Source organism: Pristiophorus japonicus, chromosome 3 (genome assembly GCF_044704955.1).
Source record: "Pristiophorus japonicus isolate sPriJap1 chromosome 3, sPriJap1.hap1, whole genome shotgun sequence".
Classification (NCBI taxonomy): domain Eukaryota; kingdom Metazoa; phylum Chordata; class Chondrichthyes; family Pristiophoridae; genus Pristiophorus; species Pristiophorus japonicus.
Genome location: NC_091979.1, coordinates 121,061,169 through 121,205,347, shown reverse-complemented (window position 1 = coordinate 121,205,347; position 144,179 = coordinate 121,061,169). Strand labels below are relative to the sequence as shown.

The 144,179-nt window shown below is 44.7% G+C and overlaps 1 protein-coding gene, 1 long non-coding RNA gene and 1 other non-coding gene across 4 annotated transcripts in view; all 3 read left to right on the top strand.

Annotated features, from left to right (window-relative positions):
- The window catches only part of LOC139258454 (uncharacterized), a 102,169-nt gene extending 100,192 nt beyond the window's left edge, over nucleotides 1-1,977 (top strand). The window contains exon 3 of the long non-coding RNA XR_011592377.1: nucleotides 1,144-1,977. This is a non-coding gene — a long non-coding RNA (uncharacterized lncRNA). The remainder of the gene's footprint in view (nucleotides 1-1,143) is intronic.
- A 61,468-nt stretch (nucleotides 1,978-63,445) lies between these two features.
- On the top strand, nucleotides 63,446-63,517 carry trnaa-cgc (transfer RNA alanine (anticodon CGC)). Its single transcript has one exon. It is a non-coding gene; the product is annotated as a tRNA-Ala (tRNA).
- A 12,606-nt stretch (nucleotides 63,518-76,123) lies between these two features.
- Nucleotides 76,124-124,248, top strand: LOC139259867 (nuclear factor erythroid 2-related factor 2-like). Of its 2 annotated transcripts, none has more exons than XM_070875765.1 (5): nucleotides 76,124-76,251; nucleotides 118,367-118,636; nucleotides 118,859-118,945; nucleotides 119,443-119,625; nucleotides 122,598-124,247. In XM_070875765.1, exons 1-5 carry the CDS (start codon nucleotides 76,210-76,212, stop codon nucleotides 123,852-123,854), a joined length of 1,839 nt encoding a protein of 612 aa, XP_070731866.1. In that variant the 5' UTR covers nucleotides 76,124-76,209; the 3' UTR covers nucleotides 123,855-124,247. The 2 variants fall into 2 exon arrangements, with proteins under 2 accessions (XP_070731866.1, XP_070731867.1); XM_070875766.1 differs by lacking the exon at nucleotides 76,124-76,251 and adding an exon at nucleotides 116,961-117,008 and having other exon boundaries at nucleotides 122,598-124,248.
- The last annotated feature ends 19,931 nt before the right edge of the window (nucleotides 124,249-144,179 follow it).

Sequence of the window (144,179 nt, the reverse complement as noted above, 5' to 3'; positions counted from 1 at the left end):
ATTAGTGATGAGGGCTCAGCTGTGCATGCGCATATAACCTCGTTACTAATATGTCCTTACTATACAGTATAAATGCACACAAGGCCCATACTTGAGAAAAGATCACTCTGTGACCAGTTACCTTTATTACCAAGACCTCAAGAGGCAGACGGTGGGTGGAGCTTCCCCTTTTATACTGGGAAGTCCAGGTTAGGAGTGTCTCCCACAAGTTCGCCCCCTGTGGTCAGTGTTCTCAAGGTATACAACTTAGGTCAGCTTATACATGGGTTACAATGACAGTTGAATACATGACAGTTACTCACTTGCACCTACTAGTAGTAGAGTGGTCTAATTTAGAGAGAGAGAAGCAACATTATTATCAGACATCCATCTTACAAAGCTGGCATGAGTGAAAGAAAAGCTGCCAAGAAGTCGAATGCAGGGAGGCCCTGAGCTCCCTGGTTTACTGAGGATGAGCTGAGGCACTTGTCTCAGAAGTTAAGCGGCGTTATAAAGACCTCATCCGTGATGGTCGTGGCAAGCCTGCACCACCCGAATATAGATACATTTGGCGGAGATTGGTGAGGCCGCGTCCTTAGTGGGCAACACTCTGCGGTATGGAGACCAGTGCAGGAAAAGATGGAATGATGTGGTTGCGTCAGCAAAAGTAAATAAACATCTTATTGATGCACTGCCGTACTACTCAAAAAGGTTCTGTGGCCGTTGTGTCTGAGTGTGTGTGTGTGTTGCATGTGCAAATGGGGTAAAGGCTACAACTTTAATTTCTGCAAAAGAAAAGAACAGCCAACGCATCAAAGCAGAGTGGCACGGGAGGGAGCCCACCAGATGTCATCGAGGTGACTCCCATAGAACAGCGTGCATTGGCAGAGGTGGGTATCCATCCCCGTCCCACCACACATGGTGGTGCTGATCCCGTGCTAGAGGATGGTAAGTTTAAACTACTCACTGGTCTGTGTGACGCTCATGTCATGGAAAGTCATGTAATGTGATGTCAAATGCTTTTTAATGCACGGGTCTTTTGGCCATTCATGGTGTGGTGATGGTAGTCCTTGAAATAAGAATGTGAAATGTGACGGTTTTCATGTCAGCTTGACCAATCCCACCCCCCCAGCTAAACACTTAAATGTTGTCCTGTACTTGCAGATGATCAATCGGACACCACCGACCTATGCACCCCATCTACCTCTGGCACACAAAGGCAGTGTCTAACACCAACACCTTCCACCTCGGCGTCGCCAGGAACCCAACACACCAGCTCCTTCCCCCCCACCCCCCACCCCCCAAAATCCCCCATATCCACCACATCCACCTCCGCCACCCAGAGGGATGAAGACCAGGAGGAAGAGAAGGGAGAAGGCCCAGTGTTTGTCCCATTTGAGGTTGAGGAGGTGGAAGAGGAGGACTGCAGCCTCCTGACGTGTGCCACCTGTGCGGCCAACATCAGTTTCTGGGTCCGACTTTTTGGGTTTCGAATCGGATGAAGCGGGATCAAGTGTAGGGAGGCGCAGAAGCCATCCTAGTAAAACCACCAAGCCGCCTCTACCCAGGATGATGCATCAAGCAGATGATGATGCAGGATGGCTGGCAGCAATACAGGAAATTAAGCAGCTGTCCAGGACGAGCGTCGACCTAGGGGCGTGATCTGCTGCAGGCTATGGCTAGGATGGCTGCCAGCATCGCCATCTTTGCAGAGCAGCATACTGTCAGTGCGGTGGAGCAAAACACCGACTCTGTAGAAGCCATGCGTCAGTCGATGTTTTCGGGCCATGTCATGGAACCCCCTCCCAATGCCATACCAGTGATGCCGACACACCCCAAGGTGCCGGAGATGCCAACCGCTTCCATCTCATCTCCTACATTCTCTCCACGACGAACACATCAGCAGCACTCCAGCTGCCCTCCTGCACAACGTCATAGAGCAGAGGCGGTGAGGGGCAGGGGTGCGGGTCGCTGTGGTGATGGCGGAGCCATGAAGGGGACAATGGGCCTCACATCGAGGGGTGGGGGGGAAGAGAGGTGGTGATAGAGGGTTGGGTGTTGGTGCTGGTGATGTTATTACATTTTGTTCATGTTGTTGGTCTTGTTTCACATGGCTCCTTTTGATTGTCACTTTAATGGTTTTTAAAATAATGTAAAAAATTTGGCTTTCATGTGTTTGCATGTTCTGTTACTTTCGAATGCTGAACAAATCAACACATTTTTTACCAACTCTTGTTCAGTGTTTCACTTTTAGATGTTCTGGGGTATATGCTGAGAAACAAACAAATATCCATCAAGTGTACTTGTCTCTGAGCAATATCTGGCCGGGCACTTATGCTACTCTATAATGGGTCCTGACATCAGGCAATTTATCAATGACAAATAAGGGTCACTCATGCAGGAAGGCTCCCATTGAATCACAAATAGTTGCAGAACTTGGAGGGCAGACATTAAGGCTGGCATTTGAGCTCTCATTCTCGTAGGTGCAACACCCCTGACATGACATGTTGTTCTGTCACATCGCAGTCCATTATAGATAGTTTCCCATCTTCTGTACTTGAGCTCATGTTGTTCTCAGGATCACATCCTGCCACCTAAGAGAACCTCACAGGATTTAATTGTTGCATATTTTTTTATATTACCTCATACCATCTGTACACTCACATTGTCTCACTAACTCTGTTCTGTGTGCAATAGTTTCAAAACCATTATGGCACATCTCCATGGTGACTTTAGTGCCTGTTGCACCTCATTTCCGCTTCCTATCCCACACCTGCCCTTCAACGGAGCACTTTTCATTTCCATGTGTAAAGTCTCTCTGAGCAGTGTCATTTCCATGTGTGAACTCATTCTGAAATACTGGTCCAGCATATGTATGTGAGCCGGGATGTGCAGCAATGGACCACACTGCGTGATTGTCCCTCCTGCCCGATTTACAGCCAGCTCAGACCACCTTTTCCCCAGCGGTCATTCTGGTGAGTGGGAGCAGGATCTTAAAGGACCATAGCCACCAAAATTGCGATTTTTGAGACTCCGGCATGGGCGGGCAGTAGGAAGTTATGCCGGCGGTACCTCCCCGATTAAATTCCCACCAGGTGGGACCTGGGCAGCACATCGGTGGATCTCGGCGGTAGTGGGCGGTACATTGACCATGGTCGGAGCCAAAGTGTTCAAAGGATTGGGAGAGACAGAGAGCACAAAAATAAGAAATAGTAAGGTGGGGTCAGACTAAGAGAGAACACAGGATGGTCTAAGATAGATTTACAGTGCATGTGTGTGAATGCACAAAGCATAATAAACAAAGCTGCAGGCACAAATAGCCACAAGGGAATATGATATTATGGCATTAACTGAGACCTGGCTCAAAAAAGGGCAGGATTGGGTATTACATATTCCTGGTTATAACATGTTCAGGAAAGATAGGGAAGGAAGGTGGTGTGGCAGTATTGGTGAAGGAGAATGTTACAGTGCTGGAGAAGGAGGATGTCCTGGAGGGGTCAAGGACAGAATCTATATGGCTAGAGTTAAGAAATAATAGAGTGCCATTACATTACTAGGTGTATTCTATAGACCACCAAATAGTGGGAAAGATATGGAGGAGCAAATTTGCAGATAAATTACAGAGAGGTGCAAGAACTATAGAGCAGTAATAATGGGGGAGTTCAACTATCCGAATATAGACTAGGATTGTAATAGTGTAAAGGGCAGAGAAGGTGAAGAATTTTTGAAGTGTGTTCAGGAGAACTTTCTTAGAATCATAGAATCATAAAAAAATTACGACATGGAAGGAGGCCATTCGGCCCAAGCACCTTAATCTTGATGTACCGGTTTGTACCTTAATGTACCTTAATCTTAATGTACATTCTTGATCAGTATGTTTCTGGCCCGATGAGGGAGGAAGCATTGTTGGATCTGGCTCTGGGGAATGAGGTAGGTCAAGTGGAGCAAGTGTCAGTAGGTGAACATTTAGGTAACAGTGATCATAGTATCATAAGGTTTAGATTAGCTATGGGAAAGGACAGGGAGCAATCTAGAGTAAAAATGTTTAACTAGGGGAAGGCCAATTTCAGTTGGATGAGAACGGATCTGGCCCGGATAAACTGGAATCAAAGATTGGTGGGCAAAACTGTAATGGAACAATGAGCTGCCTTTAAAGAGGAAATAGTTCGAGTACAGTCGAGGTAAATTCCCACGAGGGGAAAAATAGGGAAACTACAGTCAGAGCTCCCTGGATAGAGAATATGATGAAGCAGAAAAAGAGTGCATATGACAGATGTCAGATTGCAAATACATCTGAGAATCAGGCTATATGTAGAAAGGTCAGAGGTGAAGTGAAAAAGAAAATAAGAGTGGCAAAGAGAAGTATGAGAATAGAATGGCATCCAACATAAAAGGTAAATCAAATGTATTCTATAGGCATATAAATAGTAAAAGGATAGTAAGAGAAAGGGTGGGGACAATTAGGGACCAAAAAGGAGAGCTATGTATAAAGGCAGAGGGTATGGCTGAGGTACTCAATGAGTACTTTGTATCTGTCTTCACTAAGGAAGAGGATGCTGCCATAGACATAGTGATGGAGGAGATAGTGAAGACACGTCATAGGATAAAAATTGATAAATTAGAGGTATTAGAACGTCTTGCTGTAATTAAAGTAGATAAATCACCAGGAGCGGATGAAATGCATCCTAGGATGCTGAGGGAATTGAGGGCAGAAATCGTGGAGATACTGGTCATAAAATTCCCATCCTCCATCAGTATGGGAGTGGTGTCAGAGGATTGGAGAATTGCAAATGTTGTACCATTGTTAAAAAAGGGTGTAAAGATAAACCCAGTAACTACAGGCCAGTCAATTTAACCTCGGTAATGGGGAAGCTTTTAGAAACAGTAATCAAGGACAAAATTCACAGTCACTTGGATAGATGTGAATTAATTAAGGAAAGCCAACGTGGAATTGTTAAATGCAAATCGTGTTTAACAACTTGATCGAGTTTTTTGATGCGATAACAGAGAGGGTTGATGTCGGTAATGTGATTGACGTAGTGTACATGGATTTCCAAAAGGCGTTTGACGAAGTGCCACATAATAGGCTTGCCAGCAAAATTGAAGCCCATGGAATAAAAGGGAAAGTGGCAAACTGGATACGAAATTAGTTAAGTAACAGGAAACAGAGAGTAGTGGTGAATGATTCTTTTTCGGCCTGGAGGAAGGTACACAGTGGTGTTCCCCAGGGGTCGGTACGAGGACCACTGCTTTTCTTGATATATATTAATGACTTGGACATGGGTGAACAGGGCACAATTTCAAAATTTGCAGATGACACAAAACTTGGAAGTATAGTGAACAGGGAGGAGGAGAGTGATAGACTTAAGGAAGATGGTGAAATGGGTAAACACGTGGCAGATGAAGTTAAATGCAGAAAAGTGGGAAGTGATGCATTTTGGTAGAAAGACTGAGAGGACATATAAACTAAATGGTACAATCCTAAAGGGGGTGCAAGAACAGAGAGACCTGGAGGTATGTGTGAATAAATCTTAAATCATTGAAGATGGCAGGGCAGGTTGAGAAAGCAGTCAAAAAGGATTTACGGGATACTGGGCTTCATAAATAGAGATATGGGGCTAGATTTTACACTTTTGTGCTTACCGCCCCAAAATGAGCATTATTTCCATTGTGGGCGGTAAAAAGGGGTTTTCAGATCGCCGGCTTCTCGCCCATTCTCAAAGCACCTAGTCTCCATTTTTGAAAATGGCCGTTACCGCGAGCGATATGAAATGGGCGGTAGTGTCAAATTTTTGTTGACTTTCTGCCGTAAAGTGTCGCCGTCCTTAGCAACGGCATGGCAACGCTTGATTCCCATGATTCAGGAGGTCAAGGGTCAACATGACATGTGCAGAAGACGAGACAGAGAGAGAGGGAGCAGAGGGACTGAAAGCTTGTGTGGCTGTGGTGTGTGTTTGTTTGGCTGTTGTGGGAGGCATGAGGGAGATTCACCAGCAGCAAAAAGCAAACTAAGCACCGAGTTTTTGTCCAACAAATAAGATATAACATGGAAGGGATGGTGGAGGCCCTGGAGCTGGTAGCCAGGAACACTGGTGGCAGAGGGCTCCCAGTGGTCCCGGAGCACGGCACTGCACCCCGACTGCCGGGGATCGGCGGCAGTCGGGAGCAGCGGCCGGAGGTGGAGCGAGCAATGGCCTATAAAGGCCCAGTGGGAGTCCGGAGATCGGCGGCAGTCGGGAGCAGCGGCCGGAGGTGGAGCGAGCAGTGGCCTATAAAGGCCCAACGGGAGTCCGGGAATCGGCGTTAGTTGGGAGCAGAGGCCGGAGGTGGAGCGAGCAGCTAGCTGCAGCTGCAGCAGGGTCAGAAGTAAGAAAGTAGTAAAAAGTAATCGAAATGTGATGTCACAGCCAAGAGGGTAAGAGATTGGCTGGTTGAGTGGTGAGTAGTTTGCTTTTTATTTATCTTTCTTCTTGTTCTTAGCAGTAAGAAACCCTGTCATTGTTGCTAAATTAAGTAATCTAAGGGTTAAGTCATGGCAGGAGAGCCCAGACCCATGTCATGCTCCTCCTGTGCTATGTGGGAAGTCAGGGACGCTTCCAGTGTCCCTGACGACTACATGTGCATGAAGTGTATCCAGCTGCAGCTCCTGACAGACCGCATTGTGGCACTGGAGCTGCGCATGGATTCACTCTGGAGCATCCGCAATGCTGAGGATGTTGTGACTAGCACGTTTAGTGAGTGGGTCACACCGCAGGTAAAGGTTACACAGGCAGAGAGGGAATGGGTGACCATCAGGAAGAGCAGTGGAAGGAAGGTAGTGCAGGGGTCCCCTGCGTGCATCTCCCTCCAAAACAGATACACCACCTTGGGTATTGTTGGGGTAGATGACTCATCAGGGCAAGGCAGCAGCAGCCAAGTCCATGGCATCAGGGGTGGCTCTGCTGCACAGGAGGGCAGGAAAAAGAGCGGGAGAGCTCTAGTGATAGGGGATTCTATTGTAAGGGGAATAGATAGGCGTTTCTGCGGCTGCAAATGAGACTCCAGGATGGTATGTTGCCTCCCTGGTGCAAGGGTCAAGGATGTCTCGGAGCGGCTGCAGCACATTCTGGAGAGGGAGGGTGAACAGCCAGCTGTCGTGCTACATGTAGGTTCCAACGATATAGGTAAAAAACAGGATGAGGTCCTACAAGCTGAGTTTAAGGAGCTAGGAGTTAAATTAAAAAGTTGGACCTCAAAGGTAATAATCTCAGGATTGCTACCAGTGCCACTTGCTAGTCAGAGTAGGAATGGCAGGATAGCTCAGATGAATACGTGGCTTGAGGAGTGGTGCAGGAGGGAGGGATTTAAATTCCTGGGACATTGGAACTGGTTCTGGGGGAGGTGGGACCAGTACAAACCAGATGGTCTGCACCTGGGCAGGACCGGAACCAATGTCCTAAGGGGAATGTTTGCTAGTGCTGTTGGGGAGGGGTTGAACTAATATGGCAGGAGGATGGGGAAAGTAAAATGGGGACAGAAGCAAAAGATAGAAAGAAAAGCAAAAATTGGAGGGCAGAGAAACCCAAGGCAAAAATCAAAAAGGGCTACATTACAGCAAAATTCTAAAGGGAAAAAGTATGTTAAAAAGACAAGCCTGAAGAACATAAGAACATAAGAATTAGGAACAGGAGTAGGCCATCTAGCCCCTCGAGCCTGCTCCACCATTCAACAAGATCATGGCTGATCTGGCCGTGAACTCAGCTCCAATTACCTGCCCGCTCCCCGTAACCCTTAATTCCCTTATTGGTTAAAAATCGATCTATCTGTGATTTGAATACATTCAATGAGCTAGCCTCAACTGCTTCCTTGGGCAGAGAATTCCACAGATTCACAACCCTCTGGGAGAAGAAATTCCATCTCAACTCGGTTTTAAATTGGCTCCCCTGTATTTTGAGGCTGTGCCCCCTAGTTCTAGTCTCCCCGACCAGTGGAAACAACCTCTCTGCCTCTATCTTGTCTATCCCTTTCATTATTTAAAATGTTTCTATAAGATCACCCCTCATCCTTCTGAACTCCAACGAGTAAAGACCCAGTCTACTCAATCTATCATCATAAGGTAACCCCCTCATCTCCGGAATCGGCCTAGTGAATCGTCTCTGTACCCCCTCCAAAGCTAGTATATCCTTCCTTAAGTAAGGTGACCAAAACTGCACGCAGTACTCCAGGTGTGGCCTCACCAATACCCTATACAGTTGCAGCAGGACCTCCCTGCTTTTGTACTCCATCCCTCTCGCAATGAAGGCCAACATTCCATTCGCCTTCCTGATTACCTGCTGCACCTGCAAACTTACTTTTTGGGATTCATGCACAAGGACCCCCAGGTCCCTCTGCACCGCAGCATGTTGTAATTTCTCCCCATTCAAATAATATTCTCTTTTACTGTTTTTTTTTCCAAGGTGGATGACCTCACACTTTCCGACATTGTATTCCATCTGCCAAATCTTAGCGCATTCGCTTAACCTATCTAAATCTCTTTGCAGCCTCTCTGTGTCCTCTACACAACCCGCTTTCCCACTAATCTTTGTGTCATCTGCAAATTTTGTTACACTACACACTGTCCCCTCTTCCAGGTCATCTATGTATATTGTAAACAGTTGTGGTCCCAGCACCGATCCCTGTGGCACACCACTAACCACCGATTTCCAACCCGAAAAGGACCCATTTATCCCGACTCTCTGCTTTCTGTTAGCCAGCCAATTCTCTATCCATGCTAATACATTTCCTCTGACTCCGCGTACTTTTATCTTCTGCAGTAACCTTTTGTGTGGCACCTTATCGAATGCCTTTTGGAAATCTAAATACACCACATCCATTGGTACACCTCTATCCACCATGCTCGTTGTATCCTCAAAGAATTCCAGTAAATTAGTTAAACATGATTTCCCCTTCATGAATCCATGTTGCGTCTGCTTGATTGCACTATTCCTATCTAGATGTCCCGCTATTTCTTCCTTAATGATAGCTTCAAGCATTTTCCCCACTACAGATTTTAAACTAACTGGCCTATAGTTACCTGCCTTTTGTCTGCCCCCTTTTTTAAACAGAGGCATTACATTAGCTGCTTTCCAATCTGCTGGTACCCCCCCCCCCCCCCCAGAGTCCAGAGAATTTTGGTAGATTATAACGAATGCATCTGCTATAACTTCCACCATCTCTTTTAATACCCTGGGATGCATTTCATCAGGACCAGGGGACTTGTCTACCTTGAGTCCCATTAGCCTGTCCAGCACTACCACCCTAGTGATAGTGATTGTCTCAAGGTCCTCCCTTCCCACATTCCTGTGACCAGCAATTTTTGGCATGGTTTTTGTGTCTTCCACTGTGAAGACCGAAGTAAAATAATTGTTTAAGGTCTCAGCCATTTCCACATTTCCCATTATTAAATCCCCCTTCTCATCTTCTAAGGGACCAACATTTACTTTAGTCACTCTTTTCCATTTTATATATCTGTAAAAGCTTTTACTATCTGTTTTTATGTTTTGTGCAAGTTTACTTTCATAATCTATCTTTCCTTTCTTTATTGCTTTCTTAGTCATTCTTTGCTGTCGTTTAAAATTTTCCCAATCTTCTAGTTTGCCACTAACCTTGGCGACCTTATATGCATTGGTTTTTAATTTGATATTCTCCTTTATTTCCTTGGTTAACCACGGCTGGTTATCCCTTCTCTTACCGCCCTTCTTTTTCACTGGAATATATTTTTGTTGAGCACTATGAAAGAGCTCCTTAAAAGTCCTCCACTGTTCCTCAATTGTGCCACCGTTTAGTCTGTGTTTCCAGTCTACTTTAGCCAACTCTGCCCTCATCTCACTGTAGTCCCCTTTGTTTAAGTATAGTACGCTCGTTTGAGACACTACTTCCTCACCCTCAATCTGTATTACAAATTCAACCATACTGTGATCACTCATTCGAGAGGATCTTTTACGAGGAGATCGTTTATTATTCCTGTCTCATTACACAGGACCAGATCTAAGATCGCTTGCTCCCTTGTAGGTTCTATAACATATTGTTCCAAGAAACAATCCCGTATGCATTCTATGAATTCCTCCTCCTACCCCGTGCGATTTGATTTGACCAATCGATATGTAGGTTAAAATACCCCATGATTACTGCCGTTCCTTTTTCACATGCCTCCATTATTCCCTTGATTATTGCCCGCCCCACCGTGAAGTTATTATTTGGAGGCCTATAAACTACGTCCACCAGTGAATTTTTCCACTTACTATCTCTAATCTCCACCCACAATGATTCAACATTTTGTTCATTAGAGCCAATATCGTCTCTTGCAACTGCCCTGATATCTTCCTTTATTAACAGAGCTACCCCACCTCCTTTCCCTTCTTGTCTATCTTTCCGAATTGTCAGATACCCCTGTATGTTTAATTCCCAGTCTTGGCATCCCTGCAACCACGTTTCTGTAATGGCCACCAAATCATACCCATTTGTAATGATTTGTGCCGTCAACTCATTTACTTTATTTCGAATGCTGCGTGCGTTTAGGTCGAGTTTTTTAATACTAGTTTTTAAACCATGATTTTTAGTTTTGACCCCTCCTGCAGCTCCTTTATATTCATACATATTGTCCCTTCCTATCACCTTGTGGTTTACACTTACCCCAGTGCTACTCTGCTCTGTTGCCTTCTGCCTTTTGCATTCTTTCTTGGGATCTTGTTCATCTGAGCTCTCACCCATTCTAACTAGCTCTGAGCCCTCTCCTGTGTTCCGAATACTCCTTGCATTGAGGCACCGAGCTTTCATGCTTGCCTTTTTATTACACTTTGACCCTTTAGAATTTTGCTGGTCAGTGGCCCTTTTTGTTTTTTGCCTTGGGTTTCTCTGCCCTCCACTTTTACTCATCTCTTTTCTGTCTTTTGCTTTTGTCTCCATTTGTTTCCCTCTGTCTCCCTGCATTGGTTCCCATCCCCCTGCCATATTAGTTTAACTCCTTCCCAACAGCACTAGCAAACAGTCCTCCCTAGGACATTGATTCCAGTCCTTCCTAGGTCCTGCAGACCGTCCGGTTTGTACTGATCCCACCTCCCCCAGAACCGGTTCCAATGCCCCAGGAATTTGAATCCGTCCCTGCTGCACCGCTGATCAAGCCACGTATTCATCTGAGCTATCCTGCGATTGCTACTCTGACTAGCACGTGGCAATGGTAGCAATCCCGAGATTACTACTTTTGAGGTCCTACATTTTAATTTAGCTCGTCGCTCCTTAAATTCGTCTCGTTGGACCTCATCCCTTTTTTTACCTATATCATTGGTACCAATGTGCACCACGACAACTGGCTGTTCACCCTCCCTTTTCAGAATGTCAGAGGCTCTGTGCCTCAATGCAAGGAGTATTTGTAATAAGATGGAGGAATTAACTGCGCAGGCAGCTATTCATGAATATGATATAATTGGGATTACGGAGAAATGGCTCCAGTGTGACCAAGGCTGGGAACTCAACATCCAGGGGTATTCAACATTCAGGAAGGATAGACAGAAAGGAAAAGGAGGTTGGGTAGCGTTGCTGGTTAAAGAGGAAATTAATGCAATAGTAAGAAAGGACATTAGCTTGGATGAAGTGGAATCTGTATGGGTAAAGCTGCGGGATACCAAAGGGCAGAAAACGCTAGTGGGAGTTGTGTACAGACCACCAAACAGTAGTAGTGACATTGGGGACAGCATCAAACAAGAAATTAGGGATGCATGCAATAAAGGTACAGCAGTTATCATGGGCGACTTTAACCTACATATAGATTGGGCTAACCAAACTGGTTGCAATACGGTAGTGGAGGATTTCCTGGAGTGTATTAGGGATGGTTTTCTACACCAATATGTCGAGGAACCAACTAGAGGGCTGGCCATCCTAGACTGGGTGATGTGTAATGAGAAAGGACTAATTTGCAATCTTGTTGTGCGAGGCCCCTTGGGGAAGAGTGACCATAATATAGTAGAATTCTTTATTAAAATGGAGAGTGACATAGTTAATTCAGAGACTAGGGTCCTGAACTTAAGAAAAGGTAACTTCGATGGTATGAGATGTGAATTGGCTAGAATAGGCTGGCGAATGATACTTAAAGGGTTGACAGTGGATAGGTAATGGCAAACATTTAAAGATCACATAGATGAACTTGAACAATTGTACATCCCTGTCTGGAGTAAAAATAAAACGGGGAAGGTGGCTCAACAGTGGCTAACAAGGGAAATTAAGGATCGTGTTAAATCCAAGGAAGAGGCATATAAATTGGCCAGAAAAAACAGAAAACCTGAGGACTGGGAGAAATTTAGAATTCAGCAGAGGAGGACAAAGGGTTCAACTAGGAGGGAGAAAATAAAGTCTAACAGGAAGCTTGCTGGGAACATAAAAACTGACTGCAAAAGCTTCGATAGATATGTGAAGAGAAAAAGATTAGTGAAGACAATCATAGGTCCCTTGCAGTCAGAATCAGGTGAATTTCTAATGGGGAACAAAGAAATAGCAGACCAATTGAACAAATACTTTGGTTCTGTCTTCACGAAGGAAGACACATATAACCTTCCGGAAATACTAGGGGAGCGAGAGTCTAGCGACGAGGAGGAACTGAAGGAAATCCTTATTAATCAGGTAATTGTGTTAGGGAAATTGATGGCGTTGAAGACCGATAAATCCCCAAGGCCTGATAGTCTGCATCCCAGAGTACTTAAGGAAGTGGCCCTAGAAATATTGGATGCATTGGTGATCATTTTCTAACAGTCTATCAACTCTGGATTAGTTCCTTTGGACTGGAGAGTAGCTAATGTAACCCCACTTTTTTAAAAAGGAGGGAGAGAGAAAGCGGGTAATTATAGACCGGTTAGCCTGACATCAGTAGTGGGGAAAATGTTGGAATCAATTATGAAAGATGAAATAGCAGCGCATTTGGAAAGCAGTGACAGGATCGGTCCAAGTCAGCATGGATTTATGAAACATAGAAAAATAGAAAATAGGTGCAGGAGTACGCCATTCGGCCCTTCAAGCCTGCACCACCATTCAATAAGATCATGGCTGATCATTCCTTCAGAACCCCTTTCCTGCTTTCTCTCCATACCCCTTGATCCCTTTAGTCGTAAGGGCCATATTTAACTCCCTCTTGAATATATCCAATGAACTGGCATAAACAACTCTCTACGGCAGGGAATTCCACAGGTCAACAACTCTCTGAGTGAAGAAGTTTCTCCTCATCTCAGTACTAAATGGCCTACCCCTTATCCTAAGACTATGTCCCCTGGTTCTGGACTTCCCCAACATCGAGAACATTTTTCCCGCATCTAACCTGTCCAGTCCCGTCAGTATCTTATATGTTTCTATGAGATCCCCTCTCATCCTTCTAAACTCCCGTGTATAAAGGCCCAATTGATCCAGTCTCTCCTCATATGTCAGTCCCACCATCCCGGGAATCAGTCTGGTGAACCTTCGCTGCACTCCCTCAATAGCAAGAACGTCCTTCCTCAGATTAGGAGACCAAAACTGAACACAATATTCCAGATGAGGCCTCACTAAGCCCCTGTACAATTGCAGTAAGACCTCCCTGCTCCTATATTCAAATCCCATAGCTATGAAGGCCAACATATCATTTGCCTTCTTTACCGCCTGTTGTACCTGCGTGCCCACTTTCAGTGACTGATGAACTATGACACCAAGGTCTCGTTGCACCTCCCCTTTTTCTAGTCTGACGCCTTTCAGATAATAGTCTGTCTTCGTGTTTTTGCCCCCAAAATAGATAACCTCACATTTATCCACATTATATTGCATCTGCCATGTATTTGCCCACTCACCTAATCTGTCCAAGTCACCCTACAGCCTCTTAGCATCCTCCTCACAGCTTACACCACCACCCAGTTTAGTGTCATCTGCAAACTTGGAGATATTACACTCTATTCCTTCATCCAAATCGTTAATGTATATTGTAAAGAGCTGAGGTCCCAGCACTGAGTCCTGCGGCACCCCACTAGTAACTGCCTGCCATTCTGAAAAGGACCCGTTTATCCCTACTCTCTGCTTCCTGTCTGCCAAGCAGTTCTCTATCCATGTCAGTACATTACCCCCAATACCATGCGCTTTGATTTTGTACACCAATCTCTTGTGCGGGACCTTGTCAAAAGCCTTTGGAAAGTCCAAATACACCACATCCACTGGATCTCCCTTGTCCACTTTACTAGTTACATCCTCAAAAAATTCCATAAATCCATGCTGACTTTGTCCGATCCTGCCACTGCTTTCCAAATGGGCTGCTATTTCATCCTTACTGATTGATTCCAACATTTTCCCCACTACTGATGTCAGGCTAACCGGTCTATAATTACCAGCTTTCTCTCTCCCTCCTTTTTTAAAAAGTGGCGTTACATTAGCTACCCTCCAGTCTATAGGAACTGATCCAGAGTCGATAGATTGTTGGAAAATGATCACCAATGCATCCACTATTTCTAGGGCCACTTCCTAAAGTACTCTGGGATGCAGACTATCAGGACCCGGGGATTTATCGGCCTTTAATCCCATCAATTTCCCAAACACAATTTCCCGCCTAACAAGGATATCTTTCAGTTCCTCATTCTCACTAGACCCACTTTCCCCGAGTACATTCGGAAAGTTATTTGTATCTTCCTTTGTGAAGACACAACCGAAGTATTGGTTCAATTGGTCTGCCATTTCTTTGTTCCCCATTATAAATTCACCTGAATCCGACTGCAAGGGACCTACGTTTGTCTTTTCCAATCTTTTTCTCTTCACATATTTATAGAAGTTTTTGCAATTAGTTTTCATATTTCCTGCAAGCTTCCTCTCGTACTCTATTTTCCCCTTCTTAATTAAATCCTTAGTCCTCCTCTGTTGAATTCTAAATTCCTCCCAATCCTCAGGTTTGTTGCTTTTTCTCGTCAATTTATATGCCTCTTCCTTGGTTTTAACACTATGTTAGCCATGGTTGAGCCACCTTCCCAGTTTTATTTTTACTCCAGACAGGGATGTACAATTGCTGAAGTTCATCCATGTGATCTTTAAATGTTTGCCATTGCTTATCCACCATCAACCCTTTAATTATCTTCTGCCAGTCTATTCTAGCCAATGCACACCTCATACCATCGAAGTTACCTTTCCTTAAGTTCAGGACCCTAGTTTCCAAATTAACTTTGTCACTCTCCATCTTAATAAGGAATTCTACCATATTATGGTCACTTTTCCCCAAAGGGCCTCACACAACAAGATTGCTAATTAATCCCTTCTCATTACACATCACCAGTCTAGGATGGCCAGCTCCCCGGTTGGCTCCTCGACATATTGATCTAGAAAACCATCCCTAATACAATCCAGGAAATCCTCCTCCACCGCATTGCTACCAGTTAGGTTAGCCCAATCTATATGTAGATTAAAGTCGCCCATGATTACTGCTGTACCTTTATTGCACACATCCTTTATTTCTTGTTTGAAAGCGAAATCATGCTTGACAAATCTTCTACAATTTTTTGAGGATGTAACTAATCGAGTGGACAAGGGAGAACCAGTGGATGTGGTGTATTTGGACTTTGAAAAGGCTTTTGACAAGGTCCCACATAAGAAATTAGTGTGCAAAATTAAAGCATATGCTATTGGGGGTAATTTATTGACGTGGATAGAGCACTGGTTGGCAGACAGGAAGCAGAGAGTAGGGATAAGATTAGGAAAAGTGGAGGTGCAATGAGACCTGGGTGTCATGATACTTTAGTCATTGAAAGTTGGCATGCAGGTACAGCAGGCGGTGAAGAAGGCAAATGGCATGTTGGCCTTTATAGCTAGGGGATTTGAGTATAGGAGCAGGTAGGTCTTACTGCAGTTGTACAGGGCTTGGTGAGACCTCACGTGGAATATTGTGTTCAGTTTTGGTCTCCTAGTCTGAGGAAGGACATTCTTGTTATTGAGGGAGTGCAGCGAAGGTTCACCAAACTGATTCCCGGGATGGCGGGACTGACATATGAGGAGGGACTGGATCGACTGGGCCTGTATTCACTGGAGTTTAGAAGAATGAGAGGGGATCTCATAGTAACATGTAAAATTCTGACGGCACTGGACAGGTTAGATGCAGGAAGAATGTTCCCGATGTTCGGGAAGTCCAGAACCAGGATTCACAGTCTAAAGATAAGGGGTAAGCCATTTAGGACCAAGATGAGGAGAAACTTCTTCACTCAGCGAGTTGTTAACCTGTGGAATTCTCTACCGCAGAGAGTTGTTCATGCCAGTTCGTTAGATATATTCAAGAGGGAGTTAGATATGGTCCTGATGGCTAAAGGGATCAAGGGGTATGGAGAGAAAGCAGGAAAGGGGTACTGAGGTGAATGATCAGCCATGATCTTATTGAATGGTGGTGCAGGCTCGAAGGGCCGAATAGTCTACGCCTGCACCTATTTTCTATATTCTATGTCTCTATGTGCCGCACCTTCATTGCCAACCACACATGAGAGCCAGCAGCAAATTCTTGCTTCTGGCTCGGAGCACATTCCTTCCTCGGGACCATCCTCTCCCGTATCTGTCCAAGCAGCAGTTCAGCCATCATTTCCCCCCCCCCCACCGCCGCCCCACCGCCAATGAAGCATCGCCTGAAGAGCTCCTCAGCCAGGCGGCTTGGAGTCAGGAGGGGAAGGGGTAGGGCTTGAGGTGGGGAGGAAATGCTGGGGGGGGTGGGGGTTGAAGGGTTGGTTTTTACAGAATTACTGATCATTTCAGACAAGTGTTCGGTTTAAATTTTCTTTACTTAACAAAACCTTGTTGCGCATTGGCACAGACAGCTGCATGCTGGTGATTCCTTTACATCAAAGGGTATAATGACATTTAACCGCAATCAACTTAAACTTCAACTGTCACCAAAGTGATGCCCACCATTGTTGCATCACCTGCACACCCAGCAATATGTCAGCCTTGTAATAACACCAACGTTCTTTCAGGCAAAGCGATCATTGATGAGCTCCTGACGTAAGACTCTTGCAGCTATCATGCCACCACGGGCCCTTTCATGCAGTCTACAGGGGGGCATGGCATGGCTTTAGTTTCAGCCTAATTGTCTGGGCTGATGTCAGCATCCGCCTCCTCATCCTCCTCTTCGTCTCTCTGGTGAGGTGGACCGTCAGACTCATCATTCTTGTCCCCTCCTGATAGCCAAGTTGTGCAGCATGGAGCACACCACCATGAATTGAGCTAGGTGGTATTTGAGCTCGCCTCCTGGGTGGTCCAGGCATCTAAAGCGCTGCTTTAGCACTCCAATGGTTTTCTCCATGATATTGCAAGTTGCTCTGTGGCTCTTGTTGTATTGCCTCTCGGCTTCAGTGTGGGTGTCACGCAGGGGGGTCATCAGCCAGGTGGCGAGGCCATATCCTTTGTCACCAAGCATCCAGCATTGACCTTGTGGCTGATTGTTAAACAAGTCAAATACAGTGCTCTCACGCAGGATGTGAGCATCATGGCTGCTGCCTGGAAATTGAGCATTCACTGCCAGTATAATTTGCTGGTGGTTGACAACAGTTAGACATTCAGGTAGTGGAATCCCTTGCAGTTTCTGAAAACCTCAGCATGCTGAAAAAGTGCCCGCATCGCGATGTGCGTACAGTCTATTGCTCCCTGCACCTTGGGGAAGTTTGCAATTCTGGAGAAACCTACAGCCCTCTCACTCTGTGCCTCCCTCATTATAGGGAAGCTGATCAAGTCCCTCCTGCATGCGTACAGGGTTTCAGTGAACTGTCTAATGCAGCAATGTGTGGCATGCTGAGAAAGTCCGCAAATGTTGCCAGCTGTGGCCTGAAGAGAACCCGAGGCATAGAACGACAGTGCTGCGGTGATTTTGACCTTGACAGACAGTGCAGTACTGATGGTGCTGGCAGCTGCAGATCTCCCCTTATCAGCTGGCATACCTCAGTGATAACCTCTTTGTGGAAGCGCAGTCTCTGAAGGCAGGTGGTGTTAGGGAAAGAATGCTTCTCCCTGTACTTGCAGGGGGTGTAACATCTGGTCCTCCTCATCAGTCTGGCATGTCTTACATTGGACACATAATGCTGTGGAACATACCTTTGGTGATCTCGAGTCTGCTGCATGTAATTGGTCACCAAGAGAGGGTGAGAAAGGACAGGCCCCATTGCAGTAGCTCTCTGTTTTCCACCGATTGGTCACAAACAATAAATGTGCCGATGAAGACACCTATTCATTTCCAATCGGTCACAGTATGGTCAAGATGTTTGTAGAGATGTTCATATCAACTCCAATGACCTCCAGAGTACATCCGAACTCCCCCAAAGTTGAAGCACAGCAGCCTTTTAAAGGATGTGACATGTGATGTAGAACATGGCATCCATAACGCTGTGATTAGTTCCGGTTAGTGTGATGTCTTAATGCTTGGGGGCGTTGCAGTCGGAGGTCATCGGGCTGTACGCTTGTGGCATGTGTGCTTGGTCACCTGTACATAAGCTGGGTGTCTTTGTCACGCAGGCACTCTCAGGCTGGAATGAAGATGGATCAGGTTGCACCTGAGTGAGTTTACAGTAACCAGACTCTTGAGTCGTTACAATTGGCGATGAGGTAATTTAAGAACTTTCGCATGCACAGTGGACACGGTTGGAATCCTCGTGTGATTCGTGGAGGGCAAGGATTGGGCAGATTTTTTTGACCACCTGGATCAGTATTTTGTGGCCAACGGCACGGAGGTAGAGGCCTACGCAATTAAGTGCAGGGCAGTTCTCCTCACCGTTTGTGGCCCGAAAATTTACGTCCTGATGAAGAAACTTCTCTCGCCTGTACATCCGACGGAAAAAGGATACGAGCAATTGTGTACGTTGGTGGGTAACCATCTGAAGCCACAAGAGGGGATCGTCATACCGTTTCTACATGCATGTTCATGCTGAGGAATTTGTCGCCGACCTGCAACGTCTTGCTGAGCCGTGTAAGCTCGGAAACATGCTGGAAGACATACTGCATGATGTTTTCGTGATAGGCATCAGCCATGATGCGATCCTCAGGAAGCTGTTAGCTGCAGAGACGCTGGATTTGAAAAAGGCCATCGCGACTTCCCAGGCATGCATGACGACGGATGCTAATTTGAGGCAGATATCATCGACGAGTCGGAGTTCCATGGCAAGTACTGTAAACAAGATGGCATCGTTTTCGGGCAGAACTGCTTGCGCGAAACCTGCCGCTGCTCAGAGCCCGCTAACTGGTTCGAGCCAAATTTCACCCTGTTGGCGTTGTGGGGGCAATCTTCGGCCTCATCAGTGTCGGTTTAGACAATACTCATGCAATGGATGTTCGAAAGTGGGGCACCTTCACAGGATGTGTCCACAACAGAGCAAGCGTGCTGTGGCTCACCATGTGGTTGATGAGAACCAGTTCAGTGATGGCCCAGATACGCAACCCGAGGAGGAAGTGAATGGACTATATTCGTTCCTGAACAAGAGCCAGATGATAGTCGTTAATGTGAAGCTGAATGGCGTGCCTGTATTAATAGAGATGGACACGGGTGGGAGCCAGTCGATAATGAGCCAAAGGACATTCGACAAGCTGTGGGATACTAAGACTGCGAAACCGAAGCTGAGTCCAGTCAATGCCAAGTTGCGTACTTATACTGAGGAACTCATACCGGTGCTCAGCAATGCAGCAATCGAGGTGCCACATGATGGTGTGGTTCAAGAGCTACCATTATGGATCATCCCAGGTAATGGTCCAATACTGTTCGGCAGGAATTGGCTCGAGAAAATCAAGCTGAATTGTAATGATGGCAAGATGGTGTCCTCGGTAGATGATATTTCATGTACTCAAGTATTGAAAAGGTTTCCTTCTTTGTTTGAACCAGGCTTTGGTAATTTTATGGGAGCCAAGGTGCAGATTCACCTGGACGCCAATGCAAGGCCTGTCTATCACAAAGCTCGGTCTGTTCCGTACTTGATGAGGGAGAAGGTTGAAATTGGGCTTCACAGACTGCAGCGTGAAGGAATCATATCACCGGTCAAGTTTAACGAGTGGGCGAGTCCCATTGTTCCTGTGTTGAAGAATGATGGCACTGTCAGGATTTGTGCAGAATACAAGGTTACGATTAACCGATTTTCGAAGCAGGATCAGTATCCGTTACCGAGGGCTGATGACCTGTTCGCCATACTAGCTGGTGGAAAGTCGTTCACGAAACTGGATCTGACGTCAGCTTATATGACCCACGAGCTTGTCGACACTTCAAAGAAACTCACCTGCATCAACATCCATAAAGGACTGTTCGTCTACAACAGGTGTCCTTTTGGGATTCGTTCGGCTGCAGCCATATTTCAGAGGAATATGGAAAGTTTACTGAAGTCCATTCCGAGAACTGTTGTGTTTCAAGATGACATTCTGGTCACAGGTCGCGACACTGCTGAACATCTGAACAATCTTGAAGAAGTCCTACAGCGTCTGGACAAAGTGGGACTCAGGCTGAAATGCTCGAAGTGTGTATTCATGGCACCTGAAGTCGAATTCCTCAGGAGGAAGATTGCTGCTGATGGCATCAGGCCCACTGATTCGAGGCCATCAAAAATGCACCCAGGTCTCAGAATGTGATGGAGCTGCGTTCGTTCCTTGGGCTACTAAACTACTTTGGTAATTTCTTACCCAGATTGAGCACTTGACTAGAGCCATTGCATGTGTTACTAAGAAAAGGCGACAACTGGGTCTGGGGTGCGTCTCAAGATAGAGCTTTTGAGAAAGCCAAGAATCTGCTATGTTCAAACAAGTTGCTTGTTCATTATGATCTGTGTAAGCACCTTGTATTGGCCTGTGATGCTTCATCATATGGGGTTGGCTGTGTACTCCAACAAGCAAATGAATCGGGCAAGCTGCAACCTGTTGCGTATGCTTCGAGAAATCTGTCGAGACCGCAAAGAAGTTACAGTATGGTAGAGAAAGAAGCTTTGGCCTGTGTGTATGGGGTAAAAAAAATGTACCAGTACCTGTTTGGTCCTTGGTTTGAACTAGAAACGGATCACAAGCCACTCATTTCATTGTTTGCGGAAAACAAAGGTATTACTACCAATGCATCATCCCGCATTCAAAGGTGGGCGTTGACATTGTCTGCCTATGCTTACGTAATCCATCAGAGATCTGATACTGAGAATTGTGCTGATGCACTGAGTCGTCTGCCCTTACCCACAACTGAGATGGAGATGCCTCAACCTGCAGATCTACTGTTAGTAATGGATGATTTTGAGAATAAAGGAATCCCTGTCACAGCGCAACAAGTTACATAGAAACATAGAAACATAGAAAATATGTGCAGGAGTAGGCCACTCGGCCCTTCGAGCCTGCATCACCATCCAACAAGATCATGGCTGATCATTCCCTCAGTACCTCTTTCCTGCTTTCTCTCCATACCCCTTGATCCCTTTAGCCATAAGGGCCATATCTAACTCCCTTTTGAATATATCCAATGAACTGGCATCAACAACTCTCTGTGGCAGGGAATTCCACAGGTTAACAACTCTCTGAGTGAAGACGTTTCTCCTCATCTCAGTCCTAAATGGCCTACCCCTTATCCTAAGACTGTGTCCCCTGGTTCTGGACTTCCCCAACATCAGGAACATTCTTCCCGCATCTAACCTATTCAGTCCCGTCAGAATCTTATATGTTTCAATGAGATCCCCTCTCATCCTTCTAAACTCCAATGTATAAGGCTGAGTTGATGCAGTCGCTCCTTATATGTCAGTCCAGCCATTCCTGGAATCAGTCTGGTGAACCTTCGCTGCACTCCCTCAATAGCAAGTACGTCCTTCCTCAGATTAGGACACCAAAACTGAACACAATATTCCAGGTGAGGTCTCACCAATGCCCTGTACAACTGCAGTAAGACCTCCCTACTCCTATACTCAAATCCCCTAGCTATGAAGGCCAACATACCATTTGCCTTCTTCGCCGCCTGCTGTACTTGCATGCCAACTTTCAATGACTGATGAACCATGACACCCAGGTCTCGTTGCACCTCCCCTTTTCCAAATCTGCCGCCATTCAGATATTATTCTGCTTTAATGTTTTTTCCCCCAATGTGGATAACCTCACATTTATCCACATTATACTGCATCTGCCATGCATTTGCCCACTCACCTAACCTGTCCAAATCACCTTGCAGCCTCTTAGCGTCCTCCTCACAGTTCACATCGCCACCCAGTTTAGTGTCATCTGCAAACTTGGAGATATTACACTCTATTCCTTCATCTAAATCATTAATGTATATTATAAAGAGCTGGGTCTCAGCACTGAGCCCTGTGGCACCCCACTAGTCACTGCCTGCCATTCTGTAAAGGATCCGTATATCCTGACTCTCTGTTTCCTGTCTGCCAACTAGTTCTCTATCCATGTCAGTACATTACCTCCAATACCATGTGCTTTTATTTTGCACACCAATCTCGTGTGGGACCTTGTCAAAAGCCTTTTGAAAGTCCAAATACACCACATCCACTGGTTCTCCCTTGTCCACTCTGCTAGTTACATCCTCAGAAAATTCCAGAAGATTCGTCATGCATGATTTCCCTTTCATAAATCCATGTTAACTTGGACCGATCCTGTCACTGCTTTCCAAATGCGTTATTTTTCATTCTTAATGATTGATTCCAACATTTTCCCCACTACTGATGTCAGGCTAACTGGTCTATAATTACCCGTTTTCTCTCTCCCTCCTTTTTTAAAAAGTGGTGTTACATTAGCTACTCTCCAGCCCATAGGAACTGATCCAGAGTTGATAGACTGTTGGAAAATGATCACCAATGGATCCACTATTTCTAGAGCCACTTCCTTAAGTATTCTGGGATGCAGACTATCAGGTCCTGGGGATTTATCAGCCTTCAATCCCATCAATTTGCCGAACACAATTTCCTGCCTAATAAGGATATCCTTCCGTTCCTCCTTCTCAATAGACCCTCTAACCCTTAGTACATCCAGAAGGTTATTTGTGTCTTCCTTCGTGAATACTGAACCAAAGTATTTGTTCAATTGGTCTGCCATTTCTTTGTTTCCCATTATAAATTCACCTGAATCCGACTGCAAGGAACTTACGTTTGTCTTCATGAATCTTTTTCTCTTCACATATCTATAAAAGCTTTTGCAGTCAGTTTTTATGTTCCCGGCAAGCTTCCTCTCGTACTCTATTTTCCCCCTCTTAATTAAACCCTTAGTCCTCCTCTGCTGAATTCTAAATTTCTTCCAGTCCTCAGGTTTGCTGCTTTCTCTGGCCAATTTATATGCCTCTTCCTTGAATTTAACACTATCCTTAATTTCCCTTGTTAGCCACGGTTGAGCCACCTTCCCCGTTTTACTTTTACTCCAGACAGGGATGTACATTTGTTGCAGTTCATCCATGTGATCCTCAAATGTTTGCCATTGCCTATCCACCGTCAACCATTTAAGTATCATTTGCCAGTCTATTCTAGCCAATTCACGCCTCATACCACCGAAGTTACCTTTCTTTAAGTTCAGGACCCTAGTTTCTGAATTAACTGTGTCACTCTCCATCTTAATGAAGAATTCTACCATACTTTGGTCACTCTTCCGCAAGGGGCCTCGCACAACAAGATTGCTAATTAGTCCCTTCTCATTACACATCACCCAGTCTAGGATGGCCAGCTCTCTAGTTGGCTCCTCAACATATTGGTGTAGCAAACCATCCCTAATACACTCCAGGAAATCCTCCTCCACCGCATTGCTACCAGTGTGGTTAGTCCAGTCAATATGTAGATTAAAGTCGCCCATGATAACTGCTATACCTTTACTGCACACATCCCTTATTTCTTCTTTGATGCTGTCCCCAACCTCACTACTACCATTTGGTGGTCTGTACACAACTCCCACTAGTGTTTTCTGCCCTTTGGTATTCCCACCCATACCGATTCCACATCATCCAAGCTAATGTCCCTCCTTACTATTGCATTCATTTCCTCTTTAACCAGTAACGCCACACCGCCTCCTTTTCCTTTGTCTATCCTTCCTAAATGTTGAATACCCTTGGATGTTGAGTTCCCAGCATTGGTCACCCTGGAGCCATGTCTTCATGATGCCAATTGCATCATTTGCGCAGTTAATTCGTCCACCTTATTCTGAATACTCCTCACATTGAGGCACCGAGCCTTCAGGCTTGTCTTTTCAACACACTTTGCCCCTTTAGAATTTTGTTGTAATGTGGCCCTTTTTGTTTTTTGTCTTGGGTTTCTTTGGCCTCCACTTTTACTTTTCTCCTTTCTATCTTTTGTTTCTGCCTCCATTTTATTTCCCTCCGTCTCCCTGCATAGGTTCCCATCCCCCTGCCATATTAGTTTAGCTCCTCTTCAACAGCACTAGCAAACACTCCCTCTAGGACATTGGTTGCGGTCCTGCCCAGTTGCAGACTATCCGGTTTGTACTGGTCCCACCTCCCCCAGAACCGGTTGCAATGTCCCAGGAATTTGAATCCCTCCCTTCTGCACCACTCCTCAAGCCACGTATTCTTCTGAGCTATCCTGCGATTCCTACTCTGACTAGCACGTGGCACTGGTAGCAATCCTGAGATTACTACTTTTGAGGTCCTACTTTTTAATTTAGCTCCTAGCTCCCTAAATTCGTCTCGTAGGACTTCATCCTGTTTTTTACCTATATCGTTGGTACCTGTATGCACGACAGCAACTGGCTGTTCACCCTCCCTTTTCAGAATGTCCTGCACCCAGTTAGGATCTGGACCAGCCTTGACCCTATTTTATTGGTTGTGATATGATGTGTACTCTGTGGTGATTGGTCTGCCATACCTATGGAGATGCGTGAGCAGAGCAAACCTTACAACTGTCGCAAGAATGAGCTGTCCATTCAGTCAGACTGTTTACTGTGTGGTAATCATGTAATCATGCCTAGGAAAGGTGGAGAAAAATTTGTACATGAACTTCATAGCACTCATCCTGGTATTGTCATGATGAAGTCCATTGCTAGGTCTCATGTATGCTGGCCTGGAATTGACTCTGATCTGGAATCATGCGTGAATCAGTGCAATGCTTGCATGCAGCTAAGTTAAGTACCAGCGAAATCTCCGCTGAGTCTTTGGTCATTGACATCCAAACCATGGTCTAGGATCCACATTGATTTTGCGGGCCCGTACCGAGGAAAGATGTTTTTTGTCGTAGCAGATACATATTCTAGAATTTTTTGAGGATGTAACTAGTAGAGTGGATGAGGGAGAACCAGTGGATGTGGTATATTTGGACTTTCAAAAGACTTTTGACAAGGTCCCACACAAGAGATTGGTGTGCAAAATTAAAGCACATAGTATTGGGGGTAATGTATTGACGTGGATAGAGAATTGGTTGGCAGACAGGAAGCAGAGAGTCGGGATAAATGGGTCCTTTTCAAAATGGCAGGCAATGATTAGTGGGGTGCTGCAGGGACCCCAGCTATTTACAATATACATCAATGATTTAGATGAAGGAATTGAGTGTAATATCTCCAAGTTTGCAGATGACACTAAGCTGGGTGGCGGTGTGAGCTGCGAGGAGGATGCTAAGCGGCTGCAGGGTGACTTGGACAGGTTAGGTGAGTTGGCAAATGCATGGCAGATGCAGTATAATGTGGATAAATGTGAGGTTATCCACTTTGGGGGAAAAAACACAAAGGCAGAATATTATCTGAATGACGGCAGATTAGGAAAAGGGGTGGTGCAACAAGAGTCATGGTACATCAGTCATTGAAAGTTGGCATGCAGGTACAGCAGGCGGTGAAGAAGGCAAATGGCATGTTGGCCTTCATAGTTAGGGGATTTAAGTATAGGCGCAGGAAGGTCTTACTGCAGTTGTATAGAGCCTTGGTGCGGCCTCACCTGGAATACTGTGTTCAGTTTTGGTGTCCTAATCTGAGGAAGGACATTCTTGCTATTGAGGGATTGCAGCGAAGGTTCACCAGACTGATTCCTGGGATGGCAGGACTGACATATGAGGAGCAACTGGATCAACTGGGACTGTATTCACTGGAGTTTAGAAGGATGAGAGTGGATCTCATAGAAACATATAAAATTCTGATGGGACTGGACAGATTAGATGCAGGAAGAATGTTCCTGATGTTGGAGAAGTCCAGAACCAGGGGTCACAGTCCAAGAATAAGGGGTTCAACATTTAGGACCGAGATGAGGAGAAACTTCTTCACTCAGGGAGTTGTTAACCTGTGGAATTCTCTATCGCAGAGAGCTGTTGATGCCAGTTCGTTGGATATATTCAAGAGGGAGTTAGGTATGGCCCTTATGGCTAAAAGGATCAAGGGGTATGGAGAGAAAGCAGTAAAGGGGTACTGAGGTGAATGTTCGGCCATGATCTTATTGAATGGCGGTGCAGGCTCAAAGGGCCGAATCGCCTACTCCTGCACCTATTTTCTATGTTTCTATATTTCTATTCTAAGTAGATAGAGTGTGTTATTATGTCATCCAGCATGTCTACAGCTACCATTGAAAGCCTTCGTATCATGTTTGCTGCTCATGGTTTGCCTGACATTGTTGTGAGTGACAACGGATCTTGCTTCACAAGTCTTGAGTTCCACGAGTTCATGAAACTCAATGGCATCAGACATGTGAGATCAGCTCCATTCAAGGCTGCTTCTAATGGTCAAGCAGAGCATGGCGTTCGCACCATCAAGCAAAGTATGAAACATGTAACTCAGGGCTCACGGCAGAGACGGTTGTCATGTATATTTCTGTTACAGGTCAAGATCTCATACACTTACTGGGGTTCCTCCTGCTGAACTACTGATGAAGAGATATCTCAAGACCAGGCTTTCTCTTGTTCATCCTGATTTGAATTATCATGTTGAAAAGAGACGTCAAAGTCAGCAATAGTATCATGATCGTGTTGCCGTGTCACGTGACATCTCGGTCAACGATCCGGTTTATGTACTGAACTATGGTCAAGGTCCAAAGTGGATCGCTGGCACTGTTACAGCCAAGGAGAATAACAGAGTGTTTATTGTCATGCTGAAGAATGACAAACATGCAGAAAACACATTGACCAGGTTAAACTGCGGCACATGGATGAACTGGAACCGAGTGAGGAAGATACAGTCAGTGACCAACCAACTATTGTTCACTCATCAGAGGACTCTGCTGACATTACTGACTCTGAACCTTCAGTCTCTGATGTTGTCATGACCACTCTCATCAGATCGGCTACTCAGCCCTCAGTCTCAAAGGACTCAGAACACTCGCACAGAGCTAAAGTTGAACTGAGACGATCAACTCGTGAGAGGAAAGCCCCAGACTGTCTTAATTTGTAAAAAGACTGTTGTTAAGACTTTAAAAAGGGGATGTTGTTATGTGTTAATGCTTGGGGGTCACCAAACACCAGAGGGCGCCGCGGTCGGAGGTCATCGGGCTGTACGCATGTGGAATGTGTGCTTGGTCACCTGTATATAAGCTGGGTGTTTTTGTCGCGCAGGCACTCTCGGGCTGGAATAAAGATGGATCAGGTTGCACCTGAGTGAGCTTACAGTAACCAGATTCTTGATCATTACAGTTAGTTCCACTTTTTCTGGACGGTTTGTTGGGCGAGCGATATTGTGGGCGATATGTGTGCGAGGTCGTGAAAGTGATGGTGGGCGATCTCATGGCTGCTAGTTTCGGTCAATATGCTCTTTACGACAAAAAATGCGAGCGGGCGGTATTATTGAATCTTGCCGTTAAATCAGTGCTGGCCGATATTATGGTCCATCCTGATGATTCCGCCCAAAAAAAGTATCGGGCGGTATTATTTTTTCCCCGGTGTTAAGCACATGGGGAAAGTAACGCTCGCCAATAATTTTCCAAGAAATGCCTGTCAGTTTCTATTTTGTGGCTAAATGGGCGATATCTGGGCATTATACGTCATTTCAGCAGTAAAATGGGCATGAAGTGGGCATTAAACATGCAAAAAATGTGGAGGTTCTAGCCCATAGAGTATAACAATGTGGAAATTATGATGAACCTTTATAAAACACTGATTCAGCCCCAACTGGAGTATTGTGTCCAATTCTGGACACTGCAGTGTAGGAAGGATGTGAAGGCCTTAAGATGCAGAAAAGATTTACGAAACTGATTCCAGGAATGATAGTCTGGAGAAGCTGGGGTTGTTCTCCTTGGAGCCGATAGGATTGACAGGAGATTTGAAAGAGGTGTACAAAATCATGAGGGATGTGGACAGGGTAGATAGAGAAAAACTGTTCCTTTGGGCAGAAGGGTCGAGAACCAGAGGACACTGTTGCCTGGCAAAAGAACCAAAGGTGACGTAAGAAAAATCTCCCTTATGCAGCGAGTGGGTAAGATCTGGAATGCGCTGCCGGAAAGGGTGGTGGCGGCAGATTCAATGTTATCTTTCAAAAGGGAGTTGGATAAGTATAGATTGGTAAGATAGATTATGAAAGCAAACTAGCATGAAATATAAAAACAGATATTAAGAGTTTCTTCAGGTACATAAAAAGGAAAAGAGTGGCTAAAGTAAATGTTGATCCCTTAGAGGATGAGACTGGGGAATTAATAATGGGGAACAGGGAAATGGCAGAGACTTTGAACAAATATTTTGTTTCGGTCTTCGCGGTAGAAGACACTAAAAACATCCCAATGGTAGATCATCAAGCGGCTATAGAGAGGGAGGAATCACTATCACTAAAGAAGCAGTACTCGGTAAAATAATGTGACTAAAGGCAGACAAGTCCCCTGAACCTGATGGCTTGCATCCTGGGCTCTTAAACGAAGTGGCCGTAGAGATAGTGGATGCATTGGTTATAATCTACCAAAATTCTCTGGATTCTGGGGAGGTCCCAGTGGATTGGAAAACCGCAAATGTAACATCCCTATTTTAAAAAGCTGGCAGAGAGAGAAAGTTAGCCTAACATCTGTCGTAGGAAAAATGCTGGAATCCATTATTAAGGAAGCAGTAGCAGGACATTGGGAAAAGCATGATTCAATCAAGCAGAGTCAACAAAGTTTTATGAAAGGGAAATCACGTTTGATAAATTTGGTGGAGTTCATTGAGGATGTAACGAGCAGGGTGGATAAGGGGGAACCAGTGGATGTGGTGTATTTGGATTTCCAGAAGGCATTCAAAAAGGTGCCACATAAAAGGTTACTGCACAAGATAAAAATTCACGGGATTGGGGGTAATCTATTAGCGTGGATAGAGGGTGGCTCACAAACAGAAAACAGAGTGTCGGGATAGATGGGTCATTTTCCAGTTGGCAAAGAGTAACTAGTGGGTGCAGCAGGGATCGGTGCTGGGGCCTCAACTATTTACTGTTATGTATAGAGAAAGAGTCAGACTGAACACTGAGCTCAAAGTAAAGTGTGACCGTAGTCTTTTATTGCAGGTCTCCAGAGTGCCTCTCCAACCTGTGAGGCCTCCTTAAATACCTGTGCTCCCAAGGGATTATGGGATCCCTTGGGACTCCAAGGGATGAGCTCTCTGGTGGCTGTACAGAGTAAATACAAGTTTACATATATAACACTATCCCCCCCCCCCCCCAAAGTCAATAGTGTAACTATTTACAGTGTGAGTCGATCTGGGGCCCTTCTTGCCCTGGTTGATCGTCTCGGTGTGAAAGCTGGTATTGTTGAATCATTTGTTGGGCCATTGCTGGGCTGCTGTGCAGCTGGCCTTGCTGGGCTGCCTGGTGTGTTGGGTCCTGCTGGGCTGCTGTGAATGATGGGTTCTGCTTCATGGTCAACCGTGGTGCCGTTTGCCACTGGTGTGTATGTTGGGGGATCAAAAAAGATAGGGTCCAAGTGGGTTGCTCAGGATAGTCCGTGAATCTGAGTTTGATTTGGTACCAAGTGTTTCCGGTGAATGAGTCCATTTGAAAGTTTGACCCAAAACACCCTGCTCTGCTCTTTGGCCACGACAGTGCCGGAAAGCCACTTGGGACCTTGTCCATAATTCAATACAATTTTGGATCATTGATTTCAATCTCGTGTGATACAGTTGCGCTATCATGGTATGTACTTTGTTGAAGCCGCCTGTTCTTGTAGATCAGGGTGAACTAACGAGAGCCTTGTCTTAAGTGCTCTTTTCATGAGCAGTTCAGCAGGTGGGATCCCAGTGAGTGAGTAGGGTCTCGTGCGGTAGCTAAGCAGGACTCGGTATAGGCGAGTCTGCAGCGAGCCTTCAGTTACCCTTTTAAAGCCTTGCTTGATGGTTTGCATTACTCTCTCTGCCTGACCATTGGACGCTGGTTTAAACGGGGCAAATGTGACATGTTTTATCCCGATACAGGTCATGAATCCTTTGAACTCAGCACTGGTAAACCATGGCCCGTTGTCGCTCACCAGGACATCTGGTAGGCCGTGTATAGCAAACATGGCCCACAGGCTTTCAGTAGTGGCAGCGGATGTGCTAGCCGACATTATCTCACATTCAATCCACTTGGAGTACGCATCTACAACCACAAGGAACATTTTACCCAAGAACAGGCCTGCATAATCGACGTGTACCCTGGACCATGGTTTGGAGGGCCAAGACCATAAACTTAACGGTGCCTCCCTGGGTAAATTGCTTAACTGCGAGCAAGTATTACATCTGTGAATGCAGGACTCTAAGTCCGCATCGATACCAGGCCACCACACGTGGGATCTATCGCTTTCATCATTACGATGCCTGGGTGGGTACTGTGGAGGTCATTGATGAAGGTGTCTCTGCCCTTCTTAGGAACCACTACACGATTCCCCCAGAAGGCAGTCTGTCTGTATAGACATTTCACCTTTGTGCCGCTGGAACGGCTTTATCTCTTCCTGCATTTCCACTGGGACACTGGACCAGCTCCCGTGAAGCACACAGCTTTTGACAAGGGATAATAAGGGGTCCTGGCTTGTCCAGGTTTTGATCTGCCAGGCAGTGACGGGTGATTGCTCACTCTCAAATGCTTCCATAAACATGGCTAAATCTGCAGGCTGTGCAATTTCCACCCCCGTGGTGTGCAAAGGCAGTCTACTGAGAGCATCAGCGCAGTTTTCTGTACCTGGCCTGTGGTGGATGGCGTAATTGTATGCGGACAACGTGAGCGCCCATCTCTGGATGCGGGCTGATGCGTTGGTATTTATCCCTTGGCTCTCTGAAAACAGGGATATAAGTGGCTTATGGTCAGTTTCCAATTCGAATTTTAGTCCAAACAGGGATTGATGCATTTTCTTTACCCCATAGACACACGCTAACGCTTCTTTCTCAATCATGCTGTAGGCTCTCTCAGCTTTAGACAGACTCCTGGATGCATAAGCAACCAGTTGCAGTTTCCAGAAATCATTAGCTTGTTGCAATACACACCCGACGCCATATGACGATGCATCACATGCTCGTACCAAACGCTTACCTGGATCATAAAACACAAGCAATTTGTTTGAACATAACAATTTTCTCGCTTTTACAAAGGCATTTTCTTGGCTTTTCTCCCAAACCCATTCGCCCTCTTTTCATAGTTCTAACAGTGTATTGAGACCCGGTAAGAAGTTATCAAAGTAGTTCAGGAGTCCCAGAAACGACCGCAGCTCCGTTACGTTCTGTGGCCTCGGTGCATTCTCGATTGCCTCCGTCTTCGCATTGGTGGGCCTGATGCCGTCCACCACCATCCCCCTTCCCAGGAACTCCACTTCAGGCATCAGGAAAACATTTCAACCTGAGCCCCACATGGTTGAGTCGACTGAGAACCTCCTCCAGGTTCTGCAGATGCTCGGCTGCATTCCGACCTGTGACCAAGATGTCATCTTGGAAGACCACAGTGTGAGGGACCGACTTCAGTAAACTTTCCATGTTTCTCTGGAATATCGCCGCCGCTGATCGAATTCCAAATGGGCATCTGTTATAAATAAAAAGACCTTTGTGCGTGTTGATGCAGGTGAGGCCCTTCGATGATTCCTCCAGTTCCTGCATCATGTAGGCTGAAGTCAGATCCAGCTTCGTGAACGTCTTTCCTCCTGCCAGCGTTGCAAAGAGGTCATCGGCCTTTGGTAGTGGGTATTCGTCCTGCAGGGAGAAACGATTGATAGTTTCTTTGTAATCTCCACAGATTCTGATGGTGCCATCTCCCTTGAGGACAGGAATGATTGGGCTGGCCCACTTGTTGAAATCAATCTGTGAAATGATGCCCTCTCGTTGCAGCCGGTCTAGCTCGATCTCTACCCTGTCTCTCATCATGTACGGTACTGATTGCGCCTTTGATGAATGGGTCGTACCCCCAGAATTAGGATTTTCACTTTTGCTCCTTGGAATTTCCCAATGCCTGTTTTGAACAGTGAAGGGAACTTGTTTCAGACCTGGGCACATGAAGTGTCGTCGGTGGGCGATAGCAGTTGGACATCATCCCAGTTCCAGCGTATCTTTCCCAGCCAGCTCCTGCCCAGCAGCGTGGGACCGTCGCCCGGTACCACCCAGAGTGGTAGCTTGTGCACCGCTCCATCGTAAGAGACCTTTACGTAGCACTGCCAATTACGGGAATCAGTTCTTTTGTGTAAATTCTTAGTTTCATACGAATTGGAGTTAAGGCTGGCCTTGAGGCCTTATTGCACCACAGTCTTTCGAAAGTCTTTTTGCCCATGATGGACTGGCTCGCGCCCGTGTCCAGTTCCATTGACACCGGGAGTCCATTTAGTTCAACATTTAGCATTATTGGGGGACAATTCGTGGTGAATGTGTGCATCCCACGTACCTCTGCCTCCTCGGTCTGAGGCTGTGGTTCGTCGTGATCCTCCGTGGATCTGTCCTCCTCTGCAACATGGTGGTTTGCAGGTTTAACAGGATTAGCAGCTCGTCTGCACACACGTTGGAGGTATCCCATTGTTCCACAGCTCTTGCAAACAAAACCTTTGAATTGGCATGAATGGAAACGATGATCACCCCCGCAGCGCCAACAAGGTGTTAATGGCCTATCATTCTTCACCCTTGATAGTGGACTTTGAAACATCTGCGGACGTGCAGCTGCAGGCATGTGTGACCTGCCCCTGTATGTTGCGATTCGAAAACAACATCACTTTGTTCACAGTACTTGTAGCAGCACTTGTGTGCTGAGAGATTTGCTTAGTATTGTCACTGATGGCAATGAACGCCTGGGCTATCGCTATGGCCTTACTCAAGGTTGGGTTCTCTACAGTCAAATGTTTGCAAAGTATGGTTTCATGGCCAATGCCAAGTACAAATAAGTGTCTGAGCATGTGCTCCAAATGTCCTTCAAATTCGCAATGTCCTGCAAGGCGTCTTAGCTTGACGATATAACTCGCCACTTTCTGGCCTTCAGACCTTTTGTAGGTGTAGAACCGGTACCTCATCATCAAAATGCTTTCCTTCGGGTTCAAATGCTCTCGGACCAGTGTGCACAAATCATTGTACGATTTCTCCATGGGTTTCGCTGGAGTGAGCAGATTCTTCATGAGGCCATACGTTGGTGCCCCACAGACAGTGAGGAGGGTCGCCCTTCATTTGGCAGCATTCTCTACCCCATCTAACTTGTTTGCCACGAAGTATTGGTCAAGTCGCTCCACAAAGGTTTCCCAATCATCTCCCTCCGAGAATTTCTCCAGGATGCCCACTGTTCTCTGCATCTTTGGGTTCGCTATCTGTATCTCATCGCCAGTTGTTATGTATGGAGAAAGAGTCGGACTGAACACTGTGAACTCAAAGTAAAATGTCACCGTAGTCGTTTGTTGCAGGTCTCCAGAATGCCTCTCCAACCTGTGAGGCCTCCTTAAATACCTGTGCTCCCAAGGGATTATGGGACTCCAGGGATGAGTTCTCTGGTGGCTGTACAGAGTAAATACACATTTACATATATAACATATATAACATTTACAATCTATATTAATGGCTTGGATGAAGGTACCGAGTGAAATGTAACCAAGTTTGCTGATGATATAAAGCAAGCAAGTTGTGAGGAGCACACAAAAAATTTGCAAAGGGATATAGACAGGCTAAGTTAGTGGGCAGAAATTTGGCAGATGGAGTATAATGTGGGAAAATGTGAGGTTATCCACTTTGGCAGAAAAAATAGAAAAACAAATTAGATTAAATGGAGAAAAATTGCAAAGTGCTGCGGTACAGAAGGACCTGGGGGACCTTGAAACACAAAAAGTTAGTATGCAGATACAGCAAGTAATCAGGAAGGCAAATGGAATGTTGACCTTTATTGGAGTATAAAAACAGAGAAGTCCTGCTACAACTGTACAGGGTATTGGTGAGGCCACACCTAGAGTACTATGTACAGTTTCAGTCTCCGTATTTAAGGAAGGATATACTTGCATTGGAGGCTGTTCAGTGAAAGTTCACTTGGTTGATTCTGGAGATGAGGGGGTTGACTTATAAAGATAGGTTAAGTAGGTTGGGCCTACACTCAGAAGAATGAGAGGTGATCTTATCAAAACATATAAGATATTGAGGGGGCTCAACAAGGTGGATGCAGAGAGGATATTTCCATTCATAGGGGAAACTAAAACTAGGGGGGGGCATCGTCTCAGAATAAGAGGCCTCCCATTTAAAACTGAGATGAGGAGGAATTTCTTCTCTCAGAGGGTTGTAAATCTGTGGAATTCTCTGTCCCAGAGAGCTGTGGAGGTTGGGTCATTGCATATATTTAAGACAGAGATAGACAGATTTTTGAGCGATAAGGGAATAAAGGGTTATGGGGAGCGGGCAGGGAAGTGATCAGATCAGCCATGATTTTATTGAATGCTGGAGCAGGCTCGAGGGGCCAAATGGCCTGCTCCTATTTCTTATGTTCTTATGTAAGTATCTGAAGCAAAGAAATTTACAGGGCTACGGGGAAAGGGCAATTAGCTGAGAGTCGGCATGGGCTCGATGGGACAAATGGCCTTCTTCTGTGCTGTAACCATTCTATGATTCTATGACCTACACAGGAAGCACTTTTCCTTATTAATCCAATGGTGATTATGAAATCATCACATGCGAATACGTCAACGCACCAACAAACATGTACCTCTTTTTTAATAAGCTGCAAAGGTAAACACTATTACAATATTTTGGATCTTGGATCTTTAAGGCAGAACTATTGCAGGTCAGATTTGGAGGAATCTTCTGTTCTGTAACGATTAAAATTCTAATCAATTTTGACCATCACGGTCACTGAAAAAGGGCTTAATCTACTTCCTGTGAAATGACGATAAGCCAAAATTTCCAGCAGAAAATGTAATGACTAGGACACAAGTTCTGGATACCAAGCCTTGGGAGGGGCTTGATTTTGGACAGAAATCCATTTTTATTGCTAGTAGCCAAAATAGTTGCTGGTATAAAGTGATATTGAAGTGACGATTATGTCTGCTATCTAAATTAAGCTGATAAAGTCAACATCTTTGTTTGTCAAGCTACAATGAAAGTTCCCTCTAGAATAAATAAAAATTGAAGGATGTAAAAGGGATAATGGATTAAATACTCGTACATCACATTTGCAATCTGTACTTATGCCATTGCCTTGACATTCAGCAATATAATGACAGTTTTCTTGTTTTTTTCTCTTCCACTATGACTTACATTCCCAAAACACAACACTCTTCCTAAAGGTAAGCATGGGCTAGCAATATTGTGCCAGTTATTGGGAAATATTTACAACCCTTCACCATGACGGATACACGTCAAACTAAATCAGACTTCTTGTTCTTCAAAAACAAATCTGTATATGTCACCAGGTTTCATCAAGTACTGAGAAACACTCAGCTGAATGCATTCAAAGTAAAAGAATGTTACTTTTTCCACTGTGATGGTTATCATATCAAACATAGCACCAATTGTGGTCTGTGGTTGCTTTCCCAGAAACCATGATTGAATAGAAACTTCCCAAAACAAAGTTCTATGACGCAATGACTTGTAATAATCAGAGTCTAAATGAGTTACAGAACTTTAATTTGTAAGTCTTTGCTTACTTTTAAACACTTCCAAATTTTTCAGCTTGCATGTTTGATCATTTTGCAATATAAAATGTTTTTTTTGTCTGCTGGCAGTCACATACTTCAACACCTATTTAGTCCAGAAATGTACATTGGTATGTATCATGTGTCCCTATAATTAACAGGTGAGGCCTGATGCCTACGATTATTTACTGAGAATGTAGAGGGCCTGATGGAATCCATATTTGTGAAACCAGAGGAAATATAAGCTGGTTTGATATAGCAACAATTTTGTTTGCAATTCCTATTGTTTATTTGAGATAAACACGGAAGAGGACACGAGAAACAGTGGAGTACCAAGGGTCCACCGAGAAAGAGGAACTGAAGGAAATTAGTATTAGTAACAAAATAGTACTGGAGAATTTAATGGAACTAAAAGCCGATAAATCCCCATGAACTGATGGCCTACATCCTCGGGTTTTGAAAGAGGTGGCTATAGAGATAGTGGATACATTGGTTGTTGATACACTCACAATAAAGGGTGAAACTGAGTACTGTGTGTAATGAGCAAGTGTGACCTTAGCTCCTTTAATAAGATTCCAGAATATATACTGTGCTCCCAAGGGATGTTGGATCCCTTGGGACTCCAATAGGTGGGCCCTCTGGTGGTCAGGTGACATGCAGGTTACACAGGGTTAAATACATAACATCACTCCCCTGTGAAGTCAAAAGTACATATATTTACAAGGTGAGACGACCTGGGACTTTACGCTCCCTTGTCGATCGTCTCAGTACAAATGCAGGTGTGGGTGAGTTGGTCAGTTCTTCACTGGACTGTTGGGCAGCCGGCCTTGCCGGGCTGCTGGGGATGATGAGTTTTGTTTTGTGGTCAACCATGATGTCAGTTGCCACTTGTGTGTGTGTGTTGGAGGATCAAAGTTGGTGGTGTCCTCTTCGGGTTGCTCGTAGCTGTTGGTGAACCGCAATTTGATTTGGTCCAAATGTTTTCTGTACGTTTGTCCATTGGCCAATTTGACCTGAACCACCCTACTCCCGTCTTGGGCTGTGACTGTGCCAGCAAGCCATTCGGGACCATGTCCATAATTGAGCACAAACACAGGATCATTGATCTCAATATCGTGTGACAAATTTGCGCGGTCATGGTACACACTTTGTCGATGCCGCTTGCCCTCCACGTGATCATGGAGATCAGGGTGGACAAGAGAGAACCTTGTTTTAAGCGCCCTTTTCATGAGCAGCTCAGCTGGGGTAATCCTGGTGAGTGAGTGGGGTCTGGTGCGGTAGATGAACAGCACTCGGGACAACCAGGTCTGCAGGGAGCCTTCTGACACATGTTTCAAGCTTTGCTTGATGGTCTGAACTGCCCTGGCCATTGGATGTGGGCTTGAACGGGGCAGATGTGACGTGTTTGATCCTGTTGTGGGTCATGAATTCCTTGAATTCAGCACTGGTGAAGCACGGCACATTGTCGCTGACTCAGATATCAGGCAAGCCGTGCGTGGCAAACATGGCTCGTAGGCTTTCAATGGTGGCCTTAGACGTGCTTACTGACATTATTGTACATTCAATCCATTTTGAGTAAGCATCCACGACAACCAAAAACATTTTGCCTAGGAATGGGCCCGCATAGTCTACATGGATCCTGGACCACGGTTTGGAGGGCCACGACCACAAACTTAGCGGTGCCTCTCTGGGTGCATTGCTCAGCTGAGAGCAAGTGTTGCACTGGCGCATGCATGACTCTAAATCTGAGTCGATGTTGGGCCACCACTCATGGGATCTGGCTATGGCTTTCATCATTACGATGTCTGGGTGGGTGCTGTGCAGTTCACATATGAATGTGTCTCTGCCTTTCTTGGGCAAGACTACGCGATTGCCCCACAATAGACAGTCCGCCTGCAGGGACAACTCGTCTTTGTATCTGTGGAATGGCTTAATCGCTTCCTGCATCTCCACTGGTACACCGGACCAGCTCCCATGGAGGATACATTTTTTTACCAAGGACAGTAAAGGATTCTGGCTGGTCCAGCTCAAGCTCACACTTGAGGCCAAATAAGTACTGATGTATTTTTTTTACCCCGTAAACGCACGCCAAAGCCTCTTTTTCAACCATGCTGTAGGCCCTTTCGGCCTTGGACAAACTCCTGGGTGCATAAGCGGCCGGTTGCAAGATCCCCGATTCGTTAGCCTGTTGTAGCACACACCCAATCCCGTATGACAACGCATCGCAAGCTAGCATTAATCATTTACAAGGGTTATACAGGACAAGCAGTTTGTTAGAACACAACAGATTTCTGGCTTTCTTAAAGGCAGCCTCTTGTGAATTGCCCCATACCCAGTCGTCTCCCTTGTGCAGTAGCGCATGTAGGGATTCTAGCAGGGTGCTTAACCCAGGTAGGAAATTACCGAAATAGTTAAGGAGTCCCAGGAACGTCCGCAGCTCCGTCATGTTCTGTGGTCGCGGCGCGTTCTTGATGGCCTCTGTCTTGGCGTCGGTGGGTCTGATGCTGTCTGCTACGATTCTCCTTCCCAAGAATTCGATGTCCTGTGCCAGGAAAACACACTTCAAGCGTTTCAACCTAAACCCCACACGATCCAACTGACTAAGAACCTCCTTCAGATTCTTCAGGTACTCCATGGTGTCCCGACCTGTAACCAATATATCGTCCTGGAAGACCACTGTGCAAGGGACCGACTTTAACAGGCTCTCCATGTTCCGCTGGAAGGTCACCGCGGCCGACTGATTCCCGAATGGGCACCAGTTGTAGACAAACAGACCTTTGTGCGTGTTGATGCAGGTGAGGCCTTTCGAAGACTCCTCCAGCTCCTGCGTCATGTAGTTCGAGGTCAGATCCAGCTTGGTGAACGTCTTCCCTCCAGCCAGGGTCGCAAATAGGTTGTCTGCCTTGGGTAGCGGGTACTGGTCCTGCAGCGAAAAACGGTTAATTGTTACTTTATAGTCCCCACAAATTCTAACCGTGCCGTCCTCTAAGTACCAGGGCAATTGGACTGGCCCAGTCGTTGAATTCCATCGGCGCGATGATACCTTCACTTGCAGCCTGTCCAGCTCAATTTCCACGTTTTCACTCATCATGTATGGTACCGCCCGAGCCTTGTGGTGGATGTGTCGCGTACTGGGAACCAAATGGATCTGCCCCCGAGAAGTTTCCGATGCCTGTCTCGAACAACGATGGGAACTTGCTCAGAACCTGGGTACATGAGGCGTCGTCAACGGACAAAAGCACTCGGATGTCATCCCAGTTCCAGCAGATTTTTCCCAGCAAGCTTCTGCCAAATAACGTGGGGCCATCCCCTGGTACAATTCACAGTGGGAGTTTGTGTACTGCTCCGTCATAGGAGACTTTGACTTCAGCACTGCCAATTACAGGGATTAGTTCCTTGGTGTAAGTCCTTAATTTGGTGTGAATGGGGCGGAGTTTGGGCCTGTGTGCCTTTTTGCCCCACAGTCTGTCGAAGGCCTTTTTACTCATTATGGACTGACTTGCCCCCGTGTCCAGCTCCATAGATACTGGAATGCCATTCAGTTCAACTTTCAACATATATTGGTGGACATTTCGTAGTGAATGTGTGTACCCAGTACACTTCTGCCTCCTCAGCATGAGTCTCCAATTCAGCTGTAGATCGATCTTCCTCTGCAACGTGGTGGTTTGCAGGGTTTGCAGCTCGCCTGCACATTCATTGGAGGTGTCCCATTGTTCTGCAACCATTGCACGCAAAGTGCTTAAAGTGGCATTGATGGGGCTGATGATCACTTCCGCAGCACCAACAGGGTGTTAACTGCCTTGCATTAATGATTGATGGCAGACTCTGTGTTATCTGAGGTCGGGCCGCAGCAGCCGGCGTGTACATTCTGCCATGTACGTTTCTGTTTGAGACCGACGTTACTTTATGCACAGTACTGGCCGAAACTTCTTTATTCTGCGAAATCTGCTTGGTGTTGTCACTGGTGGACATAAATGCCTGGGCTATCGTTATGACGTTACTTAGATTCGGAGTTTCTACAATCAACAATTTGCAAAGGATTTTCTCATGTCCGATGCCCAGTACAAAAAAGTATCTGAGTATTTGTTCTAGGAATCCCTCAAACTCACAATGTCCTGCGAGGCACCTTAGTTCAGCGACGTAGCTCGACATTTCCTGGCTCTCCGATCGTTGGCACATGTAGAACCGATAACTCGCCATCAAAATGCTTTCCTTAGGATTTTGGTGCTCCCGAACCAGCGTACACAATTCTTCGTAGGATTTCCCTGTTGGTTTTGCAGGGGCCAGGAGATTCTTCATGAGGCCATAGGTTGTTGCCCCACAGACAGTTAGGAGGATCGCCCTTTGTTTGGTAGCGTTCTCATCCCCTTCCAGCTCGTTTGCCACGAAGTATTGGTTGAGTCTCTCCACGAAGGCCTCCCAATCGTCCCCTTCTGAGAACTTCTCCAGGATGCCGATTGTTCTTTGCATTTTCGCGCGGTTGTTCGTTACCTCGTCGCCAATTGCTACACTCACAATAAAGGGTGAAACTGAGTACTGTGTGTAATGAGCAAGTGTGACCTTAGCTCCTTTAATAAGATTCCAGAGTGCGAATACCTCGTGGGTGGCCTGCTTATATACTGGGCTCCCAAGGGATGCTGGGATCCCTTGGGACGCCAACAGGTAGGTCCTCTGGTGGTCAGGTGTCATGCAGGTTACAAAGGTTTAAATACATAACAGTTGTCATCTTCCAAAATTCCATAGATTCTAGAACAGTTCCCGCAGATGGGAAAGTAGCAAATGTAACCCCGTTATTTAAGAAAGGAGAGAGAGAGAAAACGTGGCTCTATAGACCAGTTACCACCAACGATGCCTCCGCAAGATCCTAGAAATCCCCTGGGAGGCAGATGCACCAACATTAGCATCCTCGACCAGGCCAACATCCCCAGCATTGAAGCACTGACCACTCTTGATCAGCTCCGCTGGGCATGCCACATTGTCCACATGCCAGACATGAGACTTCCAAACCAAGCGCTCTACTCGGAACTCCTTCATGGCAAATGAGCCAAAGGTGGACAGAGGAAACGTTACAAGGACACTCTCAAAGCTTCCCTGATAAAGTGCAACATTCCCACCGACACCTGGGGGAGTCCCTGGCCAAAGACGGCCCTAAGTGGAGGAAGTGCATCCGGGAGGGCGCTGAGCACCTTGAGTCTCATCGCCGAGTGCATGCAGAAAACATGCGCAGGCAGCGGAAAGAGCGTGCGACAAACCTGTCCCACCCACCCCTTCCCTCAACAACTGTCTATCCCACCTGTGGCAGGGACTGTGGCTCTTGTATTGGACTGTACAGCCACCTAAGGACTCATTCTAAGAGTGGAAGCATGTCTTCCTCGATTCCGAGGGACTGCCTATGATGATGATAGTCTGACATCAGTAGTAAGGAAAATGCTAGAATCTATTATTAAGGATGTGGTAAAAGGCTACTTAGAAAATAATAATAGGATTGGACATAGTCAACATGGATTTATGAAAAGGAAATCATATTTGACAAATTTGTTAGAGTATTTTGAGGTTGTAACTAGCAGAATAAATAAGGAGGGACCAGTGGATGTGGTGTATTTGGATTTCCAGAAGGCATTCGATAAGGTGCCACACAAGAGGTTATTGAACAAAAATTGGGGCTCATGGGATTGGGGGTAATATACTAGCAGGGATTGAGGATTGGTTAACGGACAGAAAACAGAGAGTAGGAATAAACGGGTCATTTTTGGGTTGGCAGCTGTAATTAGTGGGGTACTGCAAGGATCGGTGCTTGGGCTCAAGCTAATCACAATCTATATCAATGATTTAGATGAAGGGACCAAATGTAATACAGGTGGAGCGTCTGAAATCCAGAAACCTTGGGACTGAGGCTGTTCCGGATTCCGGATATTTCCGGATTTTGGAACGTCTTTCTGATGGCCCGAATTTGGAAACGCCCAAGCTGAGGTTCGGGTATTTCCAGATTTCGAAACGTCTTTCCAACTCCGTTCAGGATCATGGGGCATTGTGATCCGATCGCAGCTCCCGATTTGCGCGGTTTCATTTGGGGGCAGGCAGGTGCCGGCTGGTTTGGGGAGCTGTAGTGTGCGTGTCCAGTTTTCGGACAGCCGCTTGATGGAAATAAAGAGCAATACTTCAATCATCAAAGTTTCTTACCCACAGCACAAGTAGCCCCCCCCAAAATACAGTGTGGAAAATCGCCAGCGATTGCTTCCGCTTCCAGGACTGGGCCAGTTGACTCACGGTTTCAATCGAGGAGTACGATTAATTGATGCTGTTTTGGGGAAGTAAATAGTGGAAAAGGTGAAAGTATAAACGATGCAGGAATTATTGTGACCAGAGTGACAGAAGGAGGGGAAAGGAAAACCTGGATCATCCCCTTGTAGAGAAGGGAAGTGGCATTTGGGAAGTGCCGTTTGCAGTGTTTCGGCGGTTTTAGACAGACCGCTGGCGTGCAAGGCTGGGGGGTGCCGCAGTCACCGTGCTTTGCAGTTTTTGCGTGTTTGTGTTCTGGCCGAGGGAAGACTTCCGGGGGGGAACCTGTGTTGTGAACTCAGAAGCAGCAGTGCCTGTGGGTGTGAAAACCTGGAAGAAAAGGTGGGTTGGAGTTTTAGTTTTTTCATTCCTGTGGGTGTTCTATAAATTTTTGATTTTTGATTTTCCCTGGGCCTGGTTCGCGGTGGTAAGCAGTTTGGCAGGTTGTCCAGATTCCAGAACATTTTCCAGATTCAGGACGATCCCGCCACAGATCGGCCCGGTGTTCAGATTCCGGACCATTATGGATTCCGGAACCCCAGATTTTGGAAGCTAAACCTGTATATCCAAGTTTGCTGATGATACAAAGCTAGGTGGGAATGTAAGTTATGAGGAGAATGCAAAGAGACTTCAAGGGAATATAGCCAGGCTAAGTGAGTGGGCAAGAAAATGCAAATGGAATATAATGTGGAGAAATGTGAAGTTATCCACTTTGGTTGGAAAAACAGAAAAGCAGAGTATTTTTTTAAATGGTGAGAGATTGGGAAATGTTGGTGTTCAGAGGGACCTAGGTGTCCTTGCACACAAATCACTGAAAGTTAACATGTAAGTACAGCAAGCAATTAAGAAAGCAATTGGTATTTGGCCTTTATTACAAGAGGATAAGAGTATAAGAGTAAAGACGTCTTACAGCAATTATATGGTGCCCTGCTGAGACCGCATCTGGAGTATTGTGTACAGTTTCGGTCTCCTAATTAAGGAAGGATATACTTGCCATTGAGGGAGTACAACAAAGGTTCACCAGATTGATTCCTGGGATGGGGGGATTGTCCTATGCGGAGAGATTGAGCACACTAGGCCTATATTTTCTAGAGTTTAGAAGAATGAGAACTGATCTCATTGAAACATATAAAATTCTTACAGGGCTCGACAGGGTAGATGCAGGGTGGATGTTTCCTCTGGCTGGAAAGTCTAGAACCAGGAGCCACAGTCACAGAATAAGGGGACGGCCATTTAGGACTCAGATGAGGAGAAATTTCTTCATTCAGTGGGTGGTGAATCTATGGAATGCTTTACCCCAGAGAACTCAGTCTTTGAGTATATTCAAGACAGAGATCGATAGATTTTTGGATATTAAGGGAATCAAGGGATATGGTGATAGTGCAGAAAAGTGGAGTTGATGTAGAAGATTAGCCATGATCTTATTGAATGGCGAAGCAGGCTCAAAGGGCTGAATGGCCTACTTCTGCTCCTAATTCTTATGTTCTTATATTCTTAAATGCTTTGAATGACTAAGCCTGTACCAACCATTGATCAAAGGTGGCTTCATTGTATATAGAATATTCAAATAGCAAATACGATGGCAATAAATTCATTTGTGTTCATTTTCGGGTGAACCAAGTGACACGCGCACACTGCATGTGCCAGAGGATGGTGGCCTATGGACCACCAGAAATTGTTCCAAGGGCCTCATCTTCATAATTCAGGCAAGCTGTCTGTGCCAGTCACAGCTCCAGAGGCAGCTCTTTGTTTTGGTGCCCTCTAATTTGGGCCAGCTGTCTCATTGGCAATGGCCCTTAGGAATTCGGGAGGGGGCGGGGAAGTGACCCAGATCAGTGCTAAAGAGCTGGGAGAAGCACAACTACTCCTACTCCGCCCGGCTCCACATTATGCTAATATATATATTTTTTAATTACCTTTCTGGTGGTGGCCTACAGGAGTCGCTTTAAGGACCACTGATTAGGTTGCATGTATACCACGTATTCTGGCACCTGCTCACGGCAATCAGTTTTCTAGAATTGGTCCCAAAATATGCATTAGTTCCCTCATGAACATGTGCAAAGAGCCTAGCATCTGTTTTAGATGGCCGCTATGGCTGCCTAAAACATTTGGGGTCAGATCAGTTGTCTTTCAGGTGTCCTTGGGGCGCAGGACATAGCCCCACAACATTGCTCCTTTTTGCCTGTTTCCCAAGCAGCGAGTTCTCCCTTGATAATTGTGGGTACAGTAATCGATAGTGTTGTAGTGTTTCCTTAAAACTGGTTATAGAAAGCTGAATCAAGCCTTTCAGAACACACCTGATTGTATATTGCACATAATGTAACTATACCAAAATAACAGTGGAACAATTCTGCTGTGAACTGGCATAAGGAAGCATTACAACATGCATTTTAAATAACATTACGCAACCTGTAATTATGAACACAGAGGATGTTGTTCTTATATATGAAAACAGAGGTAAAGTTGCTATTGCAGTTAACAGATCCTTAGGGCTAGGCTTTCCACTTCACATCGACCATCTATGGCCCAAAACGGACCTCTATCACCCATTTTGAGCAAAAAGTGGAAACTAGGCCCAAAATATCGCCGGAAAAACAGGTGCCTAAGTTTCCACTTTGATCGCCGAGATGATCGCCCAAATGATCGCCCACACAAGGCCCATCCCAAGTTTCGGCACCTAGCACGCATTACGGACGCCATTTTGAACTTCGGAGGCAGGATGTTGGCTTAGCTGTGAGTTATTTAGAGAGTTAATTTAAAGTTAATTGTACTCAGAATATTAGAATAGGGAATACAAAGAGGTATTATCAAGTTATTTTTGGTAAATAAGTTTTATATATTTAAATTATTTTGTAAATAGCTTTTATATAGTGAAATTATTTACTAATATTGTTGGGGCCTATCAAACTGACTGGTATACAGCGTAGAGAGTACAGAGAGTGCAGAGTACAGTGATTAGAGAGTATAGAGTAGAGAGATTATTAACATTAGTGAAAGTAATTATTGATAGTGATATGGGGCCTATGCTTTCCCTGTCTTTAATTGCAACTGCTCACACACTGGTTACTGAAAGGATCAATCGAAGAGGTAGCAGAGTAATGCATAGACAGAGACGAAGACAGAGGAGGAGACCGTATAGCCAACGAAGGTACTTGGAAAAGCAATCTTACCTGAACTTGTCTGAAAATGCTTGTCTTAGGAGGCTGCGATTCCGAAAGGTCATCGACAAGATATGTCAACTCGTCAAGGGTGATCAGAACCGCACTGTCCATTGAGATGAAGGTTACTGCTGCCCTAGCCTTCTACACATCGGGATCATTTCAGGCTTCAGCTGGCGACATCTGCCATATCTCTCAGCACGCTACACACTGCTGCATTCGACAGGTGACTGAAGCCCTTTACGCTCACAGGATGGACTTCATAAGCTTCCCAATGACCAGGGAGGCACAGACCGAGAGGGCTTTGGGTTTCTCGAGAATAGCAGACTTTCCCAAGGTGCAGGGAGCAATAGACTGCACGCACATTGTCCTGAAAGCATCCTTAAAGAATGCGGAGGTGTTTCATAACAGAAAGGGGTTCCACTCACTAAATGTGCAGCTTATTGTCGACCACAATCAAACAATCATGACAGTAAATGCTACATTTCCTGGCAGCATCCATGATGCGCACATCTTACGTGAAAGTGCTAACTCTGACCTGTTTGTCAATCAGCCAGAAAGTCATGGTTGGATGCTGGGGATAAAGGATATGGCCTTGCCAGTTGGCGGATGACCCCTCTGTGTAATCCAGTCACTGAAGCACAGAAATGGTATAATGAAAGTCACATAGCGACTCGCAACATTGTTGAAAAGACAATTGGAGTCCTAAAGCAGCGTTTCAGATGCCTGGATCATTCTGGAGGCAGCCTACGGTACCACCCTGACCAGGTCGCAGAGTTTATTGTGGTGTGTTGCATGCTGCATAGCCTAGCTATCAAGAGAGGACAAATAATGCTAGATCGGGCTGCAGGTCCACCTCCAGAAGGAGGGAGACAGAAGAGCCAGCTGGTGATGATGAAGAGGAGGAAGAGGCGGAAGAGGACGCAGGCGAGGACATAGGGTAGCGCAATCAGCTAGCGATCTAGCACCGGTACCACCACCCCCCTCCCGAAGACCAGTAGCCAGTCGCAGTTACACGGCCGCTAAGCTGTTGCATCAGCAGCTCATTAATGAATGCTTTGCATGATCATTATAGGCAGTCCCTCGAACCGAGGATGACTTGCTTCCACGTCAAAAAGTTCACAGGTGTTTCAATGATGAACCTAAAATTCCAGGTCTGAACTAAATCTTGAAGGGTGGAAGATGCCTGTGCGTGGATTTTTTTAACGTGTGGTGCCCGTTGCACACCAGCCACCACACAGGCTTGACAGAGCTAGGTCTTGGTCCAGTAGCAAGGATTAACCAAGACGACTGGTGACCTGCTTTGCTGCACGGACCTAGTGCGCAGTGTGGGCTGGCCCGTGCTGCCCCTGGGCCCTCGCCTCTTCTGGGCCCCGAACTCGCGCCTCTCTTGGGCCCCGATCACGTCCCTCTACAGTCTCTCATCGCTCCTTCGCCCCGATCTCGCCGCTTCTGCTGTACCTGTCCACGCTCCAATCACCGACCTGGATCTTGGTGATGTCCCTTTTCACTGCCGTTGCTCTCCTGCTCCAGCACATATTGCTCCCTGGAGTGGTATGAACTATCATTGTGAATATTCAAATATTCATTTACAGTTAGGGTTAATCAAAAGTTTCATTTGCTGGGGTTTCATTGTTGTCTTGCCTGCACTGGCCTATCATTGGAATTAATGCTTACTTTAAGTAAAGTTTAAATAAAGTACTGCTATAATAAAAGAATAAACAAATAAGGATGAACAACTGTAAATTTGTTAACTAATGTAACTAAGAGAGAAGGCACAACATTTGTTGAATTAAAGATTTGTTTTATTAACAAAGATAACTAATGAATTAATTTTTTTAAAACTATTTAACAACACCCTCCCTCCACCCCCGCCCCCGTCCCCCCCCCCCCCCCCCCAACCCACCCTTCCCTCAAATCCCAATGAACCTTGAACAAAACATTAACAATTTAAAAAAAAAAGAAAAAACAATTCAACAATGAAAAACACCCCCCCCCTCCCTACCTGTGGCCACGTTTCCCTCCAGGTCCTGCCCCACCCCGTGTTCTTACCCCACCTGCCCGTTTTGGTCTACGCGGACCGACACGAACGCGTTGTGCAGTGTGGGACGGCAAGACTTCCTGCCGTGGTGGAGGTGACGGAGTGGAAGCAGAAGCCTGAGGCTCCACTTCCGAGTCAGGAGGAACTGTGTCCTCCGTACTCGCTTGCGTGCTCGGGGTCTCGTTGCGAGCTGACACGACACCTTGGGCATGCCAAAGGGCATTGGTTGCGGCGGTCTGCTGACGAATGGCCTCCAATGTCTCCCGTGCTGTCTGTGCTTGCACGGAAGACCAGTTGGAGAAGTTTGTGCTGAACTCGCTCCAGGTTGCTGGAAACTGGCTCCATTCCATGGAGAACTGGCTCCAATTTGCGGAGAAACCCGCGAAACCCTGGATAAGGTCATGACCGATCGCGACCCGTCTCCCTGCACAGGGATATCAAGCTCTCCGTCTGGCCGTCCATGGTAGTCGATTGCTCACCCCGCTGACCCGACCTCCGTGGAGTCGGCATTTGCAATATTTCGCGCCTTGGCGTTACCACCTGCACACCGCTTGGTCCCGGTGCCTCATCCATCTCAATAGAGGTGGCCACAGATTGTTCCCCCCCCACAAAAAGATCATCCTCTTCCTCCTCTTCCTCCTTCTCCTGCTCTTGCTCCACAGTTGGCAGCAGTTCCTCCTCTTCCTCCTGCGAGGTATTTGACGGTGCAGGAGTAGTGGATGAGTTTACTGACTCTAACGACACTTGACCTTAAAAAGACGAATGACATTTCTAAACAACTTATTAGGACATTAACAGTGCTCATTATTAGTAAACATACATATCAATACATATCAATTTTTCAATAATCCATAACATAAGAATACTTTTCAATACCCCATATGCACAAGGGTTCACCAGGGCTGCCATGACCTCATTCGTAAGTCAAGAGTACATCAAAAGTATATATCATATTGCATTATAATTACAGAACATTACATGCGTAATGAAGTTATTTTTAAGATGTATTTAATAATGTTTGACACATTGCACAGTTCCCATTACTCACGAGACTCAAGGGTGGGTTCGGCCACACCATGGGTTGTGACAACGGCTGTCAGGCCCCACTAAGGCGACCGCAAGCTCCTCGTATTCCGATAAAATCTGCACCTGAGCAGAGCCGCCGCCCATCCTCCTCTGCTCGGCACGATTGATAGATATCTTCTTCTGTAAATGATAAGATAACATTGCATGGCATAAGCTAATGGACTTGGTAATAAACATTTAAGATTGACAGATTTAAATGTTCGATTAGAAATTTGCATCGCTTTGCATATGAACAATATTTCATAATATAAAATTCAACTTTGTGTTAGGATGCATAAATTAATTCATAATTTAATTAATTAATACTATAACGAAATGACATTCAAGATTCCAATTAAAATTTGCATGCATCATTTAAATATTACTTCTGTAAAATTTAAAAAATAAAATGCAACTTACTCTGACTGCTGCCAGCAAGCTGTTCCACCTTTTCCTGCGCTGGTTAGGCGTACGTACTTCATTCGCGGCCGAGGTTACAACATCAGCAATCTCAGCCCATATTTTCCGATATGCACGGGGTGGAGGTTTCCCATGCCCAACCTGTGTCAAGTCATCCCACCTGCCACTTACTATGTTAACAAGTGCCTCGTTGGCCTCCTCGCTGAAGGGTTTAGCCCTTTTCCTATCACTTTCTTCCTCCATTCTTTGTTATATCTACTTTATGTATTATATTTCAATATATTTAAATATATATTTCAATATATATTATATAATATATTATATTGTATTTTTTTCAATGTTGTGCAAAAAGAAATAATTATAAGTCGATAAGAATAGTTATTTTTCAATCCAAATTCAACAATCACTTCCAACAACCATAAACAGCTCTTCCTCTCTTCTTTTCTTTCCTCTCGCTCTCTCTCTCTCTCTCTCTCTCTCTGACCCTTCCTGTGCTTCTGAGCATGTGTGATGACCCCTGTCCTCTCAAAACATGACAAAGAAATTCAACCACAAAAAAAAACATCCCACACATGTGCAGAATAGCATTGCTAGGGAAGCTTTTTTTTCTTTTTTGACTTCCGTTTTCGGTGGGTGATCGTGAGATCGCCGAAAAATCCCATCGCCCATTTGACATCGCCGGGGTATGGCCGAATGGAAAATCGCAAAAAAAAAAATGGGCCTTGTGCCAGCAATCAGCAAGGCCGAGACGTCCCACATCGCTGGAACATGGCCCACTTTTTTGGGCCTTAGCCACCTAGTGGAATGTCTAGCCCTTAGTTTCTCTCTGCACCTTTAGTCAGATCCAAAATTTTATTTTTCTTCTAAAATCTGAACAAATGGTTGTTCTGATGGCTCAGCTGCTTCAGGCGGTGAGTATCTGAATCATACAAACTAGGAAGGTCTTAGATTCTATTCTCAATCTCTGTTGAGTGAACTCTTTTCAGCAGAGGCAAAAGGTGCAGAAGGGGAAAATTCAATAGTTTGGTTTCCTGATTACAATCTAGTGATTCCCTGATGGAAGTTTGCATATCAAGTGAGAGAGAAACATAGCCTGAGGTTGTTAATAGCTCCCTTTCCTCAGGTACCATTCCCCTTCCTTTCAAAATTACGGTCATCACCCCCAAAATCCTTCTGTCCGCTCCAGCTTAAATCCACCTTTCCTCTCTAAGGTCCCTGAAAATGTTGTCACCTCCGAGTCTCATCTCGCCCAAAACTCCCTCTTTGATTCCCTTCAGTCAGCTTCGACCCTTCTCACAGCGCCTGGACTGCCATTGTCAAAATAATGAAAAATATCCATTGTAACTATACTTGTACTTGTTATAGATCTCCAGGCCAAGCCAGGATTTTAAAAGGTCCAACTTTAATAAAATGGCAGAGGATTTGGAACAGGTCAATCAGTCAGTGCTACTGGGTGGGAAAATAACTAATGCTGAATATAAATGACATGTTTTTAAGAGTGAGTTTAAACACAAAGCCCTGGAGTTTCCTGTGCATTTGTATCTATATGTGACTTAAAAGATCACAGAATTTTGACCATGAATGAGTTAAGAAGACTTGAGCATATTATAGTTACATACATAACTCATTTATGTCCATCCATCAAACCCTCAATCCGCACAAATCTCCGCCCACAAAACTGACTCTCAAATGCAAGTATCCTCCAATTGCACTTGTTCCAGGCCCGGGGGGGGGAGGGGATGGCAGGGGGGAGGGAGGGAGGTGGGGGGGTGGTGGTAGAGATATCTAAATATTCTGACCAGATTTTCAGGTCTTTTACTTGCAATCGTTTGAGTGTTTAAAAAAAATTAACCTCACGGAGACCTGCTCTAAATTTTCTGTTTCTTTTAATGCATTTCTATGGCATAAGTATGAATCACATTAAAAACTGAAAACTTCCCTGATTGTAGGTTTTTAAACATGCTGGGCCTGGTGTGCATGAATGATGGTTAAATGAGTTGAAACTTAAATTGCAAAACTCAAAGAAATATACTGGTATTGGTTTGGCATTTCCTTGAACCCCATTTGTTTCTGCTGATTTCTGCTGATCTATGCCTACTTACACCAGTTTTAAGATTGGGTGTATTCTAATGAGATTGGGAGGATGCAGGTGCGACTTCTGGGTTGGACGGACGAAACACCAAGCTTAATAAGCCATGCACATCCTTAAAGTCAAAAGAAGGGTACAGACAAGAATAAGCCAAGCTGGCTTACTGGTGATGTGCAATGATAAATATGATGTAAACAACAATGTTTTTACAGATTAAAAATAGATAATACCCAGAAAAACACATTCAAGAGGGATAGAATTGAAAAGCAGAGAAAGTATTCTAAACTTGTGTCGAATGTAGGGGAGGACGAAAACCCCCTCATTTTACCCAGAAGGAAAAGGGCTGTGGGATCAGTCTGTGCTGTGAATTGAAACCGATGGAAGGAAAACTTTGGGACACAAATGAATGGAGACCCCCCCCCCCAGTGTTTGGACTCATAGGAAAGGGAATTTAATTTGGAACTATCTACCAGAAAGTTTGAAAGTGCACATGGAAGAAACTACGAACTTTAATCGAATTTGGGATTTTAAAAGGTGTATGTTGGGTGTGCAAGAAAAGGGGTGGAGTCAATATCAAAAGGGCCAGTTTGGACATTGGAACTAATCAAATTGTCTGGGAACTGTATACCCTCGAAACTTGCCCCTTGAAAACATTAGCATTTAAACAATGCCACATACATATTCCAACACCTTTTTCATCAGGCATAGAAATATCTGGCTCAGGCCAGACTAGCACAATGGCTACAGGAGGCTAATGCAATCAACACCCACTCAAACCTTGAGTAGGTTAACATCAGTGGAAAAAAAAATCCCAATCTAAAACTGCTGCATTTTTCAAATTCAAAAAGTCCACCAATGAGAAGAATCGACTTCAGCAGGAGAGGCGGACTGTATAATCTGGCTATAAAAAAGGGGTTTCTGACGTAGTGAAAAAGAAGTGATGATTTTCCCTGCCCTCGTCATCCAACAACCACAACCAGCAAGCCTCTCGACACTGAAGGAAAACCAGTGTCCGAAGACACCGAAGATAGAAGAAACAAACCACCAGACTGCGGAAGGCACAGTAGTGAGTATAACCTCTGGTCCCCAGAACTCCCAACTCAGTTAGGCCAGGAAAGTGGGAGGTTGGGCATTGTACTGCTAAACTGGTGTAAAGATTTTCGTTGGGTCCGTTTTAGTGGGATTTAGGGGGATTGTTTTCTTGGTGTATTGCTGTTTGTTGAGTTACACCTTGTCAAATAAGTTGGAAGCCTAAAGTTCCTCTTGGAATCACCTTGTCTCAGTTCTATTGTATTACATCTCCTGATCGTGAGTCTTATGTCAGAACCGTGTAAGGGAAGCTAGGAGCGCCTCGAAAACGCTCAACTGTCACAGGCTAGGGAAGAAGGGGTTAGGAGTGTTTGACACTCACAGGTGCCTCACAGGCTAGGCATAAGCTGTGGGGACGCACGAGTCTCAAAACCCCCTTCATAAGCTGTGGACACAGTCTCTCCAGGGGTGCACTTGCAGCACTCAGGGTACCTCACAGGCCAGGCATAAGCTGTGAGGGCAGAAGCCCAGAGAGAGACACCCAAGGCACAACACTCCCTGAGAAAACTCCTTACACGAACCACACATGGAATACTGTGTACAGTTATGATTGCCATATTATAAAAAGGATATAGGGACACTGCAGAGGGTGAAAAAAAGATTTACAAGGATGATACTAGAAATGCGCAGATATCCCTATCAGGAAAAGATGAACAGGATGACTAAGAGTAAGAGAGTAACTAAAGAAAGGGTAAGGCCTATTAGAGACCATAAGGGTAATCTTTGTGTGGAGGCAGAAGGTGTTGGGAGGGTTCTTAACGAATACTTTGCATCTGTTTTCACTAAGGAAAGGGGCAATGCAGATACTGCTATCGAGGAGGAGTGTGATATTCTGGATGAAATAAAAATAGTGAGAGAGGAAGTATTAAGGGGTTTAGCAGCTTTGAAAGTAGATAAGTCCCCAGACCCGGATAAAATGCATCCCAGGCTGTTGAGCAAAGTAAAAGAGGAAATAGCAGAGGCCTTGACCATCATTTTCCAGTCCTCTTTGGATCTGGGTATGGTGCCGGAGGATTGGACTGCTAATGTAGTACCCTTGTTTGAGAAGGGAGAAAGGGAAAGGCCGAGTAATTACAGGCCTGTCAGCCTAACCTCTGTGGTGGGAAAATTATTGGAAAAAATCCTGAAAGACAGGATAAATCTGCATTTGGAAAGGCAAAGATTAATTAGGGACAGTCAGCACGGATTTATTAAGGGAAGATTGTGTCTGACTAACCTGATTGAATTTTTTGAGGAGGTAATCAAGAGGGTCGATGAGGGTGGTGCATACGATGAATTATATATGGACTTTAGCAAAGCTTTTGATAAGGTCCCACATGGTAGACTGGTCATGAAGGTTAAAGCCCATGGGATACAGGGCAAAGTGTCAAGCTGGATCCAAAATTGGCTTGGAGGTAGGAAGCAAAGGGTAATGATTGATGGATGTTTTTGTGACTGGAAGGATGTTTCCAGTGGGGTTCCACAGGGCTCAGTACTGGGACCCTTGGTTTTTGTGGTCCATATCAATGCTTTAGATTTGAATATAGGGAGTATGATTAAGAAGTTTGCAGGTGACACTAAAATTGGCTGTGTGGTTGATAATGAAGAGGAAAGTCATGGGCTGCAGGAGGATATCAATCTACTGGTTAGGTGGGCAGAGCAGTGGCAAATGGAATTTAATTCAGAAAAGTGTGAGGTGATGCACTTTGGGAGGGCTAATAAGGAAAGGGTATACACATTAAGCAGTAGGCCACTTTTGATCATCTACATTAAGTGTAGATGAACAAAAGTACCTTGGAGTGCTTGTCCACAGATCCTTGAAAGTAGCAGGATGCTGCCTGGAATGGAGAATCTTAGTTATGAGGACAGATTAGATAGGCTGGGTTTGTTCTCATTGGAACAGAGGAGGTTGAGAGGAGACCTCATCGAGGTGTACAAAATATTGAGGGGCCTGGACATAGTGGATAGTAAGGGTCTATTTGCATTGGTGGAGGGGTCTATTACGAGGGGGCATAGTTTTAAGGTGGCTGGTGGAAGATTTAGAAACATAGAAAATAGGTGCAGGAGTAGGCCATTCAGCCCTTCTAGCCTGCACCGCCATTCAATGAGTTCATAGCTGAACATGCAACTTCAGTACCCCCTTTCTGCTTTCTCGCCATACCCCTTGATCCCCCTAGTAGTAAGGACTTCATCTAACTCCCTTTTGAATATATTTAGTGAATTGGCCTCAACTACTTTCTGTGGTAGAGAATTCCACAGGTTCACCACTCTCTGGGTGAAGAGGTTTCTCCTCATCTCGGTCCTAAATGGCTTACCCCTTATCCTTAGACTATGACCCCTGGTTCTGGATTTCCCCAACATTGGGAACATTCTTCCTGCATCTAACCTGTCTAAACCCGTCAGAATTTTAAACGTTTCTATGAGGTCCCCTCTCATTCTTCTGAACTCCAGTGAATACAAGCCCAGTTGATCCAGTCTTTCTTGATAGGTCAGTCCCACCATCCCGGGAATCAGTCTGGTGAATCTTCGCTGCACTCCCTCAATAGCAAGAATGTCCTTCCTCAAGTTAGGAGACCAAAACTGTACACAATACTCCAGGTGTGGCCTCACCAAGGCCCTGTACAACTGTAGCAACACCTCCCTGCCCCTGTACTCAAATCCCCTCGCTATGAAGGCCAACATGCCATTTGCTTTCTTAACCGCCTGCTGTACCTGCATGCCAACCTTCAATGACTGATGTACCATGACACCCAGGTCTCGTTGCACCTCCCCTTTTCCTAATCTGTCACCATTCAGATAATAGTCTGTCTCTCTGTTTTTACCACCAAAGTGGATAACCTCACATTTATCCACATTATACTTCATCTGCCATGCATTTGCCCACTCACCTAACCTATCCAAGTCACTCTGCAGCCTCATAGCATCCTCCTCGCAGCTCACACTGCCACCCAACTTAGTGTCATCCGCAAATTTGGTGATACTACATTTAATCCCCTCATCTAAATCACTAATGTAAATGTAAACAGCTGGGGCCCCAGCACAGAACCTTGCGGTACCCCACTAGTCACTGCCTGCCATTCTGAAAAGTACCCATTTACTCCTACTCTTTGCTTCCTGTCTGACAACCAGTTCTCAATCCACGTCAGCACACTACCCCCAATCCCATGTGCTTTAACTTTGCACATTAATCTCGTGTGTGGGACCTTGTCGAAAGCCTTCTGAAAGTCCAAATATACCACATCAACTGGTTCTCCCTTGTCCACTTTACTGGAAACATCCTCAAAAAATTCCAGAAGATTTGTCAAGCATGATTTCCCTTTCACAAATCCATGCTGACTTGGACCTATCATGTCACCTTTTTCCAAATGCACTGCTACGACATCCTTAATAATTGATTCCATCATTTTACCCACTACTGAGGTCAGGCTGACCGGTCTATAATTCCCTGTTTTCTCTCTCCCTCCTTTTTTAAAAAGTGGGGTTACATTGGCTACCCTCCACTCGATAGGAACTGATCCAGAGTCAATGGAATGTTGGAAAATGACTGTCAATGCATCCGCTATTTCCAAGGCCACCTCCTTAAGTACTCTGGGATGCAGTCCATCAGGCCCTGGGGATTTATCGGCCTTCAATCCCATCAATTTCCCCAACACAATTTCCCGACTAATAAGGATTTCCCTCAGTTCCTCCTCCTTACTAGACCCTCTGACCCCTTTTATATCCGGAAGGTTGTTTGTGTCCTCCTTCGTGAATACCGAACCAAAGTACTTGTTCAATTGGTCTGCCATTTCTTTGTTCCCGTTATGACTTCCCCTGATTCTAACTGCAGGGGACCTACATTTGTCTTTACTAACCTTTTCCTCTTTACATATCTATAGAAACTTTTGCAATCCGCCTTAATTTTCCCTGCAAGCTTCTTCTCGTACTCCATTTTCCCTGCCCTAATCAAACCCTTTGTCCTCCTCTGCTGAGTTCTAAATTTCTCTCAGTCCCCGGGTTCGCTGCTATTTCTGGCCAATTTGTATGCCACTTCCTTGGTTTTAATACTATCCCTGATTTCGCTTGATAGCCACGGTTGAGCCGCCTTTCCTTTTTTATTTTTATGTCAGACAGGAATGTACAATTGTTGTAGTTCATCCATGCGGTCTCTAAATGTCTGCCATTGCCCATCCACAGTCAACCCCTTAAGTATCATTCGCCAATCTATCCTAGCCAATTGACACCTCATACCTTCAAAGTTACCCTTCTTTAAGTTCTGGACCATGGTCTCTGAATTAACTTTCATTCTCCATCCTAATGCAGAATTCCACCATATTATGGTCACTCTTCCCCAAGAGACCTCGCACAATGAGATTGCTAATTAATCCTCTCTCATTACACAACACCCAGTCTAAGATGGCCTCCCCCCTAGTTGGTTCCGCGACATATTGGTCTAGAAAACCATCCCTTATGCACTCCAGGAAATCCTCCTCCACCGTATTAGAGGGGATTTGAGGGGGAGCTTCTTTACGCAGAGGGTTGTGGGGATCTGGAACTCGCTGCCTGGAAGAGTGGTGGATGCAGAAACCCTCACCACTTTTAAGAGATGGTTGGATGGGTATTTCAAGTGCAGTAACCTGCAGGGTTACGGACCTAGAGCTGATAATTGGGATTAGACTGGATGACCTGTTGTTGGACGGAGCAGATATAATGGTAAGTACTGTAGGGAATAGAATACGGCCAGGGTGATCTCCTGGACGAGTTTTGATCGCCTGGATGGGTCGGAGAGGAATTTTCCCAGATTTTTTCTCTCTAAATTGGCCTGGGTTTTTATCGAGTTTTTGCTTCTCCCATGAGATCACATGGCTCCGGTTGGGGTGGTGTGTAGAATGTTTTACTATCAGGGGTGCCGCAGTTGTGGTGAGGCGGATTGGTTGCGCTGGGTGCTCTTTGCCTTTCCGTCATTGTTCATAGGTTTATATGTAACCTTTCGGGCTACTGACCAAGGGCCTTGTGGCTCTTTGTCAGCCGGTGCGGACATGATGGGCTGGAATGGCCTCCTTCTGCGCTGTAAATTTCTATGTTTTTATGATTCTCTTTTCTCTGGAAAAGTGAAGGCCGAGGGGTGACCTAATAGAAGTTTTTAAAATGATTAAAGGTTTCGATAGAGTGAATACAGAATATTTCCACTTGTGGGGAAGAGCAAATCTAAAGGCCATCAATATAAGATAGTCACCAAGAAATCAAATAAGGAATTCGGAATAAACTTCTTTACCCAGAGAGTAGTGAGAATGTGGAACACGCTACCATAGTATTAGTTGAAGTGAACAGCATAGATGCATTTAAGTGGAAGCTAAATAAACATATGAAGGAGAACGGAAGAGGGTTATGCTGATAGAGTTAGATGATGGCTGGGAAGAGGCTTGATGTTGTGTCCTTAGATGCTCTAGTAATGACTCCACGAGGCAGTGTGTTGTGCATGAACTGTAGTGATCTTAGTCCAGAGTGAGGATCACACCTGGTGGCCTGCATTTTATACTAGGCCAGGCACACCTGTACAGGTGACCTAAAAGTCTCCCACTGCTGTGCCCTCTGGTGGCACACCTTGTGATAGTACCAACAGTAGCCATGTAGGATACATGACATCACTCTCCCCTGAGCCTTTAGTGCAAATCGCCTCTGCATTGACTGTGCTCTGGGCTTAGCTCTATGTGGGCTCTATCTGGTTGACCCTTGGCAGGTCATTTCAATTTTGGGTGAGTGGTTGGTGCAGTAGAGTGCTGGTGGTTGCTGTTTGTGTGTGTCCGTGACCACTCCATTCTACCCCGCCCCCCACCCCCGCCACATATAGATTATGTTGGAGGTTCATAGCCTTCATATACATTCAAGTTCAGGGAAAACGTTACATTTGTGGTTCCGTTGTGAGACAAGTACGTTAGACTGGTGAGATGCCTTATTGATGCAGTGACCGGTGTGTTAGGACAAACTAGTTCCAGGTCTGCTGGATTGAGTCCCTGCAGTCTGGTGGCGGCTCAATGCTCTGTACTGGCAATGGGAACTCGGTTGGCTCAAGCTGCCTGCTCTTGGGGCTCTTGCCGTGGTCCCTACCGTTGGGCCAGTTCACAGATGCCTATGACCTCCTTGTTTTTTCTTTGCACCCTGGGTCGCTGCTGCTTCCTGAGGAGCTGTCACCTAGCAGTGCACATGGGACTGCTGACTCACTGGCTTGGGCATTGTTTGGTTTGGGATCCTGGCTGGTCCCGGTCCCCTTTTGGGGGAACTGTGGCGGGCGACCCTTCGTTTACGGGTATGGTCTTGGTAGCGATGGGGTCTGGGGACTGCGCCTTAACACAGTCTGCTCCTTCAGGCTTGTGGCAGTAGGTGCCATTGGGTGCCTGAGAGGTGGAGCCGACCAGGGGCATGATACCGGTGCAATTGCCCTGCTGAGGTTGCTTGCTCTGCAGCTCATGTGTGTTGGCTGCTTGTGGCCACACGCCATGGTACATGGCTCTGGTCCCCGGGACGCAGGCTACAGCATTGGGTAGCTCGCTGGACCTGTGTGCTCCCAATGGGTGTCTGCCCGCTGCATTGGCTGCGTGCAGTTGAAAACCTGCATCGCACAACTTTTCCTTACTTATGATGGACACTCTGTGCGATCGTGCGACTTTTCCTCGCTGGTTGCATGTGCACAATTCAGATTATCAGTTACACATTTTACATGATCAGTTCCACATTTTGTCTCTGACTTAGTTACTATTACATTGCTTGAGTGTGTGGGACTATCCCTTTAATTATAGTGGGTTGCAGGCCTCCTTTAAGAGAGCCTAGATTTCTTTACCCCAATCCGCTTCTCCGTTTGGTGCGACGTGTTGCTCCATCAGCGCTGCACCTCGTGGTCTGGCCGTGACCATCTTTATCTTCAGTGCCTCACCTCGTGGTTTGGGCGCCATCTTTCCTCCATCCACGATGTCGACTGCAGTGATCCTCTTCTCCCCAGGTTCTGCCACCGAAGCTGGGAAGTCGCCTCTGAATCCGATTTTCTTCCTCCGGAGTCCTGCCACTGGAGCCTGGAAGGTGCGTTCGGGTCATCTCAGCTGGATCATCTCCACGCAGTCGTGCTGAGTGGTCTGTGCCTCGGGTGCCGTGCTGGTCTGCTCTCCGGTGCCGGGTCCACCCTCAGGTGAGGGCTTGCTTTGCCTCTGAGCGCAGAGAACGTCGATTGCTGGAGGAGTGAAGTCTTCCCACTTCCAATGGATCTTTTCTATCTGCCTTCTGCCGAGCAGCATTAGTTCATCACCTACAACAATCCACAGAGGTAACTTGTGCACCGCGCCATCATGGAGTACCTTTATATTCGCGCTACCAACGACTGGGATGATTTCATCGGTGTAGGTGCGCAGCTTTGCCTGAACCGGGACCAACTTGGGTCGTTCAGCTTGATTGTCCCATAACCTCTCAAAGGCTTCTGGATTCATCACTTACTGGCTCACCTCCGTGTCCACTTCCATGAAGACTGGAACGCCATCTATCTCGACTTCCATCTTCAGCGGGGAACACTCGGTGGTGCAGGTAAACATGCTATGTACCTCCCCGTGTGGCTGAGCTGCCTCTCTGCCTATCGATTCATAATCCGAGCTGGATTCCTGGCCATCTGCAGACTCTTCATCAACACAGTGAGTCATATTTCTCTTACACATTCGCTGGAGGTGGCCCTTTGTTCTGCAGCCTTTGCATACATAGTCTTTAAAGCGGCACTGGTGAGCCCTGTGATTCCCTCCGCAACGCCAGCATGGTGCGACACGATTAGTCCCCCTCGGCGGACTCTGAGTTAAGGGACTCGTGGGCCTGTTCTCTTTTCCCTGAGGGGGTTCGCGCTCTACATTCCAGCCGCTAAACTGCGCCACTCTGTGCACAGTACCTGCCAGATTTGTGTCCGGAGGGCGAGTCATCTGTCGAGAACCGCAGGTCTGACCGGCTCACAGACATGGCCTTCTGCAGTGTGACTATGGTATCCGCAGACAATAGCTTGTGAAGAAGGCCCTCACGGCCAATTCCAATGACAAAAATGTCCCGCAGCGCTTTATTGGGATGGGTGCCGCACTCGCACGGTGCCACCAGCCTCCTGAGGCCTGCGGCGTATTTCGCGCTTTCCTGGCCTTTGGGCCGTCGGTGGGTATAGAACCGGTGTCTGGCTGTGAGGATGCTTTCCTTGAGCTTGAGTTGCTCATGGATCAGGGTTGTGAGCTCCTTGTACTTCTTGATCATTGTCTTCGCTGGTGCCAGCAAGTCCCTGACGAGGTCACAGACGATAGGCCCACAACTGGTTAACAAGATAGCTCTGCGCTTATCAGCCAGTGTGGCCGGGTCGTCTCCTGCCAGGTTGTTTGCTGTGAAGAAATGTTCGAGCCTCTCCACAAAAGCATCTCAATCATCACCATCAGTGAACTGCTGCAACGTAACAAGGGTAGCCATTTTCGCGTGAAAGTTTGTAATCTCATTGCCAATTGTTGTGTCCTTAGATGCTCTAGTAATGACTCCACGAGGCAATGTGTTATGCTTGAACTGTAGTGACATTAATCCTTTATTTGTTAACTCCAGAGTGAGGATCACACCTGGTGGCCTGCCTTTTATACTAGGCCAGGCACACCTGTACAGGTAACCTACAAGTCTCCCCCTGCTGTGCCCTCTGGTGGCACACGTTGAGATAGTACCAACAGCAGCCATGTAGGATACATGACACTCGACTGGAGAATAAACACCGGCATGGACTGGTTGCGCTGAAAAAACAGTTTCTGTGCTGTATAGTCTATGTAATTCTATGTAATTCTCTTCTTCTAAGACAGTCCGCCGGAGTAGAGAATGACTTGCTTCCACACTAAAATGAGTTCGAAGGTGACTGATACCAATGCGGGATCTACAGTCTCTGTCACAGGTGGGGTAGATGGTGGTTGGAGGGAAGAGTGGGTTGGACGCTTGATTTGTCGAATGTTCCTTCCGCTGTTTGTACTTGGTTTCCGTGTGCTCCCAGCGAAGAGACTCGAAGTGTTCGGCGCCTTCTTGGATGCTTCTCCTCCACTGAGCGGTCTTGGGCCAGGGATTTCCAAGAGTCGGTGGGGATGTTACATTTTTTGAGTCGGCTTTGAGGGTGTCCTTGAAGTGTTTTCTTTGCCCTCCTGGGGCTCACCTGGCGTAACGTAGCTCGGAGTAGAGTGCTTGTTTCAGGAATCTAGTATCGACCATGCGGACAACGTGGCCCGCCCATCGAAGCTGATCAAGCGTGGTCAATGCCTCGATGTGGGGATGTTGGCCTGAGAGAGAACGCTGACATTGGTGCGTCTATCCTGAATTTGCAGGATTTTGCGGAGGCAGCGTTGGTGGTACTTCTCCAGTGCATTGGGGTGCTTACTGTACATAGTCCATGTCTCTGAAGCATATAGGAGGGCGGGTCAGAGGTTGAACAATTTCCCGCTTATTTTTTAGTTGTTGGATTACCTTTTCAACCTCATGCTGGGCTGGGATTGTGCCAAGATGGTGTCGGGTAGCATGCTGTGGGATGGAGTCAAGGTCACTCACGTCAAAGATAGAATCTTGGTTGAGGAGATCCTCGACGTGCTCCTTCCAGCGGGTATGGACTGGCTCTCTGTCCTTGATGAGCACCTCTCCGCTCTTGGCTTTCAGTGGAATAGGACCTTGAGTGCTTGGGTCATAGGTGGTCTTAACTGCGCTAACAAATCCACGCAGGTTGTGATTGTCGACTAGTTGCTGGATCTCCTGTGCTTTTTCCACCCACCATCTGTTCTTTAGGTCCCAAGTTTTGTGTTGGACCTTGGCCTTCAGTTGCTTGTAGATCTGCTTTCTTTTGCTCGAGTTGTGGTTTTGTTTCAGTTCAGAAATGCCTTGCATTTCCAATTTATTAGCTCCTGGATCTCCTGGTCGTTCTCATCGAACCAGTCTTGGTGTTTTCTGGTAGAGTAACCAAGAGTCTCTTCACAGGTGCTGATTATAGACCAGGCACTATGGACACTCTGCAGCTCCGGTTTATTGGAAGTCGTCAGGTTGGCTGTGAGGCGTTGGGTGAATAGAGTTTTTCTTGCAGGGTCTTTGAGTGCTTCAGCGTTGATTTTTTTTGCGGCAGCCTTTCTGTTGCTCCCACTGTTTTGAGGCTGCGTTGATGAAGATAACAGAGCCAATTAGGAGATGGTCAGTCCAGCAGTCGTTAGCTGCTGTCACGGCGCGAGTGATGCAGAGGTCCTTGCGGTCCCTTGCTCGTACGATGACGTAGTCTAGCAGATGCCAGTGCGTGGAGCGAGGGTGTTGCCAAGAACTCTTGCACTTGTTTTTCTGATGAGACAGGGTGTTGGTTATGACAAGACCATATTCTAAGCATTTCGTCAAGAGGATACCATTGGAATTGGTTTTCCCTACCCCTTTCCTGCCAATAACCCCTCTCTAGAGGTCTGTGACCTTTCCAACTCTGGCATTAAAGTTGCTAAGGAGAATCAGCTTGTTGCTCGTTGGGGCTCGGGACAGAGATTGTTCAAGGCTGGAATAGAATTCCTCTTTGGCCTGGTTGGTGTATAAATCTTAAATCAGAACATAATGATCTGAGTATCAGTATTCTGTGATATATCCAAATTATTGAGAACGTGGATTTAAACGACATACAATGTACCCAAGTCTCCATGGTATGCACCCGTTGGCTCCCGAAAACAAAAAGCTTGGGCCCCACTGGTATATATATCGAGACTGATTCCGTTATAGGTATTCAAGATTTGTCCTCGTACATATTTTGATTTCTTATTAGCCAGATCGATACAAACTACTTTTTAATTTGGGTTTTCAACAAGTGAGATTGCGGCCCAGGCAATTTACAAGCAGCGAAAACGCCAAGCAGAATTCTTGTTCGAACACCTGCTGAGTGTTTTCCAGTACTTTTTGTTTTTATTCTCCCAATAAGTTAATTTTCCTTCTTACATTCCAATTAAAGCTATAACACTATATTTGTCGCATTATTCTCAATCGGTGTGATAAAGAAATCTCGGCTCAAAGTCCTGAACAATGTTCGAATGTTTTTGACGTACTTTAGTTACGCGGAATGCGACGAGGACTGACTCAGAAGCGAGCGGAGCAAGTTCCAGGAGTCGGACAGACTGAGCCCTGGAGAAACATTAACCTACAGTGGGCCAGCGCATGCTCTGTGTGTGAACCCGCGGCTGTTCCATTTTTTTTGTAAACCACCTGCGAAGAATTTTCTCCGCGTTACTGGGAACAATCCTAATATAAACGAGTTACACTGTAACTTTTACATGCAGTAGCATCGTTTCCATTACATACAGTATAGTACATTCAGCACAATGCAAATGAAAACGATTGGAAGTAAAAGTAAATCACAATTTTTAGACAACATCGATATGTTGAAGCATTAACAAATATTAAAATATAACAGAAAGGTGTTATAATAAGCTTAAAGAGGTATTTACAGTTCAAAGAAAGTAGGTGGGGATGTAGCTCAGTGGTAGAGCGCATGCTTCGCATGTATGAGGCCCCGGGTTCAATCCCCGGCATCTCCACAGGTTTTGCTTAATGCTGTGAGCAATTTACCCAACACTTCGTTCAAGCACTGTCAGCTGAATACTATGTGGATTTTCTACTATGTCACTTTAGAGTGCCGATTATAGAGATCTTCCTCCCCAGATATATAACCAATGGAAAGTAAGAATGGTTGATTTTATTGGAAAGAGTCAAACGTATTGAGATTAGATTTACAAGAATTATTCCAGTGATGAGATGCTGCAGGAAGTGCAATTGAAATTAAGTGAAAATTAAATGCAATTAAGTGAAATTAAAAAGGAAATTAGGAAAGCAAAGAGAGAGCTTTTGGCAAGTAGAATCAAGGAAAAATTTATAAATACATTAAGATAACTGAAGAAAAAGTAGGGCCTATTATAGAACATAAAGGTCATCATCATAGGCAGTTCCTTGGAATCGAGGAAGACTTGCTTCCACTCTTAAAATGAGTCCTTAGGTGGCTGAACAGTCCAATACAAGAGCCACTGTCCCTGTCACAGGTGGGACAGATAGTCGTTGAGGGTAAGGGAGGATGGGACTGGTTTGTCGCACGCTCTTTCCGCTGCCTGCGCTTGATTTCTGCATTCTCTCAGCGTTGAGACTCGAGGTGCTCAGCGCCCTCCCAGATGCACATCCTCCACTTAGGGCCGTCTTTGACCAGGTGTCGGTGGGTATGTTGCACTTTATCAGGGAGGCTTTGAGGGTATCCTTGTAACATTTCCGCTGCTCACGTTTGACTCGTTTGCCATGAAGGAGTTCCGAGTAAAGCGCTTGCTTTGGGAGTCTCGTGTCTGGCATGTGGACAATGTGGCCTACCCAGTGGAGCTGATCAAGTGTGGTCAATGCTTCAATGCTGGGGATGTTGGCCTGGTCGAGGACGCTAATGTTGGTGCGTCTGTCCTCCCAGGGGATTTGTAGGATCTTGCGGAGACATCGTTGGTGGTATTTCTCCAGTGACTTGAGGTGCCAACTGTACATGGTACATGTCTCTGAGCCATACAGGAGGGCGGGTATTACTACAGCCCTGTAGACCATGAGCTTGGTGGCAGATTTGAGGGCCTGGTCTTCAAGCACTCTTTTCCTCAGGCGGCCGAAGGCTGCATTGGCACACTGGAGGCAGTGTTGAATCTTGTCATCAATGTCTGCTCTTGTTGATAAGAGGCTCCCGAGCTATGGGAAATGGTCTACGTTGTCCAGGGCGGCGCCATGGATCTTGATGGCTGGCGGGGGCAGTGTGCGGTGAGGACAGGCTGGTGGAGAACCTTTGTCTTACGGATGTTTAGCGTAAGGCCCATGCTTTCGTACACCTCAGTAAATATTTCGACTATGTCATGTAAAGGTAATGTGTTTGTGGAGGCGGAAGACATGGGTATAGTTCTTAATGAATACTTCGCATCTGTTTTCACAAAGGAGAGGGGCGATGCAGACATTGCAATCAGGGAGGAGTGTGAAATATTAGATGAAATAACCATAGTGAGAGAGTAAGTATTAAGGGGCTTAGCAGCTTTGAAAGTGGATAAATCCACAGGCCCGGATGAAATGTATCCTAGACTGTTAAGAGACAATCATTTTCCAATCCTCTCTAGCCACAGGTTTGGTGCGGTGGACTGGAGGACTGCTAACGTTGTACCTTTATTTAAAAAGGGAGAAAGGGATATACCGAGTCATTATAGGCCAATCAGTCTAACCTCGATGGTGGGAGAATTATTAGAGAAAATTCTGAGGGACAGAATAAATCTTCATTTAGAAAAACACGGATTAATCAAGGACAATCAGCATGGATTTGTTAAGGGAAGGTCGTGTCTGACTAACTTGATTGAATTTTTTGAGGAGGTAACAAGGAGGGTCGATGAGGATAGTACATTTGATATATTGTATATGGATTTTAACAAGGCTTTTGTTAAGGTCCCACATGGCAGACTGGTCACGAAAGTAAAAGCCCATGGGACCAAGGAAAATGGCAAATTGGATCCAAAATTGACTCAGAGGCAGGAAGCAAAGGGTAATGGTTGATGGGTGTTTTTGTGACTGGAAGGCTGTATCCAGTGGGGTCCTGCAGGGCTCAGTACTTTTTGTGGTATATATTAATGATTTAGACTTGAATGTAGGGGGTATGATTAAGAAGTTATCAGATAATACAAAAATTAGCTGTGTGGTTGATAATGAAGAAGAAAGCTGTAGACTGCAGGAAGATATCAATGAACTGGTCAGGTGGACAGAACAGTGGCAAATAGAATTCAATCCTGAGAAGTGTGAGTTAATGCATTTGGGGAGGGCTAACAACACAAGGAAATAGACATTATATGGTAGGACACTGAGAAGCATAGAGGAACAAAGGGACCTTGGAGTGCATGTTCAAAGATTCCTGAAGGTAGCAGACTAGGTAGATAAGGTGGTTAAGAAGGCATACGAATAATTGCCTTTATTAGCCGAGGCATAGAATACAAGATCAGGGAGGTTATGCCTGAACTGTATAAACACTAGTTAGGCCACAGCTAGAGTACTGCTTGCAGTTCTGGTCACCACATTACAGGAAATATGTGATTGCACGAGAGAGGGTACAGAGGAGATTTATGAGGATGTTGCCTGGACTGGAGAATTGTAGCTATGCAGAAAGATTGGATAGGCTGGGCTTGTTTTCTTTGGAACAGAGGAGGCTGAGGGGAGACCTTACTGAGCTGTATAAAATTATGAGTGGCCTAGATAGAGTGGATAGGAAGAACCTATTTTCCTCAACAGAGGGGTCAACAACCATAGATTTAAAGTAATTGGTAGGAGGTTTAGAGGGGATTTAAGGGGAAATATTTTCATCCGGAGAATGGTGGGGGTCTGGAACTCCCTGCGTAAAAGGGTAGTAGAGGCAGAAACCCTCACCACATTTAAAAAGTACTTGGATGTGCACTTGAAGTGCCATAACAGGGCTACAGACCAAGAGCTGGAAAGTGGGATTAGACTGGATAGTTCTTTGTCGGCCGGCATGGACATGATGGGCCAAAATGGTCTCCTTCCGTGCTATAAATTTCTATAATTCTATGATAAAGGACTTCAGTTATGTGGATAGACTGGAGAAGCTGGGGTTGTTCATAGAATCATAGAAATTTACAGCATGTGATGCACATTGTGAAAACCTGGATCTTGCAATCTGTCAAGTTTTTCCTTGACAGATTTTATGCATCCATTGTGGGGATGTAGCTCAGTGGTAGAGCGCATGATTTGCATGTACGAGGCCCCGGGTTCCATCCCCAGCATCTCCATGGGTTTTAGGGGTTACCTTATGATGATAGATTGAGTAGACTGGGTCTTTACTCGTTGGAGTTCAGAAGGATGAGGGGTGATCTTATAGAAACATTTAAAATAATGAAAGGGATAGACAAGATAGAGGCGGAGAAGTTGTTTCCAATGGTCGGGGAGACTAGAACTAGGAGGCACAGCCTCAAAATATGGGGGAACCAATTTAAAACTGAGTTGAGAAGGAATTTCTTCTCCCAGAGGGTTGTGAATCTGTGGAATTCTCTGCCCAAGGAAGCAGTTGAGGCTAGCTCATTGAATGTATTCAAGTCACAGATAGAAAGATTTTTAACCATTAAGGGTTACGGGGAGCGGGCGGGTAAGTGGAGCTGAGTCCACGGCCAGATCAGCCATGATCTTATTGAATGGCGGAGCAGGCTCGAGGGGCTAGTTGGCCTACTCCTGTTCCTAATTCTTATGTTCTTATGTTTTTATTGTAAATTCACCCAAATAAACCCTTATGCTTGGTAAAAGCAAGTGTAAGGCCTTCTTTTACCAGCGTAAAGGTTAAAATAAATGTTAAAATAAATGTTTTAATGATTTAAACATTCACATACATTTAAAATTAGTTTAGTTTATGTTTGTTATGTTTAAAAATGTTTCAATTAATTTTTTTAAACTTAAAATTTTTATTTTAAATGTTTAATTAAAGGGCACTTTAATTAAGTTTGAACCTGTGATCATTTATTTTTATTTCCGAGTTGTGAAATGTTATCTATTCAGTGATTTGCGGGGCTGGGGGGGTGGGGGGGAGTCAGAAACTTGGGTTGGGGTCAGGAACTTTGACTGGGGAGGCATGCACCTGGGCTGGGATGGGGTCAGGAACTTGGGCTGGGGTCAGGAACTTGGGCTGGGGGAGGCATGCACTTGGGCTGGGATGAAGTCAGAAACTTGGGAAGTTTTCGCTGGAGGTGGAGCTCTATCCTCTCCGAGTTCTGAAGTCAGAATGGCTCAAATTACACTTTACAAAGTCAATCAGAACTTGGGCTGGGCGGTTCCAATTACACATTCCAGAGAAACTTCTGGGTGTGACTTATCCTTCAAGGGGACCAATCAGCAATCAGGTCATGTGATAATGAAGAGCCAATCAGAGCATGACTGGATAGTCTCAATCTTAGTGATGAAAATGTCCACATTTCTTCATAGAATCATAAAAAAATGACGACACAGAAGGAGGCCATTTGGCCCATCGTATCCGTGCCGATCGAAAAAGAGCTACCCAGCCTAATCCCACCTTCCAGCACTAGGTCCGTAGCCCTGTAGATTATGACTTTTTAAGGGCACATCCAAGTACTTTTTAAATGTGATGAGGGTTTCTGCCTCTACCAACAGGGAATTCCAGACTCCCATCACCCTCTGGGTGAGGAAATGTTTCTTCATCTCCCCTCTAATCCTTCTACCAACTACTTTAAATCTACGTACCCTGGTTATTGACCTCTCTGCTAATGGAAATAGGTCCATCCTATCCACTCTATCTCGGCCCCTCATCATTTTATACACCTCAATTAAATCTCCCCTCAGCCTCCTCTGTTGCAAGGAAAACAACCCCAGCCTATCCAATCTTCCCTCAATGCTAAACTTCTCCAGTCGTGGCAACATTCTCGTAAATCTCCCCTGTACCCTTTCTCATGTAATCTCATCCTCCCTGTAATATGATGACCGGAACTGCACACAGTACTCAAGCTGTGGCCTAACTAATGTTGTATACAGATCTCGCATAACTTCACTGCTCTTTATTCTATGCCTTGGCTAATAAAAGTAAACATTGTGTATGCCTTTTTAACCATCTTATCGACCTTTAAGGATCTGTGGACATAAATTCCATGGTCCCTCTGTTCCATCACACCTCTCACTATCCTCCCATTTATTGTGTATTCTCTTGCCTTGTTGCCCCTCCACAAATGCATTACCTCACACTTTTCTGGATTGAATTCCATTTGCCATTTTCTGCCCAACTGACTAGTTAATCGATATCTTCCTGCGTTCTAGAGCTTTCCTCCTCACTGTCAACCACACAGCCAATTTTTGTATCATCTGCAAATGTCTTTATCATGCCCCCTACATTTAAGTCCAAATCATTAATATATACTACAAAAAGGTAATGGACAGAGTACTGAGCCCTGTGGAACCCCACTGGAAACAGCATTCCAATCTCAAAAACTCCCCTTTGCTTCCTGCCGCTAAGCAAATTTTGGTCCAATTTGCCACTCTCCTTGGATCCCATGGGCTTTTACTTTTTTGATTTGCCTACCATGTGGGACCTTGTCAAAAGCCTTGCTAAAATCCATGTAAACTACATTAAATGCGCTGCCCTTATCGACCCTCTTTGTTACCTCCTCAAAGAACTGAATCAAGTTAGTCAGGCATGACCTTCCTTTAACAAATCCATGTTAACTGTCCTTGATTAATCTGTCTTTCGAAATGAAGGTTTATACTTATTGATTCCAATAATTTGCCCACCACCGAGATTAAACTAACTGGCCTGTAATTGCTTGGTTTATCCGTTCCTCCCTTTTTAAACAATGGTACAATATTAGCAATTCTCCAATCCTCTGGCACAAGTCATGTAAACAGGGAGGATTGAAAAGTGATGGTCAGAGCCTCCGCAATTTCCTCCCTTGCTTCTTTTAGTAGCCTCAGATATATTTCATCCGGTCCTGGTAATTTATCTACTTTCAAGAATGCTAAACCCCTTAAAACTTCCTCTCTTACTATGTTTATCCCATCCAATATTTCACTATCTTCCCCCTGAACTTCAACACTGGCATCATCTCCCTTTTTTGAGAAGACAGCCGCAAAATATTCATTTATTACCTTATCCACATCCTCCGCCTCCACACATTGATTACCATTTTGGTCCCTAATAGGCCCGACTCTTTCCTTAGTTATCCTCTTGCTCTTTATATAATTGTAAAACATCTTTGGGTTTTCTTTGATTCTACTTGCCAGTATTTTTTCTTGTTGGAGTTGAGGGTGGAGAGGGGAGAGCAAAGATGTTTCGAGAAATGAATAGTCAGATCTAATGATCAATGGCTCAACCAGTTGCGTACCAGATCACTCAAGTCTTCCCCACTTAAACGTGAGGGAGTGAAGATGTAAAGGTTTTACTGTGAACAAGGACATCAAAGGTGGAGGCAAGTGAGTGGTTGAGCAGGAAAGGAGGAGGAAAGTGGTGAAAAATATCTAGGATGAAAGAAATTTGATGTTCTGTTTAACTCTATAGTAATCACTGATCCCCATTATTGTGTATGGAGAAAGAGTCAGACTGAACACTGTGAGCTCAAAGTAAATGTGACCGTAGTCTTTTATTGCAGGTCTCCAGAGTGCCTCTCCAACCTGTGAGGCCTTCTTAAATACCGGTGCTCCCAAGGGATCTCTTGGGACTCCAGGGGATGAGCCATCTGGTGGTTGTACAGAGTAAATAAAAGTTTACATATATAACAACACTCCCCTGCCACCGCAAAGTCAACAGTGTAACTATTTAAAAGGTGAGTCGATCTGGGGCCCTTCTTGCCCTGGTTGATCGTCACGGTGTGAAAGCTGGTGTTGGTGAATCATTTGTTGGGCCCTCGCTGGGCTGCTGTGCAGCTGGCCTTGCTGAGCTGCCTGGTGTGGTGGGTCCTGCTGGGCTGCTGTGGACGATGGGTTCTGTTTCGTGGCCAACCGCAGTGCCGGTTGCCACTGGTGTGTGTGTTGGGGGGGTCAAAGAAGGTAGGGTCCAAAGTGGGTTGCTCAGGGTAGTCCGTGAATCTGAGTTTGATTTGGTCCAAGTGTTTCCGGTGAATGAGTCCATTTGAAAGTTTGACCCGAAACACCCTGCTTCCATCTTTGGCCACGACAGTGCCAGGAAGCCACTTGGGACTTTGTCCATAATTCAATATAAATACAGGATCATTGATTTCAATCTCACGTGACACATTGCACTATCATGGTATGTATTTTGTTGAAGCCGCCTGCTCAACAAAATACATATCAGGGTGAACTAACGGGAGCCTTGTCTTAAGTGCTCTTTTCATGAGCAGTTAGGCAGGTGGGATCCCAGTGAGCGACGGGGTCTCGTTCGGTAGCTAAGTAGGACTTGGGATAGGCGAGTCTGCAGTGAGCCTTCCGTTACCCTCTTCAAGCCTTGCTTTATGGTTTGCACTGCTCTCTCTGCCTGACCATTGGATACTGGTTTAAACGGGGCAGATGTGACATGTTTGATCCCGTTGTGGGTCATGAATTCTTTAAACTCAGCACTGGTAAAACATGGCCTGTTGTCACTCACCAGGACATTGGGTAGGCCGTGTGTGGCAAACATGGCCAGTAGGCTTTCAGTAGTGGCAGCGGACGTGCTAGCCGACATTATATCACATTCAATCCATTTGGAGTACGCATCTACAACCACAAGGAACATTTTATCCAAGAACGGGCCTGCATAGTCGACATGTACCCTAGACCACGGTTTGGAGGGCCAAGACCATAAACTTAGTGGCGCCTCCCTGGGTGCATTGCTTAACTGCGAGCATGTATTACATCTGTGCACGCAGAACTCTAAGTCCGCATCGATACCGGTCCACCACACGTGGGATCTGGCTATCGCTTTCATCATTACGATGCCTGGGTGGGTACTGTGGAGGTCACTAATGAAGGTGTCTCTCCCCTTCTTGGGAACCACTACTCGACTGCCCCACAGAAGGCAGCCTGCCTGTATAGACATTTCATCTTTGCGCCACTGGAACGGCTTTATCTCTTCCTGCATTTCCACTTGGACACTGGACCAGCTCCCGTGAAGCACACAGTTTCTGACTAGGGACAATAAGAGGTCCTGGCTCATCCAGGTTTTGATCTGCCAGGCAGTGACAGGTGATTGCTAACTCTCAAATGCTTCCATAACCATGGCTAGATCTGCAGGCTGCGCCATTTCCACTCCCGTGGTGGGCAATGGCAGCCTACTGAGAGCATCAGCGCAGTTTTCTGTGACTGGCCTGTGGCGGATGGTGTAGTTTTATGCGAACAAATTGCTTGTGTTGTATGATCCATGTAAGCGTTTGGTACTAGCATGTGATGCGTCGTCATATGGTGTGTATTACAACAAGCTAATGATTTTGGGAAATTGCAACCGGTTGCTTATCCATCCAGGAGTCTGTCTAAGGCATGATTGGAAAAGAAGCGTTAGCGTGTGTCTATGGGGTAAAGAAAATGCATCAATATCTGTTTTAGCCCATCTCTGGATGCGGGCCGATGCATTAGTATTTATCCCCTTACTCTCGGAAAACAGGGATATGAGTGGCTTATGTTCAGTTTCCAATTCAAATTTTAGCCCAAACAGAAATTTGTTTGAGCATAACAATTTTCTCGCATTTACAAAGGCATTTTCTTGGCTTTTGCTCCATGCCCATTCATCCCCTTTATGCAGTAAGATGTGCAGTGGCTCTAACAGTGTGCTGAGACCCGGTAAGACGTTATGAAAGTAGTTCAGTTGTCCTAGAAACGACCACAGCTCCGTCATGTTCTGTGGCCTCGGTGTATTCTCGATTGCCTCTGTCTTCGAATCGGTGGGCCTGATGCTGTCCGCCGCGATCCTCCTCCCCAGGAACTCCACTTCAGGTGCCAGGAAAACGCACTTCGAGCGTTTTAACCTGAGCCCCAGATGGTTGAGTCGACTATGAACCTCCTCCAGGTTCTGCAGATGCTCGACTGTGTCCCGACCTGTAACCAAGATGTCATCCTGGAAGACCACGGTGTGCGGGGCCAACTTCAGTAAGCTTTCCATATTTCTCTGGAATATCGCCGTTGTTGATCGAATTCCAAACAGGCATCTGTTATAAATGAAAAGACCTTTGTACGTGTTGATGCAGGTGAGGCCCTTCGATGATTCCTCCCGATCCCGCGTCATATAGGCTGAAGTTAAATCCAGCTTCGTGAAAGTTTTTCTTCCCGCCAGCATTGCAAAGAGGTCGCCGGCCTTTGTTAGTGGGTATTGGTCTTTCAGGGAGAAACGATTGATAGTTACTTTGTAATTGCCACAGATTCTGACAATGCTGTCTCCCTTGAGGACTGGGACAATGGGACTGGCCCACTTGTTGAACTTGATCGGTGAGATGATGCCCTCTCTTTGCAGCCGGTCTAGCTCGATCTTTACCCTTTCTCTCATCATGTACAGTGCTGCTCTCGCCTTATGATGGATGGGTCGTGCCCCCGGAATTAGATGGATATGCACTTTTGCTCCTTGGAATTTCCCAATGCCTGGTTCGAACAGCGAAGGGAACTTGTTTAAGACCTGGGCACACGAAGTTTCGTCAGCCGGTGATAGCGCTCGGACATCGTCCCAGTTCCAGCGTATCTTTCCCAGCCAACTCCTGTCAAGCAGCATGGGACCATCACCCGGTACCACCCAGAGTGGTAGCTTGTGTACCGCTCCATTGTAGGAGACCTTTACGGTAGCACTGCCGATTATGGGAATCAGTTCCTTTGTGTAAGTTCTTAGTTTCGTGCGAATTGGAGTTAAGACTAGCCTTGAGGCCTTACTGCACCACAATTTCTCGAAAGTCTTTTTGCCCATGATGGACACCGGGAGTCCATTGACACCGGGAGTCCATTTAGTTCAACATTCAGCATTATCGGGGGACAATTTGTGGTGAATGTGTGCATCCCATGTACCTCTGCCTCCTTGGTCTGAGGCACTGGCTCGTCGTGATCCTCCGTGGATCTGTCCTCCTCTGCAACATGGTGGTTTGCAGGTTTAACAGAACTTGCAACTCGCCTGCACATACGTTAGAGGTGTCCCATTGTTCCACAGCCCTTGCAAACGTATCCTTTGAATCGGCATGAATGGAACGCTGATCACCCTCGCAGCGCCAACAAGGTGTTAATGGCCTTGCATTCATCACCCTTGACGGTGGACCCTGAGACATCTGCGGACATGCAGCTGCAGACATGTGTGACCTGCCCTGTACGTTGTGATTCGAAAACAACATTGCTTTGTTCACAGTACTTGTAGCAGCACTTGTGTGCTGAGAGATTTGCTTAGTATTGTCACTAGTGGCAATGAACGCCTGGGCTATCGCTATGGCCTTACTCAAAGTTGGGGTCTCTACAGTCAAAAGTTTGCGAAGTATGGTTTCATAGCCAATGCAAGTACGAAAACGTCTCTGAGCATGTGCTCCAAATGTCCTTCAAATTCGCAATGTCCTGCAAGGCGTCTTAGCTTGGCGACATAACTCATCACTTCTTGGCATTCAGACCTTTTGTAGGTGTAGAACTGGTACCTCGCCATCAGAACGCTTTCCTTCGGGTTCAAATGCTCTCGGACCAGTGTGCACAATCGCACAATTTTTCCGTGGGTTTCACTGGAGTGAGCAGATTCTTCATGAGGCCATATGTTGGTGCCCCACAGACGGTAAGGAGGATCACCCTTCGTTTGGCGCCGTTCTCTTCTCCATCTAGCTTGTTGACTATGAAGTATTGGTCGAGTTGCTCCACAGAAGTTTCCCAATCATCTCCCTCTGAGAATTTCTCCAGGATGCCCACTGTTCTCTACATTTTTGGGTTCGTTATCTGTATATCGTCGCCAGTTGTTGTGTATGGAGAAAGAGTCAGACCGAACACTGTGAGCTCAAAGTAAAGTGTGACCGTAGTCTTTTATTGCAGGTCTCCAGAGCGTCTCTCCAACCTGTGGGACCTCCTTAAATACCTGTGCTCCCAAGGGATTATGGGATCCCTTGGGACTCCTGTGAATGAGCCCTCTGGTGGCTGTACAGAGTAAATACAAGTTTAAGTATATAACACCCATGTTTTGCAATTATGTCCAGTATATAGTACTCCACCTTTGATACCCTTGTCCACTGGGTGGCAAAAAAATGCCAAGGCTATCTCCTCCCTATTAGACAGTTATAGATATAAGATACAGAACCAAAAATTCGAAAGCACAGATAATAAGAAAAAGCTGAATGTTGGAAATCCAAAATAAAAACAGAAAATGTAGGTCCATCAGGTAAAATAATGTTTTGTCTTTTGGAGTATGCTGCGAATTTCCAACAATTTCTGGTTTTCATTTTCAAGTAATTGTGCTTCCTCAAAAGGAACAGAAGTAGAAAAACAAATTCCTACTTTAATTATTGGCGAGTTGCACCTAAATAACTACCAAACCTGTTTGGAACAACATTTGCCTTCTCACATAGTATAGTTCAGAACATTTTTAATTGGAAAATATTTCCATCTTTATTCGCTAGTTTTGACACACAACTTTTCATTTTAAGGAACACTTAATTCATTAAATATTTGTAAAATTACCCATTTTGTCTTTGGCATAATAGGTACATTCTGATTTTTAAAAAATGGGATAAACAGTTATAAAAAGAAAATAACGCTGTAGATATAAAAGAACAGCCCTGCTTTAAAATAGTGGAAGTAGCAACATTGTGTAATTTCAATTACGTCATTTAAATGGGGACTTTTTGCTCGAGAATATTTTCCAGTTCCTGAAAAAGGTTCTGAGACGGGCTGTGTAGGCGGGCCAGACACCATGTGATGGATTGGATTTCATGAAAGTGGTTATAAAAAAAGCTTTAAAAAATACTGGTGTGAACTCCAAATTATGACAAGTATACATTACTGAAGTTTATTACTCTACAAAATGACTGGATTAAGTGGTTCTATTCATTGTGAATATATTTTCCAACATTGATGTTTAAAACTAGAAATATTTATTAGACGTATCAGTATCTTGATTACAATATTATTTTCAAAAGGCATATAATCCAAAATCATTACAAGATTCTATTATAAATACTGTACAAGTATCTGACTTTCTGGGGGAGCGGGTTACACTATATTGTGGGGCAGAGTTCGTTCATGGTTATTTCGTATCTTAACTGACAACATTTTTTTTTATCAGTTCTATCAATATTAGCCTGCATTTAATATGTGTAGATAAATTACATATGCACGTGGAAACATCGAGAGCTCCTATTTATACGGCGCTGCTTTTCGTGATTATGATGACCACTTTGTCGGAGCAAGTTCTGCTTCAGGTCAATCAGAAGTCCAGACTTTCGGCATCACATACTGTTATTTATCTCCTCGTGCCATACTCAATTCCGAGTTTGCATCGCTCCTTGACATACGCCAATCAAACTGTGCCCGGCAGACTAAGATTGACAGATCGGAAGGCCTGGCGATGATTGACAGGCGGATGATTGGCAGGATGGGAGCGAATAGCTGAGATGAGGCGGGGCTTAGTGGATGATTGACATGTGGAGCCGACCCGTTGTGTCCCGCGGCGAGTTGTTGTCACGCTGTGGGCGGGGCCTGAGCCGAGCCTGACGCCGTTCTGGGAGCCGTGCGTCAGAGGAGCTGGAGGAACCTGCTGGGTTGCACGTGATCGAGCTGCTGTCCGGGGAAAGTAGCGACTGCCGGCAAGGTGATGGAGATCGAGCGGCCACTGGCGCAGGAGCACAGGCAGCAGGTACTGCGATCAGTGGCTTCCTTCTCACCGCTAGCTGCAGGCTTCTGCAGTTAGACCCGAGACAGTGGGGCTGAAAACACTTAGTAAACTTTCAGGTAGTGCAGTCCGATCGCGTGACCCGAAACGTTAGCAATGGGTAAGGCTAATTCAGGTATAGGTTATCATTCTTCTGGTTAAAGTAACTTGGGTGACTAGTTTGAAATGGGTGTCATTTCTTGCCCCCGCCCGCCCTGTAATTCTGATCATTCTATTCCATTTTCTCGTCCATCCATTTCCACCGTATATTTTCTGAGCTTGTGTTATGAAGCGAGGCACTGAAACGTGGGCGTTCACCAAGAGCGTTATTTCCGATCCTGCGCCAAACATTATTGCAAATTGTGCAAAGTCATTCTAGTGTAGCGGGGTTAGCAATGCAAGAAGGGTGTTTAAAAAGGTTGACTCCAAGGAGATTGTGGGTTGTAACTTGCTTCGCTCACTTATGGTCATAATGTGTGGGTCGGTACAAAGTTCGCAGTCTTGTGATTTCTCTGCCCGGCTTTAGAGGCTGGCTGTCTTCTGTCCCCTTGAGAAGGTTTCCAGCTGATCCCAGGGTCTGATCATAACTCCGCCCACAGGCTTTTACTGTAAATGAACGGCAGGAGTCCAGAAAGACAGGTGACATACATTCTTGTCTGAAAAGGCGAGGCTCTTGCTTATCTCTTGTTTCTTCTTTAAACTCTTTTCCTCCCCTCCCGAAAACCAGCCTATATCGATTGTTCCTCCTTTATTTGCACAACTATCATAATTCAGTGAGTTGTCACGTGTTACATTAGTATGCCCCTTAGTATGAGTTGCAGCGATTGTGGAAAAAACATATTTTTATAGGGAGTAAATGATTAATTTAGATGTCTTGACTGCTTTGCGTGATCGTGTTGTGAAATATTTACTGTACCGTGAAGGTCACGAGCTATTTTAATCAATTCTGACCAAGTAAATAGCAATCATGCTCCTGAATTTATCATACAAAGTAAAGAATGAAAATGGATAAAACAACAAAACAAACAGTTTTTTAAAAAGTTTAAAGAAAAGTAAAAACAAGGGATAGTCTCATTTCCTAACTTACAAGGAAGTATTGTAATTTATCTGTTCCTTCAGCCTTTATTTTTGATCTTGTATTTGGGACGGTTCACAGTTGTTCCAAGCTGTTGTCTTCAAGTACCTTTGTTAAGTTTCTACTTAAAACCTCAGGGTCCATAGTGGCAATATTGTTTTCATGCAGAATGTTTTGAACTCTTCTTTCCAGTCAGAAGGGGTTGTGCTGATCAAATCCTGTACTTGGATATGACAAATGAGGAGACTGAAAGTAAACTAGCACAAAATATAAAAACAGATAGCAAGAGTTTCTATAAGTATTTAAAAAGGAAAAGAGTGGCTAAAGTAAATGTTGGTCCCTTAGAGGATAAGACTGGGGAATTAGTAATGGGCAACATGGAGATGGCAGAAACTCTGAACAAATACTTTGTATCAGTCTTTACGTTAGAGGACACGAACAATGTCCCAACAGTGGATAGTTAAGGGGCTATAGGAGGGGAGGAATTTAACACAATCACAATCACTAAGGAGGTGGTACTGGAACTAAAGACAGATAAATCCCCTGGACCTGATGGCTTGCATTTTAGGGTCTTAAGAGAAGTAGCGGCAGGGATTGTGGATGCATTGGTTGTAATTTACCAAAATTCCTGGGATTCTGGGGAGGTCCCAGCAGATTGGAAAACTGCAAATGTAATGCCCCTATTTTTTTTAAAAGGAGGCAGACAAAAAGCAGGGAACTATAGACCAGTTAGCCTAACATCTGTGGTTGGGAAAATGTTGCAGTCCATTATTAAAGAAGCAGTTGCAGGACATTTGGAAAAGCATAATTCGGTCAGGCAGAGTCAGCATGCATTTATGAAGGGGAAGTCATGTTTGACAAATTTACTGGAAACCTTTGAGGATGTAACGAACAGGGTGGATGAAGGGGAACCAGTGGATGTGGTGTATTTGGACTTCCAGAAGGTATTTGACAAGGTGCCACATAAAAGGTTACAGCACAAGATAAAAGTTCATGGGGTTGGGATAATATATTAGCATGGATAGAGGATTGGCTAACTAACAGAAAACAGAGTCAGAAAACAGAGTCAGGTTAAATTCCAACCTGAGAATGAACCAATCAGTAACTAGTTGAGTGCTGCAGGGATCAGTACTGGGACCCTAACTATTTACAATCTATATTAATGACTTGGAAGAAGGGACCGAGTGTAACGTAGCCAAGTTTGTTGACGATACAAAGATGGGAGGAAAAGCAATGTGTGAAGAAACATAGAAAATAGGTGCAGGAGTCGGCCATTCAGCCCTTCGAGCCTGCACCACCATTCAATAAGATCATGGCTGATCATTCCCTCAGTACCCCTTTTCTGCTTTCTCTCCATACCCCTTGATCCCTTTAGCCATAAGGCCCATATCTAACTCCCTCTTGATTATATCAATGAACTGGCATCAACAACTCTCTGTGGTAGGGAATTCCACAGGTTAACAACTCTGAGTAAAGAAGTTTCTCCTCATCTCAGTCCTAACCTAACCTAACCATCCCTTAACCTAAGACTGTGTCCCCTGATTCTGGACTTCTCCAACATTGGGAACATTCTTTCTGCATCTAACCTGTCCAGTCCTGTCAGAATCTTATATGTTTCTATGAGATCCCCTCTCATTCTTCTAAACTCGTGTATAAAGGCCCAGTTGATCGAGTCTCTCCTCATAGGTCAGTCCTGCCATCCCGGGAATCAGTCTGGTGAATCTTCGCTGCACTCCCCCAATAGCAAGCATGTCCTTCCTCTGATTAGGAGACCAAAACTGAACACAATACTCCAGGTGAGGCCTCACCAAGGCTCTGGACAACTGCAGTAAGACCTCCCTGCTCCTATACTCAAATCCCCTAGCTATGAAGGCCAACATACCATTTGCCGCCGTCACCGCCTGCTGTACCTGCATGCCAACTTTCAATGACTGATGAACCATGACACCCAGGTCTCTTTGCATCTCCCCTTTTCCTAATCTGCCGCCATTCAGATAATATTCTGCCTTTGTGTTTTTGCCCTCAAAGTAGATAACCTCACATTTATCCACATTATACTGCACCTGCCATGCATTTGCCCACTCACCTAACCTGTCCAAGTCACCCTGCAGTCTTTTAGTGTCCTCCTCACTGCTCACACCACCACCCAGTTTAGTGTCACCTGCAAACTTGGAGATATTACACTCAATTCCTTCACCTAAATCATTAATGTATATTGTAAACAGCTGGGGTCCCAGAACTGAGCCCTGCGGCACCCCACTAGTCACTACCTGCCATTCTGAAAATGACCCGTTTATCCTGACTCTCTGCTTCCTGTTTGCAAACCAGTTCTCTATCCACGTCAGTACATTACCCCCAATACCACTTTGATTTTGCACACCAATCTCTTGTGTGGAACCTTGTCAAAAGCCTTTTGAAAGTCCAAATACACCACATCCAATGGTTCTCCCTTGTCCACTCTACTAGTTACATCCTCAAAAAAAAATTCCAGAAGATTTGTCGAGCATGATTTCCCTTTCATAAATCCATGCTGACTTGGACTGACCCTGTCACTGCTTTCCAAATGTGCTGCTATTTCATCTTTAATAATTGATTCCAACATTTTCCCCACTACTGATGTCAGGCTAACCAGTCTACAATTACTCTTTTTCTCTCTCCCTCCTTTTTTAAACAGTGGTGTTACATTAGCTACCCTCCAGTCCATAGGAACTGATCCAGAGTCGATAGACTGTTGGAAAATGATCACCAATGCATCCACTTTTTCTATGGCCACTTCCTTAAGTATTCTGGGATGAAGACTGTCAGGCCCCAGGGATTTATCGGCCTTCAATCCATCAATTTCTCGAACACAATTTTCCGCTTTATAAGGATATCCCTCAGTTCCTCCTTCTCACTAGACCCTCGGTCCCCTAGTATTTCCGGAAGGTTATTTGTGTCTTCCTTCGTGAAAACAGAACCAAAGTGTTTTTCACTGGTCCGCCATTTCTTTGGTCCCCATTATAAATTCACCTGAATCTGACTGTTTTCACTAATCTGTTTCTCTTCACATATCTATAGAAGCTTTTGCAGTCAGTTTTTATGTTCCCGGCAAGCTTACTCTCATATTCTATTTTCCCCCTCCTAATTAAACCCTTTGTCCTCCTCTGCTGTATTACAAAATTTTCCCAGTCCTCAGGTTTGCTGCTTTTTCTGGCCAATTTATATGCCTCTTCCTTGGATTTAACACTATTCTTAATTTCCCTTGTTAGCCACGGTTGAGCCACCTTCCCAGTTTTATTTTTACTCCAGACAGGGATGTAGAATAGTTGAAGTTCATCCATGTGATCTTTGAATGTTTGCCATTGCCTATCCACCATCAACCCTTTAAGTATCACTCGCCAGTCTATTCTAGCCAATTCACGTCTCATACCATCGAAGTTACCTTTCCTTAAGTTCAGGACCCTAGTTTCTGAATTAACTGAGTCACTCTCCATCTTAATAAAGAATTCTTAATAAAGAGGACACACAAAATCTGCAAAAGGACATAGACAGGCTAAGTGAGTGGGCAAAAATTTGGTAGATGGAGTATAATTTTGGAAAGTGTAAGTGGCAAAAAAAAAAATCAACGGAGCAAGTTATTATTTAAATGGAGAAAGATTGTCAAGTGCTGTGGTACAACAGGACCTGGGGGTTCTTTTGCATGAAACACAAAAGGTACAGCAAGTGAAGGCCAATGGAATCTTGGCCTTTATTGCAAAGGGGATGGAGTATAAAAGCAGGGAAGTCTTGCTACAGTTACACAGGGTATTGGTGAGGCCACATCTGGAATACTGCGTGCAGTTTTGGTTTCCATATTTATGAAAAAATATACTTGCTTTGGAGGCAGTTCAGAGAAGATTCACTAGTTTGATTCCGGAGATGAGGGGGTTAACTTATGAGGAAAGGTTGAGTAGGTTGGGCCTCTATTGATTGGAATTCAGAAGAATGAGAGGTGATCTTATCGAAACGTATAAGATTATGAGGGAGCTTGACAAGGTGGATGCAGAGAGGATGTTTCCACTGATAGAGGAGTCTAGAACTAGAGGGCATAATCTTAGAATAAGGGGCCGCCCATTTAAAAGTGAGATGAAGAGGAATTTCTTCTCTGCGGGTTGTAAATCTGTGGAATTCGCTGCCTCAGAGCTGTGGAAGCTGGGACATTGAATAAATTTAAGACAGAGATAGACAGTTTCTTAACCGATAATGGGATAAGGGGTTACGGGGAGCGGGCAGTGAAGTGGACCCGAGTCCATGATCTGATCAGCCATGATCATATTAAATGGCGGAGCAGGCTCTAGGGGCCATATGGCCTACTCTTGCGCTTATTTCTTATGTTCTTAAATTGGGAACATTGCAAATAGCTCAGTCCACTTGTCCTTTTAAAAACCAAATGCTGCAGTACATGCCTAGAGGAGTCCAAGGTCCCTTTGTGTAGCCGTCCACCACCAACAACATTTATAAAGCACCTTTAACATTGTAAAACGTCCCAAGGCACTTCACAGGAGTGTTAGCAAACAAAGTTTGACACCAAGCCACATAAGGAGATGTTAGCACAGATGATCAAAAGCTTGGTCAGAGGTAGATTTCAAGGAGCATCTTAGAGGCGGAGATGCTTAGGGAGGCAATATCCCATCATTGCTGCATATGTGTGCGAAAGGTCATTTTGATATAATTGTGTGGTGCACTAGTTTCTTTGTCATGTTGGTTGCTGGCTAAAGATCGGCAGTTGATGGTTGGAGTCCAGCAACTAAGTTAAGTAGCAGGTCGGCAGAGCATGCATTGAAAGGGAGGGAAATCTGTCTGTTGAGGTGAGTATCTTTTTGTCTTTGTGACTAGTCCGGTGGAGTGATGGGGTGTATCAGTGTTCTTGACATTGTAAAGAAGCTTGTATGCCAGCTTTCAAGATTGCAACAACTTTCTTGGCTGCACATTACATACAATTTATAGGCTCAGAAGCCACAATCTGAAAAAACATAATGATCACTCGTATATCAGTTAGCTTTTCTTTACTTTGCCAGCAAGAATCTACATCTGAGTGAGCCAAGACCTTTTCATAGCTCAAATAGTAGGATTGGTTTGTGGTATCATCAGCAGGAAAGTAGATGTATGTGCCTGAAAGTGGATGTAAGTGAATGTCTGATTTACTGATATGTAAACAATTTGCTAATACCTGTGTAGGTCTGGACTGTCTGCTCCCAGCCAGATCGGAGCTGACCATAAAATTTATCAGGTGACAACTTCACTGCAGAACAACTTGGTACAGGAAATGTGCATACAGCCATAATTTTCCAGGCAATTTTCACTCTGGTCCTCACTCCCTCCCCCACTTCCTGAAGATGATAACTGCTTATGGAATACAGTGCCATGAGTGCTGGCAGCTGTCCCGTAGCTTACCAAGTAACCATTCTTCATGTTCTAGCCTAGATTGCGAGTGATGGTAGGCTATTCACAGCACTGAAATGGCTCTAATTAAAATCACAAAGGACATCTTCTGTGACTGTGGTGCATTTTCCCTCTGTTCTTCTTGATCTCTCTGCATCCTTTGACATGGTTGATCACACCATCTTCCTGATACCATTCCTCCATTGACCAGTTCAGTAGCATTGTCCCCACATTGTTCCATCTGGAGTTCCCCAAAGATCTATCCTTGACGCCTTCCTATTTCTCATCTATATGCTGTCCCTCAGTGACGTCATCGGAAGACATGACGTCAGGTTCCATATGATACCTGGCTCCACCTCACCAGCATTTCTTGTTCCTTTCACTGCCTCTCTATTGTCAGACTGCTTATCTGACATCCAGTCCTGGATGAGCTGAAATTTCCTCCAATTAAACATTGGGAAGACTGAAGCTATTGTTTTTGGCCCTCGCCACAAACTCTGTTCCCTAGCCACCAATTCCATCCCCCTCCCTGGTTACTGTCTCTGGCTGAACCAGACTGATCACAACCTTGGTGTCCTATTTGACCCTGAGCTGAGCTTCCAACCCCATATCCTTGTCATTACAAAGACTGCCTAGTTATATTGCCCCTCTCCAACACTGCCTCAGCACATCTACTGCTGAAACCCTCATCCATTTTTTTTGTTAGCTCCAGACTTGACTATTCCAAAGTTCTCCAAATAATGGACACCAAGTTAAAGAAGGAGATATCGGGAGTGGTGACAAAATGCTTGGACAAAGAGGTGGTTTTTTTTGAGCTTTTGAGTTTTAAAAAAGGAATTCAAGAGCATAGGGCCTAGACAGTTAAAGGCGCAACCGGCAATGGTGGAGTGAAGAGAGTGGGGAATGCACAGGAGGCCTAAGTTGGACGAATGCAGAGGTCTGAGGACTGTAGGGCTAAAGGACTTTACAGTGATGTGGGGTGGGGGTGGGGGCAAGGCAATAAAGGCGTTTAAACACAAAGTTGATTATTTTAAATTTGGGGCACTGGTGGACCGGGATTCAAAGTAGGTCAACAATCACTGGGATGATGGATGAGCGGGACTTGGTGAGGAATAGGATATGGGTTTTGGATGAGCTGAAGTTTGTGGGGAATGGGAGGCTGTCCAGGAGAGCACTGGAATAGTCCTATCTGGAGATGACAAAGGCACAGATAGGGGTTCATCAGAAGTATAAGGCAAAGTTAGGCCATAGAGTACGGCATGCAGTTTAGCACCCCATTATACATAAATCAAACCATAGAGAGAATAGAGCACAATCACCAAGTTGATGCTAGGGATTGGAAATATAGTTATGAGAATAGACTTGAGATACTGGTACAAAAGCAAAATACTGCAGATGCTGGAAATCTGAAATAGAAACAGAAGATGCTGGAAATACTCAACAGATCAGGCAGCATCAGTGGAGAGAAAAACAGAATTAAAGTTTCAGGTCAGAACTCTACCAGAGGACTGGAGGATTGCAAATGTTACACCGCTGTTCAAAAAAAAAAGAGGGATGCACCCAGCAAGTATCAGCCAATCAGCTTAACGTCATCAGTGGGGAAACTTTGAAACATAACTGGGACAAAATTAATTGGCACGGATAAATATGGGTTAATAAATGAAAGCCAGCATCAAATTGTTAAAGGCAAATTGTGTTTATTAACTTCATAGAAGTAATAACAGAGGAGGGGACGGTCTTGGATCTGGCCTGGAGGGTGGATGAGGGTACTGCGGTTGATGTTGTGAATATGTGCTCTCAAAGAGCATTTGATAAAGTACCACATAATCGACTCGTTAACAAAATTGAAGCCTATGAGATTAAAAGGGGCAGTTGCTGCATAAATACGTAATTGGCTAAGAGAGAGAAGTGGTGAACAGCTGTTTTTCACACTGGAGAGAAGTTTGGACGGGTGTCCCCCAGGGGTCGGTTGGGCCCACTGCTCTTTTTGATAAATATTAATGACTTGGAGTTAGATATACAGTGCATAATGCATATGAGACAAAACTCGGAGTAAACAGTGAAATGGATAGTAACAGACTTCAGAAGGATGTCAACAGACTGATGAAATGGGCAGACACATGGCAGATAAAATGTTACTCTGAGAAGTGTGGTGGTTTATTTTGGTAGCAAGAATGATGAGAGGCAGCATAAACTACATGGTACAATTTTAAAGGGGATGCAGAAATAGAGAGACCTGGGCGTGTAGGTACATAAATCTTTGAAGGTGGCAGAACAAGTTGAGACAGTTGTTTAAAGGTTCCTTGGCTTTATAAATAGAGGCATAGAGTACAAAAACAAGGAAGTTATGCTAAACCTTTATAAAATGCTGGTTAAGTCCCAGCTGGTGTATTGTGACCAATTCTGGGCACCACACTTTAGGAAGGATATCAAGGTCTTGCAGAGGAGATTTAATAGAATGGTACTAGGGATGAGGAACTTCAGTTATGTGGATTGACGAGAGAAGCTGGGGTTCTCCTTTTGAGCAGAGAAGGTTCAGGGGAGATTTGATAGAGATGTTCAAAGTCTTGAAGGGTTCTGCTCTTGTAAATAGGGAGAAACTGTTTCCAGTGACAGTAAGTTCAATAACCAGAGGACACACATTTAAGGAATCGGGCGACACGCGGAAACCTCTCTTTATGCAGCAAGTTGCTATGGTCTGGAACGCACTCCCTAAAACGATGGCAGAAGCAGATTCAATAATAACTTTCAAAAGGGAATTGGATAAATACTTGAAAAGAAACAAATTGCTGAGCTATGGGGGAAGTAGGAGTGGGACTAAAAAGAGCCAGCAGAGGCACTTTTGGCTGAATAGCTTCCTTCTGTGCTGTATTATTCTATGATTCCAATGTGGCTGAGGAAAGTAGTGTCCTTTGTGTATGAGCACAACTGAGCAAGAAAGGGAGGTATTATAAAAGAAACGGAGATGTTATAATAAAAGTAGACATTGAAAAGAGAAAGATTAATGGTTTTCTCAAAGAGAATTAAACAAAAGCAAGAATTACACCAGATCAGTTGGTCCAAAAATGACTAACGATCTGAAGAAAAGTCTTTGCTGAAATGTGAATTGATCTGTTCTCTCCACTGATGCTGACGTGTTGTGTTGCTAGCATTTTCTGTTTGTTTCAGATTTCTAGTTGCTGCAGATTTTACATTTCTTGACTAAAAGTAGTCAGCCACAAATGACATATTAACATTTCTATTTAGGAAGATATACCCTTCAAGTATATGTAAATCTGTTCTTGTACTGTTAGTTAACATCACGCATGTTAATTGTCCTGTTTTGATGTTTGAAGTTGCTGATAAAATAATCTATACGTTGGGGAAATGGTTATCTTAAACTTTATGAACTCCAGTCAAAACCTGCGTACTAAATCTGGATGTGAAGTGTGCCAGTAAGTACCATCCTCCCCCTAAATGCCTGTTTGATCTTGGTGTTAATATATGTCTCTATTAAAAAATTACGGCAGAAAAAAAAATTGAACACAATCTCTCTAAATTTGGCAAACTGAGGATCTGCTGGTGGCGAATGGATTCTGTAACTTGTGGCTGATATGGAGGCAGTATGCAGGTATATTGATGACAATGCACAAGGAATGCAAATCTTCTCATGGTTGATTCTCCTTGTCGAGAAATGGTATTGTGGAAGCTCAACCTGTCCGAACAAAGCTAGTTCTTGTTCGCAGATTTTACTAGGTGCCAGTTTATTCCTGATGTTGCATGGACTGACTTGGATCCTATTCCCCTTGCTAGATATATATGTCTGGTTATTGGCCACTTTTATATATTCAAACCTATTGCATACAACAAGATTTCACTGTACTATGTGAACTTTCACCTACAGAATTAGTGACATTTGAGCAGGTGTCGGGTTGTGCAATTTAATTTAGCGGATTGGCCTAATCAAGAGGGATTTTTGTGTTGAATAAGTTTCTGTACTAATGTCTTGTGGTATTTCTCGTTTTAAAAAATAAATAAATAAATTGATGCATGTCAGCCTATTTGATTGTCCTTTTACACTGAGAAAATTATTTGGCATAGCTGGGAAATTCTTGCACTTAATCGTCTCAAAAATGAAATTAGATTAAGTGCAAAACATGGTATGGTGGAAGCTAATTGTATCTGTTCAACGCTTGTTCTAAATTACATCTGTTAACCGGTTATACCAGCTACCAGTTTGTTCCTGATGTTTCACTACATTATAACAGTGACTACATTTCAGAAATACTTCTTTGGATGTGAGGCATTTGGGATGTCCTAAGATTTTTTTTTCACGGGTTGTGGGTGTCACTGAAAGGCCCATCCCTAATGAAGGTGGTGAGCCTCCTTCTTGAACTGCTGCCGTTCATTTAGCGAAGGTATTCCCACAGTGCTGTTGGGTAGGAAATTCCAGGATTTTCAACAAATGACTATAAAGGAATGGCAATATATTTCCAAGTCAGGATGGTGTTGACTTGGAGGGGAACTTGGAGGCGGTGGTGTTCCCATGCACTTGCTGCCCTTGTCCTTCTAAGGTTGCGGGTTTGGGAGGTAGGTCCTGTCAAAAAGTCTAGGTGAGTTGCTGCAGTGCATCATGTAGATGTTACACACTGCAGCCATGTTGTGCTGGTGGTGGAGGGAATGAATGTTTAAGGTTGTGGATGGAGGTGCCAATCACGCAAGACTGCTTTGCCCTAGATGGTGTCAAGCTTCTTGAGAGTTGTTGGAGCTGCACTCATCCAGGCAAGTGGAGAATATTCCATCACACTACTGACTTGTGCCTTGTGGTAGTGTTGCCAAATTCACAGTTCAAAAAGGGGTCCAGAATGGGAATCTTGACACGGTACCAAAGGTTTCAGGTTTTAAAAAAAATATTTGTTCCTGAGATGTGGGGGTCGCTGGCAAGGGCCATCCTTAATTGTTCTTGATAAGGTGCTGGTGAGCAGCTTTCTTGAACCACTACAGTCCATGTGGTGAAGGTACTCCCACAGTGGACTTGGGGAGGGAGTTCCAGGATTTTGACCCAGTGATGATGAAGGAACAGCGATATATTTCCAAGTCAAGAAGGTGTGTAACTTGGAGGGGAGCTTGCAGGTGATGGTGTTTCCATGCGCCTGTTGCTTTTGTCCTCCCAAGTGGTAGAGGTTGCGGGTTTGGGAGGTAGGTCCTGTCAAAAAGTCTAGGTGAGTTGCTGCAGTGCATCTTGTAGATGTTGCACACTGCAGCCATGTTGTGCTGGTGGTGGAGGGAATGAATGTTTAAGGTTGTGGATGGGGTGCTAATCAAGCAGGCTGCTTTGTCATGGATTGTGTTGAGCTTCTCGAGTGGTGTTGGAGCTGCACTCATCCAGGCAAGTGGAGAGTATTCCATTGCACTCGTGACTTGTGCCTTGTAGATTGTGGAAAGGCTTTGGGGAGACGGAAGGTGAGACATTCACTGCAGAATTGCCACCCTCTGACCTGTTCTTGTAGCCACAGTATTTATGTGGCTGGTCCAGTTTCGTTTCTGGTCAGTGATGACCCCCAGGATGTTGATGGGGTTATTAGACAATGGTAATACCATTGAATGTCAAAGGGAGGTGGTTCGACACTCTTATTCTAGATGGTCATTGCCTGGCACTTATGTGGCACAAATGTTACTTGCCACTTATCTGCCCAAGCCTAGATGTTCTCGAGGTCTTGCTCCATGCGGGCATGGACTGCTTCATTATCTGAGGAATAACCACTTTGCCAGTCACTTTGCCACTTGATAGCACTGTCAATGACTCCTTCCATCACTTTGTTGATGATTGAGAGTAGATTGATGGGGTGGTAATTGGTCGGATTGGATTGTCCTGCTTTTTGTGGAGAGGACATTTTCCACTTTGTCGGGTAGATGCCAGTGTTGCAGCTGTAGTGGAGCAGCTTGGCTAGAGGCACAGCTCGTTTTAGAGCACAAGCTTTCAGCATGACAGCCGGGATGTTGTTGGGGCCCATAGTCTTTGCTGTATCCATTGTGCTCAACCGTTTCTTGATATCACCGTGGAGTGAATCGAAATGGCTGAAAACTGGCATCTGTGATGGTGGGGACCTCGGGAGGAGGCCAAGATGGATCATCCACTCGGCACTTCTGGCTGAAGATAGTTGCAAACGCTTCAGTCTTGTCTTTTGCACTCGCATGCTGGGCTGGGCCACCGTTGAGGATGAGGATGCTCGTGGAGCCTCCTCCTTTTGTTAGTTGTTTAATTGTCCACCTCTAGTCACGACTGGATGTGGCAGGACTGCAGAGCTGTGATCTGATCTGTTGGTTCTGGGATCACACAATTCTCTCTCTAGCATGCTCCTTCTGTTTAGCATGCATGTAGTCCTATGTTACCACTTCCCCAGGTTGGCATCTTATTTTCAGTTATGTCTGGTGCTGCTCCTGGCATGCTCTTCTACACTTCTCATAGAACCAGGGTTGGTCCCCTGGCTTGATGGTAATGGTAGAGTGAGGGATATGCTGGGCCATGAGGTTACAGAATACAATTCTGTTGCTGATGGCCCACAGCGCCTCATGGTCAATTCTATCAATACTGTTAAGGACAGATGCATCTGCAACAAGTAGATTGCTGAGGACGAGGTCAAATAAGCTTTTCCCTTGTGTTTGTGTTCTCTCCACCTACTGCAAGTCTGGCAAATATGTCCTTCAGGGCTCAGGTCAGTAGTGGTGCTACCGAGCCACTCTTGATGATGGACATTGAAATCCCCCACCCAGAGTACATTCTGTGCCCTTGCAACCCTCAGTGCTCCAAATGGTTCATCTGCTGAGGGAGGGCGGTAGGTGATAATCAGCAGGAGGTTTCCTTGTCCATGTTTGACCTGAAGGCACAAGACTTCATGGGTTCTGGAGTCAATGTTGAGGACTCCCAGGACCCCTTCCGCTCAACTGTATATCATTGTGCCACCACCTCTGGTGAGTCTGTTCTGCCTGTGGAATAGGACATACCCAGGGATGATGATGGAAGAGTCTGGGATGTTGGCTGATGTGTTAAATAAATGCAAGTTCTTGCTTTCCTTTTTTTGTTGAACTATTTCTAGTGCATGTTTGTAGGAAGGTCATGGTTAGTAATTTTGTTGAAGTTATTTATATTAAAAAAATATTGTTCTAGTAACCACTGGCTGTTAGGAAGCCTCCAGGAACACCTTAATAAAGATTCTCCATATAGTAACTATTTCATGTGATATTGAGCCTACCTGTGCTATAAATCTCCTCCTATTATCCAAAGCCAGTGAATAAAAGTGAAGAGCAGATTTGCAGTCAGCTGAAGGTTATTCTTTTGAAATGCAAAAACTAAGAAATCTTTCCCGTTCATGGAGAGAGGCATATCATTCATGTCTAGGGTTAGAAAGTGAGGTGACAGTGGAGATAAGAATCCAATGTTTGCATTGCTATCTGTTGAGGTGAGTTTAATTATTAGCAGAGTTCTTTACAACTGATACAAGCTAATGTAAATGTTAAATACACCTGTTTAGGTTTTGGCATTCCAGTTTTCTTTTCACTGAAGTTGTTGATCATTTCTACCAAGCAAACCTTTAAGATCCTCGAATAGAAATGAGGTTTATTGAAGCTGGTTATGTATAATTAGACAAGACTCTGGTAGAAGATGGTGGGTTGCAGCACACCAGTAGTGACTATGTTCGCACTCTGCCATGCCTAGGCAGAATGCTTAACCAATACCCTGATAAGCATACACCTCTAAGTTCATTAGATTTTGGGCTGTGTTCTAACATGTAGTTCAGGTTCTACGGGAGCTAAAATTCAACTTCGGCAAGGGTGCAAAACGGACAGTAGCAAATCAGCCACTCGTTATACACCCTGCTTGATTTTTCTTTTCCATTGACTTCAACGGAAAGGAAAATTGGGTGGGGTACATAATGGGTGACCAATCCGCTATTTCCTGTTTTGCGCGATCACTGAAATTGAATTTTGCCTCCTGTATGTCTTCCTTTTTTTGCTGGTTTGTTCTATTTGTGCATTGACAGCTCTCAATTTCCAAATACTGGCGACAGTCTTGCTGTTCTTAGCTGATCTAATGCCTTCTGTATCTCGAGTGTTTGGTGAAGAAATGTTAGGATGATTAGCTGCTTTAATGTCTGATCACACAATGGGTGCAGCAGATTGCATTGTACTGTAGGGGAGGACTTTTTATCCTATGGTTTTGAAAGTATGAAACCTGAATATTGGGTGTGTTTGCAGGTTGTCTTGGAGATAGATATAACCATGTGAAGATTGCAGTTGCACAAGCTTAAAATTCCAATTAAACCTGAATCTATTTGATTATAGAGAGTGACATGGAAAGCTGCATTTAAGTAACATAATAGCTTAATATACAACAACAACAACGAGCATTTATATAGCACCTTTAATGGAATAAAATATCCCAAGATGTTGCACAGGAGCGATTATCAATGTATTTGACACTGAGCAATATAATGAGATATTAGGAAAGAAAGACTTAGGTTTTCAGGAGCATCTTAAAGGAGCAGAGACAAGTTTAAGAAGGAAATTCCAGAGCTTGAGATCTAGGCAGCTGAACGCACGGTGGCTAATGGTGGAGCGAAGAAAATTGGGGATGCGCAAGAGATCAGTATTGGAGGAGTACAGAGATCTCAGGGTTGTAGGCTGGACAAAGTTAGAGATAGGGAGGGGCGAGGCCATGGAGGGATTTGAAAACCAGGATGAAAATTTTAAATTAGAGGCATTGCTGGACTGGGAGCAATGTAGGTCAGCGAGCACAGGGGTGATGGGATGAATTCCCTGGGAGGATAGATGCACAAACATTAGCGTCCTCGTCCAGGCCAACAGCCCCAGCATTGAAGCACTGACCACACTTGATCAGCTCTGCTGGGCAGGCCACATAGTTCACATGCCAGACACGAGACTCCCAAAGCAAGTGCTTTACTCTGAACTCGTCCGCGGCAAACGAGCCAAAGGCGGGCAGAGGAAATGGAACAAGGACACCTTCAAAGTCTCCCTGATAAAGTGCGACATCCCCACTGACACCTGGGAGTCCTTTGGCCACAGACTGCCCTAAGTGGAGGAAATGCATTCGGGAGGGCGCTGAGCTCCTCGAGTATCATCGCCGCGAGCATGCAGAAATCAAGCGCAGGCAGCGGAAGGAGCGTGCGGCAAACCAGGCTCCCTGCCCACCCTTTCCCTCAACGACTATCTGTCCGACCTGTGACACAGACTGTGGTTCTCGTATTGGACTGTACAGCCACCTAATAATTCGTACTAAGAATGGAAGCAAGTCTTCCTCGATTCCGAGGGACTGCCTATGATGATGATGATGATGATGATGATGGGTGAACACGATTTGGTGCAAGCTAGGATATGAGCAGCAGAGTTTTGGATAAGCTCAAGTTTATGGAGGGTGCAAGGTGAGGGGCCAGCCAGGGGAGTGTTTGAATAGTTGAGTCTAGCGCTAACAAGGCATGAATGAAGGTTTCAGCAGCAGATGAGCTGAGGCAGGGGCGGAGACGAGCAATTATTATGGAGGTGGAAGTAGCCGATCTTGGTGATGGAGAGAATATGGGATCGGAAGCTTAGCTTGGTGAACTAGGACGCCAAGGTTGCGAATGGGCCGATTCAGTCTTATAGTTGCCAGGGAGAGGGATGGAGTTGGGGGCTTGGGAACAGAATTTGTAGCAGGAACCAAATATAATGGCTTCGGTCTACCCAATATTTAGTTGGAGGAAAGTTCTGGTCATCAAATACTGGCTGTTGGACAAGCAGCCTGACAAATCATTGGAGGAGTCAAAAGACGTGGTAGTGAGGTAAAGCCGAGTGTCGTCGGCATACATAAACATAGAAAATAGATGCAGGAGTAGGCCATTCAGCCCTTCGAGACTTCACCACCATTCAATATGATCATGGCTGATCATTCCCTCAGTACCCCTTTCCTGTTTTCTCTCCATACCCCTTGATCCCTTTAGCCATAAGGGCCATATCTAACTCCCTCTTGAATATATCTATATCTAACAAACTGGCATCAACAACTCTCTGCGGTAGAGAATTCCACAGGTTAACAACTCTGAGTGAAGAAGCTTCTCCTCATCTCTGTTCTAAATGGCTGACCCCTTATCCTTAGACTGTGACCCCTGATTCTGGACCTACCCAACATCGGGAACATTGTTCCTGCATCTAACCTGTCCTAACCGGTCAGAATTTTATGTTTCTATGAGATCCCTCCTCATTCTTCTAAACTCCAGTGAATACAGGCCCAGTTAATCCAGTCTCTCCTCATATGTCAGTCCTGCCATCCCGGGAATCAGTCTGGTGAACCTTCACTGCACTCCCTCAATAGCAAGAACGTCTTTCTTCAGATTAGGAGACCAAAACTGAACACAATATTCCAGGTGAGGCCTCACCAAGGGCCTGTACAACTGCAGTAAGACCTCCCTGCTCCGATACTCAAATCCCCTAGCTATAAAGGCCAACATGCCATTTGCTGCCTTCACTGCCTGCTGCACCTGCATGCCAACCCTCAATGACTGATGTACCATGACACCCAGGTCTTGTTGCACCTTCCCTTTTCCTAATCTGCTGCCATTCAGATATGCTACCTTCATGTTTTTGCCACCAAAGTGAATAACCTCACATTTATCCACATTATACTGCATCTGCCATGCATTTGTCCACTCACCTAACCTGTCCAAGTCACCCTGCAGCCTCTTAGTATCCTCCTCACAGCTCACACCGCCACCCAGCTTAGTGTCATCTGCAAACTTGGAGATATTACACTCCATTCCTTCATCTAAATAATTGATGTATATTGTAAACAGCTGGGGTCCCAGCACTCAGCCCTGCGGCACCCCATGAGTCACTGCCTGCCATTCTGAAAAGGACCCGTTTATCCCGACTCTGTGCTACCTGTCTGCCAACCAGTTCTCTGTCCACGTCAATACATTACCCCCAATACCATGTGCTTTAATTTTGCACACCAGTCTCTTGTGTGGGACCTTGTCAAAAGCCTTTTGAAAGTCCAAATACACCACATCCACTGGTTCTCCCTTGTCCACTCTACTAGTTACATCCTTAAATAAATTCTAGAAGATTTGTCAAGCATGATTTCCCTTTCATAAATCCATGCTGACTTGGACAGATCCTGTCACTGCTTTCCAAATGCACTGCTATTTCATCGTTAAGAATTGATTCCAACATTTTCCCCACTACTGATGTCAGGCTAACCGGTCTACAATTACTCATTTTCTCTCTCCCTCCCATTTTAAAAAGTGGTGTTACATTAGCTACCCTCCAGTCCATAGGAACTGATCCAGAGTCGATAGACTATTGGAAAATGATCACCAATGCATCCACTATTTCTAGGACCACTTCCTTAACTACTCTGGGATGCAGACTATCAGGCAGGCCCCAGGGATTTATCGACCTTCAATCCCATCGATTTCTCTAACACAATTTCCTGACTAATAAGGATTTGCGTCTGTTCCTCCTTCTCTCTCTGGACCCTCGGTCCCCTAGTACTTTCGGAAGGTTATTTGTGTCTTCCTTGGTGAAGACAAAACCAAAGCATTTGTTCAATTGATCTGTCATTTTTTTGTTCCCCATTATAAATTCACCTGATTCTGACTGCAAGGGACCTACGTTTGTCTTCACTAATCTTTTTCTCTTCACCTATCTATACAAGCTCTTGCAGTCAGTTTTTATGTTCCCAGCAATCTTTCTCTCATTCTCCCTCTAATTAAACCCTTTGTCCCTCTCTGCTGAATTCTAAATTTCTCCCAGTCCTCAGGTTTGCTGCTTTTTCTGGCCAATTTATATGCCTCTTCCTTGGATTTAACACTATCCTTAATTTCCCTTGTTAGCCACGGTTGAGCCACCTTCCCCGTTTTGTTTTTACTCCAGACAGGGATATATAATTGTTGAAGTTCATCCATGTGATCTTTGAATGTTTGCCATTGCCTATCTACCGTCAACCCTTTAAGTATCACTCGCTAGTCTATTCTAGCCAATTCACATCTCATGCCATCGAAGTTACCTTTCCTTAAGTTCAGGACCCTAGTCTCTGAATTAACTGTGTCACTCTCCACCTTAATGAAGAATTCTACCATATTATGGCCACTCTTCCCCAAGGGGCCTCGCACAACAAAATTGCTAATTAGTCCTTTCCCATTACATATCACTCAGTTTAGGATGGCCAACCCTCTAGTTGGTTCCTCGACATATTATTGTAGAAAACCATCCCTAATACACTCCAGGAAATCCTCCACCACCGTATTGCTACCAGTTTGGTTAGTCTAATCTATATGTAGATTAAAGTTACCCATGATAACTGCTGTACCTTTATTGCATGCATCCCTAATTTCCTGTTTGATGCCATCCCCAATCTCATTACTACTGTTTGGTGTTCTGTACTCAACTCCGACTAGCGTTTTCTGCCCTTTGGTATTCCGCAGCTCTACACATACAGATTCCACATCATCCAGCTAATGTCCTTCCTTACTATTGTGTTAATTTCCTCTTTAACCAGCAACACTACCCCACCTCCTTTTTCCTTTCTGTCTATCCTCCCTGAATGTTGAATACCCCTGAATGTTGAATACCTCTGGATATTGAGTTCCCAGCCTTGGTCTCTCTGGAACCATTTCTCCGTAATCTCAATTATATAATTCGTTAATAGCTGCTTGTGCAGTTAATTCGTCCACTTTATTACGAATACTCCTCGCATTGAGGCACAGAGCCTTCAGGCTTGTATTTTTAACACACTTTGTCCCTTTAGAATTTTGCTGTAATGTGGCCCTTTTTGATTTTTGCCTTGGGTTTCGCTGCCCTCCACTTTTACTTTTCTTTTCTTCTATCTTTTGCTTCTGCCTCCATTTTTCTTCCCTCTGTCTCCCTGCATAGGTTCCCCACCTGCATGTGGAATCTGACTTGTTTTCGAATGATGTTGATGAGGGGCAACATGCAGGCGTGAAATAGGAGGGGGCAACGTTCCCTCTAATCTGCGCAGCTCTCTGTTGGTCCCGTACTGCCTGGGACCAGCTTTCCTAATGTTCCCGCATGTGTGAAACTGTGAGTGGGCCGCACAGCCCCTTACTGGGGCCGCCTACTCAAAACAAATTTGGGGAAGCATTGGGAGGGGACTAAAAATATATTCAACAAATGATGTGTCAAAGGCAGAGTTGCCCAGTGCTAAATAGGGCAATTAATGTCAAATTATTTGAGGCTGTATAAGAAAGTGTTCTCTTTTCTTAATTTTTTTTAACCTCTTGAGCTGATTTCTATATTTATTGTACTCTCAACATATTGCTGTCTCTTAGTGCTTCTGTGTACTTATAAATAAACTTGACTACTAGCTTTAACCTGTACATTGGTCTGATTGCAAGGTATTTTTCATATTTAGCGTCAGGAATTTGAGCATCACACACAAACTTCAGCGCTTGTTGCAACAATTAGTGGGGCATCTTGGGTATGCTATTTCAGACATGGCACATGTAGGGGTGCAGATTTTGAACCTACCTTTTCATCATGAACATACGGCAAAAGTGTTGGGACAAAAATTGAACTTTAATACTAATCTAATCAATTTGAAGAAATAGACTGGGAAACTTTCCTGTAGAGCAGAATGTTTGTGCTGATTTTTTTTCCTCTGCATTTTTATCCTCACCCTTTTCTGCTTGCTGGGACACAATTCCATAGATGGCAATTGTCTTCCACTATCTGATCACAAAGTGGTAATTCTTCATCTTGAGTCAAGGCAATGCAAATTCATACTCACTTTCCAGCAGCGGTTATTGGATAATGATCAGAAATGGGAAACCTGTCTGATTTTCCCCTCTTTAACCTAAGGTTTGAGCCCAGTTGAAGCATCCTTGCCACTTGGGACAGACTGCAGATTGAACCTGGGACCTGGAAACTGGTTTAGTTACAAACTAGTGTTAGCAGATGAACCATTGGAGGAATTCCGAATAGTAATTGGTTTTCTGGCTATTGGGTTGAGAATATGTCATGTGGAACTGTAGCCTCTGCATTTTTATTGTTTTATCTTCTTTGTAAATACAGCAGCTAAAAATATATCAGTCTTGTCACAGATACTTTGTAATTCATTCTGTGTTGTATGAGATACTATATAAAAAGTTAATATTGAATTGTGACCAATTGCTTTCCTCTTTGAAGATGTTTTACCGAGTAACAAATAGCGAAGTATCTAAACTGTACAAAAACTGAAAATGTCTCTTTAAAGTAAATTCAATAATTACATTTGAGTGTTGAATTGACATTGGCTTTGCCATGGATGCATACTTACAACATTAATGTGATAATTTTGAAATATCATACATAACAAGCACATAAGCAAACATGCTGAAAGGCTAATTCTTCAACCAATTCTTTTGCTGCCTGCAAATAAGATTTTTCATATCTGCTGTGGATACTTTCTTGGATCAGGTGCTCCTTTAAGTGACTGAGCATCTTGCTATTGTGGGTGTTGACTCGCAATGCTCGATATCCACTTGTCCAACGGCATGACCCGGGGGTACAACAAAGTACCCTATGTGGCCTGAATCAAACACTTGTGTATTTTACATACGTACTACTTCAATCTCTTTCATGAACTGAGCAAACATTAGGCCAGACATGAATCGTTGAGCTACTGCTTTATTTTACAGGAAGGTCAACATACAGAACAGCTGTACCACACTCCCTTAATTCAATCCATGCAACATATCTGTGTGTATTAATACAAAATAATGGGTACATGTCCTGTGATCTTAACCCTAACTAAGGTCCCCTTTGGTGGCATAATCATAAATCTCAAAACCTAACGATCTGTTACAGTTCTGAATATTAATGATGTAAATAGATTGTTAGGAGAAAATGTTTGTACCCTTACTGCACTGAAGTAATTGCAGTTCCCAATTGGAGTGGGAATTGTACGGTTGGATTGGATCGCATCAGTTTGAGTACATAATGAGAATACAGATCTATCCAGTAAATCTAATCTAATAAATAGACCAATGATTTATCTTTGAAATCTAATGGCATTGCTGGTTTGCCACTGCTGGAAACTCCCAATTGATTGCAAACTTACAAAGGATCATTCCTGCTGCCAGACACAATAGGTAGTTTTCAGTCACACTTCCATTGGGTAGCAGAGCCTCGGGCACAAATGTAAATGTCACTGGAGGCAGAGACTGCGAAAAACATGGTTACCCATGGAAAAGAATCACGGTCTTCAATATCAAAACAGGCCAGAACAGCCTGTGCAAACAAGCTTTAGGAAAGGTTTTCACCTCAGTAGATTGATTGTGCATGCATGATTGTTTTAAAAGTGTATCTGATTGCTGTAGAAAGGCCTTCACATTATAAAATAAATGGCTTCTGCAGCAGTGGGGATGACAGCTGATATGGGAAAAATTGTTTCGGAAATGGTTCTCCTGAATCAATGCAATATCAGTTAGGGTTCTTAGTAATTCTCATAACCCTGAATGATTGTGTGTTGCAGGTTTAATGATGTGTAGACTCGCGTGTACATATATGCACTCTTATTTCGTTTAGTTGAATAATGCACACATTTTTTGTTAATGTTACTAGAATGGGCAGTATTAAAAAAAACTCTGCAGATGGTATTTAAACTCATTTTTAAATCTGATCTAAAACTCAAGAATATTAATAAACTGATTAAAACATGTGATGAAAAGACAATATATCGAAAAAGCAAAAACTGTAGATGCTGGAACTTAGAACAGAAAATACCAGAAACACACAGCAGGTCAGTCACCATCTGTGAAGAGGACAGATGAGTTGACGTTTTGGATGTGCACCCTTGCTCAGAACTGGAAGATATTATAAATGAATCGCATTTACAAAGAATAGTAAACAAACCAAGAGAAACGGGAGGTTAAGCACAGGCATGTACATGTGTGTGAGGGGAAAGTGTTTCAGTGGAAAACAGGAGATGGCTAAATGGCTGAAGTGATATTAACACAAGACAATTGGAAGCATAATGAGAGAAATCAAGGACATTTATTAGACACCTTTATTAATAGCTGAGATAGTGAGGGTGAAGCTCTCGTGACCCAAGAAGCCTGCTCCACTTGCCTGGTTTATTTTGTATTTCCATTTCTGTCCTATCTTCATGATTCAAGTATTCACATTTCTTGTTGAGTATATTCAAGATAGACATAGATTTTTGGACTCTTGGGGAATCAAGGGATATCGGGATAGTGCAGGAAAGTGGAGTTGAGGTAGAAAATCAGCCATGATCTTATTGAATGGCGGAGCAAGCTTGAGGGGCTGAATGGCCTACTCCTGCTCCTAGTTCTTTTGTTCTGTGGGTCTTGTAAATATATTTAATTTCTGATCTTGTGCCTCCTATTGTCTTGTGTGGCCTTGTGTTAATATCACTTCAGCCATTTAAACAAAACCTGTTTTACACTACATTTTACAAGTTTTTACTATTTCTTTGTATAATGTGTGTTTCTATCCCTCTTCCCTTATGTTTTGTTTTGGAATGCTGTTCATCCGTAGTATCTTCCATTTCTACCAAAGGGTCCACACCTGAAATGTTAATTCATCTGTTCTCTTCATGGGTATAGACTGGTCTACTGAATGTTTCCAGATAATAGATTTAAGTTGCCTGTCTCGTGTGCGCCAGCGTGTACCCATGTGTCCATCTTCCAGTTCTGGTTGAACTCTATTTGTAGCCCACTTACCTCCACTGCTTTTAACTTGCTTTGCATAGATGCAATTTCTAAGCAGTTGATTTAACTAGATGAAAAATGCATGTTTTACTTTTGGATGCAGGCTTTAGCAAGTTGCTTCGTAAATTATTTTTTTGGCATTGAATTGACTTAAATTTTAACTTCCACTGACCTATTCTCCAAATGTAGAAGGTCCTTTTACATGCTGCTCCTGATGAGACTGAGACATATTGAAGGATTAATCATCCTGGTGCCTAATTTGAGAAAATTGGATTCTGCTTGGTGTTTGTGTTCAGGCCCTACCATTGTCGCAGATCGAGGAAGCATAAGCACATGATCTTTGCTAACTTGTGACAGAAACAGTGTTGCATAATTATAGAATTGTTGGTCTACAGAACAGAATCTGGCCATTCTGCTCAACTGGTCCTTGCCAATGTTTATGTTCCACACGAGCCTCCTCCCACCCTACTTCATAGAAATTTACAGCATGGAAGGAAGCCATTTTGGCCCATTGTGTCCGTGCTGGCCGACAGAGCTATCTGGCCTAATCTCACTTTTCAGCTCTTGGTCTGTAGGTTAAGGTACTTTAAGTGCACATCCAACACTTATCAGCATAACCTACTGTTGCTTTTACACTCGTGTGCTATCTAGCTTTCTCTTAAATGCATCTTTGCTATTCTACATTCTCCTCATCATAGACAGTCCCTCGGAATCAAGGAAGACTTGCTTTCCACTCTTAAAATGGGTCCTTAGGTGGCTGAACAGTCCAATACAAAAACCACAGTCCCTGTCACAGGTGGGACAGATAGTCATTGAGGGTAAGGGAGAGTGGGACAGATTTGCTGCATGCTCTTTCCGCTGCCTGCGCTTGATTTCTGCATGCTCTTGGCGATTAGACTCTAGGTGCTCAGCGCCCTCTCGGATGCACTTCCTCCACTTAGGGCGGTCTTTGGCCAGGGACTCCCAGGTGTTCGTGGGGATGTTGCACTTTATCAGGGAGGCTTTGAACATTTCCTCTGCCCACCTTTGGCTCGCTTGCCGTGAAGAAGTTCAGAGTAGAGCACTTGCTTTGGGAGTCTCGTCTCTGGCATGTGGACAATGTGGCCTGTCCAGCGGAGCTGATCAAGTGTGGTCAGTGCTTCAATGCTGGAGATGTTGGTCTGGTCAAGGACGCTAACATTGGTGCATCTGTCCTCCCAGGGGATTCTACATTCTAACCATTCTCTGATTAAAGAAGTTCCTTCAGAATTCCTTATTGGATTTATTAGTGACTATCCTATATTTATGGCTTCTAGTTTCGGACTCTCTCAAGTGGAAACATTTTCTCTACGTCTACCCCAAACCACTACATAATTTTCAAGACCTCTATTGGGTCACCCCTTGGCCTTGTCTTTTCTAGAGAAAAGAACCCTAGTTCAAACAAGAGAGTTTAATCATCACCCCTTGCTATTCAATGACATTACCATTGCCGAATCCCCCACCATCAACAACTCGGGGGTCACCATTGACCAAAAACTTAACTGGACCAACCACACACAGACTGTGGCTACAAGAGCAGGTCAGAGGCTGGGTATTCTGCGGCGAATGTCTCGCCTCCTGACTCACCAAAGCCTGTCCACCATCGACAAGGCACAAGTTAGGACTGTAATGGAATACTCTCCACTTGCCTGGATGAGTGCAGCTCCAATAACACAAGAAACTTGACACCACCCAGGACAAAACAGCCTTTTTTTTTTTGGCACCCCATCCACCACCTTAAACATTCACTTCCCTCCACCACCGGCTCACTGTGGCTGCAGTGTGTACCATCTACAAGATGCGCTGCAGCAACTCTCCATGGCTTCTTTGACATCATCTCCCAAATCCGTGACCACTACCACCTAGAAGGGCAAGGACAGCAGGTGAATGGGAACATCATCATCTCCAAGTCACGCACCATCCTGACTTGGAAATATGTCACTGTTCCTTGATCATTGCTGGGTCAAAATATTGGAACTCCCTCCCTAACAGCACTGGGAGTATCTTCATCACAAGGACTGCAGCAGCTTACCACCACCTTCTCGAGCAATTGGGGATGGACAATATATGCTGGCCTTGCCAGCGAATCCCACATCCCATGAATGAATAATGTTTTAAAAGCTGTTCAGCCTTTCCTGATGGTTATAACCTTTCAGTTCTGGTAATATATTTTGTGACTAGCCCACTGAGTCAGGAATGATATCCCATAATAAACCTCTTTCAAAGCTCTCAGCCTATTAACAAGATTGGGTAAGTGATTGGTTGGTCTGTATTTCTCTCCTTTTCTTGGGAATTAGTTGAAATTAAGAGCCGGGATTAAAAATCTGAACTTTCAAAAAGTGAAAACTTAATTGATTAAATACATTTGGGATGGCAGGACAGGCAATGTGTCACTGCTACAACATGTGGGAGCTGGTGGACTTCATTGAGGTCTACAGCGACCACATTTGCAGTACAGATCGAGGAACTTTGGGTCTGCGTTGTTGAGCTGGAGTCCGAGCTGCAAACACTGCGACACATCAGGGAGGGGGCGAGTTACCTGGACGCTGTGTTCCATGAGGCAGTCACACCCCTTAGATTAATTAATTCAAATTTGTTCCATGGTAAGGGACAGGAGGATGTGACTATAAGTGAGGTGGGTATGGGGACCCAAGAGGTAGCATTGGAGGAGCCTCAGCCCTTGCATTTGTCCAACAGGTATGAGGCTCTTACACTCGGTGTGTGGACGAGAGCGGGGACTGCAGGGAGGATAAGCAAACTAACCACAGTACAGGGAGCCATTCAAGTGGGGGGAGTGAAAAAGAACATTGTAGAGGTAGGGGACAGTATAGTTAGGGGGGATAGATACTGTTCTCTGCAGCTGAGAGCGGAAGCCCTGAAGGCTGTGTTGCCTGCCTGATGCCAGGGTTAAGGACATCTCGTCTGGGCTGGAGAGTAATTTGGAGTGGGAGGGGGAAAGATCCAGTTGTGGTCCACGTGGGTACCAACGGCATAGGTAGGGCAAAGAAAGACGTTCTGCTAAGGGAGTCTGAGCAGCTAGAGGCTAAATTTAAAAAGCAGAACCACAAAGGTGGTAATCTTTGAATTGCTACCTGAGTCACAAGCAAATTTGCATGGGGTAAATATGATCAAAGATGAACAAGTGGCTCAAAGACTGGTGGGAGAAATGGGTTTTGGTTCATGGGGCATTGGCACCAGTCCTGGGGTAAGAGGGAGCTGTTCCGTTGGGACAGATGCCACTTAAACCATGCTGGAACCAGTGTCCTGGAAAATCGAATAACTAGAGCTATAGAGAGGGCTTTAAACTAAATAGTGAGGAGGAGGGTTCAGGTGAGCGGAAATGTAAAAAGTCAGAGCAAAGAGAAGGTAATAGTGCAGGATAGCGATGGGGGAAAATGATAATCAGAGTGTATCAGAAAGTGAGATCAAAACAGGGAAAAACGGTTAAAAGAACAAAATTAAAAGCTCTTTATCTGAATGCATGCAGCAATCGTAACAAAATAGATAAGTTGATGGCACAAATAGATATAGATGGATATGATTTGATAGCAATTACAGAAACGTGGTTGCAAGGTGATCAAGGCTGGGAACTGAATATAATGGGGTATTTTGACAATTCGGAAGAATAGACAGAAAGGAAAAGGAGGTGGGGTAGGTCTGTTAATAAAGGATGACGTCAGTGCAGTAGTGAGGAATGATATTGGCTGAGATCATCAAGATGTAGAATCAGTTTGGGTGGAGATAAGAAATAAGGGGAAGAAGTCACTGGTGGGAGTAGTCTATAGACCCCCAAATAGTAGCCACACTGTTGCACGGAATATAAATCAAGAAATAATGGAGGCTTGTAAGAAGGGAACGGCAATAATCATGGCTGACTTTAATCTTCTTTATTGGTTGGATAAATTAAATTGGCCAAGGTAAACTTAGAAACATAGAAAATAAGTGCAGGAGTAGGCTATTCGGCCCTTCGAGCCTGCACCGCCATTCAGTAAGATCATGGCTGATCATTCATCTCAATACCCCATTCCTGCTTTCCATACCCCTTGATCCCTTTAGCTGTAAGGGCCATATCGAACTCCCTCTTGAATATATCCAACGAACTGGCATCAACAACTCTCTGTGGTGGAGAATTCCACAGGTTAACAACTCTGAGTGAAGAAGTTTCTCCTCATCTCAGTTCTAAATGGCCTTACCCCTTATCTTTAGACTGTGTCCCCTGGTTCTGGACTTGCCCAACATCGGGAACATTCTTCCTGCATCTAACCTGTCCAGTCCATCAGAATTTTATGTTTTTATGAGATCCCCCCTCATCCTTCTAAACTCCATTGAATTACAGGCCCAGTCGATCCAGTCTCTCCTCATATGTCAATCCTGCCATCCTAGGAATCAGTCTGGTGAACCTTCGCTGCACATCCTCAATAGCAAGAACGTCCTTCCTCAGATTAGGAGACCAAAACTGAACACACTATTCCAGGTTAGGACTCACCAACCTGCACAACTGCAGTAAGACCTCCATGCTCCTATACTCAAATCCCCTAGCTATGAAAGCCAACATGCCATTTGCCGCCTTCACCACCTGCTGTACCTGCGTGCCAACTTTCAATGACTGATGTACCATGCCACCCAGGTCTCATTGCACCTCCCCGTTTCCTAATCTGTTGCCATTCAGATAATAATCTGCCTTTGTGTTTCTGCCACCAAAGTGGAGAACCTCACATTTATCCACATTATACTGCATCTGCCATGCATTTGCCCACTCACCTAACCTGTCCAAGTCACCCTGCAGTCTCTTAGCATCCTCCTCACAGCTCACACCGCCACCCAGCTTAGTGTCATCTGCAAACTTGGAGATATTACACTCAATTCCTTCATCTAAATCATTGATGTATATTGTAAATAGCTGGGCCCCCAGCACTGAGCCCTGCAGCACCCCACTAGTCACTACCTGCCATTCTGAAAAGGACCCGTTTATCCTGACTTTTTGCTTCCTGTCTGCCAACCAGTTCTCTATCCACATCAGTACCATGTGCTTTAATTTTGCACACCAATCTCTTGTGTGGGACCTTGTCAAAAGCCTTTTGAAAGTCCAAATACACCACATCCACTGGTTCACCCTTGTCCACTCTACTAGTTACATCCTCAAAAAATTCCAGAAGATTTGTCGAGCATGATTTCCCTTTCATAAATCCATGCTGACTTGGACAGATCCTGTCGCTGCTTTCCAAATGCACTACTATTTCATCTTTAATAATTGATTCCAACATTTTCCCCACTACTGATGTCAGGCTAACCACTCTATAATTACCCATTTTCTCTCTCCCTCCTTTTTTTTAAAAAGTGGTTATATTGGCTACTCCCCAGTCCATAGGAACTGATCCAGAGTCGATAGACTGTTGGAAAATGATCACTAATGCATCCACTATTTCTAGGGCCACTTCCTCAAGTACTCTGGGATACAGACTATCAGGCCCCGGGGATTTATCAGCCTTCAATCCCATCAATTTCTCTAACACAATTTCCCAAACTAATAAGGATTACCTTCAGTTCCCCTAGACCCTCTGTCCCCTAGTATTTCCGGAAGGTTATTTGTGTCTTCCTTTGTGAAGACAGAACCAAAGCATTTGTTCAACTGGTCTGCCATTTCTTTGTTCCCCATTATAAATTCACGTGATTCTTACCGCAAGGGACCTACGTTTGTCTTCACTAATCTGTTTCTCTTCACATATCTATAGAAGCTTTTGCAGTCAGTTTTTATGTTGCCAGCAAGCTTCCTCTCATACTCTATTTTTTTCCCCCTCCTAATTAAACCCTTTGTCCTCCTCTGCTGAATTCTAAATTTCTCCCAGTCCTCAGGTTTGCTGCTTTTTCTGGCCAATTTATATGCCTCTTCCTTGGATCCTTAATTTCCCTTGTTAGCCACTGTAGAGCCACCTTCCCCGTTTTATTTTTACTCCAGACAGGGATGTGCAATTGTTGAAGATCATCCATGTGATCTTTAAATGTTTGCCATTGCCTATCCACCGGCAACCCTTTAAGTATCATTCGCCAGTCTATTCTAGACAATTCACGTCTCATACCATTGAAGTTACTTTTCCTTAAGTTCAGGACCCTAGTCTCTGAATCAACTGTCACTTTCCATCTTAATAAAGAATTCTACCATATTATGGTCACCCTTCCCCAAGGGACCTCGCACAACAAGATTGCTAATTAGTCCTTTCTTATTACACATCACCCAGTCTAGGATGGCCAGCCCTCTAGTTGGTTCCTCGACATATTGGTCTACGAAACCATCCCTAATACATTCCAGGAAATCCTCCTCCACTGTATTGCTACCAGTTTGGTTAGCCCAATCTATATGTAGATTAAAGTTGCCCATGATAACTGCTGTACCTTTATTGCACGCATCCCTAATTTCTTGTTTGATGCTCTCCCCAACTCCTACTACTGTTTGGTGGTCTGTACACAACTCCCACTAGCATTTTCTGTCCTTTGGTATTCTGTAGCTCTACACATACAGATTCCACATCATCCAGCTAATGTCTTTCCTTACTATTGCGTTAATTTCCTCTTTAACCAGCAACGCTACCTCACCTCCTTTTCCTTTCTGTCTATCCTTCCTGAATGTTGAATACCCCTGGATGTTGAGTTCCTAGCCTTGGTCACCCTGGAGCCATGTCTCCGTGATGCCAATTATATCATATTTGTTAATTGCTGCCTGCGCATTTAATTCATCCACCTTATTACGAATTGTTAGCGTTAGTGTTTTCTTAGAAGAATCACTCAACACTCAGGGTCGGTTCCAATGCTGAAGCAGCTTTTATTACGCTCAGCGGGAAGGAAAAACTCAGGACCGTATCCAGGTTTCTCTTCACAGAACAAAGAGTTACATGTACCTTTATATGTTTCACAACAGTTACAAAACAGTTTACTGCAGCTACACAGCCCATCACGGCTGGACACAAGCCAATCACAATGATTATAGATTACATATAGGTTATTTTAACCCAATAGAATTCCCCTTATGTCTCAGGAACCATGTGTTCGTCTTTTGTCAGCTTGGGCTGATTGATATAGGTTCTCTCACTAGTTCTTTCTTCTTGGAGAAATAATTGGTTTCTAACCTTGTTTACAGCAAATGGTTTCCCTCTTATCTTTCTTCCTGAAATAATTGGTTTCATGGCCTTGAATATGGGAGATGGGTTCTCTCCTCATTATTCTTATCCTGCATCCAAGGCATTCCTATAGTGGGCCTCACAGGGTTATTGCTCGGTCATTGAACATTCAATAGTTCACAGCTTGACTACCTGATTTCCCATCATGCCTGGGCAGCCATTTTATGTGTGGCCACTTTAAACTTATATGCGTTTAGATATATCTAGCAGGTGCCTAATGCCTAGTATTCTGGTATATTCTAAAGGTGCCTACCTCCTACAACACGAATACTCCTCTCATTGAGGCACAGAGCCTTCAGGCTTGTCTTTTTAACACACTACCCCTTTAGAATTTTGCTGTAATGTGGCCCTTTTTGATTTTTGCCTTGGGTTTCTCTGCCCTTCACTTTTACTTTTCTTCTTTCTATCTTTTGCTTCTGCCTCCATTCTACTTCCTTCTGTCTCCCTGCCTAGGTTCCCATCCCCCTGCCATATTAGTTTAACCCCTCCCCAATAGTACTGGCAAACACGCCTCCTAGGACCTTGAGAAAAAGTTGAGTGTACCCGGGACGGTCTCCTTGAAAAGAACGTTGCAGAACCAACCAGGGAGCAGGGTATTTTGGATCTGGTACTGTGTAATGAGACGGTATTAATAGATGATCTCATAGTAAAGGGTCCTCTCGGAAAGAGTGATCATAGCATGGTTGAATTCCTAATTCAGTTGGAGGGTGTGAAAGTTAGATCTCAAAGCAGATCTTGACTAAAGGAGATTACAAAGGTTTGAAGGCAGAATTGGCTAAAGTGGATTGGGAGAATAGATTAAAGTGTAAGATGGTTGATGAGCAATGGCAGACATTTAAGGAGATATTTCATAACTCAACAAAAATATATTCCAGTGAAAAGGGAGAATCATCCATGGCTAACTAAGGAAGTAAAGGATGGTATCAAATTGAAACCAATGGCATACAAAGAGGCCAAGATTAGTGAGAGGCTAGAGGATTGGGAAACTTTTAAAAATCAGCAAAGGATGACTTTTTAAAAAAAAAAGAGGTAAGATTGATTATGAAAGTAAACTAGCAAGATATATAAAAACAGATAGAGAGTTTCTACAGGTATATAAAAAGGAAGAGAATAGCTAAAGTAAATGTTGGTCCCTTAGAGGATGAGACTGTGGAATTAATAATGGGGAACAGGGAAATGGCAGACGTTGAACAAAAATGTTGTATCTGTCTTCATGGTAGACACACAAACATCCCAAAAATGGATAATCGGGGGTCTATAGGAAGGGAGGAACTTAAAACAAGCACTATCATGAAAGAAAAAGTACTCGGTGAAATAATAGGAGTAAAGGTGGAGAAGTCCCCTTGACCTGATGACTTGCATCCTAGGGTCTTAAAAGAAGTGGCTGAAGAGACTGTGGATGCATTGGTTGTAATCTACCAAAAGTCCCTGGATTCTGGTAAGGTTTCAGCATATTGGAAAACTGCAAATGTATCACCCCTATTTTGAAAAGGAGGCAGACAGAAAGCAGGAAACTATAGATCAGTTAGGCTAACATCTTTGGTTGGGAAAATGCTGGAGTCCATTATTAAAGAAGCAGTAACAGTACATTTGGAAAATTATAATGCAGTCAAACAGAGTCAGCATAGTTTTATGAAAGGGAAATCATGTTTGGCAAATTTGTTGGAGTTCTTTGAGATGTAACGAGCAGGGTGGATAAGGGGGAACCAGTGGATGTCATTTGGATTTCCAGAAGACATTCGATAAGGTGCCACATAAAAGGTTACTGCACAAGATAAAAATTCCCGGGGTTGGGGGTAATAATATATTAGCATGAATAGAGGATTGGCTAACTAACAGAAAACAGAGAGTCGGGATAAATGGGTCATTTTCCGGTTGGCAAACAGTAACTAGTGGGATGCCACAGGGATCGGTGCTGGGTCCTCAACTATTTACAATCTATATTAATAACTTGGCTGAAGGGACCAAGTGTAATGTAGCCATGTTTGCTGATGATGCAAAGATGGGTAGGAAAGCAAATTGTGAGGAGACACAAAATCTGCAAAAGGATATAGACAGGCTAAGTGAGTGGGCAAAAATTTGGCAGATGGAGTATAATGTGGGAAACATAGAAACATAAAAAATAGGTGCAGGAGCAAGCCATTTGCCCCTTTGAGCCTGCATCACCATTCAATATGATCATGGCTGATCATGCAACTTCAGTACCCCAGTTCTGCTTTCTCTCCATACCCGATGATCCCTTTAGCCGTAAGGGCCACATCTAACTCCCTTTTGAATATATCCAATGAACTGGACTGAACAACTTTGTGGTAGAGAATTCCACAGGTTCACAATTCTCTGGGTGAAAAAGTTTCTCCTCATCTCGGTCCTAAATGGCTTACTCCTTATCCTTAGACTGTGACCCCTGGTTCTGGACTTCCCCAACATTGGGAATATTCTTCCTGCATCTAACCTGCCCAGTCCCGTCAGAATTTTATATGCTTCTATGAGATTCCCTCTCATTCTTCTAAATTCCAGTGAATATAAGCCTAGTCGATCCAGTCTTTCCTCATGTCAGTCCTGCCATCCCAGGAATCAGTCTGGTGAACCTTCGCTGCACTCCTGCTGAAAATGTGAGGTTATCCACTTTGGCAGCAAAAATAGAAAAGCAAATTATAATTTAAATGGAAAAAAATTGCACCTGGGGGCTCTTGTACATGAAACACAAAAGGTTAGTATGCAGGTACAGCAAGTAATCAGGAAGGCAAATGAAATGTTGGCCTTTATTGCAAGGGGGATAAAGTATAAAAGCAGAGAAATCCTGCTAAAACTGTACAGGGTATTGGTGAGGCCACACCTAGAGTACTGCGTACAGTTTTGGTCTCCGTATTTAAGGAAGAATAAATAAAAAGGCAAATTATTATTTAAATAGAGAGAAAGTACAAAATGCTGCTGGGTGTCCTTGTGTATGAAACACAAAAGGTTAGCTTGCAGGTACAGCAAGTGATCAGGAAGGCAAATGGAATGTTGGCCTTTATTGCAAGGGGGCTAGATTATAAAAGCAGAGAAATCCTGCTACAACGGTACAGGGTATTGGTGAGGCCACACCTAGAGTACTGTGTACAGTTTTGGTCTCCGTATTTAAGGAAGGATATACTTGCATTGGACGCAGTTCAGAGAAGGTTCACTAGATTGATTCCTGAGATGAAGGGGTTGACTTATGAAGAAAGATTGAGTAGGTTGGACGTATACTCATTGGAGTTTAGAAGAATGAGAGGTGATGTTATTGAAACATATAAGATAATGTGGGGGCTCGACAAGGTGGATGCAGAGAAGACGTTTTCACTCATGGAGGTATCTAGAGCTAGGGGGCATTATTTCAGATTAAGGGGTCACCCATTTAAAACTGAGATGAGGAGGAATTCTCTGCCCCAGAGAGCTGTGGAGGCTGTGTCATTGAATATATTTAAAGCGGAAATACAGATTTTTGAGCGATAAGGGAATAAAGGGTTATGGGGAGTGGGCAGGGAAGTGGTGCTGTGCCCAAGATCAGATCAGCCATTATCTTATTGAATGGCGGAGCAGGCTCGAGGGGCCAAGTAGCCGCCTCCTGCTATTTTCTTATGGTTTTTATGAACTGTTTTGGGAAATCTTAATATTTAGGTAGATTGAGATTTTCTACTGGTGATTTTTATCTGCAGCAATTTTCTCGTTTTATAAGTGGTTTGTATCACAGTATGCTATTAAAGATTCAAATAGTGGCTATTGTCTGAGCAATTAAACTAACATGGTTCATTTTTCAGCTCTGAAATGCAAACACTATTGAGGAAGGAAGCAGGGAGGGAGGGTAGCTGGGGGCAGTGCTCAGGCTGTTGTGTATGCACATAGACCATGTCTTAAGCTTTTTTCAATTTTCCAGTACTTCCCTGAACTTTTGTTAACTGTCCAATGCCAGTTGTTTCTGCTAGAAGGCCAGAAAGAGGACTTTCAGTTTGTACTTGAGTGGAAGCCAATATTCCATTATCTGCATTTTTCCACAGAAATTTCATTAGCGTGGTCTAATATGATGGGTTGGGGGTGGGGTGGGGGGGAGGAGGAAAGAGCCTGTCTCCCATCAAAAAAGACAAGTGGGAAGAGTGGCTGAATTTAATTGAAATTGAGCCTTTGTTTCCTGATTTTCTTTGAGGGTAATCATGTCAGTGAACACAGTTTCCATTCTTCATCTACCATTTTATAGTTGGCTATTAGACTTTATGGCCCTACATTTATTCGACTGCGAAGAGGGTGGGTGGGAGGAATTTCTAGACAAGAAACCCGAAAATAAGGTTATCCCGATGTTGTGCAGCATTTAACCACAGAACATCTTAAATGTTTCCAGTGGGATTCCTGCTGAAAGCAGCTGAAGAGTGGATGCCAGTTAAGGGGGTGGGGTCAGAGAATTCTGGGGTGTAAAAAGATAAGCTTGTTGGGCCTGGAGGAAACACTCCTTGTCCTCCTGGTACACAAGCAATGCTGTAAATGCACTATAACCTCATGGATCCGACCCTTCTTGTCTCCTTTTGTGTGTCGTTAAAATGGAGGTGCCCAGCTGCCAAAATTTGTGTCCGACATGCCTCCTGAGAGCAGATAGATCACCCACTCCGAACACGCTTCTGTTAAAACTGGACATGGGCAGATTGAGGTCAGGTTTGAAATTTACTTTTTTTTTACTTCCCCATCCCATTCTTGGAGGTTAAATGTACACATTGTGACACTTGTGTGCTCCAAACTGTTCTGAAAGTTTAAGGCTTGCACAGGTGGAGTACTTGTTTGTGCTGTTTCTGTCATCCCTCTACAATAAATATTCAAGGATAATCCAGTGTCCTCTCCCTCCTTACCTTGCTGACCCCCAGCAGAAAAAAAACTTGCATTTATATAGCGCCTTTTACGACTGCCAGACATCCCCAAGCGCTTTACAGCCAATGAAGTACTTTCTTGAACTTTAGTCACTGTTTTAATGTAGGAAATACAACAGCCAATTTGTGCATTGCAAGCTCCCACATACAGCAATGTGATAATAACCTGATGATCTGTTGGTGATGTTGATTGAGGGATTAATATTGGCCAGGACACCAGGGATAACTCCCCTACTCCTCTTCAAAATAGTGCCATGGGATCTTTTACGTCCACCCAAGAGCAGACAGGGCCTCTTTTTAACGTCTCATGCAAAAAACAGCACCTTCAGTAGTGTATTAGTCTAGATTATGTGCTGGAGTGGAGCTTGAACCCACAACCTTTTGACTGAGGTGAGAGTGCTACGACTGAGACAAGCCTGACATAGTTGTGAATATGTTTGTGAAAAAGTTCTGGTTGTGTACTGTTGACTGCATTTATATGCAGTTATATTACAACAGCTTTAGAGTGTTTACCTCAATTAGCTTTAATAGTTCCTTTCTCAAAAGGGACAGGTGTGAAGGTGTTAAATTGGGGATCCAGATTTATTTAGCTATATTGAAAGAGTGTCAAAAAAAAATCTTGAGTTGAACAAGAACCACTAAGCATCCAAATTAACGTAACATTTTGGAATAGGCAAGGGGAGAAAAGGAAGTTGATGCACTTGACTGACGTCTGCGAGCTTTGCCTGAAGACCATTTTAATTCTAAAAATCAGTTAAGTTGTCGCTATATTCATTATCATCAGACTTAATGTAGCAATTGACAGATTTATATTTTCCTTGTGTAAATGTAGTGCTTTGTCCTAAGATATGTATAAACTGCTTGTATTACCACTGCTCATCTTCAATGGCTTGGCACATTTTCTGTTTGCACAAGATCAGCTGTCCATTGTTCTCTCTTGAAGAACACTTGTATCACTCTGGCTTGCATTCTCCAAGTGAGGCAGGTATAGCCATGAACAATCTTCTAAGTTACTGCTACATTTTCTGATACTGGACCAGTGGTTTTAGCCTTCAATAAATGTCTTTTACATATTCCGCATCTCCAATTTAGCCATTATTATTAATTGCATGCAGCAGTAAAGATATGTCACAGGATGAAGTTCCATATAATGTCTTGTTATATTCCTTTTGATTTTGGTGAACTTTGTCTTGTCACTTCCACAATCCTAAAATCCTGGAACTTCTAAGCTGTGAAAACATGAGATTTTGAGGCCATAAAATTGTGAGGGATCAGGATTACAAATTCTCATAGCTAAAGCGAAAACAAATGAGGTTCTCTGAAATATTGTTAGGCCAGTCAAGTATATAACAATGAGCATTTTACTCAGGTTATATAAACTGCACTTGGAATACTGCATCTAATTTTGGTCCTTGCATCTGATCATCATCATAGGCAGTCCCTCGAAACGAGGATGACTTGCTTCCATGCCAAAAAAAATAGGATCAGTTCTCGGGCGTTTTGAATGAAGAATCCGAACTACATCCTCAAGGGTGGAAGATGCCTGTGCTTGGATTTTTTTAACGTGTGGTGGCTGTTGCATACCAGCCACTACACGGGCTTGTCAGAGCTAGGTCTTGGTCCAGTGGCAAGGATTATCCAAGACAATTGGAGACCTGCTCTGCTGCACGGACCTAGTGCGCACACATATCGCAGTGTGGGCTGGCCCGTGCTGCCCCTGGCCCCGAACTCACGCCTCCCCTGGGCTCCGATCACATCCCTCCACAGTCTCTCGCCGCTCCTGCTGCATCTGCCCATGCTCCAATCACCGATCTGGACCTTGCTGACGTCACTCTTCGCTGCCGTTGCCCTCCTGCACCAGCTCGCGCTGTACCTTGTAGTAGCATGCCTCCACGCTGTCCAGGGGCCACACGCTGCTCCTTTTATGGCCCCAACCTGCTGCTGATAGTTTCTTGCAGTCGGGGCCTGCACACTGCTCCCTGGGCCGCATGCCTGATATTGAGTTTCTGGATGTGTGCTGAGGATGATACAAGGATCTAATAGTGAAAAAAGGCTAAGAGCGAGTTACTTACTTTGGATGAACATGGGGTCAAGTGAATATAATCAATGACTTAAATTGTGAATATCAATAGTAGGATCTGAACATTACTATAAACTACATAGACAAAAAGTCTTTGTCGATGGCAGGAAATATCTTTTACCGAGGATTGTCACCTCTGGAACAGTTTACTGGCAAATATAGTAAGTATGAGTGTGCTGTAGTCCTTTTTAACTCGTTCCTAAAGGAGGAGGACATGTGGGCCTATCTGAGGGCATGTGGGTTGGTAATGCTTACCTGCTACAATAACAACTCTGAGTGGCAAGGCCTTAGAGGGATTTAAATAAAAAGATAAGAATTTTACATTTGTGGCTAGTGCAAGTCAACAAAGATGGGTGTGAGGGGCAAGCGTGATGTAATGTGGATTAGGGTGTGAGCAGTGGAACTTTGGACAAGCTGGAGTTTATGGATAATGGAGAATTGGAAGTCAGCCAGGAAAGCTTTGGAGTAATAGAATCTGGAGGTGACACAGGCATGATTGTAAGTTTCAGTTATGGATGGGTTAAAAGTAAGGGTAGTGGTGGGTGGCACGGAGGTGGAAGTAGAAGGTCTTTGTAATGAAGAGGATATGAGGTGAGGAACTTGGCTTATGGTTGAATAGGACACCAAGTGGTTGTGAACAATCTGGTTTAGTCTGAGTGGTCAGGCAGGGGCTGATGGTGGCAAGGGTATGGAGTTTGTGATGAGGGCTGAAGACAATGGTTTTCATCTTCCCAGTGTTTAGCTGGGGAAAGCTATGACCCAACCAAAACTCTGCCTAATAGAACAGAAGTAATAGTTGGTCAAGAAGGCTCAATGAGCGATTGAGCTACATAAGGAAGCTGACCCCATGGTTTTGGTTGATGTCACCAAGGGATCGTGTATATATGAGGAAGAGAAGGGGCCAAGGATTGATCATTGGACTCTGGAAATGTCTAGTAATGCATCTTGGGTATCATGGTTTCCTGAAGCTTGCTTAATTGCACTATAGAGTTGGAAAGGAACTTCCAAATCCTTTTTCTTTCCTGAAGCTAGCTGTTATTGTTTCTTTACCTTCTAATCAACGATGGGAGAGGACAGGTACACAAGGTTGCACCATCCAGCAAACCGGGTGACCATTGATGAACTAGCAGATTCTTTTCCACCTTTTATATGTAGGTGTGGATTAAGTAGGTATGGGGCTTTATTGCTTCTCTTTCTATGTTCCTTTGGATCCATTCCATTAGTATCTTTGCAAATTCTCTTCCTTGATTGTAATGGCAATATGAATAAGGCATTCAGTTTGAAATTCTTCCTTTTCTTGGGTTGAATAAAGCTCTGTTGTTAGTGTAGGAACTAGCTTGTTATCTGAATGTCAATGATCAGTCATGCTTCAGAATGAAAAAGGGCAGCCCAGGGACACACAAAACTAAGAATTTTGAAAATTAAGCAAGAAAATTGTACAAAAATGTTACAGGAGAAGGAACTTGAACTTACCAAGTTAATTGTCCAAGGCTTGCTGTGAATATCAAAGATAAAAAGGAAGTGCATTTATATAGCACCTTTCATAACTACCGAATGTCTCAAAGCGCTTTACAGCTAATGAAGTACTTTTGAAGTGTAGTCACTGTTGTAATGTAGGAAACGCGGCAGCCAACTTGCGCACAAGCAAGCTTTCACAAACAGCAATGTGATAATGACCAGATAATCTGTTTTTTTGCTATGTTGATTGAGGAATAAATATTGGCCAGGACACCGGGGATAACTCCCCTGCTCTTCTTCAAAATAGTGCCATGGAATCGTTTACGTCCACTTGAGAGAGCAGACAGGGCATTGGTTTAACGTCTCATCCAAAAGATGGCACTTCCGACAGTGCAGTGCTCCCTCAGCACTGCACTGGAGTGTCAGCCTAGATTTTCTTAGCACTCTAGTCCCTGGGGTGGGACTTGAACCCACAACCTATTGACTCTGGCGAAGTGCTACCCACTAAGCCACAGCTGGCACTGTAGCAACAGAGACACTATTGTATTTGTTAGAAACATAGGAATATGGAAATTAGGTGCAGGAGTAGGCCATTCAGCCCCTCGAGCTTGCACAGCCATTCAATAAGATCATGGGTGATCATTCAACCTCAGTACCCCCTTCCTGCTTTCTCTCCATACCCCTTGATCCCTTTGGCTGTAAGAGTCATATCTAACTCCCTTTTGAATATATCTAACGAACTGGCCTTAACAACTTCCTGCGGTAGAGAATTCCACAGGTTAACCACTCTGAGTGAAGAAGTTTCTCCTCATCTCGGTCCTAAATGGCTTATCCCTTATTCTTAGACTGTGACCCCTGGTTCTGGAACTCCCCAGCAATGCGAACATTCTTCCTGCCTCAAACCTGTCCAATCCCGTCAGAATTTTATATGTTTCTATGAGATCCCCTCTCTTCTAAACTCCAGTGGATACCAGCCCAGTTGATCAAGTCTCTCCTCATATGTCAGTCCTGTCATCGCAGGAATCAGTCTGGTAAACCTTCGCTGTATTCCCTCAATAGCAAGAACGTTCTTGGGATGTGTGTGACAGTGGCAAGACCAGACCACATTTATTGCCCATTCCTAGTTGGCCGAGAGGCATCGTGTGGGACTGGAGGTACATATAGGTGAGACAGAGTAGGGTGGCAGCTTCCCTTTCCGTGAAGAACATTAGTGAACCAATTGGAATTTTAATAACAATTCAATAACTTTCATGGTCATCTTCCTTGGTGCCAGCCCACAGTTTACCAGGTTTATTGAATTTTATTTCATCATTTGCTACGATTGGATTTGATTAGGTAAGCTTGTCTAATTTGGGCCCTACTTGTGATATGTAATTTCATTATTTAAAAATATCTGGCTACCAGAATACAGAGAGCAGTCTAGAAAACAAGTTTCTATAATCTGTGCTGTTGTTCTGACCCGTTCCTCTCTGGGACAGTGCAAGAATTCGAGGCCAATTCATTTAGGATGTGCTATCATGCACTCATGTGGCTGGCTTAAAGCCTGCAGTGGCACAGGCCTGGAAATAGGTCACCTGACCTCCCAATCAGGAAGGAACAGTGCAGTCGGGGGAATAGCTCTAACCTAATTGTTGTGATGCAGCTCCAGTCGGGAGGGATGTGCAGGGCAGGTATCTGTTGCTTGTTTTTCTCGTCTTTTATTCCTCCCTCCATCCTGGTCAGTATGCAAATTGACTCATTCTTGTGGTTACATCGTTGAGTGGGTATTTCCCTAGTGTACTAAGAAGCAGTCAGATCAGTGCTTCTCTTCCAGTAAGGTGATGCAATATGTTGAGCAATCAAGGAAATGAAGATGTATCTGTTCAGGCTTTCATAATACATGAATTGTCTACTGTTTCCTTTTTAACTGTAAATGGCAAGGTTTGCATTCGAGTATTGGTTTTCCTAATGAGGAATTGGGTACAGGTATTTGTGAACTGTAAATTATATTCTGTTTTTCATTAAAATACTTGCCTCTTTGTGTTCATGTTAAAATATTAAATGTGAGTCATTTTAAAAGTTTCTAATTTGATTTCCAGCACAGGATGGTTATTATTTTAAAGAAGCACTTGCAGTGAAGTGAAAAAGGGCCCACTTACTGCAGTACTCACATGAGTGTTTAATAGGGGTACTTTTGGTCACCCTGGTGACCACCTGCTTAGCTACAAAGGCAGCTTTTGTATTCTGTTATATCCTCCCCTTTTATCTAAAATAGCATACACTCTTCCTTTCAAATATTAAGGAATAAATAATTGCTGTACTTGCCTGCTAAATCAAGTATAGAGGCTAGTTTGTGTCAGTTTTAAAATCCGACCAGATACGTCGGCAGCTTTTTCTGATGAAATTATGGTTCAGTTTTTTTTGCAGTTGGCTATATGTAAAAGGTATGCTGACTTGGGGCGTGTCTAAACGGTCTAAATCTGATCTTTTGTGTTTGAAAATGTGAAATGCTTCATATTTGTTTCACTATATATCTGTACATGTGAACATTTATGGTGTTTTAACCAGGGTTGAATATAGGAGCTAATTGCTTTATGCTCAAACAGTAGCTTTCACAAATTGCATACCGTACGTCTCTCTTATCTTCTGTTCTCACCAAAAGCTATGTTTAGTTCTTGTTTAAATTGAATCTTAAAAGTAATAGTTGTCTTGTTTCATTCCTTGCAACACTTTGCTTTATGCTCTTGGCTGTGGAACTCGGGCTTGTAAAAATATTTGAAATCAAGATGGCAATACTATTCATAGAAAAAAAGATGTGGCTAACTAAAGCTTTCTGATCATTTGTAGAAAAATTCATAAAGTAAAAATCAATTACTATAGATTGCGATCTAATTTCTGTACATAATGCCATTCAGGAAAAAAAATGTTACCTTTATTGGAGTTCATCATCTTGATTTACTAAGGCAGCACTTTAAACCTTAAAAGATTACTGAAATTCTTTGGCACACAGATGTCCATTTGAGCAGGACTGATATTTTTGTTTGAGATTGAAAATCATGGGTATTTCAAACTCTGATATACTACAAGGCATTTAGCCCTTCTTGTTTAGCAACCAACACCTTGCCGTAGCATTCTGAACTGTCTTTGGGTATCGTAGAGGGATTGTGATGTTAAATGGAGATGTGATACCTGGAAATGGTTAAGTATTTCCACCTAACACTCAAATTGATATATTTATAACCAACCTGTGGGGTTATTTATGCATTGTAACTGACGCAAGTGCATTGGTGCAGTTCACTACAGCACTTCTAATTTGACTTGCATTTTTCTTTGCTTTTAAACAGAACATAGATTTAATTGACATCCTATGGAGGCAGGACATAGACCTTGGTGTTGTCCGTGAAGATTTTGATTATAACTACAGACAAAAGGAGTATGAGCTAGAGAAACAGAAGAAACTTGAGAAGGAAAAGCAGGAGCAGTTGCAGAAGGAACAAGAGAAGGCTCTGCTGGCACAGCTGCAGTTAGATGAAGAGACAGGCGAGTTTGTTGCCATTCGGCCAGCAAAGCACAGTGAGCCTGAAATCCCAGGAGGCATTGTAGAACCTACACAGGTACAAAGACTTCAACAGCCCTGTATGAAGCTCAAGCTTGAGGAACCACTTTGCTCTTCCACTACAGCTTTATGAAAATTAACTTAGAAATGCATTTAATTCTTGTATAGATCTCTATATAAATATATGCAAAAACATAATTAAACTTTATTTTTTTTTCTCTTTCCACTCCTTTTTAAAAAAATATTTGGTTGCTGACCAATTTTAATTCCGACTGCAAAGTCGACAGAGAGAGATGATGGATCTTTGTCATTTGATGAATGCATGCAGCTTCTTGCAGAGTCCTTTCCATTTGTAGAGGACATAGAGGTGAGTTTTTATTACCAGTCCTACCATTGAACTGTAAACCCTAGAAAAGTGTTATGTTTTTTTTTCTGGGTTCCTAATGTTTATTTTTATAATAGCTGTGAGAAATTTTGAAAATGTGTCGGTTCCTGTGGATATCAGGCACGTGATTTTAGTTGCCCTGTTATAACAGGAATTCATTTAGAATTTGAATGTTTCTGAAATAAGTGTAGTACTTTAAAAATGGATATTTGGTGGATTTAAAAAAAAAGCAAAACTTTTACTGTAAAGATTATAGATACACTACAGTGTTATCTTGTTTTACTGTTGCAGTCACAATAATTGAAACGCTGTGGCAGCTTTTATGAGGAAATGTAACCATAGAGATTCAGGGAACCTAAATAGTTCCTCTATGATTTTTGCAACATAACTCAGGAAATGTAGGGTTTACTGTAAGGGTTGGGCAGCAGCAAAGGGCACTTTTTAAAAAAAAAAACTTAAAAAAAACTTATTGTTTCTAGTCTCGTACAGTTGCACTTGAACCTCCCGTTCCAGTTCCACCTCCGAGCAGTCCACAGTCAATGGCTCCTCATCAGACACAGCAAGGAACTACTTCGATCCTTCCATCCACAGCACCTGAATCAAACTCTCTGGAGGACTTGGAGCAAACTTGGCAAGAGCTGCTCTCGATCCCGGAGCTTCAGGTAAATACAATAGCTGAATTCAGCACTTAATACAGAGGGAGCATGGATGTAACAAACCCATTTATTCACAGAACAAACCTGCTGTTGTCTGAGGATATTAATCTGACATTCAGGGTCCAGCTCCATTTACTTTCTTTCTTCAAATGCATATTATGTGACCTTAATTTGTGTGTGTGTTTAAATGCAGATAAGTGGACGTTTTAAACAATAAAAGCTTTCATCCTGCAGTGTGTATCTACATTTGGTTTGGAGGATTTAATCATACTGTGTGCGGCACTATTTGAGTGTAATTATTGCATTTGAAGAAAATATATATGTGGGTGGGTAGTGGTGTATGTATAAACTTTTACTTTCCTCCAATTTACAGAAGCTACATTTTATCTTGAGTTGAAACTAGGTCACACCAAGTTAATGACAGCACAGCAAGTATAATTATTTAAAGGGAAGGAACGTATAAGACAGGAAATTTTCCAGATTAATGTTTAGTCTTTGTGTCTTTCATAACTTTTCAATGTTTAGGAGTAGGTCCCTGTGCAGACTGTCGATACTCTAAAGTAATTTGAGAAATGTATCGAATGCAGTATAATCATATTGGCCACTGGCTGGCTGTGGCTTTTTTGCACTTGCTGACCATCAGCATGATTTTAACAGGTTATTAGAAAGCTTCACTCACCATTACATCATCAAATTTAAAGCATTGTGACCTTCTAACATTTGAATAATATTTTAAAGCTAAATATTTATTATATTCTTAGTATCTTAAACAAATAGGGGGTCACACAAACACTGAGTCAGTTTCCACATGTACGCTGTTGATATCCGGCTCTACCTCACTACCACTTCTCTTGACGCCTCCATGGCTTCTAAATTGTCAGACTGCTTGTTTGACATTCAGTACTGAATGAGCAGAAATGTTTTCCAATTCAATATTGGGAAGACTGAAGCCATAGTCTTTGTTCCCTGCCATAAACTGCATTCCCTAGCTGCCGACTCCATTCCATTCCCTAGCATCTGTCTGAGGCTGAACTAGACTATTTGCAACCTAGGTGTCATATTTGACCTTGAAATGAGCTTCCGGGCACACATCTGCGGCCACCTATTTTTGTCTCCGCCCCTGCCTCGGCTCATCTGCTGCAGAAACCCTCATCCATGCCTTTGTTACCTCTTTACTTGACTACTCCAACGCACTCCTGGCTGGCCTCCCACATTTTACCCTGCATAAACTTGAGGTCATCCAAAACTTGGCAGCCCATGTCCTAACTCGCACCAAGTCCCGCTCACCCATCACCCTTGTGCTCGCCGACCTACTTTGGCTCCTGCTAAAGCAATGTCTCGATTACAAAATTCTCATCCTTGTTTACAAATCCCTCCATGACCTCTCCCATCCCTATTTCTGTTATCTCCTTCAGCCTCACAACCCCATCACCACACCTCGCCCCCCCCCCCCCCCCAAGATTTCTGCCCCCTTGAGCATCCCTGATTATAACTGCTCAACCATTAGTGGCTGTGCCTTTAGCTGCCTGAGCCCTAAAATCTGGATCACACTCTCTATACCTCTTAGGTTTTAAGGAGCATCTTAAAGGACAATCTCTTTGAACAAGCTTTTAGTCATCTGTCGTAATTTCTTATGTGGCTCGGTGTCAGATTTATCTGTTTGTCTTTTAACACACCTCTGAAGTGCCTTGGGATGCTTTACTATGTTAAAGTCACTATATAAATACAAGTTGTTGTCATTTGTTTGAGAAACATGCTTGTTTCTTGCACTTGCCCCTGTAACCAGGACAAAGAGTTCCACCAAGGTCAGCTAATTACATTATTAAACAACTCAATTTATTTTTTATAGATGTTTACTACTACAATTTCAGGCAGTTTCTTCTTTTGCTTTTGGAAGTAGTCCTGCTGGTTAAATATTCTGTAGTTGCATATGACACCATTTTTTTGACTTTTTGAATAGATGCAACCTTACCCATTTAAAGCCAAACTTCTGCACTATTTTACATAGAATTTATAACACAGAATCAGGCCATTCAGCCCAACTGGCCTGTGTCTGTATTTATGCTCCGTACGAACCTCCTCCCACCACATTTCTAAGCCGATCAGAATAACCTTCCATTCCTTTCTCCCTGGTATTTTTAATCCAGCTTCCCCTAAATGCATCTATGCTATTCGCTTCAACGACTCCATGTGGAAGCGAATTCCACATTCTAACTACTCTCACTTGGAGTCCTGCATACAGTTTTAAGGAAGGATATACTTGCATTGGAGGCTGTTCAGAGAAGGTTCATTAGGTTGATTCCGGAGATGAGGGGGTGGACTTATGAAGATAGGGTGGGCTTATACACATTGGAGTTCAGAAGAATGCAAGGTGATCTTATTGAAACACAAGTTAATGTGGGGGCTCGACAAGGTGTTTGCAAAGAGGATATTTCCACTCGGGAAACTAAAACTAGGGGGCATAGTCTCAGAATAAGGGGCAGCCCATTTAAAACTGAGATGAGGAGGAATTTCTTCTCTGGGTTATAAATCTGTGGTGTTCTCTGCCCCAGAGAGCTGTGGAGGCTGTGTCATTGAATATATTTAAGGCGGAGATACAGATTTTTGAGCAATAAGGGAATAAAGGGTTATGGTGAGTGGGCAGGGAAGTGGAACTGAGTCCATGATCAGATCAGCCATGATCTTATTAAATGGCGGAGCAGGCTCGAGGGGTTAAATGGCCTACTCCTGCTCCTATTATGTTCTCGAGGTAAAAATGTTTCTTCTAAATTCTTTTGGTTTTATTAGTGACTGGTCTTGTATTTATGGCCCCAAGTTTTGGTCTCCCTCAAGTGGAAACATTTTCTCTACCTTTCAGAAATCTTACACACCTTGAACTTACTTCAGGCAACACTCTTAATTGTTTTTTTTTTAAAAAAGAGATGAAGGTATATTTTTGATTCTTCCTGATGTTTGTGTGTGTGCTTTTCTCTGTACAGTGGCTGTGCATGCAGAATGAAAATGTTACTAGTACTGGATCGACAGGATATACTTCCAAGAGCAAAACTTCTGAAATGCAAAGTGACAGCTACAGTCTCAGTGCAACTCTGCCAGCTGACCATATGACAGGCAGCAACTCCAGTTTCCTCTCTCTCTTTGATGGTCCTTATGAAGAAGTAATGCCATCTGCAAGCCACACACTCCTCCAGCTCAAACCAAATGTTTCAGATAATAATATGGATCTTTCATTCAGCAATAATTTCAGTGACCTGCTTTTCTCTACATCTCTGAATACCCAGAGAAGCAGCAGCAACATTTCTCAAGGTACCAAGAAGAATGAATCACTTACTAGTATTCTGGATGATCCTCTTCTTGAACAAATCAGCATTTCTCACTTGGAAGTGAATAAAGATTTTGATTGTAAGCAGCCACCAAATTTGCCTGAGATTCTTGATTCAGATTCTGGCCTGTCTATGGGCTCAAGCTCTGGTGGAGCCTCTCCAGGTAATTCAATGCAATCGTCTGTTTGTGGAGATGCTTCTAATGGTTACAGTGACTCTGACTTGGATGACATGGAATGCAGTCCTGGGAGTGTTCAGCCTGAATTTGCTGAGCTGTACCCAATGCAGTTTCAAAATGATGGTCATTATCAGGCACCCTCTCTTCATGATCTTACAGTGTCAAATGCTAGCCTGAACCTTTACATCAACGGACCAAAGGATGATCTGCCAGTGAGTCCTGGCCACAGTAAAGCCCCATTCACCAAAGACAAGTATTCCAAACGGATGGAAGCTCGGCTCACTAGGGATGAGCAGCGGGCTAAAGCATTGAATGTACCTTTCTCTGTCCGAAAGATTGTTAACCTTCCTGTTGATGATTTCAATGAAATGGTGTCCAAGTACCAGCTTGGTGAGGCCCAACTTGCACTCATTCGTGATATCCGTCGCCGTGGCAAAAACAAGGTGGCAGCTCAGAATTGCCGCAAGCGTAAACTGGAAAGCATAATGGGTCTTGAACACGATCTGGATCAGCTTAAAGATGAGAAGGAGGAGCTCCTCCAAGAAAAGGGGGAGCATGCCAAAAGCCTTCACCAGATCAAACAGCAGCTGAACAATCTATATCATGAGGTTTTTAGTATGCTACGAGATGAAGATGGAAATCCGTATTCTCCCAATGAATACTCGCTGCAGCAGACCAGTGATGGCAGTGTATTCCTCGTTCCAAGGAGCAAGAAACTTGAGATAAAGAGAGAATGAAATTCCAAAGGTTTTGTTATATTGGACCCTTTTTTAACAAAAAAAACTGAGGCTTGTGTGAAATGCAAGTTTGACTTTTGTTTTCATATGTTGCTGAGTCTCCTATGCAAAGGAACTAACTAAAGCTATTTTTTACGACTACTGGTGGCTTGGAGGTAAAACAGAAGTGATGGCTGTAAATGGCCTTCCTTTTCTCTAGTGCTTTCATTTTGATAATTTCTCCGTATTGCTTATCACACCTTTTTTTCTATTAGTGTTCCTGTATAGTTTTGTAAATACTGCACATCTTATTTATATATACAGATATATATCTCATTTGCTATTAAATTGAAGGGCCTTCATAGAATTATAAAATGTATTTTAGTAAGCTAATTCTTCTATTGCAAATACTTGTTTTATAACTTACATTTCAAAAATAGATAAAAATGGAAAAATTGAAAATGTATTTTTTTTTCCTTTTCTTTGCTTTTATATAGAAAAAAATTTAATAAAATGTAACTTTTTAAACACTACAAGAGTATTGACTTGTGTCCTGAAAGTGTGGCTTCTGCATCTTCAGTATTTACACGATTAGAATCCAAATGTAGGTTCCAGTTTGGATCTATTGGGTTAATTGCTGAAATGATGCTCTCTCACATGTCACTTGCTTATCCTAGATAAACAGTCTTGTATCAGTCACTGATCAACAGTCTGTTCTCTCCACGGAGGAGAAGAGAGGTTATCATAGAATCAAAGAATGGTTACAGCACGGAAGATCCTCATTCGGCCTGTCGAGCCCGTGCCAGCTCTCTGCAAGAACACCTCAACTAGGGCTCAATTTTCCCCAGTGTTTGCATTGTTTTTTTTTTTGAGAAGCTGCTTTTTCTGGCCTAACTTAAAAATCCCCTGTTTCCCCAATCAATTTGCACCAGCATAACTCGGTTAGTTACGAATTGTTTAAGTCTGTTTTTTTTTTTTCAGCCAAAGTGGGTGTAACCAGCCACCTAGGCCACTTCTGGCTATTTAAGGAAATTTGGCCAGCTGAGAGTTACTCCAGTTCTGATTAGGCTAGTGTATGTGGCCTGTCCTGAAAAACCTTCCCTAGAGTTAAGGAAATTGGCGCAGGTAAGGAAAGCAGCGCAGCAGATGCTCGGACACACACACAATTGAAAAACACATAGCAGCAACTTGCCTCCAACCCCACCCGAATGCTGCCCTGTTCCATTCTCTGTCCCCGGTTCACATGCACAGTAAGGCTGCCCAGTTCCATTCTCAGTCCCCGATTCTCACACACAGTCCGGTCCCGAGAGAGAGAGAGACCCAAACTGCCGACCGAGAATTGGTCCGGACCAGACAGCCTTCAGGTGGAGTTGCAGGTAAGGTGGTGTTATGTGTTTTTCAATTCTTTAAATGTGTTGCAAGGTGGCTGTATGTTTTGCAGCCTCAGCTCGCATTGTGTCCCTGGTTACCATGGCAGCCCGACCTTTTTGGCACAGATCAAGGCTCCACTCCCTTCGGGTTTGGCCACGCCAAAATGAAGAGATCCAACGAGGAAACTTACAACACAATGGCCCCAAGTTTCCACATGATTTGCACCTGATTTTTAGGAGCAACTGGTGGAAACATAGAAACATAGAAAATAGGTGCAGGAGTAGGCCATTCGGCCCTTCTAGCCTGCACCGCCATTCAATGAGTTCATGGCTGAACATTCAACTTCAGTACCCCATTCCTGCTTTCTCGCCATACCCCTTGATCCCCCTAGTAGTAAGGACCTCATCTAACTCCTTTTTGAATATATTTAGTGAATTGGCCTCAACAACTTTCTGTGGTAGAGAATTCCACAGGTTCACCACTCTCTGGGTGAAGAAGTTCCTCCGCATCTCGGTCCTAAATGGCTTACCCCTTATCCTTAGACTGTGACCTCTGGTTCTGGACTTCCCCAACATTGGGAACATTCTTCCTGCATCTAACCTGTCTAACCCCGTCAGAATTTTAAATGTTTCTATGAGGTCCCCTCTCATTCTTCTGAACTCCAGTGAATACAAGCCCAGTTGATCCAGTCTTTCTTGATAGGTCAGTCCCGCCATCCCGGGAATCAGTCTGGTGAACCTTCGCTGCACTCCCTCAATAGCAAGAATGTCCTTCCTCAGGTTAGGAGACCAAAACTGTACACAATACTCCAGGTGTGGCCTCACCAATGCCCTGTACAACTGTAGCAACACCTCCCTGCCCCTGTACTCAAATCCCCTCGCTATGAAGGCCAACATGCCATTTGCTTTCTTAACCGCCTGCTGTACCTGCATGCCAACTTTCAATGACTGATGTACCACGACACCCAGGTCTCTTTGCACCTCCCCTTTTCCTAATCTGTCACCATTCAGATAATAGTCTGTCTCTCTGTTTTTACCACCAAAGTGGATAACCTCACATTTATCCACATTATACTTCATCTGCCATGCATTTGCCCACTCACCTAACCTATCCAAGTCGCTCTGCAGCCTCACAGCATCCTCCTCGCAGCTCACACTGCCACCCAACTTAGTGTCATCCGCAAATTTGGAGATACTACATTTAATCCCCTCATCTAAATCATTAATGTACAATGTAAACAGCTGGGGCCCTAGCACAGAACCTTGCGGTACCCCACTAGTCACTGCCTGCCATTCTGAAAAGTACCCATTTACTCCTACACTTTGCTTCCTGTCTGACAACCAGTTCTCAATCCACGTCAGCACACTACCCCCAATCCCATGTGCTCTAACTTTGCACATCAATCTCTTGTGTGGGACCTTGTCGAACGCCTTCTGAAAGTCCAAATATACCACATCAACTGGTTCTCCCTTGTCCACTCTACTGGAAACATCCTCAAAAAATTCCAGAAGATTTGTCAAGCATGATTTCCCTTTCACAAATCCATGCTGACTTGGACCTATCATGTCACCTCTTTCCAAATGCACTGCTATGACATCCTTAATAATTGATTCCATCATTTTACCCACTACCGATGTCAGGCTGACCGGTCTATAATTCCCTGTTTTTTCTCTCCCTCCTTTTTTAAAAAGTGGGGTTACATTGGCTACCCTCCACTCTATAGGAACTGATCCAGAGTCAATGGAATGTTGGAAAATGACTGTCAATGCATCCACTATTTCCAAGGCCACCTCCTTAAGTACTCTGGGATGCAGTCCATCAGGCCCTGGGGATTTATCGGCCTTCAATCCCATCAATTTCCCCAACACAATTTCCCGGCTAATAAGGATTTCCCTCAGTTTCTCCTCCTTACTAGACCCCCGACCCCTTTTATAACCGGAAGGTTGTTTGTGTCCTCCTTCGTGAATACCGAACCAAAGTACTTGTTCAATTGGTCCGCCATTTCTTTGTTCCCTGTTATGACTTCCCCTGATTCTGACTGCAGGGGACCTACGTTTGTCTTTACTAACCTTTTTCTCTTTACATATCTATCGAAAGTTTTGCAATCCGTCTTAATGTTCCCTGCAAGCTTCTTCTCATATTCCATTTTCCCTGCCCTAATCAAACCCTTTGTCCTCCTCTGCTGAGTTCTAAATTTCTCCCAGTCCCCAGGTTCGCTGCTATTTCTGGCCAATTTGTATGCCACTTCCTTGGCTTTAATACTATCCCTGATTTCCCTTGATAGCCACGGTTGAGCCACCTTCCCTTTTTTATTTTTATGCCAGACAGGAATGTACAATTGTTGTACTTCATCCATGCGGTCTCTAAATGTCTGCCATTGCCCATCCACAGTCAACCCCTTCAGTATCATTCGCCAATCCATCCCAGCCAATTCACGCCTCATACCTTCAAAGTTAGCCTTCTTTAAGTTCTGGACCATGGTCTCTGAATTAACTGTTTCATTCTCCATCCTAATGCAGAATTCCACCATATTATGGTCACTCTTCCCCAAGGGGCCTCGCACAACGAGATTGCTAATTAATCCTCTCTCATTACATAACACCCAGTTTAAGATGGCCTCCCCCCTATTTGGTTCCTCGACATATTGGTCTAAAAAACCATCCCTTATGCACTCCAGGAAATCCTCCTCCACCGTATTGCTTCCAGTTTGGTTAGCCCAATCTATGTGCATATTAAAGTCATCCATTATAACTGCTGCACCTTTATTGCATGCACCCCTAATTTCCTGTTTGATGCCCTCCCGAACATCACTACTACTGTTTGGAGGCCTGTACACAACTCCCACTAACGTTTTTTGCCCTTTGGTGTTCTGTAGCTCTACCCATATAGATTCCACATCATCCAAGCTAATGTCCTTCCTAACTATTGCCTTAATCTCCTCTTTAACCAGCAATGCTACCCCACCTCCTTTTCCTTTTATTCTATCCTTCCTGAATGTTGAATACCCCTGGATGTTGAGTTCCCAGCCCTGATCATCCTGGAGCCACGTCTCCGTAATCCCAATCACATCATATTTGTTAACATCTATTTGCACAGTTAATTCATCCACCTTATTGCGGATACTCCTTGCATTAAGACACAAAGCCTTTAGACTTGTTTTTTTAACACCCTCTGTCCTTTTTAGAATTTTGCTGTACAATGGTCCTTTTTGTTCTTTGCCTTGGGTTCCTCATCTCCTTTCTGTCTTTTGCTTTTGCCTCCTTTTTGTTTCCCTCTATCTCCCTGCATTGGTTCCCATCCCCCTGCCATATTAGTTTAACTCCTCCCCAACAGCACTAGCAAACACTCCCCCAAGGACATTGGTTCCGATTCTGCCCAGGTGTAGACCGTCCGGATTGTACTGGTCCCACCTCCCCCAGAACCGGTTCCAATGCCCCAGGAATTTGAATCCCTCCCTGCTGCACCATTGCTCAAGCCATGTATTCATCTGAGCTATCCTGCGATTCCTACTCTGACTAGCACGTGGCACTGGTAGCAATCCCGAGATTACTACTTTTGAGGTCCTACTTTTTAATTTAGCTCCTCGCTCCTTAAATTCATTTCGTAGGACCTCATCCCTTTTTTTAACCTATGTCATTGGTACCAACGTGCACCACGACAACTGGCTGTTCTCCCTCCCTTTTTAGAATGTCCTGCACCCGCTCCAAGACATCCTTGACCCTTGCACCAGGGAGGCAACATACCATCCTGGAGTCTCGGTTACGGCCGCAGAAACGCCTATCTATTCCCCTTACAATTGAATCCCCTATCACTATTGCTCCCCCACTCTTTTTCCTGCCCTCCTGTGCAACAGAGCCAGCCACGGTGCCATGAACTTGGCTGCTGCTGCCCTCTCCTGATGAGTCATCCCCCTCAACATTACTCAAAGCAGTGTATCTTAGAAATTGCAATTCTCCACATTTCTTTTTCTGCAGTTGTAGTCAGTTAGAACAGTTTCACTTTGGAACAGAATTTTTTCTTCAGAAGGAGGCGTGTCCGGCCACTGACGCCTGATTTCAAAGTTTCCACAGTGAAAACTTACTCCAAACTAACTTAGAATGGAGCAAGTGAAGATTTTTGTAGAACTGAAAAAAACCTTTTGTCTACACATTCAAAAATCAGGCGCAGGTTACAAATTAGGCATCCAGAACGAGGTGGGGGGGAAGGGAAGTCATTAAATTCTATAATAAATCCTTATTTATACTTCTACAAATTATACAAATAAATCCAACCCGAATAAAAAAATTTATAAGCAAAGAAAAGATTAAATAAACCATCTTCCTACCTGTGTGAAAGTGCTTCAGGCAGGGAGAATGCAGCAGGAAGCCTCAAGTTGAGGCAGCCGTTCGTTCCCGCGGGAGGGGGGGAGGAGGAAGCTGTTCGTTCCCGCGGGAGGAGGAAGCTGTTCGTTCCCGCGGGAGGGGGGGAGGAGGAAGCCGTTCGTTCCCGCGGGAGGGGGGGAGGAGGAAGCTGTTCGTTCCCGCGGGAGGAGGAAGCTGTTCGTTCCCGCGGGAGGGGGGGAGGAGGAAGCTGTTCGTTCCCGCGGGAGGGGGGGAGGAGGAAGCTGTTCGTTCCCGCGGGAGGAGGAAGCTGTTCGTTCCCGCGGGAGGGGGGGAGGAGGAAGCCGTTCGTTCCCGCGGGAGGGGGGGAGGAGGAAGCTGTTCGTTCCCGCGGGAGGGGGGGAGGAGGAAGCCGTTCGTTCCCGCGGGAGGAGGAAGCTGTTCGTTCCCGCGGGAGGGGGGGAGGAGGAAGCCGTTCGTTCCCGCGGGAGGAGGAAGCTGTTCGTTCCCGCGGGAGGGGGGGAGGAGGAAGCCGTTCGTTCCCGCGGGAGGAGGAAGCTGTTCGTTCCCGCGGGAGGGGGGGAGGAGGAAGCCGTTCGTTCCCGCGGGAGGAGGAAGCTGTTCGTTCCCGACGGCGGGCGGTGGGGGGGAAGGAGACGATGAGAAGGCTGCAGGAAGCCTCAAGTTCAGCAGCCATTCCCGACAGCAGGGCGGGGAGGCCGTCGGGAAATGGCTGCCTCAACTTTCTGAGGCTTCCTGCAGCCTTCTCACTGCTGCAAGAAGCCTCAGTGCTGATGGCAATGTGCTTTTTATAAAAAAATGTTCAAAAATTAAACAGCTACAAAGAACGACAAAAATGGCCGAGTGCCAATGTTTCCTTCACACTGCGTGTGCGCGAACGCTCCAACGTGCACGCGCAGGGTTGCCGGCAGGGAAAAAACTAATTTAAATGGTACCCGCCCCCTCCCACTTACAAAATCGGCACGAGTGCTAGGCTCCGCCCCCTGGGCGCCGCGCCAAGCAGACATGGAGCTCCAGGGCGCTCCAGAATCGCGCGTTTTTTTTCCGGCGCGAAAAACGGGCACCCAGCTCGGAGGGGCGCCCGTTTTGTAGCGTGTGGAAACTTGGGGCCTTTATTTTGGTGTACTTGGTCCCCAAAAAATCGGGCGCAATTCTTCAAGTATGCCAAAAAAATGCTTTGGGGAAAATTGAGCCCCTAGTCCCACTCTCCTGCCCTTTCCCTGTAGCCGTGCAATTTTCTTTCTTTCAGGTATTATTCAACTCCCTTTTGAAAGCAGTGATTGAGTCTGCCTCCACCAGGCTTTCAGGCAATGCATTCCAGACACTAACCACTCGCTTTGTGATAAAATATTTTCTTCTGTTGCCTTTGATTCTTTTGCCAATCACCTTAAATCTATGTCTTCCTGGTTCTTGATCCTTCTGCCAATGGGAACCAGTTTCTCCCAAAACTGTCCAGACACCTCGATGTTGAATACCTCTATCAAATCCCTCCGCAATCTTCTCTGTTCTAAGGAGAACAACCCCAGCTTTTCCACATTACTGAAGTCTCTCATCTCTGGAATCATTCTCGTAAATTTTTTCTGCAGCCTCCCTAAGGCCTTCACATCCTTCCTAAAGTGCGTGCCCAGAATTGGACACAATACTTCAGTTGAGGCCAAACCAGTGTTTTTTAATTTATTCGTTCATGGGATGTGGGCATCGCTAGCAAAGCCTGAATTTATTGCCCATCCCTAATTACCCTCGAAGGTGGTGGCACCTTCTTGAACCACTGCAGTTCTTGTGGTGAAGTTACTCCTACAGTGCTGACTTTGTCGCAGCAGTTTGGTACAACTGGGTGGCTTGCTGGGCCATTTCAGTCTGGAAAAATAAACTGTTCACCACTACTGTTTCCTTTCACTTGGCCAATTTCATATCCATAACAACATAAGAAATAGGAGTAGGCTATATGGCCCCTCGAGCCTGCTCTGCCATTTAACAAGATCATGGCTGAACCGATCATGGACTCGGGTCCATTTCCCTGCCCACTCCCCATAACCCCTTATTCTCTATCGGTTAAGAAAGTGTCTATCTCTGTCTTAAATTTATTCAATGACCCAGCTTCCACAGCTCTGAGGCAGTGAATTCCACAGATTTACAACCTTCCGAGACAAAATCCTGGCCCCTTATTCGAAGACTATGCCCCCTAGTTCTAGTCTCCCCTTTCAGTGGGAACGTCCTCTCTGCATCCATCTTGTCAAGCCCCCTCAATCTTATACATTTCGATAAGATCACTTCTCATTCTTCTGAATTCCAATGAGTAGAGGCCCAACCTACTCAACCTTTCCTCATAACTCAACCCCCTCATCTCTGGAATCAACCTAGTGAACCTTCTCTGGACTGCCTCCAAAGCAAGTATATCCTTTATTAAATATGGAAATCAAAACTTTATGCAGTATTCTAGGTGTGGCCTCACCAATACCCTGTATAACTGTCGCAAGACTGCCCTGCTTTTATACTCCATTCCCTTTGCAATAAAGGCCAAGATTCCATTGACCTTCCTGATCACTTGCTGTACCTGCACACTTACTTGTGTTTCATGCACCAGGAACCCCAGGTCCCACTGTGCTGCAGCATTTTGCAATTTTTCTCCATTTAAATAATAACTTGCTCTTCGATTATTTATTTTTTCTGCCAAAGTGCATAACCTCACACTTTCCAACATTAAACTCCAGCTGCCAAATTTTTTCCCACTCACTTAGCCTGTCTGTCCTTTTGCGGGTTTTTTGTGTCCTCACACATTGCTTTTCCTCCCATTTTTGTATCACTAGCAAACTTGGCTACTTTTCACAGTCCCTTCATCCAAGTTGTTAATATAGATTGTAAATAGTTGGGGTCCCAGCACTGATCTCTGTGGCACCCCACCAGTTACTGATTGCCAACCTGAGAATGAACCATTATCCCGTCTCTGTTTTCTGTTAGCATGGATAGAGGATTGGCTAACTAATATATTACCCCCAACCCCATGAGCTTTTGTACAGTAACCTTTTATGTGGCACCTTGTTAAATGCCTTCTGGAAATTCAAATACACCACATCCACTGGTTCCCCTTTATCCACCTTGTTACATCCTCAAAGAATTCCAGCAAATTTGTCAAACATGACTTCCCCTTCATAAATCCATGCTGACTCTGCCTGACTGAATTATGCTTTTCCAAATGTCCTGCTACAGCTTCCTTAATAATGGACTCCAACATTTTCCCAACCACAGATGTTAGGCTAACTGGTCTATAATTTCCTGCTTTTTGTCTGCCTCCTTTTATAAATATGGGCGTTACATTTGCAGTTTTCCAATCTTCTAGGACCTCCCCAGAATCCAGGGAATTTTGGTAAATTACAACCAATGCAACCAGATGAAAAGCAGGAAACTATAGGCCAGTTAGCCTAACATCTGTGGTTGGGAAAATGTTGGAATCCATTATTAAAGAAGCAGTAGCAGGACATTTGGAAAAGCAAAATTTGTTCAGGCAGAGTCAGCATGTATTTATGAAGGGCAAGTTATGTTTGACAAATTTGCTGGAGTTCTTTAAGGATGTAACTAACAGGGTGGATAAAGGGGAACCAGTGGATGGGGTGTATTTGGACTTCCAGAAGGCATTTGAAAAGGTGCCACATAAAAGGTTACTGCGCAAGACAAAAGTTTATGGAGGTTGAGGTAATATATTAGCATGGATAGAAGATTGGCTAACTGAGAGTCGGGATAAATGGTTCATTCTCTGGTTGGCAACCAGTAACTAGTGGGGTGCTGCAGGGATCAGTGCTGGGACCCCAACTATTTACAATCTATATTAATGACTTGGAAAAAGGGACTGAGTGTAACAGCCAAGTTTGCTGACGATACAAAGATGGGAGGAGGACACAAAAAATCTGCAAAAGGACATAGACAGGCTAAGTGAGTGGGCAAAAAAATTGACAGATGGATTATAATGTTGGAAAGTGTGAGGTCATGCACTTTGGCAGACAAATCAAAGAGCAAGTTATTATTTAAATGGAGAAAGATTGCAAAGTGCCGCAGTACAACGGGACCTGGGGGTACTTGTGCATGAAACACAATGATAGTATGCAGGTACAGTAAGTGATCAGGAAGGCCAATGGTATCTTGGCCTTTTTTGCAAAGGGGATGGAGTATAAAAGTAGGGAAGTCTTACTATAGCTATATAAGGTATTGGTGAGGCCACACCTGGAATACTGCATGCAGTTTTGGTTTTACGAAAGGATATACTTGCTTTTGGAGGCAGTTCAGAGAAGGTTCACCAGCTTGATTCTCGGGATGAGGGGGTTGACTTATGAGGAAAGGTTGAGTAGGTTGGGCCTCTACTCATTGGAATTCAGAAGAATGAGAGGTGATCTTATTGAAACATATGATTGAGGGGGCTTGACAAGGTGGATGCAGAGAGGAAGTTTCCACTGATGGGGGAGACTAGAACTAGAGGGCATGATCTTAAAATAAAGGGCTGCCCGTTTAAAACCGCGATGAGGAGAAATTTCTTCTGAGGGGTTGTAAATCTGTGGCATTCGTTGCCTCAGAGAGCTGTGGAAGCTGGGCCATTGTCTATTTCTGTCTTAAATTTATTCAGTTTCTTAAACGATAAGGGGTTATCTGGAGCAAGCGGGGAAGTGGAGCTGAGTCCATGATCAGATCAGCCATGATCTTATTGAATGGCGGAGCAGGCTCGAGGGGCCGCACGGCCTACTCCTGTTCCTATTTCTTATGTTCTTATCCCTGCCGCTACTTAAGACCCTAGGATGCAAGCCATCAGGTCCAGGGGATTTATCCACCTTTCATCCCATTATCTTACTGAGTATCACCTCCTTCATGATTGTGCCAAGTTCCTCCCCTTCCCCCTCCCCCCCCCCCGCCCATAGCCTCTTGACTATTTACTGTTGGGATATTTTTAGTGTGCTCTACCGTAAATATTGTGTCTGCAATTACACCACGAGACCTTGTACTGAGAGTAAGAGCTGTGTGACTTCAGTCCATTTAATACGACTCCAAAGTGAGGAGCAGCAGGGCTGGCTGCCTTTTATATGCCCCTGCAGACCAGGGCAGGAAACCCCTCGGGCCTCCAACAGCAGTGCCCTCAGGTGGTACATCGTAAATAGTTACATAGTGAATACAAAGAGTTTGCATATATGACATCATTCCCCTTCCCCCAAAGTCTTTAATGCGAGTTAATTACAGGTTAAGGCGAACCGGAGCCTTGGTTGACCGTCTGAGTGTCGCTTCTGGCCTGGGTGAGTTGGTTGGGCCACTGCTGTCTTGCGGTGCAACTGGTTGGGATGGACTGTTGGGGATGGTGGGATCATCCTCGTGGTTGGTAGCGAGGTCTGTTTGGGCATATGTCGGTGGGTCACTGAAGATGAGGTCCTCATCCGGTGGTTCCTGGTTATCTGTGAATCGTAATTTGGTTTGGTCCAAATGTTTTCTGCACATTTGACCGTTAAGCAGTTTGACAACAAACACACTATTCCCCTCCTTGGCTAATACAGTGCCGGCGACCCATTTGGGGCCCTGACTGGAATTCAGCACGAACATTTACAGTGATGTCGCGTGATACAGCCACGCGATCATGGTACGTGTTTTACTGATAATGCCTGGTTTCCACCTGATCAATGAGGTCAGGGTGTACTAAGGAGAGCCTGGTTTTGAGTGCTCGTTTCATTAGTAATTCTGCAGGGGGAACCCTGGTAAGTGAGTGGGGTTGTGTCCTATAGCTGAGCAGTATCCGGGACAGGTGGGTTTGTAAAGGAGTCTTCTGTGACATGTTTTGAGCTCTGCTTTATGGTTTGGACTGCCCACTCTGCTTGACCATTGGATGTGGGCTTGAACAGGGCAGATCTGACATGCTTAATGCCATTACGGGTCATGAATTCATTGAATTCCGAGCTGGTGAAGCACAGACCATTGTCGCTGACAAGAATGTCGGGTAAGCCATGGGTGGCAAACATGGCCCTGAGGCTTTCAATGATGGCTGTGGATGTGATGGATGCCATTATTGCACATTCAATCCATTTGGAATAGGCATCCACAACAACCAGGAACATCTTTCCCAGAAAGGGGCCAGCATAATCCACATGGATCCTGGACCATGGTTTTGAGGGCCAGGGCCAGGACCAGAGACTAAGTGGAGCCTCCCTGGCAGGAGCATTGCTCAGTTGTGAGCATATGTTACACTGGTGCACGCATGACTCCAGGTCTGAGTCAATGCCGGGTCACCAGACGTGGGACCTGGCGATAGCCTTCATCATGACTATGCCTGGGTGGATGCTGTGTAGGTCACATATGAAGGTATCCCTGCCTTTCTTTGGCAAGATAACGCGGTTGCCCCATAAGAGGCAATCTGAATGGATCGACATTTCGTCTTTACAACGGTGAAATGGCTTGATCGCGTCTTGCATGTCTCTAGAGACTGCTGACCAGCTCCCATTGAGGACACAACTTTTTACAAGGGATAGCAGAAGATCCTGGCTGGTCCAGGTCTTAATTTGGCTGGCCATTACGGGTGACCCTTCGTTATCAAAGGTATCCATGGACATTAGCAGGTCTGCGGGCTGCGCCGTTCCACCCCGGTGGTGGGCAACGGTAGTCGGCTGAAAGCATCGGTGCAGTTTTCAATGCCTGGCCTGTGGTGGATCACATAGTCGTAGGCAGTGTTCATGTCCATCTTTGGATTCTTGACGAAGCATTGGTGTTTATGCCTTTGCTTTCCGAAAACAGTGAGATTAGGGGCTTGTGGTCCGTCTCTAACGCGAACCTGAGTCCAAACAAAAATTGGTGCATCTTTTTTACACCATAAACACAGGCTTAAAGCCTCCTTTTTGCCTTTGATAGGCTTCTGGACGCATATGCAACCAGTTGGAGCTTGCCCACTGCATTGGCTTCTCAAAGACAGCCTCTTGATTTTCACCCCAAGCCCAGTTGTCTCCCTTGCGTAACAGCTTGTGCAACGGTTCCAGCAAGGTGCTCAACCCTGGAAGAAAGTTATTGAAATAGTTGAGTCCCAGGAACGAGCACAGCTCCGTTACATTTCATGGTGTGGATGCATTCTTGATGGCCTCTGTCTTCAAGTCCGTGGATCTGATGCTGTCTGCCGCAATCTTCCTCCCCAGGAATTCTACCTCTGGCACCAGGAAGACAAATTTGGATCATTTCAACTGGTGTCCAACTCTGTTAGTCGACTTAAAACTTCTTCCAGGTTGTGCAGGTGTTCGGAGGTGTCGCGGCCAGTAATGAGGATGTCGTCCTGAAATACGACAGTGCTTGGAACCGATTTCAAGAGGCTCTCCATGTTTCTTTGGAATATGGCTGCAGCCGAGCGAATCCCGAACGGGCACCTGTGGTACACGAACAGTCCTTTGTGCATGTTAATGCATGTTAATTTTTTTTGACTACTCAACCAGCTCCTGGGTCATATAAGTGGAGGTTAGATCCAGCTTGGTGAACGCCTTTCCCCCTGCTAATGTCACGAGAAGGTCATCCGCTTTGGGTAGTGAGTACTGGTCCTGTAACGAGACTCGGTTGATCGTTACTTTGTAGTCGCTGCAGATTCTGACCGTGCCATCGCTCTTTAGTACCAGAACAATCGGGCTAGCCCACTTGTTGAACTCGACTGGCGATATGATTCCCTCGCTTTGAAGTCTGTCCAATTCGATCTCCACTTTTTCCCTCATCATGTAGGGGACTGCTCAAGCCTTGTGATGAACGAGCCATGTCTCAGGAAGCATTGTCCACTGACGATAATACTTTGACATCTTCCCAGTTCCACTGAATCTTCCCCATCCAGCTTCTGCCAAGCAGCGTTGGCCCATCGCCTGGTACAATCCACAGTGGCTCGTGTGCCTCTTCATCATAGGATACTTTTACTTTCGCACTGCCAATAATTGGTATCAGTTCCTTGGTGTAAGTGCGCAGCTTTCTGAATTGGGCTCAGCTTGGGTCTTTGTGTTTGGTGTTGCCCCACAGCCTTTCAAATGCCTTCTGGCTCATAATTGACTGACTTGCCCTCGTGTCCAGCTCCACAGATACAGGAACACCATTTAATTTGACTTTTATCATCATGGGAGGACTTTTTGTGGAGAAGGTGTGCACCCTGCTCCCTCGGGTTGAGTTGCCTCTCTAGCTTGTCCTTTGTGATCGACCCTGGATTGGGACTCTTCTGCGACTCCACTGCCACGTGGTGAGTCACAGTACGTTTGCACATTTGCTGGAGGTGGCCTTTTGTTCTGCAGCTTTGCATGCATAGTCTTTAAATCGACATTGATGGGCCCCATGCCTACCCTGCAATGCCAGCATTGTGTTAATGATATCGCATTTACACCCCTTAGCGGCCTAGCAGCAGCAGGCATGTAGGCTCTGCTCTGTACAGTTCTCATTAGTTCAACAGTTCTGCCTGCAATCGGCGTTATTTTACGTACATTACTTGCCAGTGAGCTCCAATTCTGGTAGTAATTCATCTGTATGGTATCGCAAATTAGTTCAGTCAGCTCATCGTATGTCTTATCCTTGGCCTTCGTGGGCGCCAGCAAGTCCCTGATGAGGCGGTAGACCTCGGGCCCACAACTGGTCAGCAGTATAGCCTTGAGCTTCTCCGCCAATGTGTCCGTCTCCTCTGCCAGGTCGATTGCCACAAAATATTGCTCGAGCCTTTCCGTGAAAGCATCCCAATCATCACCCTCTATGAAGTCTTTTAGCCAAAGGTAGCCATAATCGCGTGAAAGTCTGTATTCTCGTCGCCAGTTATTATGTCTGCAATTACCATCGAATAACTCCATGAGGCCTTATACTGTGAGTAAGAGCTGTGTGACTTCAGTCCATTTAATACGACTGCAAAGTGAGGGGCAGCATGACTGGTTGCACACCAGGGCAGGAAACCCCTCGGGCCTCCAACAGCAGCGCCCTCAGGTGGTACATCGTACATAGTGAATGAAATTCAAACTCGAGAAAGGAAAATCCAACTGAAGTTTAAGAGGATAATTGCTGTGTGTCAGAGAAAAGTTTGTGGGGAAATAAAATTGAACATTAACAAAACCCATTTGGATTTGTGATAAGTTTGAAATAATATAGCTGGGTATAAAGAATTTAAAAAATAACTTGGAGCATGTTAGAACGTTTGATCTATGTTTGCTATCTTTAATATTGTACTGGATAGTAAGGTTACTCCAGAGCTCATGAGATGAATGGTAATTAATGGGATGCGTAAAATGGAGAGAGGAAGTGAATGAGGGTATGAAATAGAAACAGGATAATTGAATTTTCCTAACGATCAAGTGAAAGTCAGCAAAGTGTAGTTAAGAATAGTAAACAAATAGATTTTGCTTGGAGACATTTGTGTCCTTGCCTACATACCTTTTAAGGAAACTGCATTGATAGCCACTACCCAAGACATCAGGGACATGCAATGGAAGATGAGCAAAGATCTCCAGATAATCTTTTGATAAGCAAATTAAATTTGAGTATGGGGTCAAAGAAATGGACTGTAAAGGGGGAAATCTTCATTTCTGAGTCTCCCTACTAACAATGCCCAAATCGAGGAAGCAATGATAAGAGAGAGAGAGGAGAGAGAGAGAAGCGAGAGAGAGAGAACTATGCATAACTTAGATTTACAGCAATGCTTGTCAGAAAGTAGATTAAGGTAGTTGAGGAATCAATGTTTAAAACATTTCATCCTCGAGATGGGGATTGTAAGAAAGATTAGTATTAGAGATTCATATATATATTCAATTTGTATTCATTGACCAAACAAATCTTACCCATGATTCTCTGGGCATGGGAATGTAAATATTTTAGAAGCTGCTCAAATGTATGCAGAAATAACAAGCAGCCATGAGCTGCGAGTCGAGGTCAAATGATTATAATAAAGTAGAAATTGGAGTCTGTCTAATCAAAACTAACAGTTAGGATAAAGTAGCATAAATAAGGCAGATTCCAAGGAGGTGAAAAAATCTGCAAACAAGATAACATAGACAAAGTCGGGTTGTCTGGGCAAGCCCCATCATCCCCGTTCTAAAAACAGATGGCTCGGTCAGGATCTGCGGCGACTGCAAGGCCACCATCAACCGAGTGTACCTTCAGGGCTAATACCCGCTTCCGAGAGCGGAGGATCTTTTTGCCACGCTGGCAGGCGGCAAGCTGTTCACCAAGCTCACTTCGGCCGACATGACTCAGGAACTGGCCGAAGAATCCAAGCTACTGACCATCATCACCACGCACAAGGGGCTGTTTGTCTACAACAGATTTCCGTTTGGCATTCGTTCAGCAGCTGCTATCTTTCAGAGGAACATGGAAAGTTTGCTCAAATCCATCCCCGGAACAATCACATTTCAGGACGACATCCTTATCACGGGTCGAGACACCGAGGAACACCTCCACAACCTGGAGGAGGTGCTACGCCGACTGGACCGGGTAAGCCTGTGACTAAAGAAGGCCAAGTGTGTATTTTTGGGCAGGAGGTTTGCCGCAGACGGGATCCGGCCTACCGAATCCAAAACTGAGGCGATCCGTCGCGCGCCCAGGCCCGGCAACACGTCGGAGTTGCGTTCATTTCTGGGACTATGGAACTATTTCGGGAACTTTTTGCCTAACTTAAGTACAATGTTGGAGCCGCTGCACGTGCTCCTGCGTAAGGGTTGCGATTGTTTTGGGGGGACTGTCAGGAACGGGCTTTCAATCGGGCGCGGAATCTGCTTTGTTCTAATTAGTTATTGACCCTGTACGACCACTATAAGAAATTGGTTTTGACATGCGATGCATCATCCTATGGGGTTGGGTGCGTGTTGCAGCAGAGTAATGATGAGGGCCAACTCCAACCTGTGACTTATGCCTCCAGGTCGCTGTCCTAAGCAGAAAGGGGGTATGGGATGGTTGAAAAGGAGGCACTCGCATGTGTCTACGAGTGAAAAAGATGCACCGGTACCTTTTAGGCAGAAGGTTCGAGTTAGAAACGGACCACAAGCCGTTAATATCCCTGTTGTTCGACAGCAAAGCGGTCAATGCCAATGCGTCAGCTCACATACAGCGATGGGCTCTCACGCTGGCTGCGTATGATTACACCATACGGCACCGGCCCGGCACCGAAAATTGCGCTGACGTGGTCAGCAGGCTTCCACTGGCCACCACTGAGGGGAGATGGTCATGGCTGTCGATGCCTTTGAAAGCGCAGGCTCCCCCATCACAGCCCGCCAGATCAAAACCTGGACAAACACAGATCCCCTCCTATCTCTGATTAAGAAATGTGTCCTGACTGGGAATTAGGCGCCTGCACAAGGAGCATGCCCTGAAGAGGTCAGACCGTTCCACAGACGGATGGATGAACTCTCCATCCAAGCCGACTGCCTACTATGGGGCAGCCGAGTAGTCATGCTCCAGAAGGGAAGGGAAGCATTAATCAGGGAACTCCACAGCGAGCACCCAGGCATTGTGTTAATGAAGGCCATTGCCCGGTCACATGTATGGTGGCTGAGAATTGATGCAGACCTGGAACACTGTTCGCAGGTGCACGATGTGTGCCCAGCCGGGCAATGCCCCCAGGGAGGCCCCACTCAGCCCATGGCCCTGACCCACCAAGCCATGGTGACGTATTCACATAGACTACACGGGCCCATTCATGGGAAAAATATTCCTCATTGTTGTTGATCCATTTCGAGTACGCATCGAGTGCATCATATTGAATTCGTGCATGACGTCCACCACAGTGGAGAATCTGCGTGCGGTCTTTGCGACCCACGGCTTGCCGGACATCCTACTTAGCGACAATGGCCCGTGCTTCACTAGCTATGAATTCCGGGAGTTCATGTCGGGTAATGGCATCAAACATGTCAGGACAGCACCGTTCAAGCGGCTTCCAATGGCCAGGCAGAACGTGCGGTCCAAATCATAAAGTAAGGCATGCTCCGGATTCAAGGACCCTCCCTTCAATACCGTCTATCGCGCCTCCTGCTGGCCTACAGGTCCCGACCGCGCTTGCTCACGGGAGTCCCGCCAGCGGAACTACTCATGAAATGCACACTTAAAACTCTGCTGTCCCTCATTTAGCCAGTCCTGTCAGACATTGTTGAGGGCAAGCGCCAGTCCCAAAATGAGTGCCACGACCGTAACTCAAAAGGGAGATGGATAGAAGTCGATGACCCTGTATTTGTTCTTAATCACACTGTGGGGCCCAAGTGGCTCGAGGGTACTGTAATTGGTAAAGAGGAGAATAGGGTCAGAGTGGTCAGACTCAACAATGGGCAGATATGCCACAGGCATCTGGACCAAGTTTTAAAAAAAAAGGTTCAGCATGGACACTGAGGAAAATCATGAGATGCTGCCCACACCACTGCCAGAGAACGAACAACAAGAACCTTCAGCAGAATGCACAGTCCCTGCGGCCAGCCCGGACGAGCCGGAATCACCACAGGTGACAGAGACACATGCCAAGGCTCAACAACCAGAGTCCCAACTGCAGCGCTCCACGAGAGAGCATCGACCGCCAGAAAGACTCAATCTTTGACCCAAAGATGTTGGGGGGAGGTGAAGTCATGTTTGTAACCTTCACATAAATGTAACCTTTATGTAACAACACTGTACACTGTATACACCTGAAAAATGCACACCTTGACCACAGGGGGTGAACTTGTGGGAGACACTTCTCATCTGGTCATCCAGGTATATAAAGGGAAGTCCCACGCAGGGTCATCATTTCTTGGTCCTGTGAATAAAGGTACAGGTCACAGAGTGACCTTGTCTCCAGTATGTGCCTCGTGTTGATTTGCTGTAGTGTGTAAGGACACAACACCTCTCGCCAGCCTTATTTAGTTTAAAGCCCTGTCTAGTTATTCGATTCAGGTGTAGTCCGTCCCCACGGAACAGCTCTCTTTCCCGAGTATTGGTGTCAGTACCCCACAAATCGAAACCCATTCTCCCACACCAACCTCCTGAGCCACGCATTCATCTCCCTGATTCTATTGACATAGAAATATAGAAAATAGGTGCAGGAGTAGGCCATTCGGCCCTTCGAGCCTGCACCACCATTCAATAAGATCATGGCTGATCATTCCCTCAGTACCCCTTTCCTGCTTTCTCTCCATACCCCTTGATCCCCTTAGCCGTAAGGGCCATATCTAACTCCCTCTTGAATATATGCCAATGCCAATTTGCTCGTGCTCAGGTAATAATGCAGAGATTATTACCTTTGTGGTTCTGCTTTTCAATGTAATCCCTAGCTGTTCAAACTCTCTCAGCAGAACCTCTTTCTTAGTCCTACCAATGTCATTGGTACCTACGTGTACCACGACAACTGGATCCTCCCCCTCCCACTCCAAGTTCTTCTCCAGCCTGGAGGAGATGTCCTTTACCCTGGCACCGGATAGGCAACACAGCCTTCGGGACGCACACTCTCGACTGCAGAGAACCCTATCTATCCCCCTAACTATACTGTCCCCTACTACAAGCACCTGCCTCTTTACTCGCCCCACTTGAATGACTTTCTGCACCATGGTACCTTGGTCAGTCTGCTCATCCACCCTGCAGTCTGCACACTTGTCCACAAGGGTAGCAAGAGCATCAAATCAAGTGCAGGGACTGAGGCTCCTGCAATACTACCTCCTGGATCCCCTTACCTGCCTCACTCGCAGTCACACCGCAGTCCCTGACCACGTGCCAATTCTAAAGTATTTAATCTAGAGGGTGTGGCTGCCTCCTGGAGCAAAAGGTCCAGATAACTTTCTCCCTCCCTGATGTCTCGCAATGTCTGCAGCTCGGACTCCAGCTCCTCAACTCAGAGCCGAAATTCGTCGAGCCGCAGATGTAGTCGCCCTGGACCAAAACGTCCAGGAGCTCCCACATATTGCAGCAGGAACACATCTCCTGTTTTCCCATTATTTTATTTTATTAATTAGTTTAGCATTAATCAAGTATTTGCCCTATATAGTTTATTACATTAAACAAATAAAAGGTTAGTTTTTAGAATTTAGTTGTATGCTATATGTTAATTTAAAAGAAAAACTTAGGCCACAATTACTACCAATCTAATACAGCCAGTGCGATCTCCTGGGAGAGGCAAAAAAACAGATAAAAACCCAGGCCAATTGGGGAAACAAATCTCGGAAAATTCCTCTCCGACCCAACCAGGTGATCGAAACTAGTCCAGGAGATCACACTGGCCGTATACTACTACTGTGGCTTTTATCCCAACTCTTGGGCCTCGGTCTGCTCCCGCTTAGGTTTGCCGCTGCTCTGTGGAAAAAGTTAGGAAAAACAAGACAAAGCAACACCTCCCGCCCCCACTTCACTGAACTCTCTCACTTACCAAACTCTCAGGTTTTCCACTCTGAGCTGCTGCACTGCGTGCTATCAGCACCCAGCCCTCGGTTTTTAAACTGCTTGTGGCTCAGATGAGTCACCACTGGTCAATTGTTTAAAAAAACGGTTTTAACTAGTGTTAACTAACTGGCTATTTAGCAAACTAGTGGAGAGCTAGCTAGTTTGTCTCTGCTTAAGCCTGAAAGAATCCTAAATATTTAACTGTTAATCTTACTTAGAAGCTACTAGCAATTGCCACTAGCCTCCAAATGGTTTAAAAGAGATTAACCCTTAAAACTCTCCCACTTACCAAACTCTCAGG

Excerpts from the sequence above, each read along its gene's own strand:
- LOC139259867 (XM_070875765.1), top strand. The coding sequence starts at position 76,210 with ATGGAGATCGAGCGGCCACTGGCGCAGGAGCACAGGCAGCAG. Across the intron at positions 118,946-119,442 it reads CATTTGTAGAGGACATAGAG|TCTCGTACAGTTGCACTTGA; the intron begins GTGAGTTTTTAT and ends TATTGTTTCTAG. Across the intron at positions 119,626-122,597 it reads TCTCGATCCCGGAGCTTCAG|TGGCTGTGCATGCAGAATGA; the intron begins GTAAATACAATA and ends TTCTCTGTACAG.